At 37.7% G+C, this 144179-nt stretch overlaps 9 protein-coding genes across 17 annotated transcripts in view; 6 read left to right on the top strand and 3 right to left on the bottom strand.

Annotated features, from left to right (window-relative positions):
* The window catches only part of aplp2 (amyloid beta (A4) precursor-like protein 2), a 106930-nt gene extending 87886 nt beyond the window's left edge, over positions 1-19044 (bottom strand). Inside the window, exon 1 of one of the 2 annotated variants that reach the window (XM_067389713.1) lies at positions 18764-19044. In XM_067389713.1, the coding sequence (XP_067245814.1) occupies positions 18764-18835 (72 nt within the window). In that variant the 5' untranslated portion in view covers positions 18836-19044. The remainder of the gene's footprint in view (positions 1-18763) is intronic. The other variant, XM_067389712.1, reaches the window with a different exon arrangement.
* Positions 19045-29182: 10138 nt separating this feature from the next.
* Positions 29183-52209, top strand: st14a (ST14 transmembrane serine protease matriptase a). 3 transcript variants are annotated; one of them, XM_067389709.1, is made up of 20 exons: positions 29183-29217; positions 29737-29838; positions 37200-37359; positions 37464-37594; positions 37679-37749; positions 39286-39455; positions 40219-40251; positions 41986-42220; positions 42332-42474; positions 42588-42691; positions 42780-42883; positions 44510-44646; positions 44817-44921; positions 45012-45119; positions 46686-46799; positions 46931-47047; positions 47137-47317; positions 47647-47915; positions 48026-48162; positions 51458-52209. In XM_067389709.1, the coding sequence occupies exons 2-20, from the start codon at positions 29794-29796 to the stop codon at positions 51614-51616; spliced, it is 2523 nt and encodes an 840-aa protein (XP_067245810.1). In that variant the 5' UTR covers positions 29183-29217; positions 29737-29793; the 3' UTR covers positions 51617-52209. The 3 variants fall into 3 exon arrangements, with proteins under 3 accessions (XP_067245810.1, XP_067245811.1, XP_067245812.1); XM_067389710.1 differs by lacking the exon at positions 29183-29217 and adding an exon at positions 29227-29486; XM_067389711.1 differs by lacking the exon at positions 29183-29217 and adding an exon at positions 29227-29486 and having other exon boundaries at positions 29734-29838.
* A 1038-nt stretch (positions 52210-53247) lies between these two features.
* On the top strand, positions 53248-68541 carry dhx34 (DEAH (Asp-Glu-Ala-His) box polypeptide 34). The gene is made up of 16 exons (XM_067388967.1): positions 53248-54292; positions 55699-56010; positions 56101-56355; positions 57057-57159; positions 57869-58086; positions 58238-58412; positions 58502-58695; positions 59998-60099; positions 60205-60471; positions 61818-61991; positions 62893-62998; positions 63087-63193; positions 63887-64168; positions 64256-64441; positions 66263-66404; positions 68315-68541. Exons 1-16 carry the CDS (start codon positions 53603-53605, stop codon positions 68446-68448), a joined length of 3447 nt encoding a protein of 1148 aa, XP_067245068.1. The 5' UTR covers positions 53248-53602; the 3' UTR covers positions 68449-68541.
* A 2684-nt stretch (positions 68542-71225) lies between these two features.
* Positions 71226-76195, bottom strand: spred3 (sprouty related EVH1 domain containing 3). The gene is made up of 3 exons (XM_067388966.1): positions 76182-76195; positions 75573-75744; positions 71226-72194 (listed from the first exon to the last, which is right to left on the bottom strand). The coding sequence occupies exons 1-3, from the start codon at positions 76193-76195 to the stop codon at positions 71226-71228; spliced, it is 1155 nt and encodes a 384-aa protein (XP_067245067.1).
* A 9885-nt stretch (positions 76196-86080) lies between these two features.
* On the bottom strand, positions 86081-89467 carry psmd8 (proteasome 26S subunit, non-ATPase 8). Its single transcript, XM_067388965.1, has 7 exons — positions 89323-89467; positions 88757-88829; positions 88553-88655; positions 87471-87636; positions 87280-87380; positions 87057-87168; positions 86081-86526 (listed from the first exon to the last, which is right to left on the bottom strand). The coding sequence occupies exons 1-7, from the start codon at positions 89431-89433 to the stop codon at positions 86389-86391; spliced, it is 804 nt and encodes a 267-aa protein (XP_067245066.1). The 5' UTR covers positions 89434-89467; the 3' UTR covers positions 86081-86388.
* A 3200-nt stretch (positions 89468-92667) lies between these two features.
* bicra (BRD4 interacting chromatin remodeling complex associated protein) lies at positions 92668-105063 on the top strand. 4 transcript variants are annotated; one of them, XM_067389706.1, is made up of 14 exons: positions 92668-92728; positions 94237-94282; positions 94374-94419; positions 95212-97218; positions 97387-97563; positions 99334-99972; positions 100527-100731; positions 100811-100902; positions 101026-101151; positions 101250-101296; positions 101427-101575; positions 101685-101779; positions 101873-101978; positions 102141-105063. In XM_067389706.1, the coding sequence occupies exons 2-14, from the start codon at positions 94242-94244 to the stop codon at positions 103802-103804; spliced, it is 5394 nt and encodes a 1797-aa protein (XP_067245807.1). In that variant the 5' UTR covers positions 92668-92728; positions 94237-94241; the 3' UTR covers positions 103805-105063. The 4 variants fall into 4 exon arrangements, with proteins under 4 accessions (XP_067245807.1, XP_067245805.1, XP_067245806.1 ...); XM_067389704.1 differs by having other exon boundaries at positions 97378-97563; XM_067389705.1 differs by having other exon boundaries at positions 97378-97563; positions 101876-101978; positions 102141-105062.
* Positions 105064-105382: 319 nt separating this feature from the next.
* ehd2b (EH-domain containing 2b) lies at positions 105383-114275 on the top strand. The gene is made up of 7 exons (XM_067388964.1): positions 105383-105764; positions 106842-107314; positions 107652-107828; positions 110347-110444; positions 111989-112401; positions 112611-112775; positions 112874-114275. Exons 2-7 carry the CDS (start codon positions 107094-107096, stop codon positions 113429-113431), a joined length of 1632 nt encoding a protein of 543 aa, XP_067245065.1. The 5' UTR covers positions 105383-105764; positions 106842-107093; the 3' UTR covers positions 113432-114275.
* Positions 114276-118463: 4188 nt separating this feature from the next.
* napab (N-ethylmaleimide-sensitive factor attachment protein, alpha b) lies at positions 118464-133481 on the top strand. The gene is made up of 11 exons (XM_067389703.1): positions 118464-118652; positions 121232-121311; positions 121503-121619; positions 124174-124220; positions 125478-125555; positions 125685-125740; positions 126098-126182; positions 129903-130007; positions 130115-130183; positions 130470-130520; positions 133090-133481. Exons 1-11 carry the CDS (start codon positions 118555-118557, stop codon positions 133189-133191), a joined length of 888 nt encoding a protein of 295 aa, XP_067245804.1. The 5' UTR covers positions 118464-118554; the 3' UTR covers positions 133192-133481.
* A 5170-nt stretch (positions 133482-138651) lies between these two features.
* b3gnt2l (UDP-GlcNAc:betaGal beta-1,3-N-acetylglucosaminyltransferase 2, like) overlaps positions 138652-144179 on the top strand; it is a 21406-nt gene continuing 15878 nt past the window's right edge. The window contains exons 1-2 of one of the 3 annotated variants that reach the window (XM_067389698.1): positions 138683-138764; positions 139273-139338. The gene's annotated coding sequence lies outside the window, so the exon portion shown is untranslated. Of the gene's footprint in view, positions 138765-139272; positions 139339-141303; positions 141588-144179 lie in introns of those variants that run through there. The other 2 variants (XM_067389697.1, XM_067389699.1) reach the window with 2 other exon arrangements.

Genomic DNA, 144179 nt, shown 5'->3' with positions numbered 1-144179 from the left:
AAACAAGAAATATTGATAGAGAAAAGAAATAAGGGAGGAAGGTCAAGGAAGAGAAATGAATGCAATGAAAGAAATATCACCCCACGGCTCACATCCTCACACTGCGAATGAATCTCTTCCCCTTCGTCTGCAGCTCTGCCATCCTCTCACAACCTCCAAGGTCGAGGTTAAATGGATCATTGAGTCCCCTGATCCACCCCCTACTGCTGAACATACAACAAGCAACGGGAAAAAAGTAGATCCCTCAGTGCCACACACACACACAATTTTCCCTGAGGTACTGGAGGGGAATGGAGGACAGCCATGTCCATCTTGCATCAGGAACAATTATGTTGAATGTAATTTAGACATGGGAATTTGTCTCTTCAGCAGGGTTGAGGAAAAGATGGATTTAAGTGGACGTGGGTGGTGTATTATTACAGCAGTACACAAAACCCATGTGGAGAGAGACAGTTTCAGGCATGTATAAAGAAACGTGGTGATACAGAAGGCTACTTTTTACAACATGAAGTTTACAATAGTGATGGACTGTTATTAAAATTCTGGCTAATACCAGCAAGTTGATAATTATCAATTAATATAATTAATATAATATAATATAAATATATAATACCTAAAACAACCCATAGACACCATGTCTGTCAAATTTCACAAAAATAAAATAAAAATAAAAATTAAAAAAAAATAAATAAATAAATAAAAGAATATTTTGGTTTATAAGTTTGTTTTTGGAAATTTTAACTTTAAGGACAATTTAAATTTTATGTTGTTTTTTCCATCTGGATTTTGAAATGAAATATGAACTGGCCATGTTTTCATGATATTCACCCATGCGCACCAATAGGCACGGTGAGAAGCTGAGTCATGTGTGTTTGTGGATCCATGCGGCCACGTTTTGTGACTCAATCGCAGCCGTAGGGCTCGTCTCTTATTGCCCTATCTGTCTCGGTGAACTGTATATGAGTTCTCCTGAAACAAAGCTCTCTCTCTCTAAAACTCAAAGCCACTGGAAATAAACTCAGTAAACCAGAAAAAGTGTTCCAAAAAGACTTGCTTCCCCCACAACAAAACATCCTGTTCCTGCTCAAATGGAGCACAATGTGAACCGCTCTATTTCAGCAGCAGTAGAGCCTTCTAGCCACAGCGTTTAATAGCTCTCTGAAACATTAGGATGAAGATGAAGTCGTTTTGGGGGGTAGCAGGAAGACTGTGAAGTCAGCTGGCAGAGTGTAATTCATTATAATAAGCAACTAATAATGAAAAGCCTCTAAATGAGGACTGTGATAAACAACAATCTGTCAGGATCTGCAGACTTGGAGTCAGCCGTTTAAAAAGAACAAAAACGTGCTGAGTTTATGCCATAGATCTTTCGCTATATGTCAGTGTGCAATACACTCGAACATTTGCATTTTGTTTGAAGCATTATATTTGCTGATTCACAGTTTAGCTGTGAACGCAGAAATGACTCAATGATTCACTGACAGAGAGTCCGATACAAATCACTAGTTCACCGTTCGCAACAGCGGGTTGGACTCTAATAAAACCCAATATAAAAAGGGAGCATTTAGTGTCACATGACATATGATATAATCACTAATCCAGATGAGAATACACACATTGAATAGACACTGTGGGGATGTATGTGTGCCATCAAAAAAACGCTTGAGGTGACAGTTATTGCTTAAATGATTTAGTTGCTGATAGGTGATAATTACTGCGGGATCAGATGGCTTGATTTAACATGGTCACTAGATTTGTACATTTTTTTGGAGCAAATTTGAGTGGCGTCTTAAGCCTGAAGTACACTATAAAACTGAACAGTGAAATTACTCACATGAAATGACGTGATTGTTAATGAAAGACACCTGTGCACCACACTGGCCTTGCTCTGCTTCCACGGCTCTTGGCCCCGCCTCACTTGTCACAAAAATGATAAATTCTACTAACTAATATAGTACTAACTAATATAAATAAGTGAGTTAGTTTACTTAAATGTTTTGAGGCAATAATTTTCCTCAAATATTTTGAGTTTCCTGAACTTGAGTTTTACAGTATATACTTCAGTTTTCACAAGAATTCACACAAATGTATCCATAAAGCCGAACACACAACCTTACAAATACTCTATTTCACAGCATGCGTGAGCACAGGTGCTCAAAACATGCATGCTAAAAAGTTTTATCCTTGTCCAGTGTCCAGTGTCTCTCGAGAAGTCATAAGTGACAAAAATGTCTTTGTACTCATCTAAACTAGAGTGTACGCATTAATTGTTGTTGTGTCTCAAGTAGTCAGTTTGTTCTTCTTGTTCTGTATCCACTGTTACCTTTTCAACTGTGAAACAACAGGCCAGGGTAGAGTTGCCACTTCGTGGACCAAGTAATTAGTGCAAAAAATTGTGCTTGTGCGACCTAAGCGTACAGAATATGTTGTTCGAAAAATCTGGCTGTGTGCATACCACTATCCCTAGCATCCATGCAAAAACCCAGGTATACTTTGGATTTAGGTGTTTGCTAGTGTGTTGCTTTGTGATTGCTAAGGTATTCGAAGAGTTGTTAAGTATCTATGCGGTTGCTAGAGTGTTTTGAGTGGTTCCTATGGTGTTTAAGCAAACTAGTATTTCTTATATTATTATTGTTATCATAAACACACTGGTTTGTAGTGCAAATAGTTTTACCATTTACTGCACTTTATTCATCTTCTAGTTATCTACCTGTAGCAGCTAATGAATCGGAAATCTCACACATTTACAGAAAATACTTCCACGTTGCAAAATAATGTGGATTAAAGAAAGTCTATGGGTTTTTGTTTTTTTTTTTTTCAGATATTTCATCATCCACCAGGTGAAAATCATAAGTCAGATTGCTCAAATTCCCAAGTGTGAGCAATTGTAATAGATGCAGTACCACAGTTGGCAAGTTCCACAGTAAAAGAGTCATACAGCTGCAGGAAGGAAAGTAAAAACTTGGTCACACAACTTTTATTAGTGTTGTTCTATTTGCAGAACAGGGAGAATTAGACAATAAGGGCCGTGCCAGCCATGAGCTGTGCTGCAAGTCCCCAAGAGATTGAACTTGCACTGCGTTTTCTCCATGGTATATTGCATCAGCCATTTTCTACACCGTCCTTTCTGCCATATCCAACCTTCCCACATTCCATCCCACTTGTGAGGACATCGTATATCTCTCCATGACAGGCATCTTGCTGCAGGCCTTTCTCAAAGGCTCCTTCATCTCATCCCGTTCTCCTCTCCTTCATCATACAGGACAGAGTAGAAGAAACCTGCCCGTGGTAATTTCAGATTGGACACTTCTTCACGGTCACTGGCACAAATAAAAACAACTCTGAGTAACCATCTCCTTAAACTACACCCATAAGCTGCTGAGATCTGGCTTATTAGAAGAAGCTGACCTCTGAACTATTCAGAGGCTCCAGGTTTCTTGAGGTCAGAATTTAAGATGCTTTTATTTTTTGCTGTGCGGCCAATCACATTCTCTCCCTCAACCTGTATTTTTTCCCTCTAAAAGTGCTGTGTCAGTGTTGGCAGCACTTTTGGTGGTTCAGCAGTGCAGATCCAGGTCTCTGGGGTGTATACAGTTACAGCACATGGATCTCTCTGCTTACCTCTCCTGATCTGACATTTTCATCCTCTTCCCCTGCTCTGCCTCATAAGTCCAATTCGATCAGATCACTTAAGACCAGATAAAATCACACAGAGGGGGTAAATAGGCAATGCTGAGCTGCTACTTGCCACTATGGCAAAATTGTCAAATAAAGCCGCGTTTCCACCACAGGAACTTTCCCCAGGAAGTAGGGACTTTAGGGTGGTACTCTAATTTCCCCCTCAGCAAGTCCCTGCTCACGAGGTAGTACTTTTTTCAAAGTATAGGAACTTTCGGGGGTGGGACTTGGGCGCTGAACATGCTGATTGGTTGAGTTCATGCAACATTTTGATTGGTTGGTTCCATGCAGTATTTTATTTCAACCACCATTTTTTCAAGTCCGTTGCGGTGCGTGCAGTAAGAGTTGTTGTATAAGAAAATATGACAGATGGACCAACAACAAAGTTCAGGCTTTATTAAGCATATATATGTGGAGAACAAAATCCAGTGGGAATTGGAAAGTCGCGTGCAGTCCTAGACCACAATGGAAACACAGACAGTAACAGGTCTGGGGGGGGAAAAATGTTTCTGTGAAAAAAGTTCCTGGGACAAATTGATCTGGGTAGTTTTGGTGGAGACAAAATTTGTTTGTGAATTTTAGGATACTGCTTAAATGCTGGATGGATGGAAACACCAAGACAGAATAGAATTTTCAAAATGTGCATATGGACTACTTGGCCCAAACTGTAGTTGTAGGCCTAGTTGTGTAAGTACTTCATTCATTTTTTGCAGTGTGCAACATTCCAACAGCCAAACTAGAACATTTAGCAAAAATTATACTGTTTACTTGGCCAGAAAGAGAGAGGGAAGCACTGGGAAAACCAGGATTTATCTTTTAAAAAAAAAAAAGAAAAAAAAGAAAAAAAAGATGATCTTCGTAATGATTGGTCATTCCACAGCCAGATAAAAGTACTCAAGACACAAACAAACTACCTAAAGACTGCTATTCAGTAAGCACAATGGCTGACCTGCTATCACTGACCCGAATGACTGAGACAGGCCCGTCTCTAAATGCCCTTCTCAATGAGACCTGCTCCTAGAATTCAAATAAAGAAGAAAACACAACAAAGGAGGGGCTACGAGTCAATGCCTGAGCTGAATTCAAATGAGGTTAGCAAGCCTCTAGTCAACTCCCACACAAAATTTACAAGCACATTTGATCATGTAAATTAAAGCAGCACCATGCACACAGGAATTTTGCGTTTTGTTTTATTCCCCAATTCATTTGCTGCCACTCCTACATAAGCAAGAACAAGCAGTTTGATAGACAAGAGAAGAATGAGGCTAGTGACACACTTCAAAATCCTCTTAAAATGGACAGCAAAGCAAGATGGGAGGGTAATGAAATACATTAAGAAAGGCCATATAAATTAGCGGAACAAGGGAAAAGAATGAGCAACCTACACACAAAAAAAAAAAACAAAAAAACATTAAGATGATGTTCAAAACGCAATACTGTAATCCTGGATAAAGGCGAAAATGTCAGAATTTATTTTGAGAATGCAACACAATATGTCACTACAACCTGAGATATCACTTAAACAGGTGATGTGAGAAATCACACGTCTCCGTGAAAGCCCTAGGCTGGAGTTAAAAAAAAAAAAAAAAAAAAAAACATGAGTGCAGCTATGAGTGAGTGAAGCAAATTAGAAAATTTGTGAGCGCTCCTGTGCCTGTTGGTCATTGAGCACATTCATGTTTGAGTGAATCACGTCTTTGGGGGGTGGGGTTTTGGAGAAGGGGTGTGGCTGAATGGATGGGGGACGGTCGAATTCAAATGATAATCTCACAATGAAATGGAAGTAGCGACAGAACTTCTGTATTGTGATGCACACATCCAAGTGAAACTGACTAATGAAAAACTAAATTTAGGACAGGTTCTATCCATCAGTTGTTGATTGGATGGAGGTGGATCTCAATGTGAAACTGCAGTCAAATGTATGAAAAGGAGTGGGTTTAAAGTTACAATATGTACAATTTTTGCAGTAAAATATCCAAAAACCACTAGGCTAGTGTTATATATTTTGTCCTGCTGATTACTAACAATATCTCTAATGTTTTCAACTACTTGTAAATCATGAGAAAATTCCCATTCTAAACAGTGACACGGGGCAGTGCAGTCGCCTGTCGATGTCAGTTACCCTTTGTTTCCGCCTTTATTGACGTAGAACACACATGACAACAGTGCCATGGACAAATGCGGAAGTAGTGTCTAGCGTCCAGCAAACCACTAGCTTGCTTCAAGCAGTTTCTTATTTACTTCTTGCACGTTTTATGGTGGATTGTGTTACTTATTTATGGAACATAATTACTGTTTACCATCTGCCGCTGGTTCTGTCGACAAGGACAGCTCCCGTAAACTCATGACCGGAAAAGCAGAAGCGGCGCCGGCGACTGTGTCATAATAAAAGTCCCGCTGCTCGTGAGCCGTGTGTTGATCAATCGCTCCAGCTCCTCGTTCAGCTCCCGCAACACTCGGTCCTGCTCTGCTTCATACTACAGTAACGTTAATAATCGCATCCACGAACATGAGTTCTTCCAGACTCCAATCCCTATTCTTTTGCACCGTCCGTTGAGATGGAGACCACATGTCCCAAGTTTCCGCTCTAAAACTTGGCGACATCAAACTACGCCTTTGTTTTGAATAGGCTTCTTTTTGCCACTTACTATGAAAATTTTGACATTTGGCCATTAACATATAGTCAATGACCTATGCATTTGAATAGTTTTGATCCAAGGAATCAGAGGAAAAAGAAATTTGTTTCTAGCCCTTACGGATCAAAAGTTATTAGCATAAATGTAAGTGCAAGTTTGGACAGTTGGTGGCGCTAGAGTGATTGAGTTAGAGACTCCAAATATGCTACGGTGATAGTTCAAACTGGCCTCTATTAGTGTGCCAAAATTCTTAACTTTACCACAAGCGGTTCTATGGGTTGCCATAAACATCCTGAGCGGATGAAGAAGAAAAAGAATAAGAATGTTTATTATTGTGTCCATTGGCAAACAAAAAATAATATCCAATAAAATATGCAATATAAAATTCTAAATATTAGTAGTGCACTATATTGTTGTCACATGCATTTTTGTAAATATAAATGTGGCCATTTTGCATTTTTAATCCAATTTTCTGTAAAAACACTAAAACGACATTTGGCAGTTGAATCAAATAACTCAAGGGGGAAATTGCAATGCATTATGGGACACGGTATTCACACAGCGTGCTTTGCTTGCATACTGCACATTGAGTGAATGCAGTACATCATCTGGGTATTCCAGTGAATAATATAAAACCCTACGTATTACTTTTTCAAAAATAGTTTCAAACATACCTGCTAACATTCACACACAGACAGACCTTCCTCAACCATCTTGAGTCTTGACACAAATATCCAAGCATCAAGACAAACACAGATGGCCACAGATATGGGCCATAGGCATACTTGGTGAAATGGAAGAAGAAATCTGTGTGTGTGTAGAGAACAACATGCTCCTGAATAAGACAGCAAATGTTTTATTCATATGTGAACACATACAGAGGAGATGAGTCACACCCCATCCGAACACAACTACTGATGCAGGCAATGAGCTTACAAGCACACACACTTGCACATATTCAGACAGACCCACAAAATCTATCATGTCCTCCAAACATCAGAGCAACCGACAAATCTCTGTGGGGTGCAGTTAAAGGTGGAATGGACTGCTGGCATTTGCGCTAAAGGGGTAAATGTGCCTGCTTCTGCGAGTCTTTGTTGGTGGAGAGAGTCTAAATTTGTGATGAGCTGAGCCGAACCGAGCCGTGGGAGGTAACGGTGCCTCTCGCTCTCTCACACAATGAGAAGACGGACGTATACGAGCTGGATAATTAGAGCGAATGCGCCGCCCAGGAGACAGAGATTCGGAGAGATCGTGTGAGCGGGGTTTGCCTGACGAGCTTGCTATATTTAACTTCCTCTAATGCAGCCGGTCCTGAAGAGGGACCTGAAGAAGCAGACATGCTCAGACATGACACACAGAAGAAGATAAGAGAGACATTTACAAGAGAGGGAGCCAGTGGCAGACAGACACATGAGAGAGACACACACAAACTCAGACACAAAGAAAGCAAGAAACTAGGTGGGTGTACCAAAAAAAAAAAAAAAAAAGCACATTTTGAAATAATAGGACAAAATGTGGACAATTTAAAATGAGCATCTGACATGTTATTTTGGAGTTGGAAGTAGAGCATTATCAATACCTGTGCTTCTGATAATGGCTCTTACAATTAAATTGGAGGAAGAATGTACACTACCATTCAGAAGTATGTGGTCAGAAAGTAATTTAAAACATAATAATTATTCAGCAAGGATACATTAATTTAAATAGAAATTAAATTAAAGACATGCATAATATTCTTTTTTACTTTATATTCAAAGAACACTAAAAAATAATTAATGGTTTCCAGCAAATTATCAAGCAGTACAACTGTTGTCAACATTGATAATAATAAATGTTTGAGCAGCACATCATCTTATTAGAATGTTTACGATGGATTATATGATTGAAGCTTGTAGTAATAATGCTTAATGCAGTTTTATCTCACTATATTTTAAAATCTAAAATAGAAAGCAGTTATTTTCAATTGTAATATTTCACAAGATTACTGTTTTTACTATATTTCTGATGCAGACTTTGGTATAAGAGAACATCAAAAAAAGATTTTTTTCTGACCAAACTTTTGATTTGTAGGGTAATTCAACGCTGTACTACTGACACACATTATGCAACCAGTATCATCCAATTTGTGTATAAATGATTTGCATGGGTAAACTAAATTCACCATATAAAAACCATGTAAACGCTGAATGACTCATTTATAGAAACAGTCAATGGAATAGTAAAGTGGAATCAGTTTCAGAGAGTTAAAAAAAAAAAAAATAATAATAATAATAATAATAATAATAAAAATCCTTTTTTCCCCATCCATTTTTTTCCCTTATATTTTCAGAAATTGCGTGGACGGCAAAGAACATTTTTTTGTCCATAAACAAAAAATATCTATACAGATCATTTTATTTTATTGCATTTTATCCATTTCAAGAATGTCTGACTGTCCTTATCAAGACAGAAATGTATCAAAATGAACAATGTGGAGATAGAAATACAACTGAAGCATTAAGCTCAAAAACAACCGACATGAATTTACACATTACACTAAATATTTATTTATTTTGTCACTAATTATTAAAGTCCTACTGAGTGATTCATAAAATGCATGTATAAACAAGAAACCTCTTGGGGATTCTTGAAAATATTACTAATCAGAAACCCAACAGGAAGTAAATAAGGCAAGCTTGCAATTGAGGGGGGAATTTTACCTCCTACTTCTAATTACACTTATAATGTTTATGTGGCATTTCAATCCTGTGGTGCAACATTAATAACCAAAAATAAGCTTTAAATATTTGTTCAGATTCTGGCATATGGTCTTACTGTTGGAAACAATGCGCCAACATAACTTAAAATGTCCTACAGTGTGTCCTGTTAAACTCCATTTAAAATTACTTTAATTGATGTTTCTTGCAATTTTCATGATCTCATATTAATTGAAATACCACATGGAACATTTGTACTTTTTTAAAAACTCATTTGTCACACCAAAGGACTGATAAAACAATTTTTAATAACTTTGAGTTTAAATAGTTAAGGCTGGATTGATAATATTGTTTTCTCGATTTTAATGGATTTTCATTTTGATAAAGCGATTCATAAATCACCAGAATCAATCTTTTAGTCTATGCTGTTTTTAGTTGCTCAGCCACTGTTTAAATGTTTATATTTCAAAAAACATAAATAAATATTTTAATTTTGATGTCACCATTGTCCTGTGCATTGGGTTACCAGCACCAAGTCCACCTCCAATGTAACAGCAAATTTAGCATTTTAATCAACTGTACATTTTTTGTCAACCTTTTACTATATGTCTTGGGAGTATCACAATAATATCGTATCGTGAGTTCAGTATCGTTATATGTATTGAATCATGACATGAGGGTATTGTTACAAACGACCTAGTAATTTTATATAATTTGCAGGCATCAGGAAGCTGTTATCAATGTGCGTTGTGAAAAACCGCTTTTGAATGCACGTTAGCTATTTACTTTCGCTTTTAAATTCGCGATCATCTGTGCATAAGGAGTGGCGGCACACTTTACAAGATAAGATATTTGTCAATGATGCTCAGGATCTGTTGCGCACCAAATCCTCCGACATCGTCCTGTCAGTCATATCACATTACTATCTTAAAATGAGAAATGAAATCTGATGTACTGTAATGTAACCAACCACCACCGGCTCCATAGAATGAGTTAGTCATTTTCTGTGCCGTTCCAAATTCGTATTCGTATACACATCCCTATTCCCTGTATAGTTTATAGCATTAGTTGAGAGAGATTTGTTTCCTTGAGAAAAATTTACTTCCTGTAACTGATGTATATCCGAATTAACTGATATTGAATCAAAGGCTTGTGAATCAAAATCTAAATGGAATCAAATCATGAAATTTGTGTCAATACCCAGCCCTATAAAAATGCACGTTCCCTTAGACAAATATATAAAATTATTATATATAAATTTATCCTGAAATCTTAGCCCATTAGTCAAGCAGACAAATGTTAAATGATCCTGCCGTTTGAAAGAGATGGAGGGCAGGATAATGAATAAATGGTGTAATCTCGGGAAGTACGTCAGTGACTAAGGAGCAGACTCACTGAGCTTACTCAAAAGGTGTGGCTATGTTTGTGTATGTATGCATGTATCATATCAGTAATGAACGGGCGGAGCATCCGCAGCAGTAGCATGTTCTCTTCTCTTCTGTTGAGCACTCAGTGTGTCTTACAGCTAAGAGGATTTGTGGTGAGACTGAGAGCGGCCGGTAAAATAATTGAAAGTGTCTCTCTAAGCACTAAGCTCTCAGCTCAGAGGATGAGCATCAGGGTGGCGCTAACATAGCTCAGGCTTTACGAAACAGGAAATGGCTGACAAGACCCTCATCAATGCCTGCAATCCAACAATAGAGCTCTGCCACACCTGACATGCATAAATTCACACCCAAAATGTTAGTAAGAGAAAGTGATGTGTGAAAAACTGTCAACTAAAGAAAACATCCGTCACAACGTGGGTGACTTGGTAAATGTTTTGATCTTTGTGGAAAACCATCAATTTTATCTAGGATGCCTAAAGCACTCTATGTGGAGATTTTCCTCACATTCATTTATTAAAATGAAAAAGAGACAAAATAATTGAAGGGTCTTCATCTGGGCACCTGTTATTCACATAATGACCTATTTGTCATAATTATGCAAGAGAAAAAAGAAAGAAAGTAAAAGAAATAAGAAATTTTTTAACCAGTAAATCATGGACATTAGTCAGGGCAGATGTCATATATAATTTGATGCTAATTTAAAAAAAATAAATAAACATGAATAAATACATTAGAAAATATGTGGGTAGAAACAAAAATCACACCTAGGTTGTGAAAACTGCATTCTGAAACATGAGTACAAATCCATTAATAGACTGCACACATTTTTATTCCTTTTTTAATTCATTCTACCCTGACCATTTAGCAGTCGAGGCAAAAAGTTAATTTTGGACCAAGCACGAATGACACTGGATGCTGAGTTCAGCACTGAAGTAAAAATTAAATAAGTAAATAAATAAAAGTAACAAAATTAATATATTATATAGTATAGTAAAATAGCAAATCAATCAAACAATCAAGATACCAGATTTTACTGGCTGAGTTCTTGCACTTAGTGTTGTCATAAGTACCGACTTCAGTACCAAGTCAGCACTGAAATTTTAAAAATGTGACGCTTCGAGCATTGTTGAGCGGATTCGTAAACACCTCTTATTGGCCATTGTGTTCACACACTCATCAGATATGTCTGATTGGCTACAATGATCAACACTTCTCAAACATGTTATAAATAGACATTATAAACTCGGTCCTGGAGCGCCATTATCCGAAAGAGTTTAGCTTCAACCCCAACTAAACCAGCTAATCAAAGTCAAACTAGGCATACTAGAAACTTCCAGACAGGTGTGTTGAGGGAGCCTGGATGCCAGCCGAACTTAGCCCCGCCCACAACATTTTTAGGTCGGGAAGTTCGGTCTGGACTCAATCCGTAGTAGAGTAATTATGCGAGTAATCATGGAGTAATTATGCCCGAACAGAAACTGTTCGGACCAATCACATTGTCAGGACGATGATTGACAGATTATCACCAGAAACGTAATCAGCCATGTCATCAAAGAGCGCTTGGGTTGAATTAGTTTACAACAATGATGGCTGTTGTTGAAGAACTGAGATGTGTAGATTCCGCCATCGCGTCCGTTATAGAAGATATTGACAGCGCATTAATTTTAAAAGAGGAACAGAGGACCGTGATCAAGGCATTTGTCGATGGGAAAGATGTCTTTGCCGTCCTTCCTACGGGATTTGGCAAAAGTTTGATTTATCAGATGGCCCAGATGGTCGCTAAGAAGATCGCGACCTTGGCAAAAACTTGGCAATCGAGGTTATTCTCATAGTCATATCATAAGAAGTAGAAATTCAACAAGCTTACCTCTGTAATGCTTGTTCGCGTTCTTGTACCGGTTGGAGTTGACGGACTGGGGCAAAACTTCTTCAGAGCCTTGGGTGTCTTGGAGGGAGTAGGCTCCCGGTCTCTTTTCTCTGATGCCTCAGATGAACACGCTTCTTCAGCCTGGTCTTTTTCGTCGTCCATCCATTTTTTAAACACGGATGTGGCGACCAGGGCGGGTGAGAGCCGTGAGGGAACGGCGCGAGGCCGGTGACGCAAGTGATAACAAGCATCACCTGGGAGACGCACCGGCCTTGAGTCTCTCACGGAGGAGCTCCGGGAGCATAAAAGGAGGAGCGACGACCGTTGAGGACGAGAGAGGACCAGGCCTGGACTTTATTTTATGGTTTTATTATGTTTGTGTGGCCGGCAGATGTCCGCGAGGGTCTGCCGGCATTACTTTCGTTTTGTTCTTTGTTTATTTTACATTAAAGTTACGTTGAATGTTCGCCGGTTCCCGCCTCCTTCTTCCCATATTTACGAACTGTGTTACAACGGACATGTCGCGTTCCAACCGTGTTATTAAGTTCTGACATGACCGATAAATGCAATACGATTTCTTTACTGTAATGTCTAGCTTTAATCCCAAACGGAGAATTTGATCGTATATGCATTTACCTTTAATACTTCTCTCAAAAATTAAGCTCGTGTTGGCAAGTACTCCGTGTATACTTAAATTCTTTTTACAACACCGGCAAAGATTGTTTACGCTCATCTTCTACTAGTTCCAGCATGTGTGCAGTTGAGTTCTGTTGACAACTATGCGTCGCTCAACATACGTCACTTACTCTGTAGCTCTGATTGGTTGTAGGTCTATCCAATTGAGGTCTTTCCTGGATCGGTTGAAATATGCCCCCATAATCAAAGCCCAATGGAGCAGTATCAGACTCATATTCTCACTAGAATTGAGTATGACCAAGTCAGGCTAGTGTTGAGGCAAGCTGGAGCTAAACTGAGGACAGTGGCCCTAAAGGACCAAGTTTGGAGACCCGTCTTAGACGCTCTTCACACAGGAGCGTTTGAAAGTAGGCATCTATCAGCGGGCTTTCAAACGCTTCCACTTTCAAAATGGATTCAAACACTTCAGTGTGCTTTCAAACACTCCCATGCTTTGATCATTGTAGCCAATCACAGAAATATATGTTGGTTGGTGAACACAATGGCCAATCAGAGGTGTTTACAAATCCAAAAACATCACTCCACTCAATGCGTCACTTGGTACCATAGTTGGTCCTTTTGACAACACAACACTTGTCAGAAAGTTAACATTACTTCCTGTTAGCCAACTATGAATGTTTCAGTGGTAAATAAACAGCACAGAGAAACAAACTCCAGTTACTCTGTCTGCTACCATTGAGCATATCATCAATAAGAGAAGTAAACAATGTGGCGATTAACGTATGATCTCCAGGCTGTCATCGTATCTGATAAACACAAGCAGTTATGTCCCAATCGGGTCCTTGTGCTGGTCAGGATGCTTGCACCCTTTCAGAGCTCACAAAAGCCCCTCACTGACATCCATTCATCAGTCCTGGGGTGAGCAATCCATGCTATTAAAAGCCCTGCTAACACATCCACACAATGAAGTCTGCATACAAATGGATAGTCTGCCATCAAAGGCTGCAGATGGTATCACCACAGCAAAGACCCCGCACGCTCCTGCAAACATTCACGCACAAAACCACTGCATGTGGTTAACCAAACACAGGTGCGAAAACCAAAGAAATCCTGCTTTAGAGTAATCGCCTTGACTTTGCATAATGTCGGAACTAACTGAGTGGAAGATTTGATCAGAACCAATCAGACTCACACTTACATTTCACATTTAACTTCTATAATATGACATTTCAGAGGGAAACAAGATATTCAATTTGAAGAAACAAAGGACCCAATATATTGACAGTGAAGTTCCCTTTTTGTTCTTGACTTAGAGGTAAAAGGAAGTTGGAAAAATCTTTGCAGCAATATACAGCTAACAAACACTCCAACACTACCCACGTTGCTGAAAGTGATGTTTAGATGAATATGTAAATATGTGCTGAATGCTTTCCTCTCAATGAAATATACACAGTGAGAAAACAGCAGTTAAGGAAGCATTTGATCATATCGATGTATATATGTTTGCATAAGCTGCAATTCGGCACTCCAATCAAGTCACGTTTATTGATGTAGGACTTTATTCAAAATATTGCTTTAAAACAGCTTTTTTTAACAGTATTAAACATGAAAAATAGTGTCACTTTCAATTAGAATTACAACTTCAGTTTCTACAATACAGCAGCTCTCCAGTGTGTTTCTGTTTTCACTCACATCTGACCTTGATGGAATGAACAGAAGAATGAAGCAGAGAAGATTTTCACGTTAAAGGTGGCGGGGCCTCAGACCCACACCCATCCATTATGTAATCACCATGGACCAATGGTATTTCAAAAGGTGAGCAGCCTGAGCAAACTTTTTTTGAAATGTTTGCTTTGGCAAGCTGTTTTGAACTCCCAAAATTAACTCCAAACGAACTCAGTTTTGCCTGATTTTGATTGAAATGATGTCACATGAAACATTTTGCTTGAAGTATATCGGGGCCTTGAGATCTGATTGTGAAAAGTGGGCGGTCCATACAAGTATACAGTTGATGTCAACCAAAAAGACAAGTGATTTCAAAGATGAACCACATTAATGATGACAAATTGCAAAAACAAAAATTTTTTATAACATGCACTGAAAAATCATGCAAAATAAGACCAGGAATGTGGTCTAATTAGATTTCAAGTTGACTAAGCCTTTTGTTCAACTACTCCTTGCAACGCATCATTGCAAGAGCCCAGAGTCACAACAAGGGAGGCAGTGCTGCACGACTGCGTAACAAGAGCAAGGTAGGCCCTTGAGCAAGCCGGAGAAGAGACAACACTTTTTGTTTACCATTTCAGAGGCTTGGAAAAGAGTGAAGAGACTCCTACTCATCCACAAGCTCTTTATCAACTTTCTCTTGAACCTACAGGGTGACAATAGCTGGTTTGCACAACTCCCAAGTATAGCAAGTTTTTTTAATGTGCTTGAGAGATTCAGATAATGAGAATAACAAGAATGATCATCATGTCCTTGCCAGCAGCAGATTACCAGAGCACACAGAATTGATATTACAAAATAAACACTCCATTCATGTTAGTATGTGCAAAAGTTTGCATTACAATCAGTGAAAACAGTAAAATTTGAAAAAGCTTTGCACACAACACACACATGACTTGGATCTGCTTTGCACACAACACAAATATAATTTGGCACCAGTGAAATTCCAGCAAGCCTGTGTTGCGTTAGTTGGCAACATTTTATATCAACAAGAATGAGCTTTGGGTTGGGAAGTTTTTTTCATTTGAATTAGTAGAGGAACTCACTTCTAAATTAATGTTCAAGAAATTAACTCAAACTTTTTTTTTCCATCCTGAATTTGTTCTTTTCATTAAAAACCCATCTGACAACAACAACAACAACTGAAAGGAAAAAACTCAAGCAGTAGTGGGGGTCATTATACAAGCTGTAAAAGCAAAAATTGACACACTGAGCCAGACAATTCACAGTGGCAGCTCACAAAACTGGATTTAATAAAATACACTATGGAAAACATGGATAAAATGTGCAGGGCTCAACAATAAGGATGGCTCGAGGCCAGCGCCATAAAGGTTCAGCCCAGTGCTGCATTTACGTTGTCAACTCAGGCTGCATGCACATACATTCAAGGGGTCATTCTTGCATTCAAATACAGCGAGAAGGAGAATTTTGGGATGTCAACAGTAGTTCATCTACAACTTGACATGCTGTTTTAAAAATCAATGCTCATGGCGGAAGTTGCTGAAAAACAGGATGATGCCATGTAAAAAGCCAAAAATTAAAAGGCACAATATGTAAAATTTTTAGACTAAAAATACCCAAAAACCACTAGAACAATGTAATATATTTTGATGACTTGTGTACTTGCATGATCCCAAATGTTTCCAACAATGTTTGAATCCAGAGTCACCTGTCAATGACATAATGTCCGTTCTACCCTCGATTTCCATTTTTAATAATATCGATCTAGATTAGGGCTGGGTGATATATCGAATGCTTTTGTCACGCGCATTTCGTCAGTAAAGCCGGTTCCCTGATTACCGCTAAATCGCCATCACCTGCTTTCAAATGGAGCGGCATTTAAAAGACAGAGCCGTAGTTCACTGACAAGCCACGCAATATCGTGTTCAATATCGACGGCGATTCATATCGATATTTAACGTGGCTTGTCAGTGAACTACGGCTCTGTCTATTAAATGGCGCTCCATTTGAAAGCAGGTGACTTAATTATGCTGAAAATTCAGTTGTGTCATAACATGAATAAATTACATTAAAATAGAAAACATTATTTTAAATTGTAATATAATTTATGTTAAATAAATGCAACCCTGGTAAACATTAGACTTTTAAACATTAGAGGATTAAAAAAAAAAAGATACCAACCCCAAACTTTTGAATGGTAATGAGAAGTTTAACAATGTTTAAAATTTGTCTGGTAAAAAATTTAATGGTAATTCAATTAAAAACACAGCAAAATGTTATACTGGCCTTCATTTGGGCTAGTGAAACTGTGGTCAGGGCAAGAAAAAAATCTGAACTAACAGGAAATATCCTTATTGTTGAGACAGGAAGTGTCACAGTTATATAACGTATGGCTGTAACAAAACAAAACGGGACATATCCACAGCTGAGGAAACAAGCAATAAAGCCAAATCCAAGCTCGCACCAGGTTTAGAGAAGCATCAACACTCAAACAGACAGCTCAGTGTGATTTTAACACATTCCCTTTGTCTCCTACAAATACAATGGCACCTGGCAGAGGCAAAGGAATAATTCCCATCCCCAGCACTGGGAGGGAGAATCTGAAGGTTTCAATGGATGCAGCTCTCCTGCAGTTAGTGAGAGCTTCAGGCTATGCAGAACCTCTGCAGAACTTACAGCCGGGTTATAAATCAGGTCTGAGGTCAACGAGACTCACTAGCTCAGCATCAAACTCATGCCGACCAGCAACACAATGCTGCACTCACTCTGGAAACACACACCTCTCCCAAAAATAACAGTTTACCATGGTTATCATACGCTCGAGGAGCTATCAGATAAACACAATCAAGGAGACAAGGAGTCAAATGTGTAACAAAGAAAAAAGCAGTGATAACAGAAATACGATAGGGTCATAATATTGATCAGAAGGTAAAATGATTCTTTGATTTTCTACAGTAACGCTGATCTCTGCATATATCCATAAGCATCACCTCATCTCCTCGTGAACCACAGGCAACTCCTTTCTCTCTAAATGCATCAATTAGTACACAGAGCTTTCATTATTTATTTCAGTGCGTCGCTGCCATTGTTTCTGGCTTTGAAAAGAATTGTTTCATAATTTGTTATATCATGCCTGCAGGCTGAGCTCTCATTGGAAGAGCAAGCCATCGGAAAGGACTATTGGCACACACGTAAAAGCACAAAAACGCCTCTAGGACAAGGGCAGCTGTGATTAGGTATGGTTTAAAGCAACCAGACAGGGACCATCCAGGAATGGTTTAAGAGCGTTTCCAAACTTGACCTTCTTTAATATACCACCTTAACTCATTTGCATAATTTGCCTATACTGTAGCCTGATGCTACAGATACAAACTTGTCCTTTAGCATGGGAAGTGTTTTAATCACCTCAAGCTTTCATGGTAAGAGTCGCTGATCAGCTCAAACACCTTAAAGCTATTCCTGATATGTATAATGACGTGAATCATTTTAGTTATATAAAGGTCTGATCAAATGACATCCTGAAGCTGATTGTCCAATTTCTTTTTTACCGTTTCTGTCATTTTACATGAAGTCAAACACAAACCCTTAAAAGGGACTCTTCTGATAAAGTGTGCAATATTCTCCAATGAAAGATTGCAGTTAGCCTATTGTAAAATAATTCACATATTAAAACAACTACTAACATTATAGGTTAAAATTAGATTTGGAAGTGTCTAAACCTTTTATCATTAAGTGCACATTCAGATATTAGCTTCAAACTGACACTATGACAAAATCAATGTTGTTTGGGGTTCAGTTTTCAAATACAATAACACAAATAAACAACAGAGATAGTGAAAAGATAAAGACATTTAACGTTAACCTTAACAGCTCGTCTAGAGAAAGACAATTATTCGTTTTACTTCGTCCAGCTTTTGTTCTTTAAGGAACAAAATAACAATTATTTAAGATTTTTTTATCTCTATATCACCGAATTAGTCTAAATAAGCACAAGAAGGGAGACACTTTACGGAGTCTTATTAGACTAATGATTTTATAGGCTTAGCATTGGACGTTATTTGTAAACAACTAGTACACCAGGAATATTAATATTACACTAAAAAGACACATTTCGGAAGAGAAACTGAACAATATAACCATGAAAACGAAGGTGAGATATTATTGCGCACAAACCTCAATGTATCCGGCTAGACTCGGAACAGCGATGGCCAGAATGAGCACCGATAACACCGGGACTGAACCCATCTTCCACGGCTAGTCTCTGCTGGGATTTGTGTTGAAATTATCCCGCTGTGGATTCCTATAAGAGGCTGTTAAACAGAAAACAGCTAAGTCAACGGTCCTCGAGTGGTTGTTGTGTGTGTCTCGCTCTCCTGTGTTTTTCTCACTGTGCGTTGATCCCGCTCTCAGCGCGTGTGGAATGCTGCGCGTGTCTGAGAGCCACTGCACGGGCTCGAGCTCTAGAAACACGATCAAGCGCGCCACCGGCCGTCAGATGCTGGGACATGCCGGAAATGAGGTCATCATGCATCATCTGCTTGTCTACTGAAGGATACATGGGTGTGTGCACCTCCTCTGGGTATATTACGACATGGATAGACATTTAATGTGGACATTCATTTTTTTCAACATCAAGATTGTAAGTTAAAATGTGTAGGCCTATATAGTGGAAAATATTAAATATATGGCTTTTTATTTATTTTTTAAATGTCGTCAATAGCTGGGGTTTTGGGGCCTTAAGGGTGTCCTTTGAGGTGCTAGGGGGGTCTGTGAAAAAGTTAAGAGAAAAATGTGTGTGTGTGTGTGTGTGTATTATATATATATATATATATATATATACACACACACACACACACACACACACATACATACATATCTATACAAAGTTGATTCCAAAAAAGTTGGGACACTGTACAAATTGTGAATAAAAACAGAATACAATGATGTGGAAGTTTCAAATTTCAATATTTTATTCAGAAAACATAGAGGACATATCAAATGTTTAAACTGAGAAAATGTATCATTTTAAATTTCATGGCATCAACACATCTCAAAAAAGTTGGGACAAGGCCATGTTTACCACTGTGTGGCATCCCCTCTTTTTATAACAGTCTGCAAACGTCTGGGGACTGAGGAGACAAGTTGCTCAAGTTTAGGAATAGGAATGTTGTCCCATTCTTGTCTAATACAGGCTTCTAGTTGCTCAACTGTCTTAGGTCTTCTTTGTCGCATCTTCCTCTTTATGATGTGCCAAATGTTTTCTATGGGTGAAAGATCTGGACTGCAGGCTGGCCATTTCAGTACCCGGATCCTTCTACGCAGCCATGATGTTGTAATTGATGCAGTATATGGTCTGGCATTGTTATGTTGAAAAATGCTAGGTCTTCCCTGAAAGAGACGACGTCTGGATGGGAGCATATGTTGTTCTAGAACTTGGATATACCTTTCAGCATTGATGGTGCCTTTCCAGATCTGTATGCAACACGCACTCATGCAACCCCATACCATCAGAGATGCAGGCTTCTGAACTGAGCGCTGATAACATCTTGGGTTGTCCTTGTCCTCTTTAGTCCGGATGACATGGCTTCCCAGTTTTCCAAAAAGAACTTCAAATTTTGATTCGTCTGACCACAGAACAGTTTTCCACTTTGCCACAGTCCATTTTAAATGAGCCTTGGCCCAGAGAAAACGCCTGTGCTTCTGGATCATGTTTAGATATGGCTTCTTTTTTGACCTATAGAGTTTTAGCCGGCAACGGTGAATGGCACGGTGGATTGTGCTCACTGACAATGTATTCCTGAGCCAATGTTGTGATTTCCATTACAGTAGCATTCCTGTATGTGATGCAGTGCCGTCTAAGGGCCCGAAGATCACGGGCATCCAGTATGGTTTTCCGGCCTTGACCCTTACGCACAGAGATTGTTCCAGATTCTCTGAATCTTTGGATGATATTATGCACTGTAGATGATGATAACTTCAAACTCTTTGCAATTTTTCTCTGAGAAACTCCTTTCTGATATTGCTCCACTATTTTTCGCCACAGCATTGGGGGAATTGGTGATCCTCTGCTCATCTTGACTTCTGAGAGACACTGCCACGCTGAGAGGCTCTTTTTATACCCAATCATGTTGCTAATTGACCTAATATGTTGCAAATTGGTCCTCCAGCTGTTCCTTATATGTACATTTAACTTTTCCAGCCTCTTATTGCTACCTGTCCCAACTTTTTTGCCAAATATTGGCTCATTTTAGATTTCATGAGAGCTACACATTCCAAAATTGCATTCCTTTTTTAGTCACAATTTGTACAGTGTATGTGTGTGTTTGTATATATTTATTATATATATATATATATATATATATATATATATATATATATATATATATATGTAACAGATATAATTAAATTTACAGAATTTGATTACCGTTTTATTCTGTTTTCTAAAACAGACTGGTAAAAGACTGTAATCATGAGATTAATGACAGTTACTTTGTTATATTTGATATTTCTCTTCAGGTTTATTCATCTTACAAAACACTAATGGTTGGTAGAAAAAAGGATACAGATATGTAAATGTATGTAAATATTTTCCAGACAATATTGTACAAATTTCTAACAATTATCTTCAGTATAAAAGTGTCTTAAAAATGATTTTTGGATTCACACTACTCTGTATATCTATCTAGCAATATTTTTAATGAATAAACAGAGATCTGGTTGGCATGGAAACTAAACATTAACCTTTATTGCAAATAGTGTCTCAATTATATCATGACACACTTATAGAATATTTACTTCCTCAGTTATTACACAATTTTAGGGCAACTTGTAATGAAATCATATAAATATTGTTATTTTCCCCCATTCGTATAGTGTCTTTCCAACCAGCGAAGGCATATGCACAGTCCTAGTGATGTTGACAGATTATATATAAAAGTATATTTAATTTTATAATTATTACTCTTATATATACATAGATAGAGAGAGAGAGAGAGAGAGAGAGAGAGAGAGAGAATGCGTGTTTTACAAGAGACAAAAATAAGTAAAAATCAACCAAAATTGGGTGAATAATATGCTAATTGAGTGATAAATGTTAATTGCAAAATACTGTTCTTTCCATGTTTTTATTACAGTGCTAGCAGATTCAAAAATCAATGAGGGGAAGTTGACGTGACCAAACCAAGCATTTGGTATCACAGAAAATTCCAGTTTCCTGTTTAACTCCATGACAAATTCTGCCAATCTGAAAAAGAACAGAGAATCATAAAAATGAATTACTGGGGGAAGTTATAATAAAATTAGACTAAATTCTGTATAAAACTGTTTTAGATGAAGTACAGATGTCACACAGCAGGACACTGCTTGTGTCCATGTCGACCTGTGAGCACAGACACATCTACAGGTGGTCCATGTGAAATCATAGCAGCGGGCAGAGAAGTCAATGTGGTCGTTTTACCGCCTGCTGCTATTACACAATACAGTCTGCTTCTCTCATCACACCACATTTACACAATCCAATAGTCAATAAATCTGACATAGAAGCTTTTACTGTCATCTCCCATCTGTGTATGTGCAACCCATTCATTTACCTGACATGTTTTCCCACATACTGTTGTATTGTGTAGCCTATAATATCTTATATATATATATATATATATATATATTTTTTTTTTTGTCATAAACATAATTCAAAATAATGACAGAATATTTTGTGATGGTGAAATTGTGACTGTTAGATATAGCAAAGTCATTTTTGTTTGCATATCTGAGACAGATTACATAACATACAGTTTTTACAATTGATTTTATTTGCATTTACTGACCCATTGTGCAAGTGATTGTCAAGCTTGACTCTGTGTTCTCTGACAGATACAAGCATGTCCTTGAACAGGGCAGAACTTGCATTTTCAGAGATGCTATTGAAACTCCATACGTATTGGGAATATTTGCATCAGATCTTCTGGTATCTTAACTCAGAGAATAATTTGTATACTGTTTTTTTAAACACATTTAATTTTTTTCTATACTGTTTTAATTAACATTTAATATTTTAAGATTTAAGCAAATACATTTGTTAAATTAACCTTATTATGATATATTATCTGTAATAATATCTGATATTAATAAATTATTATTTAAATTATTATAGATTATCTCATGCCTACAGGCTATCATCATTCCTGTCGTCATGTCATGATCACCGTCTGTTCCTGTCAGTTCCCGGACTACATCTCCCATCATCCTCTCTGCCACTCACCTGCACACACTTAACACCAATCACTAATCACCACACCCAGCTGCAGCTCATTACCAGGACTATAAAAGACTCTTACACACATCACCTCACTGCTAGGTCTTGTTTTTCCTGTGTGACATTTCCAAGCATTATTCTGTTTCCCTGTCTGTTCTGGTTCCGGTTCCGGTTCCTGTTGCTGATCCCTGTCTGGTTCTACAGTTCTGTGATTGTTAGCTGCCTGCCTTTTGACCTCTGCCTGTTCTCTGACTACGATTCTGCCTGTCTCTGATGTTTCTGTTCGCCCCGTTTGACCATGCCTGTTCGACCACGCTCAACATTTAATAAAGCTTTGCATGTGGATCTTACTCTGAGTCCCGCCTTCGTTACAGAAGACCTAGCCACACCAAGATCCAGCAGCTTTGTTGGGCGTCCTAGTCCCAGCATGGATCCCGCAACACATCTGGTCAGCTTTCGTCAAGGTAACTGCACCCTGGAGGTTCATATCCAGAAATTCCTGGACATTGCCCATTTTTCTGATTTACTGGACTGTGCCCTCATTGACTTTTTTGCTTATGGACTAAATGAACCTCTTAAGGGTTATTTAATCGCCAATGGTCCCCGAGGGACGTTTATGGAATTCTTGGACTTTGCCCTGCTTACCGTTGGTTCACGTTTTACTGTGGGTGTCGCGGGGAAATGCGACACCGTAGTAAACCACGTAATGGCCGCCGCTTCAGCATCAGAACATTCACAAAATGGCGGGCACTACGACTTCACATCACGTCTTCACTGATCTCCCAGAGCCAAGTCACGTCTCCGCTGATCGCCCAGAGTCGCGTCGCGTCACGTGTCCGCTGATCGCCCAGAGTCGCGTCGCGTCACGTCTAGGGCTGCACGATTAATCGCATGCTATTCTCACGCGCATTTCGTCAGTAAAGCCGGTTCCCTGATTACCGCTAAATCGCCATCACCTGTTTTTAAACGGAGCGCCTTTTAATAGACAGAGCCGTAGTTCACAGACAAGCCACGCAATATCGCGTTCATTATCGCAGGCGATTCATCTGCGATATGAACGCGATATTGCGTGGCTTTTCAGTGATCTACATCTCTGTCTATTAAATGCCGCTTCATTTGAAAGCAGGTGATGGCGATTTAGCGGTAATCATGGAACCGGCTTTACTGACGAAATGCGCGCGAGAATAGCATGCGATTAATCGTGCAGCCCTAGTCACGTCTCCGCTGATCGCCCGAAGTCGCGTCGCGTCTCCGCTGATCGCCCGGAGTCGCGTCGCGTCTCCGCTGATCGCCCGAAGTCGCGTCGCGTCGCGTCTCCGCTGATCGCCCGAAGTCGCGTCGCGTCGCGTCTCCGCTGATCGCCCGGAGTCGCGTCGCATCTCCGCTGATCGCCCGGAGTCGCTGCTGATCGCCCGGAGTCGCGTCGCGTCACGTCTCCGCTGATCGCCCGGAGTCGCGTCACGTCTCCGCTGATCGCCCGGAGTCGCGTCACGTCTCCGCTGATCGCCCGGAGTCGCGTCACGTCTCCGCTGATCGCCCGGAGTCGCGTCACGTCTCCGCTGATCGCCCAGAGTCACGTCACGTCGCTGGTCCTGTCCGAGAGCGGAGAGGATTGCGTTCCAGCATGAATGATCCTCCACTGACTACAGCACGAGCAGCTGGCATTCCGAAACCCACAGCTGCTTCGCTCTCAAGCTCGCCTGTTGCAACGCACTCAAGCTCGCCTGTTGCAGCGCACTCAAGCTCGCCTGTTGCAGCGCACTCAAGCTCGCCTGTTGCAGCGCACTCAAGCTCGAGTCCGCCGGTTGCTACGCACTCAAACTCTCTGGATGCGAATGACGAGATGGCCGTTTCGCCAGTGCCCACGGGCAAGATGGCCGCCCCTTCAGTGTCTGGAATAGAAGGGGTCGTCCCAGCCATTGAGTCCGCTCCAGAGCCCGCTCCAGCCAGTGAGTCCGCTCCAGTGCAGCCTGCTCTCCTGGTCTGTCCTGTCCTGGCCCAGAGGGCTGTGCTCACTTTTTATGTCTTGGCTGTCATGCGTGCATTGAGGAACTCGAGCCCTATTGACTTTGGAGCAGCCCCAGCCTGAGCCCGCTGCCATCACTGAGCTGTCCGCTCTCCTTGATATGGCCACTGAGCACCCTTGGCCAGCCCTGCCGCCGCCGCCTGCCCTGCCGCTGCCGCCGCCCAAGCGTTTTGCCCTGCTGGCGCCACCCAGGCCTTCTGTCCACGAACCCACTAAGGACCCTGCTGAAATCCCCAAGAACTTTTTTGGGGGGGCAGTATACCCAAGGGTGGGGAGCTTGTGGGTGGGGACCATGCCTGGCCACCTTTGGTTTGCAACTTGTTGTGGTCACTAATGGACTCTGACCCACCATGGACATCTTTGGCACCTGACCCGCCGTGGCCGCCTGAGCCACCTGACCCGCTGTGGCCGCCCGAGGCTCCTGGACCTGCATTGGGGACCCCGTTCCTGTCTGCATGCAGGTCTCCAATGCACCCACCCTCCCTCCCTAGCTTTTCCTTTTACGCCGCGAGGACGCGCCTTCCGGGAGGGGGGCGTTATGTCATGATCACCATCTGTTCCTGTCAGTTCCCGGACTACATCTCCCATCATCCTCTCTGCCACTCACCTGCACACACTTAACACTAATCACTAATCGCTAATCACCACACCCAGTTGCAGCTCATTACCAGGACTATAAAAGACTCTTACACACATCACCTCACTGCTAGGTCTTGTTTTCCCTTTGTGACATTTCCAAGCGTTATTCTGTTTCCCTGTCTTTTCCGGTTCCTGTTGCTGATCCCTGTCTGGTTCTACAGTTCTGTGATTGTTAGCTGCCTGCCTTTTGACCTCTGCCTGTTCTCTGACTACGATTCTGCCTGTCTCTGATCTTCCTGTTCGCCCCGTTTGACCATGCCTGTACGACCACGCTCAACATTTAATAAAGCTTTGCATGTGGATCTTACTCTGAGTCCCGCCTTCGTTACACGTCACCATTTCTCATTGCGCCGCCTGTCATCCTCATCTGTTCCATCTATCTGGTCTAACCGCTCGGATATCCGCTATTCTATGCTGACAGTGTCATGAGAAATTTACTGGTCGTCATCTTGAATGCCTTTACAGGAAAATTAATGAATTTGAATGTGCATCTTATTGCTTACAAGGACCATATTCAGTTATACAAATCTGCTTTAAATAGTTACTACCCTCATTACTAATGCATCCTTTCGACGTAAAGCTGTTTTCTGTAGTCCGTAAACTCACCAACCATCCTCGACTCTTCTGACATGGCCAATTACAGACCAATCTCAAAACTTCTGTTTCTTTCAAAGCTGCTTGAAAAAGTTGTTGCTGCTCAACTTCAATCGTATTTGTGACCCTGGACCACAAAACCAGTCATAAGGGTAAATTTTTTTGTCAATTTATACATTATTTATACGGTAAATAAGCTTTCCATTGATGTGTGGTTTGTTAGGATAGGACAATATTTGGCCGAGATACAACTATTTTCAAAATCTGGAATCTGAGGGTGCAAAAAAATCTATTGAGAAAATCACCTCCAAATGAAGTCCTTAGCAATGCATATGCACTCACAAAAAAAATTGATATATTTACAGTAAGAAAATATATCTTCATGGAACATGATCTTTACTTAATATCCTAATGATTTTTAGCATAAAAGAAAAATAATTTTGACCCATACAATGCATTGTTGGCTATTGCTACAAATATACCCATGCGACTGGTTTTGTGGCCCAGGTTCACATTTGTCATCTCATAACCTCTACGAATGCTTCCAATCCAGCTTTCGCACTCTCCACAGCACTTCTTAAGGTTGTCAATGACCTCCTTATGGCCACTGACTCAGGCTCCATTAGCATTTTAATTCTGTTAGAAATTTCCTCTGCTTTCAACACAATCTCTCACAGTATTCTTATTCCATGACTCTCTCCTCTTGGTATTTCTGAAACTGCCCTATCCTGGTTCACTTCCTACCTGTCTGACATTTAGCATTACATCTCTATCTGCCAGGCTAAGTCCACCACTGCCCGTCTCTCACGGTGTTCCCCGCAGGGTTCTGTTCTTGGGCCTTTACTGTTCATCATCTACAAGCTCCCATTAGGTAACATTAATTGTCATGGCTTCCATTGCTATGCAGATGTCACCCAACTCTACATCAGTTCTCAACACAATGCTCCTTTTCCCACCGACTCCATATCAGCTTGTATTAATGATATAAATGCTTGGATGATGATTAATTTTCTCAAACTCAACACTGATAAAACAGATCTACTTCTTGTTGGTTCACCAAAACTTGTAGCTTGTTTCTGTGTTGACAGTGTTAACATTGCTGTAGTTTAGGTTTGACCTTAAAGGATTAGTTCACTTTCAAATTAAAATTTCCTGGTAATTTACTCACCCCCATGTCATCCAAGATGTTCATGTCCTTCTTTCTTCAGTCCAAAAGAAATGAAGGTTTTTGATGAAAACATTCCAGGATTTTTCTTCATATAGTGGACTTTAATAGCCACCAGACAGATGAAGGTCAAAATTACAGTTTCATTGCAGCTTCAAAGCATTTTACGTGATCCCAGACGAGAAATAAGAGTCTTATCTAGAGAAACCACCACTCATTTTCTATTTTTTTATTTTATTTTATACATTTTAACCATAAATGCTCTTCTTGAACTAGCTCCCTTCTTCTTCTTCTTTATTAGAATTCCAGCAGTGTAGACACTTCTAAGTGTATTACTGCCCTCCACAGGTCAAAGTTTAAAGTAATTGTTATATACTTGCACTAGAATATTGTATATGACAATTTAGTTCAAACTTTGACCTGTGGAGGGCAGTAATGCACTTAGCAGTGTCTACACTGCTGGAATTCTAATAAAGAAGAAGAAGATGGGAGCTAGTTCAAGATGAGCATTTATGGTTAAAATGTATAAAATAAAATAAAAAATTAGAAAATGAGTGATGGTTTCTCTAGATAAGACTCTTATTTCTTGTCTGGGATCGTGTAAAATGCTTTGAAGCTTGTCTGGCTATCACCAGACCAAGCTCATTTTAAAATTGAACATTGGTCCAGAGAGTCTGTATGTATTTTCTACTGCACAAGAGGCGTGATCAATGAGCATTATTCACGCAATTGGATAGTCCTTCAATCAGAGCAACGATCCAGGTGACGTACTTTGCAGAGCGACGCGAAAACTCCAGACAGGTTCAGTTTGTATTGGTTTGTAGCATTGATCAGCGGTTTGCAGAAGCAGCAATGGTATTAAGCGATTTTTGCAGGTTGTTCAAAAAAAAAAACATGAAAGTGAGTGGTATTTACACCCACTCGAGCGATTTGTTTGCTAAACTAAAGAAGTCATTCAGCATCGTCGAGAGGTTAAATGGAATTGGATTGATGGTCGTGCTTGCTGTCACTTCTTTATCGTCATCGTGTTATACCCGCCAATAGCGAGCAAGGGGGATAAACCAGTCTGTGATTGGTTATCGCAAAAGTGTAACAGAAACAGTAGAAATGAATGTACGGGTTTCCAGACTGAGTTGCCGGGTGAAATCAAATCGCCGGCAGATCAGGCTGGGTTTACCCAGTCTACTTTGAAGCTGCACTGAAACTGTAATTTTGACTTTCAACCGTCTGGAGGCCAATGAAGTACACTATATGGAGAAAAATCCTGGAATGTTTTCATCAAAAACCTTCATTTCTTTTTGACTGAAGAAAGAAAGACATGAACATCTTTGATGACATGGGGGTGAGTAAATTATCAGGAAATTTTAATTTGAAAGTGAACTAATCCTTTAGACCTTGGTATAATCTGACTCTTCTCTCTCCTTCCTTCCTCACATTTCTTCACTCACTAAGTCTGCCTTCTTTCACCTCCGTAATATCACTCATTTACATCCCTTCTTAAATATCAATAATGCTGAGACACTGGTCTCTTTTCTATGGTTTACCAAACACAACAATAAATAAACTCCAATATAGTCAGAACTCTGCAGCTATATAAAATAAACTTTTATATTATATTATATTATATTATATTATATTATATTATATTATATTATATTATATTATATTATATTATATATTAAACACTGATATTTCATTTGTATGTGAAAATCTAGTCGTCAGTTTTTCCAGAAAGCTCTATTTCGTGGAAACGCCATTTTCTTGCTACAGAAACCTGTATGTCGAGTTTGTATCAAGCTGAATGCAGGCTCAAATGCATGTCTCCAAACCTAGTATGCTCCCTACCTAGGCAGCCTTTCCGGCCCAATAGGCGCGTTCATATCAGCTGACCAAACATGCCTCCTAAGTAGACAACACAGTAGATACTGAGACGCAGCCCACACTGGAGTAAGGTGAGTCACTCCGCAGCCGAAACACACATCGATACTAAGGTTATATAGTCAAATCCACACTAAAATGAACTTTAGAGTTACCTTAAAATATTAACGGATGTATTCACCTTACTTTGAGCGGTTTAGAGTTATTTTTGTCGTTTGGAGATTGGGTTTAAAGGTGTTGTTTTGTAGGGAAGCGCTCACCTGTAGAGATAGTATCGTTTGAGTTAGTCACTCCCATTGTAAGTTAAGGCCAATCTCTCCGGAAATATCTTCTCATCTAACAGGTAGACGACACACAACTTCACTCTCCGTGGAAGATTAAATGTTCCTCGTTTTAATCATTTAATTTCGTTTTAGAAATCTACACGTCTGAGTTTGTTCATGTGGAAGTTTTTTTAGGACGGTTGAATGTTAATTTGTTGCCGCGTGCACTTGTTATGGGCGTTGTTGTTTTCCGCACTTTGACTTCAGCTGAGAATAACAAGTGTGTTTTCCCTTCTCGATACACAATTACTCGCCTTATTTTGGCAGCAGAAGTGGAAGTGTGAGAAGAAAGGTGTGTTGATTGATTCTGCCGGTGGTCTCTCAGACATGGACCCTATGGATGGAGGAATGCGTTACACTCCCGGTTCTTCGGTAAGATTCATTCGGCCTTTGCCGTACTAATAACCTGTTATTTTTCAACCTGCCAAGCACCTTTATACATGCAACGAAGAACTGGAATATCATTTATGTCCTAAAAGCTGTGCTTTGGTCATTTTTTACTTGCATGAATGCATTTTGTGTCAACCTGTTTAGTAGAAGGCATAAGATCAACAGCGGCAAAAGGGGGAAGATTGAAACTAGAAATGTGGTTAGAAACTAAAGATGTGGTTAATAACATGCCCATTTTAAACAGCAGTGCTACTTCCCATATTCATCAAGGTTTCCCACACTCATGGACAACCTGTAAATATCAGGGAATCATAAAAGTGTGGTTTCCAGGTCTGGAAATGTATTGGAAAATGAATAAGGTCTTAAAACATTACAAAAAGTATTGATAATATCATCCTAGGTTTTAATCAAAAAGGCCTTATGACAGAATGAATGACACATTGCATAACCTGATGTTTGAGTGCATTCACTGCAAAAAATGCTGTTTTTGTCTTGTTTCTAGTCAAAATATCTCAAAGTTCTTAAATCAAGAAGCATTGTCTTGACAAGGAAAATTTTTTGACTTATTTAAGTGAGTTTTTCCTTAAAACAAGCAAAATAATCTGCCAGTGGGGTAAGTAAAATAATCTTATATCAAACCAAAAATAAACTATATAATCTTGTTTTCAGTTTTAAGGTTATTTTACTTACCCCACTGGCAGATTATTTTGCTTGTTTTAAGGAAAAACTCACTTAATTTTGACTTATTTTCCCTAAAAACAAGAAAATAATTTTTATTTGTCAAGAAAATGCTTCTTGATCTAAGAATTGTTAGATATTTGGACTAGAAACAAGACAAAAATTCTAAGTAAGAACAGCATTTTTTGCAGTCTTGAGTTCTTTAGTGGTTAAAACTTACAAGCGTGACACCACTGGAGGTTTCACACTATGTATTTGTTCAAAATGTGCCAGACCTCATTTCCTTTCTTGTCACTTTTTTGCATGTGTAAAGGATTTAATTTCTATTGATCATCAATAGTACTGTGAGTTTAAGCCATTCTGCTGAATGCTTCAGTGTCGTCTCCGAGGAAAGGGTGTCAATGGACATTAACAAGACCCTAGATGAAGTGCTTCCAGTCCACAATAGCCATTTTTATGTCTCTGTTTTAAAACTAATCCTCAAGACGAGTCACTGCTGCTGAATAGTTTGGTTATATGTGGTGGTGACCAATATGGGTTTTTCAACAGACAATGTGGATACCAATATCTATAGGGTACACTGTGAAAAAAAAAAAAAAATAATAATAATAATAACGATTTTTGAAAACAAAACAGATTATTGCAGTACGTTTTAAAAGAAAATACTATTTCAGTCTTTCTACTTAACGTTTCAATTTTAATTCAATGTGCTACTTGCCGTTTCTTCGTAATTATTTGTGAAATGTAAACAGTCCAACACCAAATATTTTTTTTCAGTGTGTTGGGTGACTGTTAGCTGAAATAATACCAGTTAGTGTATTATGCTACTTAAAAATAGCAAATGAGACAAAGACTTCATTGTGAAAATAAAATTAATATGAATTTTACACAATGTTTATTAATTTGTGTTTTTAGAATCCGTGAATCAGCGTAGTTTTGTTTAAATTTTACTTTTATTATTGTATTATTATTTTTTTGAATTATATATATATATATATATATATATTTTGGTTTAATTTATTATTAATTACTATTGGTAAATAATTTATAGTTGTAGTTTTTATATTTTTCTAGTTAATAATTTTAGTGCTTCGACTTTAACCTGTTTCAGTTTATTGCCAAGGCCACATTTCTAGTGTTTCTGTGTTCTTCTTAGTTTATAAACTAATATTTATATTTTATTTTATTTCAGCTTTCTTACAATTAACAGAAATGTTTTTAATAGTTTTAGTTAATGATGATAACCCTGTTCTAAATGACCAAATATTGGTCTGTCACTTGTTGTGAAGCACTAGGAAGTAAAAGTAGTGACACAGCTAAACTGCACTACTCAGCAGTATGACAGAAGCTCAGATGTTTTCAAAATAATCAAATGTGATCTCTCTCTTTCTGTCGTATGTAGAGTTGGAAAGAAGTTGGTCAATTCAAAAGGTTTATATAAATGAACCAGCTCAAATTGATTTTCTGAGTCCCTTCACATAAATTTGGGTGGTTTCACACTTTATTAGTTGTATTTATTGTAAAAAATATCAGTCATAAAGATACAACTCCTTGAAGTGAGTGTTTCGGTGCGCTGAGGATTTGGATCTGTTTTGAGTTGAATGATCAGGATCAGAGAATGCTATTGTATATTGGTGTGACGTGTGTCTACGCCTGAATGCATTCCACAGATCTGTCACGACATGCTTACGGCAGTTAGCATTACTGTGAACAAACACCCCCACGAATGAAACTTAGAGAAAATGACTCAGGTTCAAGGATATCTCACTCATTTACTAGTGATCAGCTGCTTTTCATGCATCACGCATGTCGTCCAAGAATGTTGACCGCTCAACCCAGGTGGAGTTTGTTCACGTACAGCTGGACAGTAAAAATTATTAATTTCAACCTTCATGCTGACCCTCTGTCTGAAATGCTACTTTTAAGGTGTGGCTCCTTTAAACGCTCACTTTTATGATTGGCTAACATCATTGCATATGAAACCGTATCAACACCCACTCGCTATTATACGCAAGTGTTTTGAAAACATTATCCATATAAAACTTATTTACAGACAAAGCATTTTGAAATAATTTCCTCGTTTCAAAAACAGAATGCTCAGAACAAACATATCCTCTGACACAATCCAGGGCGGCATTAAAATAAACCATCCACTTGTTACTGATGCTGGGATCCTTCTGAAGTCTGTACAGAGACGTAAATGAGCTGTTTAAACTCGACACGTCAAAGTGAACGCTCTTTTACTTTTTCCGTTCGTCCTGTTGTCAACACTCAAGTGTGTGGAGTGTGTCAGAAACTGAACACGCATCTGTATACTGTATCCAGTGTAGATGGCGTCACTGATTATAATGGGTTCTATTTGCTTTTGACGCAATGCTCACATCCAGAGTAGGCAAATGTCAGCCGCAGTGACTGAATGCCAGTGGGTGGAGCCTATGGTGCAATGATGCATAACTATTCGTCGATGTCCTGCTCTGGAGGCTGTCATATGCAATTTTTTTTTGCTTGTGTCATATTTACTACAGGATTACAGATCCCACAGTATCAAAACAAGCCGTTTTGGAGTTTGAGTAAATAAATGCTTTGTACCATTAAAACATCCTGCGAGTTTCAGAGCTTAAAGGTGCCCTAGAATTAAATATTGAATCAACCTTGGCATAGTTGAATAACAAGAGTTTAGTACATGGAAAAGACATACACAGAGTTTCAAACTCCGTATATAAATCTCATTTGTTTAAAAGACCTCAGAAGAACAGGCGAATCTCAACATAACACCGACTGTTACTGTTAGTCGAGGTGTACGCCCCCAATATTTGCATATGCCAGCCTATGATCGAGGCATTACACAAGGGCAGCCAGTATTAACGTCTGGATCTGTGCACAGCTGAATCATCAGACTAGGTAAGCAAGCAAGAACAATAGCAAAAAATGGCAGATGGAGCAATAATAACTGACATGATCCATGATATCATGATATTTTTAGTGATATTAGTAAATTGTCTTTCTAAATGTTTCGTTAGCATGTTGCTAATGTACTGTTAAATGTGGTTAAAGTTACCATCGTTTATTACTGTATTCACGGAGACAAGAGCCGTCGCTATTTTCATTATTAAACACTTGCAGTCTGTATAATTCATCAACACAACTTCATTCTTTATAAATCTCTCCAACAGTGTGTAATATTAGCTTTAGCCACGGAGCATAGCCTCAAACTCTTTCAGAATCAAATGTAAACATCTAAATAAATACTATACTCACATGACCTGAAGCATGTATGCAGCATGCATGACGAACATCTTGTAAAGATCCATTTGAGGGTTATATTAGCTGTGTGAACTGTGTTTATGCTGTTCAAGGCAAGCGCGAGCTCCGGGGGAGGGGGAGCACGAGAATTAAAGGGGCCGCAAGGCCCGCAACCTATATCTCGGAGCATAGTTAATGATGCCCTAAAATAGGCAGTTAAAAAAATGATTTAAAAAAAAATCTATGGGGTATTTTGAGCTGAAACTTCACAGACACATTCAGGGGACACCTTAGACTTATATTACATCTTTTAAAAAGAAGTTCTAGGGCACCTTTAAAACAAACTCCTCATTATAAAGAAAGACCACTTATTTAAGATCAAGGAAAATTTGATTTCTTATGACCCCTTTAATGTTTGACAGTTTGTTGATGTTAAAAAAAATTATTAAAGTTTAACAATTGTCAGGTTATCAAATGTTTTTTCAGCTTGTAGCAAAGGGAAAAACGCACACTCATACCTACACCCACACAGAGTAGAATTTTTTTAGATGTCCTTGAAAATCTCCTTGGGAATTAGCAGTTTATGTTTGGTTGATTTGTACTTTATACACTTGTATCCTAATTGCAAAAACAGAAGTCTCTTTCATAAGAGTTTCAACTTTTTGTGATGGCACATTTTTTGATACATATTAGATTAGATAGAATGTAGGTCATGAACAATGTCATGTGACGGCACTCTGAGATAACTGAGATGGTTTGTAGTTGTAAAAGACACAATTATAGATCAGTGTATTCCATAGTGAGCAAATTACACTACAGTTCAAGGTTTGGGCTCAGTAAGATTTTTTTTTTAAAGACCCCCTGTGGTGAAAATCAAGTTTTTAATGTTGTTGTCGTTGTATATGTGGTGTTTTTAAAGGATTAATTTGCTTTCAAATGAAAATTACCCCAAGCTTTACTCACCCTCAAGCCTTCCTAGGTGTATTTGACTTTCTTCATTCTGATGAACACAATCAAGAGACATCTTAATAAATATCCAGATGAGCTATGTAATGGCAGTTAACAGGACCAATGAGTGTGAGCTGAAGAAAGTGCATCCATCCATCATAAACGTACTCCACACAGCTCTGGGTTTGTGTTTTAAAAAAAAAAAGCCATATTTAACAAGTTATGAGGTGTAAAATCTAGCTTCCGCCAAACTGCCTTCTGCATTGAAATTATAAACCCAAAAAGTTGGGACATTTTGTAAAACGTAATTAAAAACCACAATCTGTGATTTTAATTCTCTTGAACCTTTTTTTTTAACTGATAAAATTGGTTTGTGTAACATTAGCAGCACATTATTAGCTGTTTGATAACATAGTCAAGCAAAAGACTAATCCTATTAATTACCGTCATTACCGTGATGTTGTATAGAGCGATACATAAAATGCATTATCAGTGTTTCTGCTTCAAACATACACTGTATGGCTGAATTAAACCAGTATTTCCACTTGCCATTGTGTAGCGTTTACTAAAGTTGACCTACAGTAGTGCGAGCTGGTGCGAGTGAGTGGAGGTGAGGCTAATTTGCATATTCATGGATCTGCATATACTAAATGATGCAAGGGTGTAGAGTCACATTCAAGCTATTTTAGGCATGAAGAAATTTTCACAGGGAAAAAAATGTTTAAATATGTCATTTTGATAATCAAAGATTAGTTTTAAGGGATAAAATGATTGACTGCAGGGGACTTTAATTTACAATATTCCTGTTTTTACTGTATTTTTGTTTAAATAAATGCAGCCTTGGTGAGCATGACTTTTAAAACATTTAAAACTTACTGTCCCCAAATAAATTAGTAATGTTTACTGAAATGCACTACTAAAAAACTTGTTGAAAGACAATAATGTGCATTAAATACAAACAGAATGATTGTGTTCTGCAAATAGAGTGAGTTTTAATGATGATTGGTTGATTTTATTTTGCAGGGAAAGAGGTGGTATAAACCTTGATCTGTTTCCTTTTATAATCGCTCTAACCACATGGAATAGCATGTCCTATCATGCCTTCTACTTCCGTCATCAGTCTGATTGTGAAACCTGTGTGATTGGTCTCGGTTTAAAGTCAACACTGTTTGCATTCTTAATATTCATTCCTCATCTTATTGTGCATGATTCGACTGTAGGTCCTGCACAATCAACTGAAACCTCGGCATTGACATCCATTTCCATTCTAGTAATGTCTTTTCATGATTCAATCAGTTTATCCTGATGAATAAAATCAGGCCCCACCTTTTTCTTGTTGAATATTCTGTGAGATGTTGGAGTGGAATGTGGTGAACTGAAATGAAATTTTAAATTTAAAGTAATAACAGTAATATTGTGAAATATTATTAAAGTTTTCTATTTGAATATATTTGTATATAAAATGTAATTTATTCCTGTGATCAAAGCTGAATTTTCAGCGTCGTTACTCCAAGCTTCATTGTCACATGACCCTTCAGAAATCATTCTAATATGCTGATTTGCTGCTCAAAGAAATATCCTTATTATTATTACCATCAATGTTGAAAGCAGCTGTGCTGCTTAATACTTTTGTGAAAACCGTGATATATGTTTTCAGGATTTTTAATGAATAGAAAGTGCAAAAGAACAGCATTTATTTGAAATGGAAATCTTTTGTAACATTTTAAATAACTTATTGTCACTTTTGGTGCATTTTTGCTGAGTAAAAGTATTAATTTCTTTCAAAACTATATGTTCATATATTTTGTTCAATTTAGATTTTTACATAATTTCTGGTTTAAAGACATATTGAACATACTATCAAACAGCAGCTAATATTATAATATGTATATAATGGCTTGTATTAAAATCAATACTGAAATCACATGTATTGCTTAAATTACGAAAATAAACATTACAAAATTTAGTGACTATGGTAAATGTAAAAGCAGTCCAAATTTTCACCAACCAAACCACTACCAGGCCACTGGTTTTGTCTTTTATGGACACTTATTTTGATTTGCACACAGTTTGTGCTTTTTTTTTTTTTTTTTTTTTTTGTACCATTGATCATTTACTCATTAATTAGTTTATTTTATTAATTTATTTTGCCTCCCTCTCCTCCTCTGAAAAAAACAAAACAAAAAAACAACAAGCCCGTTTTGACTTTAAAGTGTCTCAGAGCAGTATTGGCACTAGGGAAGTGTTTTGATGCTGCTCTTATATAATCTGAATCTGTGCTTATTCTGTCAAAAACAGCTCTGCAATTTACTGTACTTTCTGTTCTCAATCACAATCTTATTTCCGTTGAGGATATGAGCTACAATTGTCTTTTTTTTTTTTATTATTCCTTCAAACTGACTTATGTGCTTGATTTCAGAAACACTGCAATTTACAGAGAAGAGTAAGAAGTCTTTTGCCTCTTTTTCTGTTAGGACAAGGACTGGGACCAAGCTGTCACATTCTTGCCAGCATCAGATAATAAAAAGCTGGAGAAGAAAAGCGGCCCTGGGAAAGTTGGGGTCATTGTTGGTCTGGTGATCTTGGCAGCTGTTTTGGCTTTGATCATAGGGCTTCTGGTCTGGCATTTCCATTGTAAGTCAGTACCGCAGTCACAGATGGCATAACACAGTTACCGGTGTCAGTCTTGACAGTGTTGATCACATGTTTGTCTGTTCATGTTTCCCTGGTGTCTGCAGTCCGGAGGGATCTGAAGTTACAGAAGATTTACACTGGCTCACTTAGGATAACAAATCAAGGTTTTGTGGATGCGTACGAAAACAGAGACAGTCCAGAGTTTAAAAGCTTGGCAAAACAAGTCATGATTCAGGTGAGAATTAAATTAAAGCTGCTTTTTCACATAGTGATGACAGAGAAAATTGTTTTTGATTTTGATTTTTATTTCCATATTTAGCTGAATTCAATGTACTCAGCATATCCACTACTATCGGAATATTATGTTGGTTCCAGAATTGAAGCCTTCAGGTATGTCTACATGTCATTGTCCACATTTTTAAAACATTTTTGTCTTGTACCTCCTCTTAAAGTGACACTATTAGGCTTTTTCGAATGTTACCTTTCATGCAGTGTGTAATGGAGCTGTTTGTGAATGTAAAAGGTCTGCTTTTTAAAAAAAACTAAGTGCATGACAAATAAAGCTGTCTCCTAAAGGAAAGCATTGCTGAGACATCAGCAATTCCTGTCTTACTTCCTGTTACATACCTACATAACAGTGTAACACATTTGCATAATGCCAGCCTATTGTGTTCACTGGCTGCTTGCGAACAATGTCTACTTGTCAAGAAGACGATGGCTACATGTTTTATTTTCAGTGCTTCAAATCTACTTTGCATGGACTCACATGAGGACTCACACTGGAACTGATACAGAAATACTAACGTATCATTGGCTTTGATTACATGCACCAGCTTTCGTCAATCCAAATGAATTGAATCCGATTGCAGATCTGTTTACATGTACTCCTAAACACTGTCTGATTCAAATATCCGTTTATCTGTGTTTTTTATACATTCAGATTAAAACTTTTGCGCATGCGCTCTGCGTGTGACGTCATTTCAGTCACGCTTGCGGAGACAACCATGGACGTGACGCCTACAGAGCTCATTGTTACTTTTGCCCTGTTGGCATTCATACATCTTTACAACTAAAGACATGAATGTGAACTTGCGCACTGCGTAATGCGTGTCAACATTTCACTGCGCATGTGCCTCAGAGACTTCTGAATATGATTGAGAAGTGGTGGATTCAAGCATTTACATGGTCATTTTTTGCCATTGGATCGGATTAAAAAAGGATTAAACCACCCCTTCCAATCCGATCGAAATTTCATTTGGATAGAGCGCAGTCGGATCAATTAAGGTGTTTACATGAACGTTTTTCAATTATAAATTTATTTTTTTTGGGTGCATGTAAACGTAGCCGTAGCCTCCGGAGCTGAAATTCAGATATGGTAATGATTGTTTTATGTCTGACACATGCTGTAAATGGTTGACCAATCACAACAAATTGGGCCATCTGACAAATTAGAGCAGAAGAGGCTCGTGTAAAGAGAGACTCTTTGTGTATTATGAGAAAATTATTGTAAAAAATGAAAGTGTTTTTTGACATTAGATACATGTAAACCTATTGTAGGAGACCTCCAAAACATAATTAGGAACCTTTAAAACAGAATAATTGGGGCACTTAATTTTCATTTGCTTGCATGTCAAGGCTTATTCACATAACCTAAGAGCAGAATGAATAGGCAAATTGTTTAGCGACATTAACGAAACAATTCGGCATCAAGTACAGCCAATTTTCATCAGGCTCTACAAAAGTGAAAAATTGCTTTCATGGAAATTAAGATTCAAATCGAGTGTGAATTTGTCCATCGAAGTGTTTCTGCTGTGAAATTAAAAACACAAATTCATGCTCAATGTGAATAGGCCTTTTCTTTATGGTTATAGTTACTGTTGGATGGTCAGACTCTTGAGAGTTTCCTGTTTCTCCGTCTCTCTGCAGTGAGGGCAGTGTTATAGCTTACTATGAGTCAGATTTTGCTGTTCCAGTGGGAAAGGAAGCAGCGGTGGATCAGGCTATGAGCAAATTGAATGACATGTATGGCTCCAGTAAAGTTCGCAAAATTTTGGACAACCCAGGTGCCCTTGTCTTCGATCACGTTGTGTCTTCAGGTAATATCAATTCATTGTACATCTATTGCATAGTTTGGATAGATAGATGAATCTCACTAAAACATGTCTAGGTCATATTTTTCTGCAAAATCAAAATTATAATTTGTATAATTCAATTCACGTTTATTTGTATAGCACTTTTCACAATGGCGATGTCACTTTGTAAAGAAACTACACGCCTATAGACTGAACATGTTAATGTTTTCACAAATTATTTTTCTGTAGTTTACACAGAGATGATAACAATATCGTTTTCAAAATCTTGCACTTTGAAACCTGTTTTCAAAAGATTGCATTTTCAGGCCCCCAAAACACAGTTGTTGTGCAAATGAATGACCAAAAGTTATTCTGTTTTAGTTGAAAACAGTGTCATGTAAACGGCCCCTTAGTGTATTTCTTTGCCATTATTTTGATGACTTGAGTTTTGTAATTGTTCATTCTCAATGGTCTGCTTACAAATAGAAATAACTGTAATTGATTCACAGTAAATTAGTGTAATACATTTTTATTTAAATTAAAGTCACTGCTGTGGTGTATAAATATACTTTAAATAATATATAATTATCTTTTTCTTTTTTCTTTTTTTTGCGATTGTGGGGTGAAATGTGACCTGGTTCTTGACATGTTTTGTGAGATTCACCCAGATACTGAGCTCTAAACTGCATACTATCATACAAAACCTGAATGTCCATGATAGTGAAGCACAGATGCTTGTCTTCAACTTGACAGATTCATTATAACTGTGTCAATCTTTCGTTAACAGCTCTGGACACACGTTTGTTCTCAAAAGCTAGGAGTAAGTTAGTCCGTTACTCATATCTCTCATATACTGTCTGTTCCAAAACCTAGTGAACTGCCTCCATAGCAAGCAATTTAAGGTATCACAGGTTTGCTCCTGACATGAAGGCTAATCCATAAGGTTTTTTGTCATGATTTGAGCTTTTAGAAACAAAATTTATGAGATGGTTGTTATTAGATTTTATTGATGATTTCAAATGTGAGATTTAATCATAAAATTGGTGAACAGCTTTGGAGAATTTGATGTTTCCCCATTCAAAGAGAAAGGAGCCATAGTCCTATCAGAGAGGTGTTTCAAAGGTGGCCGCCAAGTGAAATGACTTGCCTTAAAGGGACTTTGGTTCCAGTTCAGTTTGTGTAGTAATCCATTTATTTTCCCCAAATTCTATTTAATATTTTTGTTTTCCGTTTTATTTTTCTGAATTCTATTTTAGTGATTCTTTGTTTTATGATTTAATACAAAATTTATCATCAAAACCGGTAATCAAATGACTACATAAAACATTAACAATTTAATTAATCTTTTAAAATATATTGAAATGAAATTGCAAACAAACTGCAGCATGAAAAATTGTGCGTTTCCTTAAATCATAATGTTTTAATAAGCTGTAGGGGTGGGCAATCTTCCCAAAATGTCATTTCACGATCTTATATCACGATCCAAATTTTGAGGTGTACTATCAAGAATATAAAACATAATTTAAAACATAATATTGCATTAAACAATCAGTTGTCAAAATGGTCATTAAACCCTGAGTAAACTTTAAAACACTGCATAGTCTCCACTGTATTAATTAAATGTACATTGATTCTTATTAAAACTACTAAAGTTATTCAGTCAAGAGCGAAGAGTGAGTGAATTTGTCTTTTGTTTTACATATTTGCATTGGGCTTTAAGACCGAATGCATGGATCTGATTTCTTTCCCAACTGTTTATTCACTTAAGACAAAACTGTCTTTATGACTGCCTTAATACTCACAAAGACGGACATTTTGACATATTTTTGTGTATATTTGACCATTTAGGGCCACACCTGAAACCCCAAGTATACATTGCTCGTCCATGGGGTCGGGGACAATTTGTGTTCCAAAGATAAAAGTCTTACGGGTGTGGAATGACATGAGGGAGCAAAACTAATGACAAATTTTTGGGTGAACTAACCCTTTGATTTTAGGCTTAAAAGCTTTAAAGGAAAGGAACGACATGCAGCACAATGATCATTTTATCTTGATTATCATGTTTTCATAATTGTTGGAAGCCAAAATCAAAAATTTGATTCAACACACATCCCTACTGCTGTTGAATTGTTTTTCAAATGAGTCAGCATGCATGAAAGACACATGATAGAGACATAATTTGGCCAGTCAGCACAGCCATCTAGTAGGCAGTCATTGCTGTATTTTAACATTATTACAATGACATAAAAGATCATGATTCACTTGAAAAGTAGATTGTGGACACCTTCAGTGTATCTGACCACAGTTTTATCAAATTAAATTATGAAATGCTCATGAGGTGAACTGTCAGAGCATGAAGTTCATGTTGCATGTCCTAATATAGCGTGACAGCAGACGTGAGAAAACAGTTTTCTGCATTGCGGAAGTTATAAGGCCCCGAGCTCAGTAGGTTTTGGAACAGGACTTAATTCCTTAAGCACATTCATACTCATTATTGTACCGTGTATCCAATAATAAATGTGTATGAATAACCTTTTGTTTTCCATATGTCTAGCAAATTTGAGATTCTCCCAGCACACCAAAGCTTCTGAAGTTGAGATCATTAGATCCCCGGGTTTCCCTGACAAACCATATGATCCAAATTCCTTTGTGCAGTGGCAGCTTCGGGGAGACCCAGGCTATGTGCTAAAGCTGGCTTTTGACACCTTCAACCTGGAACAAAACTGTTCAAATGACTTTGTGAGAGTCTACGACTCATTGGTCGCCATGGACAAATTCCTTATGGCAGAGTAAGTGAATTGTGTTTGAGGCTGTAGCACCATCTGGTGGCTGTTTAAGCAACTGAAAAATCAGGGTATGAAATTTCAACATAATTGAGTTTCTCTCTCTCTCCCAAACAGGAAGTGTGGCTACTATTCTCCCACTGATTCTCTAACCTTCATTTCGTCTCGGAATGTTATGCTGGTCACCTTGGTAACCAACGATGCAGGGAATTATCCTGGTTTCAGAGCCCGTATCACTCAGATCAGGCTAGATAGCCGGGGTAAAGAGAAATCCTGGCTGGCTGAACAAAAATATACTTGACTGTTAATAGTACAGGATCCGTTACTGTTATATTTCTTTTCATCTCTCTCGCTGGTTCTTCCCTTTTAACAGAACTCGAATGCGGTGGTAGAATGACTGGATCCAGTGGAAGTTTCCAATCACCAAACTTTCCGAATTATTACTCCCCCAACACAACATGTCAGTGGGAAATCGAAGTGAGGCCTAAACATTAATGTTGAATTTGTTAATGTCCTGATGAACCACTTTTATAGCAGTGTTTCCTCCGTATCTATTGTTTTAAAGGTTCCTGTTGGTAAATTCGTCAAGCTGAAGTTCCCCATGTTTCTGGTTTCATCGGGGAGTTCGAATTTTTGCCCAGGAGATTATGTGGAGATTGTTGGTAAGAGGTCAGTAATTTTGAGCTTCCGTTAAACTTTTCACAGAATTGTCTATTGTCTGATCTGATTGACTGGGTGACATTCCTCCAAGAGTGCTGATAGGACATTTCACTTTTGGATCTTAGTCTGTATTTTCGTCTTTTTTCTAGTGTAAAAAAAAAAACAAAAAATCTAAACAACCTTAAAACATGATTTATTTATTTATTTTGAGAAGAAAAGGTTACGCAAGAAATGTTTTGTTTTCAGATTAAATGCATCTTGTATAAAGCACATTACTGGAAAACAAGCCAAAAATATTCAGTCCGAAAATTATAAAAGACCAGCGCTTGTGAGCAGTTTGGAGTCTGTGTCATTTTAGAGGACATATTAAAAATTTTAAAGGTTGAAAAATATTATTTTTTTACTAGTTTTTTAAGATAATTGATATTTTAAAAATAATATTTATATTATATATTTAAAATAATTTAAAAATAAATATCACTAATGCTGATTAATATCAGTATAGTTGCATGTATTGTGCGTTCCTTTTTTTGCTTTATCCAAATGTGATCTGCAGTACATTTATTATAGGAAAAATCCCATTGAGCTGTTCTAAATTTAAAGGATTAGTTCACTTTCAAATGAAAATTACCCCAAGCTTTACTTACCCTCGAACCGTCCTTGGTGTATATGTCTTTCTTTTTTCTGATGAACATAATCAGAGTAATATTAATAAATATCCTGACGCATCCGAGCTTTATAATGGCAGTGAGTGGGATCTAGTATGAGCTGAGGAAAGTGCATCCATCCATCATAAACGTCTCCGGCTCCAGGGGGTTTTAAGCCTTCTGAAGTAATGCGTCCATATTTCACAAGTTATGAAGTAAAATAAATAGCTTCCGCCAGACCACCTTCCATATTCTACTTACAAGTAAAACTCTCACAGTTTAAAAAGTCCTATGCCTTTCCTATTCAACTTATGGAAAAGGGGTAACTGACGCAACGCCAGTTCCTTTTTTTTCTAAGTTGAATATGGAAGGCGGTCTGGCGGAAGCTAGATATTTTACTTCATAACTTGTTAAATATGGATATTTTACTTGCATAAACACATTGCTTCGCTTCAGAAGGCCTTTATTAACCCCCCGGAGCCGTGTGGAGTACGTTTATGATGGATGGATGTGGATGGAGACACTTTCTTCAGCTCATACTCGTTGATCCAGCTCACTGCCATTATAAAGCTCTGATGCATTTGGATATTTATTAATATTTTTCAGATTGTGTTCATCAGAAAGAAGAAAGTCATATACACCTAGGATGGCTTGAGGTGAGTAAAGATTGGGGTAATTTTCATTTGAAAATAAACTAATCCTTTAAATGTTTTGCTCAAGGACACAATGGTTAAAGCTCATGGATCAACTCTTGTGGGGTTTGAACCTACAACCTATCAGTTGATACATATGAAACAGCTTCACAAACCTCAGAGAGTCAAGAGTCATTATATCATACATTGAAACACTGAACCTCTAGCGAATTAAATGTTATTTTATTTAGTTTGTAGTCTGTTTAGAATCATGGGAGAATTGTGATCTCCTTTTTAAACAATGAAAATGTGATTCTGTTTATCCACAAACTCACATGCTTATTGTTTCTTTGCAGCAAAATGTGTGGGCAGCAGCCAGCTAATACAGTGGTCACCGTCAACAGTAACAAGATGACTGTTGTGTTCTACTCAAATTCATCACATGTCGATCGAGGTTTCACCGCCATTTATCAAGCCTTTGAGCCTACTGACCGTAAGTAATGACAAAAATGGTTAACTAGTAAAAATAAAAAAATCATTTAATTAGTAGTCTGGCCTGAGGTGGAAAAAAATTACTGATGCTGGTGATGGTGCTGTTACAGCTTTGTTAAAGTGGTGTCAATGTGAACATTAGAAAGTGAATTCAGTTTCTGAATCTCTCAGCCTGTCCGGATATGTTCCAGTGTGACAATAAACGCTGCGTAAAACCATCCATGCGCTGTGACGGCTGGAATGATTGTGGTGACAGCAGCGATGAGAAGAACTGCCGTAAGAGTTCAATGAATATTGTCTTCATTCAAACACACAATTGCACACTTGATGAACTTATTGATTGAATGTGGATGTTTCTGATTTCAGAGTGTGACGCCACCATGATCAAGTGCAAAAACGGGTTCTGTAAGCCCCTGTTCTGGCAGTGTGATGGCGTAAATGACTGTGGAGATAATACAGATGAGATGAATTGTGGTAAGACACTTTGTCCTCCTATCTTTTCTTTTCTGAAATTTGAAGAATACTGCTTCCAAGATGCACCTGAATTCATCGTTTTTGAAACATCCTATATACAAAAATGCCTTCATCTGGTCAGACTTAGAAGACAGCTTAGATGTGTCCTTCATTCCGTATGATTTCTAACAATAAGGTTTTTGTTTGTCTTTGTTTTTAGATATTTCTAGCTATATCTACCAAGAATTTTAGGCATCTACCAAGGCATTTTAGTTTACTTGGTTATTTATGAAGCTCATTTGAATTTGTTCTAGATCCGGTGGACAGTCAAGAATATATAAAACGTTTCAAATTAGAAATTAGTTAAAAGTTTGAAATGGCATACATTAAATTATGATCTATTTATATAGTGTATTGATATTAGTTAACCCTGTAAAGACTGCCATATGAAATAATAGTCAATAAAAGGCTTTTATGGCCCATATAGTATATCAGAGAATATAAGGCTCACACATAAATGTTATTCAGATGCCCAAACTGAGCCAAAATATGCAATTTGTTGCAGATGTTTTTTAAATGGCCAAAACGTAAGATGAAATTTGATAACTTGTGTAACTGTGTAACAGACTACTTGCATAAATAGTAAATGTCAATTGTCAATCTATACCTCCCAATGTATCTGATATATGCATATTAACATGATTTTTTTCTATAAATAAAAGAAATATGTACAGATAAACAAACCTAAGTTGTTTCACTGCAAAAAATATACTTGTTTCCTGTCCAAATATCTAAAAAATTCTTAAGAAGCATTTTCTAGACAAGTAAAATTGTGTTGTTTTCAGAAAAAAAAAGTCAAAATTAAGTGAGTTTTTCCTCAAATAATTTCAGTTTGAAATAAGATTATTTTGCTTATTCCTTTGGCAGATTACTTGTTTTAAGGAAAAACATAATTTTTTCTGAGAACAAGACAATAATTTTACTAGTCTAGAAAATGCTTCTTGATTTAAGATTTTTTTTAGAGCTTTTGTCTTGTTTGTAGTCCAAATATCTAAGTAAGAAAAGTATTTTTTGCAGTGATCAGTCCAGTAAGAATTCATCTTGAACTATTGATAACAATATGAAAGTTATTCTTACATTTACTCTCTGAAAATCAGTAAAGATGATGAAGACTCAGCAAAAAGAAACGTGTAGCCTGACCTGAAGGTGGACGTTTTTATAATTATCCTGAAAGGCCTTGTACTTCCAGACGACAAAAGGCATATAGTAATTTGTGTACAGCAGTTTTTTTCAGCAAAGCTGTGATTGTTGATCATTTAGAGAATTTAATGTATTAAATATGATACAGTAAGATTTATATGGTTACTATACATTCATTGGGTAAGGTAAGAAAACCCCTGTTTTAGATCATTAGACATTGTTATTGAGACTTGGAAATGAGTCCAAAACCCATTTCCACATGTGGTACCTGAGGATTAAATGCTTCTCAGTTGACGGACCAGGCAACTGGGCGACTGTCTTCTATCTCTCTCCCATAGAGAAACACATCTACACCTGCTTTGACATAGTTGTCCTCTTTTTTGGCAGGATGTAAGGCTGGAGAATTTAAGTGCAGTGACGTTCAATGTGTCTCAGAGAAGCTCAAGTGTGACGGGAATCGTGACTGTAAAGACGGCTCAGATGAAGAGGGATGTTCAAGAGGTGACTATATTTTTGATAAAGAATGATGCAAGCTTGATCAGACAATCTAAAAATCTAGTTTATTTTCGCACTATATTGGAGCACTTTCCTTCTCTTCTGTCATTCTTATCGCTTGTCTTCCTTTCTTACAGAAATGTCCTGTACAGTCTCAACGTATGCGTGCAGCAACAAGAAATGCATCACCAAACAGAACCCTCAGTGTGATGGGCAAGATGACTGTGGCGACAACTCCGACGAGTCCAGCTGCGGTGCGTGTCATTCACAACCTCATGCCTATACTTCAGTTCTCAGATCTATATCCCGCTTGTTTTTCTTTCTCTCCCTCATTATTCTCTAGACTGTGGCAAGAAAGCTTTCAAGTCGTCTCGTATTGTGGGCGGGCAGGAAGCGATTATGGGCGAGTTCCCATGGCAGGTCAGCCTCCACGTTAAAAGCATGGGTCATGTTTGCGGTGCATCGATCATCAGTGAACGCTGGCTTGTGACAGCTGCCCACTGCGTACAGGACGAAAAAATCAAGTGATTACCTCTCCGTTTCTCTTTTCTATATTTTCACTTGAAAAACTACATTATTTACTAAACAAAATAACAAAATATAATCCCGTTGGTATGTATTTCAATACATTTTTTCTTGTTTGAGAAGCCGTTTCACTCAGATATACATCACAATGGGGTGATTGTGAATAACAACTTGAATAACATTTTGTCTTTTTGCTTTTTTTTTTTTTTTTAACAAAGTGAAATAATGTAGCTTTTAATATAATCAATATAATGTTTTAATTTATCAGTTAAATTGGTTTAGGATTTAAGAGTGGACCTTCATATCTGTATATCTGATGAATCCTCAGGTTTTCTCAGCCAGACACATGGGAAGCATACTTGGGTCTTCACACACAAAAAGACAAACTGACAGCAACAAAGAGATTCCTAAAACAAATCATTCCTAACCCGTACTACAACGCCTACACCTATGACAACGACATCGCTCTGATGGAGCTGGACTCACCAGTGACCTTCAGTGACACCATTCGACCCATTTGCTTGCCCTCTGCCACGGACGTCTTCACCGCCGGCGACGTCGTCACTATCACTGGCTGGGGTGCCACTAGAGAAGGGGGTCAGTAAATGCTTACACCTCTCACAAAGCCCCTCATATTTTTACCCCAAGATCAAAAATTCTTATCTTTTTAAATCCTTTGATTTGTAATTGTCATGTGTTTATTTCAGGCGCTGGAGCGACTGTGCTGCAGAAAGCGCAGGTTCGCATCATCAATCAAGCGGTGTGTAATCAACTAATGACGGATCAGATCACTTCTCGCATGATATGTGCCGGCGTTCTGACAGGAGGAGTGGATGCTTGCCAGGTGAGTTTCATGTGCCTCTTAACTTTATTGATCACTGGAACCGAAGCACACAATAGGACTGTAGTGCTTTATCACAGGGATCTCCAAACTTTTTTAACAAACATTTAATAAACATAAAATTGTCAAAATATATCTCCATATCAAATACATCAACAAACTAAAACAAATAATTACAAATCACCAAAACGCTAAGTGTGGAACCAATGCTTTCAGAAATCGCTCCCTATGTACATTTGGATAGTAGCTCTTTATCATACCTGCAAACTAGTCGCTTTTCGGCGAAATTCGCTGTTTTGAATCAAAATATCATTTATGTGAATCATGCTGTCGTGATCTATTTTGGCGCTCTGTGGTGTGACTGACACATCGCTGTAGCGCTTCAGTCCAAAGAGAGGAAACAAAACATGAACTGATCATCTCTTCCGCTTTACAACACGAAATAAACATGAATGAATACCGAAGGTATGTTGAAAGATGCAGTACAACTTACTGAAATCCGTATCATGTCATATATAACGTTAATCGATCAATCATTGTTTCAACCGCAGAAAAGTGGCAATAAAATAGCTTGTAAAAATGTCACATTTACCGTAACATTTACCTCAGAGAAGCCGTTCAATGCCCAAAATCTTGTTAGTCAGCTACAAAAATGAACTTAGAGAGGAGCATTTTAATATATCCACTGTCACTATAGGCCATTGCATATTCATGTACTTAACATGTGCTTAATACTGAATGTTTAAAACCGTTTTATGACAGCCACTATTTAAATGTTTAGGCCGATATTAAAAACGAGTAGAAACATAATTATGTAATTAAAAAATTATTATAACGTTACAATAATAACTTCTTTGTGTAATTTATATGTAAATAGCTTACAAATCAATTAATTTTAACCCTTATATTACAATGATGTAGCCTACCAGCTGTTTACAGCATTAGTTGATAGGCACCAAATTAATCATTACTGAATTGAAGGTAATCAAATGGCAAGCTTCTGAATCAAAATCAAATCCAATCCAGCCCTAGTGTAAATCTTTGTGTAAAAAATTTTTTTTTTTTTTTTTTTTTTTTTTTTAATTGAAGCATGTTGTTTTTTCCATTTATTTTCTTGCGGGAGTGCACCGGAATGCTTAGTTTATATGTTAAAATGACAATTTTCTCATGGGGAGGATGCCCTCAGACCCCCCTACTAATATTTACATTGTAAACATGTCACCTTTTCACCACTTTGGAGTTTGCAGGTATGCTTTAGGGGAATCACACAATAAATTAATACAGTGGCATAGCTATATAGCCTGGACAATTTTGTCCCCGGTGGTTGAGGACCTCTGCTTTAGCATATAAGTACATAAAATTTGCCCAGCAAAGCATGTATATTTTTATTTATCTGTTTAATTAATTGGTTTAGGGATCCATGAATATCGGTAGCATATTTTCTATCAATATAAGTTATAGATAGATAGATAGATAGATAGATAGATAGATAGATAGATAGATAGATAGATAGATAGATAGATAGATAGATAGATAGATAGATAGATAGATAGATAGATAGATAGATAGATAGATGTCTGTCTCTCTCTCTCCGTATTGGTTGACATTTCTCCTATTTTGCACTTTGCCATTATCTAACACTCACTTAAAGTTAATTTTTAAAAACTCTAACAATTTATCTACATGGTAAAATGTATAGATGTGGCCAAAAATATTGGCAGTGTTTCGCAAAGTTTGCTGCTTCTGTATCCAGTATATCTGAAACCTATTTTAAAGGACTAACTGGTTTTAACTTCTGTAGAACTATTTTGTTGATTATTATGAAAAGATTTTTATTGAAGTGTGGCCTGATTTAGTTTTAGTTGTTTAGGGGTTTATATATATATATATATATATATATATATATATATATATATATATATATATATATATATATATATATATATATATATATATATATATATATATATATATATATATATATATATATATATATATATATATATATATATATATATATATATATATATATAATAATGATGATAATGATGATAAATTTGAAAATTATTTTAAAAATGTTATGATTTATTGTTTATTAGAGGTGTAACAATACATCGATATAGGTCGATACATTGATTAAATGTCTAACGATACGATGTATTGATGCAACATGTAAAAAAAATCAATACCATTTATACATTTTAAGAAACACCTTTATCACAATCTCCACATTTTCACTCAATGTCAGTTTACGCATTATGGCCAATGCGTACATTCTCATTTAAACTACCTTTTAGAGCTTGAGAAAGACGCTCGGGACCGTTGATGGAGCTGTTAATGTCCTGATAGGACCAGTGCTGAATCTTCACTAAAGTTTATCAGTTGCTCGTGTTCAAAGAGACAGCGAACAAATAGACCACTGAATTGCGTCTTCTTTTTACTTATTTTTGTGCTTCAATAGATAAAGGTTTAGGGCTGCACAACACTGCAGTAGAGAGTGCTATGAATTGTTCTTCACTTGCTCAAAAGGCTCAATAAACTTGCATAGATCCAATACACTACGCATCAATATCTTTTCATTAAAAAAAGATATTGGTGCCTCATTAAAAAGCTGCTCTTTACTTTTAAATAATGTCTTTTAATTTTACAGTATCTATTTATGTATAAATATATTTAATTTTTTTTCAGTAAATTTTTTGACAAGTCGTAAATGCTTTCTTAACTGTTGTCATGGCATAATAAGCGTGACCAGATTACTGATCTCCTGCGTGACTTGAATTTTTATTTATAGATGAGTGTGCAGGATATTAAATTTTCAAATAAATGTTTGTTATATAATTTGGTTGCATTTGTGAGTTAATAAAAATGTAACTGGTTGTGTAAGATAGGCCCATAATATCATAATATCAACAATACCCCTGAATCGAATCGTGTCGTAATCATATCACAGAATTTTTTCGGCAAATATCGTATCGCCAGCTATGAGAATCGATATTATCATATTGTGATAACCGTCTGATTTATACTCCTATTTTTATATATATATATATATATATATATATAATTTATTTTTTTCCTCTCTAAAAAACATTTTATTTAGACAAAATAATATAGAATCTTTTTTTATCAGCCATTTATTGGTTGTTGGCCATAAAATATCGTCTTTTTAGTATGAGTCAGAATGTTCATATTGAGCATCCATAAGTGCCATTTTATTTGTTTCTCTTTATTTTATTTCTTCTCTCTTCATCCATTTAAATGACAATTCTTGCATTTGTTGTTCTTTTCCTTTGTTCAGGGTGACTCTGGCGGTCCTCTGGCCTATCAATTGAATGACCGTATGTATCTGGCGGGAGTAGTGAGCTGGGGTGACGGCTGTGCCCGCAGAAACAAGCCAGGCATCTACACAAACGTCCCAAAATTCAGGGGCTGGATCAAGGAGAAGACTGGAGTATAACTTGCTTGGAGATTGATGAACTGTGAGAAATTTTATGAACTGTTTTGGATTCTCAGGCCACAAATATTTTAATAACATATATGGGATAACGCAAGCATTGTTATGTGGTGCCTGGACCACAATGAACGGAGAGATGGACATGTTGACCTGTTTTTGCCTTTGTCTAAATTGTTTTATATATTCGTATATTTTATGAGGACAGCGGTATGAGGGTTTTATTCTGTCTTAAGATATGTAAATAAATGTCTTATTTTCTCCTTTTAAAGGTTTTGTGGTTTTTAGCAACTACATTCTTGAAGTAAAGCTTTTTTTGTTTGGTTGTGAATGATTTCGCTTTGTTTGGTTCTGTACCTTCAGTTTTTGTTTCGGGGAGTGTGTATTTCTGTAGTCACACTCACATACTTAAATGTGAACATCTTCATGCTTATATGACTTTTATGCTAAATGTATGTAATGTGACTAAATTTTGAGTTACACATGAAAACACTTGAAGTCTGAAGTGCTTTAAATTTGATTCAGGGATTACATTTAATTACATTGTTGCAACATTTTATAAATAAAATGTGTATTCTGGTTAATGCAGTGTGAAATATATGTAATGAGTTCACTAAAAGAGCACAACAGTCAAATTCCACAAGTACAAATTCCATTCATTTTCTGCACATGGATATGTTTTTTAAAGATATTTTTAAATGAAGAAAATCTATGTTGTCCATAGATCATATACAGTGTGTATTATTTAAAAAAAAATGTTTAAAAGGTTAGTTCACCCAAAAATTTAAATTGTCATCTTTTACTCACACTCATGTGGTTCCAAACCCGTAATGAAGCTATTTTTGATGAATTCTGAGAGATTTCTGTCCCTCCATTGACAGTCTACGCAACTACCACTTTGATGCTTCACAAAGTTCATAAAGAGATCATAAAACTAATCCATATGAATTGAACAGTTTAGTTAAAATTTCCTAACAGACTTGATCACTTTATGATGAACCGATTGGATTTAAGCTTTTATTCACATATAAACATTTATCAGCAAACATAAACCGAAGCTCAACCGAACCTGCATGACACGTGAGATCAAACCTCATTGGTCCTCGGACATCAAGCAAACATGCTTGAGCTTCCGTTTACCATATGATTTGTGTGTTAATGAATGTTTATATGTGAATTAAAGCCTAAATTCAATCATCATATAAAGTGATTGAGTCTCTTCGGAAAATTTGGACTAAACCGCTCAATTCATATGGATTAGTTTTACGATCTCTTTATGAACTTTTTAAAGCGTCAAAGTGATCAGTGTTGCGTAGCTGTTAAAGGAGGGACAGAAATCTGATTTCATTTAAAATATCTTAATTTGTATTTCGAAGATGAACAACAACAGGGTGAGTAAATTATGACAGAATTTTCATTTTGGGTGAACTATCCCTTTAACAGCAAACTACTAAACTACCCATGAATGGAAAAATTTGTCATACATACACACACGCGGGCTTTTATATATAGGCCTACATACTTTAAATGCAGAAACTGCAACTGCACCATTTCTTAATTTCATGACCTTTATGTTTTCCCCCAGTTTATTTTAACGCTCATGCGGTGTGATCTTTCAAATACTATGAGATCATAAAACTGAATTTATAATTATATAAGTATAAAAAAGTGTTTTAAAATAGTTTTAGATTACGACACACTGCATTATTCAACACACATGCTGTGTGGGAACTATGTACTAGCACTTCGCAGTATCCGGACTGTAAACACAGGCGGACCCAGAAACGGTCCCTTCAAGTTATCGCTCCGATGTTGCTGCGTTTTTCAGAGGCGTTCAAAAAGGAAACTAAAATGGGTGCTTCACAATATCTGAGGGGGGAAAACACGACAAAAATGATCAATGATTATGTCAAATTAATAGAATAATATATGAGTATTTGAATAGTTGAAAAGCCTGCTGAAAAGTGGAGGTTAAGTTACACTAACATTAAAATGTCCCATGAGAAGAGACAGAGCTGGGACTGGGACAGTTCTCAGTGTCGAGCCCAGCTGGACGAGGTGTTTTTCCGCCGGCATGACTACATCCAGACGGGCAGTACTGAACACAAGGAGTTCTGGACCTTCTTCGAGCGCTTCCAGAGATTCAAAACCAAGAAGGAGATGTCAGCACCCAAATCCAGCAGGCAGGAATCACATGAGGGAAAATCCAAGAAGAAGTCTGGATCTGTGGATCTGGGGCTTCCAAAGGACTACGATGCCAGATACAGGATAAACATCTCCGTGTGCTCCAAAGACATAGAGGAGCGCCTGGGAGGATCTGAGCACAAGAGGCGCAGGGAGACCTCGGGTCCCGGCAGGCAGGAGATCACAGACTGCCGTCTTGCCCTTCTCCATTTCCTCGATTTCAACCAGAAGCAGAGCTTCAGCAAGCTTTCCAAGTTAAGGAGGGAGCAGAAGAGCCTCCCCATCTTCCAGTACCGAGACAGGATAGTGGAGATGGTGAGGACTCATCCTGTGGTGGTGGTGGCTGGAGACACGGGGTGCGGGAAGTCCACACAGGTTCCCCAGTATCTGATGGCTTCAGGGTTCGACCACATCGCCTGTACTCAACCGCGCCGCATCGCCTGCATCTCCCTGGCCAAGAGAGTCAGCTTCGAGAGCCTCAACCTGTACGGCTCCAAGGTACAAAGAGGTTTCACAACATATATTTTCACAACAAATAAACAATTTTTAGAAATTTTAACAGAGAAATGTTATCATTTCAGTCGTAAAAACTGTAGAAGAAAATAATAATAACTATAATAAAATAAATGATAGTTTCTTTTGGCATTACGGAAATGAGAGTAAGGGATGAAAATGTGCATAACTGTAATCCAAATTAATGCATTTTTTTAAAGGTTCTTAATTACTTAGAAGACATGTTAGGGTTCTTTAGAGATATAATGTTCCAGCAAGTCTGCTTAATCAATTACCAAAGAAGCATGTCAAAATTATTCAGGAAAATAAGATTTTCTTATCAAAGTGATAAAATGTTGTGTAGCAAAAATGAGTGCACCCTCTTAAAAGTTACTAAATAAAACAAAATAAAAATGTCCTGGTGTAAGTTTAAGGCAATGTTTGATCAACAGGTAAGTATGTTGAATCAAAACATTTAAAGAGAAGTAATTTCTTGACGATTAAAAGTGTTATATAGCCCACTAAATCATTCTCAGACTTAATGCTGACAACAGTGGAACCACTTGGGAGAGAACTGTCATCGTTTCTTAGCACAAAAAAGGACAGTGGTACAAGAGGATTACCAAATCATTGTATTAAGTGTGAAAATATAGCAAAAGTAACACAGAAATTAAAAAACAATGGACTTGTGACAAGGCCCCTGAAATAATCTGGCCTTCATTTTAAGCTTTCATTTAGTTGAGCAACACTCCAGGAGTTAAATAGGACAGATGTGACAATTTGTCATGAACTTGTACACTCCATGCCAAGAAGGGTCCGAGCAGTATATTCAAAATTATGGAGGGCATACGAAGTACTAGAATATTATACATTTGTTGAATCAAATCTAGGGTGCACTCATTTCTGCATTCCTTAATTTAAACCAAATTGGCTAATTTACTTATTTTATGGCTATTAATGACATACATTTCTCAGTTTTTATTATGTATATGTTTAATACATTTTAGTTTCGTCATCTTTCCATGAATTGTATTAGTGATCATAAAGAAAGTGCATTACATATTTGTTCAGAGGGGGTGTACTCATTTATGCTGTGCACACTATATATATATATATATATATATATATATATATATATACAGTATATAGTACTATTGTAATATATACATACATACAGCTCTGGAAAAAATTAAGAGACCACTCCAAGTTCAGAAATCAATGTTAAGTGGTCTCTTAATTTTTTCCAGAGCTGTATATATAACTTTCAAAACCTAAGAATGCCTCATAATGCATCACAAGAAGCAAGAAAATTGATACAAAATGCGAACAGCGTGAGTTAAAGAATCACAGCAGAAAAAACTCTTGAAAATGGGTTGGAAAACATTTTTTTGTCTTGTATGGTCCCTCTTCAGGTTGGGTACCAGATCCGCTTTGAGACCAGCCGCACCACAGCTACCAAACTCCTGTTCATGACCGAAGGTCTCCTGCTCCGGCAGATCCAGCAGGACGCTTCCCTGGGCCAGTACCAGGTGTTGATCGTGGACGAGGTGCACGAGAGACACCTGCACTGTGATTTCCTGCTGGGAGTGCTGCGTTCCCTTCTGCCCCTGCGCACAGACCTGCGGCTGGTCCTCATGTCGGCCACCATCAACATCAAACTCTTCTCCAGCTACTTCAACGACGCACCAGTTCTGCAGGTGCCAGGCAGACTCTTCCCCATTCAGGTGAGCTCTCAGCACTCCTTACTCTTAAAATAGTGTTTTAATACGTGTTTTTGTAAAGTGATTACAGTGTAAGTTTCTCGTGTGCTGTAGGTGATCTACCAGCCCATTCCTCCAGAAGAGCAGGCGTCCCGCTCTGAGAAACTGGACCCGCGGCCGTACCTGCGTGTGCTGCAGGGAATTGACCAGCGGTACCCACCGGAGGAGAGAGGCGACCTGCTGCTGTTCCTCAGCGGAGTGGCCGAGATTTCCACCATCCAGGAGGCCTGCCAGGCGTACGCCACACACACGCAGCGTTGGATCGTCCTCCCTCTGCACAGCACGCTCTCACTGGCTCAGCAGGATAAGGTACGTGTGCACGAGAGCAGACCGAACACTCAGTCATTCATCATGATCTTTATGCGTTGGATGTTTTTATTATAAGCTATAAATCAGTGACTGCTTTTTCTCCTTTTTTTATTAGTGGCAAAATGACTTGCCTATTTATGTGGTTATACACTACCATTCAAAAGTTTGGGGTCAGTATAAATTAATAGTTTTATTCAGCATGGACCCATTAAATTGATCAAAACATTTATAATGTTACGTAAAAAAATCAGTTTTAAATAAATGATTTTCTTTTGAACTTTCTATTTATTAAAGTATGCTGAAAATAAAATAAATGTAGCATGGTTTTCACAAAAATATGAAGCAGCACAACTGATTTTCAACATTGATAATAATGTTTCTTGAGCAGCAAATCAGCATAGTAGAATGATTTCTGAAGGATCATGTGATCATCAAGACTGGAGTAATGATGCTGAAAATTCAGATTTGATCACAGGAATAAATTACATTTTAAAATATATTATATACAAAACAATTATTTTAAATTGTAATAATATTAATGCTTTTTTTCTGTATTTTTCCTCAAATAAATGCAGCCTTGGTGAGCATAAGAGACTTCTTTATAAACATGTCCCAAACTTTTTAACGGAAGTGTATATAAAAAAAATAAGTCAGTGTATTAGCTTGAAGTAATTTCTCGATGTGTGAACTTTGACCTCCAGGTATTTGACATTGCACCACCAGGGGTGAGAAAATGTATCATTTCTACCAATATTGCTGAGACCTCGGTCACTATAGATGGAGTTCGCTTTGTCGTTGATTCAGGTAATTCATTCAGAAGCTGTACTAATGTTTTCCTGTTTTCTCTGTTTTTGAAATATTTATTCATTTTGAAGTTTCATTTATTTTATGATATTAGAGTTTTAGGACAAAGTATTTTATTTAAAATATAAATTACATGAAAAAACATTTAATTTTTATGTTTTTAAATCAAAATAATTTTATAAAACCCTATTTTCTCTGTTTTTAAAATATTTAGCCATTTTCAAGTTTCATTCATCTTATGATTTTAGAGTTTTAGGAAAAAACATTTATTTAAAATTTAAATTAAATCAATACAATTTTATGGGACTAAATATTTAATAATTTACAAGTTTCATTTATTTTATGATTTTAGAGTTTTAGGACAAACAAATTTAAATTAAATCAATACAATTTTATGGGACCCTATTTTTTCTGTTTTTAAAATATTTAATAATTTACAAGTTTCATGATTTTAGAGTTTTAGTACTAAACATTTTATTTAAAATTTAAATGAAATGAAAAACATTTCAGGAGACCCTATTTTCTCTGTTTTTAAAATATTTAATAATTTACAAGTTTTAATTTGTTTGATTTTAGAGTTTTAGGACAAAAAGTATTTTATTTAAAAATTAAATTAAATCAATAAAATTTTATGAGATGCTGCCACCAATTTTTATATCATTGTCCTTTCCAAAAATGTCTTTTTTCTCTCTTTGATGCGTTATAACAGGAAAAGTGAAAGAAATGAGTTTTGACCCAAAGGCTAAGATGCAGAGACTGCAGGAGTTCTGGATCAGCAGGGCCAGCTCTGAACAGAGGAAAGGCCGCGCAGGCAGAACAGGGCCGGGAGTCTGTTACCGACTCTACTCTGAATCTGATTACGACGCCTTTGCCTCATATCCTGTTCCTGAGATCCACAGGGTGGCGTTGGACTCACTTATCCTACAGGTGCTTTCACATCATGAAAACAATGTTTTTAAAAAAAAAAAAAAATTTAAAGTAACCTCATCATTTTTGTCAAGGGGAGTATTGTTCTCAGATAATCCTAATAATTCAGTGAGACGCTGGACTAAAGCATATTGTAAATGTGTTTGTGCAGATGATGAGCATGGGTCTGGGTGACCCTCGCACTTTTTCCTTCATAGACCCTCCTCCTGCCTCCAGTATTCAGACCGCAGTGACATATCTGAGAGAACAGGGGGCGCTAGATGAACACGGGGAGCTCACCTCGATTGGCAGGCTGCTGGCTCAACTGCCTGTGGATGTAGTCATTGGTAAAGAACCCTTAACTGCTGTTTTGTGTAGTTAGTTGAGCTTGCGAAGGTATTATTGGCATTATAAATGCTCCTACTTGTGTTTGCAGGGAAAATGTTGGTTTTGGGTTCCGTCTTCAAACTGGTGGAGCCGGTGCTGACGGTTGCCGCTGCGCTGAGTGTCCAATCTCCGTTTCTGCGCAGTGCTCAGCACAACCCTGACTGCTCCACTGCTCGCCAGCCCCTCAACAGCAACCAGGGTGACCCCTTTACACTGATGAACACCTTTAATGCCTGGGTGCAGGTCAGTCTTGGCCTTTTTGCCTGTTTAATTGTGTATCAGTGTTGAAAACCTGCATAAGCATTACAAGACTGAACCTGACATGATTTTTATATATGTAAAAAAACTCCTTTACCATTTATTTGTACAATAATTATATTGTTCAATCTATATTCAATAAAAATGAAGTATATTTAGAGAAGGAACACTATTTCAGAATGTATTTTGTGAATGAAATATTTAATTTTGTGCATTAATATTAATACGAAATGGAATGTACCTAAAGATTTCCTGAAGGAATTTCATGATACAGACAGTCCATGACATAATACGCTGCTTAAAAGAGATATGAACTCAGATTTCAAAGAGAAAAGCGAGTTGCGACATGTTAACTCAGAATTGCGGATTACGTTCTCAGAATTGCGAGAGATAAAGCCAGAGTTGTGTGATTTGTGAAAAAAGTCCAAATTGCAAGATATAAACTCAAAATGTCAAAGTTGTGAGATGTTAACCTAAAATTGAAAGAAACAAAGTCAGAATTATGTTATAAACTCTCAATTCTGAGAAAGATAGAGTTGCGAGATGTTAACTCAAAAATAGCGAGTTAACTCAGATTTGCGAAAAATAAAGTCTGAATGTGTTATAAACTCAATTCTGAGAAAAATAGCAATAGTTACGACAACTCAAAAATTGTGCGATATTATCTCAGAATTGCGAGAATTGAAGTCAGAATGTTATAAACTCTCAATTCTGAGAAAGAAAGTCTGAATTGTGAGATATAAACTCACAATTCTTTGAAATTGCGAGATATTAACTCAGAATTGCAGAAAATAAAGCAGTTGTGTGTTATAAACTTGCAGTTCTGAGAATCAAAGTCATAGCTGCAAAATGTTTACTTGAAATTGCAAGATATAAAATTGGAATTACAAGAAATAAAGTACGAACTGAGATATAAAAAGTCATAATGACTTTATTTTTTAATTTCATTGCGAAAATGTGGTTCTACACTTTAGTCCTGTTGTTCCTTACTTTAATAATGCATTATATACCAAAGCTTCTTATACAGCATTCATTATTGTGAATGATGTTTGATAAGCAGATAATTTTTTCTGTTATATGATCAATAATCTCTAAATGGGCAATACTGAAATTATACACTGTCTAAATAAGATACAAATTAAAAAAACAAAAATCAGTTATTTTAAATTGAACTTAGGCACCACAACTATCATGTACAGTGTAAAAAAAATGGATCTTAATTTTTGAAATGAGTAAGTTTGAGAAAGAAATGAGTAATATTGGCTAATATATATCCAAAATCAACAGGTGAAAGCAGACAGAGGAAGTGGCTCCAGAAAGTGGTGCAGAAGGAGAGGACTGGAGGAACAGAGGCTTTACGAGGTGGTCAACCTCAGACGACAGTTCAAAGTCAGCAGCAGCTTGATATCTATGGATTCCTCCATGATTTTCTAACAGCCGCAGCTGCGTTTGCCCACGTGATCATTCTTAATTGTGTCATCCGGTTCCTTACAGGAGCTGCTGCGGTCTCATGGTCTGCTGGAGGATGATACGGGCCGCAGGACGGAACCGCAGGACCGAGTCCGGCGCAGAGAGAGACTTACAGAGAGACAGAAGCTCCACCAGCTGAAAAGGGACCATGAGCTCCAGGAGAACACCAAGAGGAAAGTTCTCCGCCTGGAGGAAGGGCTGGAGGGAGACGCTTCCTCTGGATCTGATGGGGAGGGAGCGAGCTCAAGCAAGAAGAGAAAAGATGGAGCTGAACAGAATGTGGACATTCAGGTGCCTCAGATGATTCTGATTTTAAAGCATGTTGGGAAAGAAGAACTCTAATCTATATTCCACAGTTCTTCCATTCTTAATGTAATGTACACTACCGTTGGGTTTTTTTTTTTTTTTTTAAAGAAAGGACACATTAAATTACATAAAAGTGACGGTAAAGACATTTATAATGTTACAAAAGATTTCTATTTCAAAGAAATGCTGTCCTTTGTGAACTTCCTATTCATCAAATAATCCTCTAATCTATGTCTATCTGTCTGTCTGTCTGTCATATACAGTGTATATATATATATATATATATATATATATATATATATAATATATATATATGTGTATATGTGTATATGTATATGTGTTTACTAGTGGGTGCAGGAAACTATAGTTAATTTATGTAAGTGAGGATAGCAAAATAAAGTAAACTGACATATTATACAAAAAAATTCTTCATACAGTGGACTACCAGAAAAAAATTATAAAAATTTGGGACCAAAAATTATTCAGACACTTTGACCATACCATGTTTTGCTAAAGTTTTGCTATATATATATATATATATATATATATATATATATATATATATATATATATATATATATATATATATATATATATATATATATATATATATATATATATATATATATATATATATATATATATATATATATATAAAAATATAATTTTTAATTTAAAATCAAATAAATGAAGCTTTGATGACCCCATTGAACGGTAAGTAAATAATGTATAATTATTTTTCACTACTGTAATAAGATTTGATTTTTTTCACATCAGGGTAAAACTGAACTAAACAACTAAAACTGAAAATAAAAATAATAAAAAAAAACTCTTGAAATAAAATAAATGTTTACTGAAATAAAAGAAACATATTTTATTTCAGCTAGTTGCCAAGGCAACATTTCTCATTTTAACTTAGTTTAACTTTATGTACTAAAATAGCTAAAACTAAAGCTGAAATTATTAAAGAACTGTATAGACATTTTAAAAAACATTATTAAATATGACAGAAGCACACTACAAAATTACTAAAACTTTAACTAAAATTAACATGAAAAAACAAAAAACAAATTCAAAATACTAATAAAAACTACAATAATATATCAATGAATTACACTAAAATGACACTGCTTCACATTACAGTAATGACAAAATTGGAGAAATGTGTTTAATAACAATTGTCACAAGGCTTAATCTTGGAATTAAAAATTGGCTTCATTTTATTCTTGTTATTTTTATCTTCAGATTTTGAGGTGAAATATGAGGCTTTGTGAGATTCACTCATACTGTACGCTTTCTCTGTATCCTTATTTGTTGTCTGGCTCTTATAGGAAGTCAAGTTCAAGTTGCGTCACAATGTTAATGAGCTACAGGAAGCTGCTTATGCCAGTGCAGATCTGTCGTCGCGGCAGCAGTCTCTGCTCAAACTGGTGCTGTGCCGGGGGCTATACCCACAGCTCGCCATGCCAGATGAGCACAACGCAAACCGCAAAGACTCTGAGCAGGTAACGGCTACATACACATTAAGTGCCCCTATTATGCTTTCTTTTTTTTGGATATTACCTTTTATGTAGTGTATAATATAGCTGTTTGTGAATGTAGAAGGACTACAAAGTTACAAAGAGTTATTGACTGCCTGAAACAAGTCTTCAGTAATTCCAGTCTGACTTCCTGCTCAAACCTATATAGATGTGTAACAGACTTGCATAATGTCAGCCTAGGGTCTTCATTGACTGCCAGCAAACAATGTCTACTTTGACCCGCCCTCAAACACTGTACACCATGTGCAGAATTATTAGGCAAGTTGATTTTTTTGATCATATTATTTTTCCAAGCACATATTACCAATTCCAAACCACATCAATCCTAATAACAACTATTAATTTTGTATTTAATCATTTATAAGTGATATATAATTGTTCATGAAGGCTGGAAATGAAAAACGCCTTATATTCAGGTGTGCATAATTATTAGGCAGGTTTTCTTTTACAGGCAAAATGAGCCAAAAAAGAGATTTAAATTATTAAATGCTCTTGAGAAGGATGCAATACTAATGCAATGCTAGAAATTGCTAAGTTAAAGCATGACCAATGGACAGCAAAATGCTCACTGGGTCAGCAGGATCAGACAAAAACAGGTGGAAAAGAACCATTCAGAGCAGAGTAGGCTCTTAGAGAGACTGAATCCTTTATTGAACCGTTTCAGATGCAGATTATTATTATTATTATAAGAAAAGTGTTTTTGAGCTTGGATGAATGTAAATCTATTGTTGGAGACCTCCAAAACAAAATTAAGAGTCTTTAAAAGAGCATAATAGTGGCATGTTAATATGCACAGTAATATCAGCCAACTTTGTACAGTTAATGTTTTTGTGTGTGTGTGTGTGTGTGTGTGTGTGTGTGTTAGGTGTTCCACACACGTAACAAACAAGGTGTTGTGATCCACCCAACCAGCGTGTTTGCCAGTGACCCTGAGGTTCTGCATGTCCCCGAGCACGAGTCCAGCGAGTTTGGTACGCACTCCTTTTTGCAAAAAAGCAGGTATCATGACCGACACTTTCCTCTTTCTCACTGTTGCACTCTTACATTCTCTCTCTGTAGGTGCTGATAAAGGGCAGAGCAATAGGCATCAGTTACTGGCTTTCGTTACTCTGCTAGAAACAAACAAGCCTTATGTCTCAAACTGTGTGCGGATCCCAGCCCTACAGGTCAGTGAACGCTGAGAGAAAAGCAACCATTATTTCTACCTTAATTTTAACATAACATCATTCGTAACTTGAACATGCTTCCGGTCTCATCCGCTTCCACTTATTTTACCTGTACTAAAAGAGTCAGTTATACTGCTTGATATCGCAAACTAGAATTTGTTGTTGTATTACTGTATTAAATTATTATCATAAACGAACTGGTTTGCAGCACAAATAGTTTTACCATTTACTGCACTTTGTTATTCTCCTAGTTATTTAACTATAGCTAATTAATCACAGAAAATAAAATAATTTAATTCACAGAAAATATGTAGCTCACTTCCACATTGCAAAATAATGTTGCATAGAATTCTATATTTTACTTATTTGCGGTTTGAACCAAGAAATGCACTGAAATCACAAGTTACATGCATTTTTTAACACCTGATTCACTAAAGTAATTATGCAAATAAGAAAAATATATCATAAAGAGGACCCCTGCAGACCCTCATGACTGTGTGCCAAAGTCAATATGTCCATTAAAATATCAGATAATTTGATCTTTTTATGACAAGGCAAGGTTAGTAAAGTTTGTACAGTGTCAAGTGGTGTAACTCCCCTCAAAATGAATGATATTTATGAATTAATAATGAATGATATTATTATATTAAATTAGTTTTTGGACACTCTTTGTCGTTGACCTCTCTCCTGTAGGCCCTGCTGCTGGTGGCCAACTCTGTGGACACTAATGCGGACTGCTCGCGGGTGGTGGTGGACGGCTGGCTGGAGCTGGGCTTGACTGACGGAGACACGGCCCTGAAGGTAATCTCCTCTGCCCTCACTCTGCGGGGTGAATGGGAGAGGCTGCTTCAGGCTCAGCTCGGACAGGGCGGCCCGGGTAGCTCCGCTGGACTCGGGCTGAGTGGGCCCAAAGTTTCCCGTAGAGAACTGGAAAAGCTCTGTGAGGGACTTGTGCGGTTTCTGCTGTATACTGAGGTAAAGAGGCAAACATAATATTAGATCTGTGTTATTAATCTGGGTCAAACACACATGGAGTCACATGATAATGAATTTCTCTCATAGGTTAGTTACAGTCTGAGGCGTCTGACAGGGCTGCAGTCTCAGAACCTGTACATCGGACCCCAGCAGGATCCGGATCTGTCTTCCGCTTCAGTTCTCAGCTCTCTGTTCCCTGGCATGAAGGCGGAGCCAGATCCCATTAAAGGAGGCCTGCGTGTGTGCAGCTACTTCACTTACAACTGTCTCTGTGTAAGTGCTCTTTCCGATGGAAGTTTATTAAAAAAGGTAGTTTTGACTTTATCTCATGATATCTTTCCTCGAAATGAATTGTGAGTTTATATCTCACAATTCTGACTTTTTTCACGCAAGTCTGAGAAATAAAGAACTACGAAATAAACTCAGAATTGTGAGAGATAAAATATAAAAGATATAAACTATAAAACTTGCAATTATCTTTTTTATTTTTTTAATCCATGGCAGAAACAAAAAAAAGTGAGATGTAAACTTAGAATTCCGAGAAAAGATGTAAACTCAGAATTCTGAGAAAAGTCCGAATCGTGAGATGTAAACTTAGAATTCCGAGAAATGTCAAAATTGTGAGATGTAAACTCAGAATTCCGAGAAATGTCAGAATTCAAAATTGTGAGATGGAACTCAGAATTCCAAGAAATGTCAAAATTGCGAGATGGAAAATCAGAATTCCGAGAAATACCAAAATTGCGAAATGGAAACTCAGAATTCCGAGAAATACCAAAATTGCGAGATGGAAGCTCAGAATTCCGAGAAATGTCAAAATTGTTAGATGGAAACTCAGAATTCCGAGAAATGTCAAAATTGTTAGATGGAAACTCAGAATTCCGAGAAATGTCAAAATTGTGAGATGTTAACTCAGAATTCCGAGAAATGTCAAAATTGCGAGATGGAAACTCAGAATTCCGAGAAATGTCAAAATTGTGAGATGTTAACTCAGAATTTCAAGAAATGTCCAAATTGTGAGATGGAAACTCAGAATTCCGAGAAATGTCAAAATTGCGAGATGGAAAATCAGAATTCCGAGAAATACCAAAATTGTGAAATGGAAACTCAGAATTCCGAGAAATGTCAAAATTGTTAGATGGAAACTCAGAATTCCGAGAAATGTCAAAATTGCGAGATGGAAACTCAGAATTCCAAGAAATGTCAAAATTGTGAGATGTTAACTCAGAATTTCAAGAAATGTCCAAATTGTGAGATGGAAACTCAGAATTCCGAGAAATGTCAAAATTGCGAGATGGAAACTCAGAATTCCAAGAAATGTCAAAATTGTGAGATGGAAACTCAGAATTCCGAGAAATGTCAAAATTGTGAGATGGAAACTCAGAATTCCGAGAAATGTCAAATTTGCAAGATGGAAAATCAGAATTCCGAGAAATACCAAAATTGCGAAATGGAAACTCAGAATTCCGAGAAATGTCAAAATTGTGAGATGTTAACTCAGAATTCCGAGAAATGTCAAAATTGCGAGATGGAAACTCAGAATTCCAAGAAATGTCAAAATTGTGAGATGGAAACTCAGAATTCCGAGAAATGTCAAAATTGCGAGATGGAAACTCAGAATTCCGAGAAATGTCAAAATTGCGAGATGGAAACTCAGAATTCCGAGAAATGTCAAAATTGTGAGATGGAAACTCAGAATTCCGAGAAATGTCAAAATTGCGAGATGGAAAATCAGAATTCCGAGAAATACCAAAATTGCGAAACGGAAACTCAGAATTCCGAGAAATGTCAAAATTGTGAGATGTTAACTCAGAATTCCAAGAAAAGATGCAAAAACTCAGAATTCTGAGAAAAAAAATAAGAATTGAGATATGTAAACTTGCAATTACAAATTTTTAATTTGTAGTTGTGAGATATATACTCACAATTGTGAGAAGAAAACTTAAATTGTGAGAAGTTGCATTTACCTTTTTTATTTTTTTATTCCATGGCAGAAACATTCGTGAAAGTGTGGAAAGAATGTGTTCAAAAGCCTTTTCTTCCTTGCAGCCCTTTAACGCCGCCACTTCCTGTGTTTTTTAATGTGTCATGTAGGACTCTAAGGACCTGTACAGTGAATGTTTGCGCACTTTTTGGAGCTGCCCTCACTGTGACCTTTATATGCCTCTGACGCCCTTGGAGCGCATGCAACATGAGGTCACCTGCAGGCCACCAGAGGAGCAGCAGCCTGAGGAAGGTGAGCGGCAGGAAGCAGGATCTTGCTTATGAATCATTTCATCTCATAAACCAGCTTTTGTGGTTCATTCTTTCACTGTAAAGACTTAGATGTCTTACTAAAGAGTGCTGCAGTCATGACGGATTTTTGTACGCCAACTCTGATGCTCGCATCACTCTGGTTCCCTCGACAAAAATGCAATAGGATTCTTCTATTGGCTTTTGGATTATTCCAGAAAATAAGCTCTGTGACAAACAAAGGTTTATGAATCTTACACGTTTTTGTTCATCATGATAATCTTCACAAGTTAACAGCTTTTATGAATTTTGAAGCCTAAATACAATCGGCAGAAATAAAAAGCTAAACGTAAGCTGTAACTACACCATGATCACATGACTTCAACATCACAACCATTAAGCTTCTGAAAACTCTTTGTCTTTATTTAAAAAAACAAAAAACAAAAAAACATTTTTCCTCTAAGTTGGAGTTAGAATAGTCTGCAAGAGATGATTTTAAACACAATGAGGCTGTCAAAGCAGACTAGTGAATAGATGAGTTTACCTGTTCGGCTGATGACGTTTAGACACTTGTTAGCCACCGCCTTTTTCAAGATCAGTAAAAAAAATCACAAGGGTGTTTTACTGATGTATTTTATGTAGAATAAAATGTGAAAATATCTTGTGTTAACCACAAACCATAAGAAATATTTTCATTACTTGAAATAAACTAAACATTATCTGAAATAAAATAAAATGTAAAAAATAATTAAACTTATTTACATAACTAAAACTGAAATTAAAATGAATAAAAACAAGACACATTTAAAACAACAAAAATGACAAAATTACTAAAACTTTAAAATAAAAACTAAAAATATTATATATTATTAAAATATTACTGATACTAAATATATATATGTATGTATATACAGTACAGTCCAAAAGTTTGGAACCACTAAGATTTTTAATGTTTTTAAAAGAAGTTTCGTCTGCTCACCAAGGCTACATTTATTTAATTAAAAATACAGTAAAAAACAGTAATATTGTGAAATATTATTACAATTTAAAATAACTGTTTTCTATTTAAATATATTTCACAAAGTAATTTATTCCTGTGATCAAAGCTGAATTTTCAGCATCATTACTCCAGTCTTCAGTGTCACATGATCCTTCAGAAATCATTCTAATATGCTGATCTGCTGCTCAAGAAACATTTAATGTGTACAATTGTACAAACTATTTGTGTACAATATTTTTTTTCAGGATTATTTGATGAATAGAAAGTTCAAAAGAACAGTGTTTATCTGAAATCTAATCTTTTGTAACATTATAAATGTCTTTACTGACACTTTTGATTGATTTAATGCATCCTTGCTGAATAAAAGTATTCATTTCTTTAATTTCTTTTCAAAAAAATAAAAATAAAAATTCTTACTGACCCCAAACTTTTGAACGGTAGTGTAAAAAAAAGTACACAACTGTTTTCAACATTGAAAATAATCATAAATGTTTATTGAGCAGCAAATCAGCATATTAGAATGATTTGTGAAGGATCATGTGACACTAAAGACTGGAGTAATGATGCTGAAAATTCAGCTTTGCATCACAGGAATAAATTACTTTGTCAAATATATTTAAATAGTACACAGTTATTTTAAATTGTAATAATATTTCACAATATTACTGTTTTTTACTGTATTTTTAATTAAATAAATGTAGCCTTGGTGAGCAGACGAAACTTCTTTTAAAAACATTAAAAATCTTAATGGTTCCAAACTTTTGGACTGTACTGTGTGTGTGTGTGTGTGTGTGTGTGTGTGTGTGTGTGTGTCTACATGTCTTAGCAATAATATTTTCATCATTAACTTTAATATTTTATGCAATATCACTAATCAGTTCTACACTGTAAATGTTTTTTCTTTGTTTTCACAGAGCTTGAAAGTGTAAACGCGTCATCATCATCTTCATCTGCCCTGACCAGGCTCTATCACTGTGATATCTGTAATAAAGACCTAACTCTCACCTCGACTGAGATCCTAAAACACAAGCGCCAGCACCTGTCCTGAGCTCACACATGGGCACATGCTCAGACCTTCTCTATCCATCCAGCTCCTCTGTCTTTATAATCTCTCCATTACATTTGTAAATAAATGTGAAAACTCTACTGATGTAATTCTTCTACTTGTTTTTAATTGAGTGTACTTGGAATTGCATTACACTGACTGGTGCGGCCCCTTGTGGACAATCAAGGATATGCGTGGTGAAAATTGGCTCCACATAGTGGCCACAGTGATTATTGGATTAATATCAGACAGAACTGTCAGAAATTTTCTCCTATTTCAAGAATTTTTTTAAACAATATTTTCATGACAATCAATATAATATAAAATTACACACATCATGGTAGTATATACTGTATTATATGATATATACTAATTTTAATTTACTGTTTAAAAACAGTAATTTACTGTTTCGGGGGAACAATAATTGTCATGAAAATATTCTATTGATGGTCTAAGTTTTCTTTATGCAGAGTTACTCATGAAATCCGTCCTATTCCAAGTGGATATTTGAATGGAGCACGATGCACTATTGCTGTCCTGTGCTCTAATACACCACACTGATATTGTGGTTATGAGTGAATGCTGTATTATGCCATCCCAGTATTAGTGTACTAATGCACATAGACACATGTAAACACGATTCAGAGTGCAAATTTTTCATTAAAATATAGAGTTAGGGTTTAATTAATGATACAAACCCACGATATGTAACACCTCAAAGCAGCAAATTGGCACAAAGTCAGAGAAGTAAGACAGCACAGAAAATAAAAACCCGTCTCCAAAAATAAATAAAGAATTAGAATAAATATCTCAATAAATATATAAACAGGTAATATTTTCCATTGATTACTTTTCAAACTAATAGACACATACATATTAAAGTATGCACATTGGCAGAAATAAACAACCCGAAAAAGAAAATGAGTATTTAGGTACATCGTTACTTAGAAATTATAGGTTATTGGTTAAATAAATTAAAAGGCACATTTATTAATAGGATGTATGACTAGGGCCCTCAAAGGTGGTCTCATCTCTCAAAGTTCTCTTTTTCCAGTGCTATTTTTGGGTCTTTTTGTGTTTCTCTACTATTCTGCCCGTAAAGAGTGAGTGAGTGAGTGTGTGTGAGTGAGTGCAAGAGAATGTTTCACGTCTTTGAAAATGGACATGAAATGAGTCCGAATGGTTCATCCTGCTTAAAAAAAAAAAAAAATTATTTTAAAGTGACTCTAATGAGCAGTTGATACAACACTGATTCCTACGTAACTTGGACATTAGTTCTTCTCCATCATTGATATTATAATTTAGGGAGCGTCCAAAACTGACTACAGGGCTGTGTCTGAATCACTCCTCAAGACTAGCAGCGAGGTAAGACAAGTTTAGGGGAGTTGAAATAGCAGCTTTGAGATAATTTAAAGCAATGTTTCTTAACACGTTGAGGTCCAAACTGTTATGCCAGTCAGTGTTTGAACTGATTGGTCTAAATTCTGTATATTTTTCACTATGACAACGTGCTTTAACCAGGCAACAAATTTTCAGTGTCAAGTCCACAGTGAAAATGAAAATACACTGTAAAACAATCACATCCAATCAGAACACATTTGATGTTTTTGGACCAATGGGATTCTACTGTGGGCGGGGCTAACCGGCACAACTCCACAGACAAAATGTCCTGTCGCTTTGTTGCTCTGGTTAGGACACGTGAGGTGCAGTATAACCCATTATAGTTAATGATTGAGTACTTCTCTTGTTGCCATACTAGCAGATCAAGTTATAGTGTTGTGTCACACACAACAGTCTCTTTTATTCTCTCCTTCTGACTAATAACTAATTTGCACTGTATTTTTGGTGGCATGTACAACTACGTTTCAAGGCCTCGGTTTACATTTGCTGTGCAAATGTTCGGCAGATTCAGGTCTAGATTATCTCTCCACTTTTTTTGGTCTATCCTTTAAATATAGGCAACATTCTCAGTTGTTGGCAAGTTAAACACAGCTATACTCTTAACAGAAGAATGAGCATGTATGTGTCCTTATGTGGTGAAAGTGGTGGTTTTGGTGAAACTGCCCTCGATCAGACCGTTCACTTTCCCTGTTCTCGAACAACTAAAAGTGGTGCAACATCAAAATGTTCTCCTTCACAAATAAGTTCTGGCCGAACGTGCGTGAAAAACCTACCGCAAAGACCATATACAAAACCTCACCACAGCACACAGTCCCCAAAATAAGTCTCTTTCTCTATCTGCCTTACTCGCCTCTGGACATTGAGGTAAAACTCAGTAACTTAGAGGTACAAGGGGAGTGTATTCGTTAAATCAATTGCAAAAAAATATCTTTCAGTAGTTCAAGTAAAATAAGATGCTCAAAAAAAAAAGGTCTGATAACATTAGCTATAAACATTTTTTCATCTCATATTTTCTCCCTAAATTTAAAAAATAAATAAATAAATAAATAAACAGAACCCAAGAGAAAAGAAAACTAACAATTGTTTACACGTCACTGATCCCCATTCACTCCCCACCTCCCGGAGACGACCCCTGACCCCAACGACCAGCAAATCAGAGAGCGATCTCCCCAAACCCATGCACCCACCGCCGGTACGAGCGTGAAGGGTCCGAGCAGAGAATAGAAAGAGCGGAATGCAGCAGACGGCCTTGGTGGGGGCGAGGGGATATTATCGTGAAGGTTTATGTAGGAGATCTGGCTCTACGACCGTTCGACATCTTTGTGCTCCCGTCCCCGTCACAATAAGCCCCGCCCACGCGCCCTCCCCCCGGTCAGGCCTCATCGCACGGCCTTGTGCTTTCCTCCGCAGCAGCCGCATCTCTCCCCACAGCGCAGGCATGCGTGCAGGGGCAGGTAGCAGCACATGCAGGGCACGAAAAGAGACAGCGCCAGCAGCGCCATCCAGCGGGCGCAGCACAGCGGGTGCGGCCGGCCGCCCATCGAGTCCTCGCACGAGCACGGCTCCCAGAACTCGCCCTCGGAGTCCGACATGCAGTGGTAGAGCAGGCTCTCCGCACACCACACGCACGTCCACTGGCGCAGGCAGTGTAGCGCCGGGTCCGGAGCGTCCCGGCAGCGGCCCCGTCCGTTCTCGGAGGCGCTGAAGACGGAGCGGCAGTACACGCAGCGTGACGAGCAGGAGGAGGAGCCCTGTGGGCAGGAGCTGTCATCGTCGGGGGAGATGGCTTCCCCTCCGCCGCCCCCTCGCTTGCGAGTCCGAGAGCGGGGCGTGGCGAGCGAGGTGTGGATGCAGCAGGGAGAGGGCGAGCCTTTGCCCGTCTCCTGCGGGGAGCCGCTGGCCGACGGCACCCCCGGCACGGCATTGGGCATGCAGGTGGGCGAAGAGTTGCACTGAGAGCCTTTGGTGTCCAGCATGACGGTGACCTCACAGCCTGTGGTGCCCACGCCGGCCAGTTCTTTCTCGAAGCGCACCACGCAAAGCTCTGACTTGTCCTGGGCGCCGCTCACCACCACGCCCCCCGTCAGCCCGCCCACCTTGGTCCGTGTAGCACCGGCGCGCCGGTAGTCCTCATAGCCGCGCGTACCCCACAGGTCCTTGCAGGGGTCCAGGCTGCGGAGGTCCCCTTCCTCCAGCAGGGAGATGGTGGGCGAGAGTGGAGAGAGGGGAGAGGCGGGAGGGGGCGCTGTGGGGGGAGTCGGGGGAGCCGGAGGTGGCGGAGGGGGTGCCGGAGGGTTCAACACGGCTGTAACTTGGGTGAGCTGGTGCTGGGCAGGTCGGGTGTGGATCTGCGGTGAGAGAAGAGTGAGGACTGAATGTTACGTTGCAGAGGAAGTGACTTTTTTTTGTATGGATCTATTAATTTATTCAAAAATAGAATAAAAATGCTGTTCATTCATACAGTGACTCAAATACACCAATTCGCTGATGAACAAGTTTTTCATTTCTGAATTAAAGTTTGATATTATAGTCAAAAAATGTAGTGGTGATACAACTGTCCTGGGGTGCGTTTCCCGAAAGCATCGTTGGTGAACTTTGGTCGTAAGTCCCATTGAACTCTATTGGTAACGACAGAACTTACGACCATAGTTCGCTTTGGGAAACGCACCCCTGGTATCTTATTTATGCCTCCCTGATTTTGTCATACAAACAAAGTAATGTGGTGTGACCAAAATATAATGTGGTGCAACCAACATACAAAAAAAAGAAAAAAAAGAAAAGTAAAACTGTTTTGAAAAGTAGAACAAATTGTAATATTTCATGTGGAGTGACTTCCTACAAACATACTACTTAGGAATTATTAATTCATGATATTTGTAAAAATAAAACAAAAAAACATTTTATCTTAAAAAAATATAAAATATATATTTAAATGAAAACATTTTAAAGCATTTTTGTAAATAATTATTATGATGAGCGCATTTACATGTATTAAAATGTTATTACTTTATATTGACGGTTGCACCCCATGACATTTCTAGAGTCATTAAATCTACACCTTTTTTCAAAAATGGTATAAGTTTTTTTAAACCCAGGAAATCGACACAAATCGACACACTCGATTTTTGGTGGAAACTATGGGTGTAACGGTTCGGTTCATACAGTTAGACGACGAAAACAGTTCAGTCAGTCACACGTGATTCACATTCCAATCCAGAAGGGGGCATGTGCGGTAATGCATTGTAGCCTAACCACTTCTAACAAGCATTAACCACCAATAATCGCAATAAGCTCTGTGCTGTTACATTCGATGAGAAACAAAGTGTCATCTTTCATATTCTGTCGATTTTATCATGAAATTCAAACAAAAAATGCTGTTTTGACGCTTTTTGATGTGGCATAACAGACGCCTCAGTTCCAGCGGCAGCGTGGAGCGCGAATGAATGCGATCATCTCTTCCTCTTCACTACTAGTTAAAAAATTAACATGAATGAACATATGAAGGTATGTTGAAAGATACAGTACAACTATATCCCGTGTCATCACTAAATCAGTGTTTCAACCGTGGAAAGATGTCAATAAAAGCTTGTAAACAATGTTACGTAGTAATACATTTACCTCAGAATGCCATTCAGTGTCCACAGCTTGTTAGTTCACAAGAGAAATGAACTCTTTCGTTAAATATATGCACTGTATTAGCCTATATATTAATTATATTTTACTTAGTGATGTCTTTTTATTTAATATATGTTCAAATAAATCCGTCATGAAAACAAGTTATAACAGCCACTGTGTAAAATTATTGTATTTCAACAACGAATTGGAGAAACGTAATTTTATAATTAGATATAGAAGTTAATGCAAAAACTGTCTTATGTACAATTTACATTTTTATATTTTTTTTATTATTATTTGAGTGTTGATTATATCTACAAATAAATAGCAACTGAATTTAATAGTTTGGACTCTGTTGTTAATTGTAACCTTTAATGTTATAGTAATGTGCAAGTAAGGGCTTCCTCCTGTATATAGTTTACAGCATTAGCAGAGATTTTTTTATCCTTAAGAAAATTTGAATTATAACTAAATGAATTTAAAGACAGATAGACACAGTTTGTTCGGTAAACCACTGTTTAATAATATAATATACTCACAGAATTGAGTACACCTCTCACATTTTGGTAAATATTTTATTATATCTTTTCATGTGACAACACTGAAGAAATGACACTTTGCTACAATGTAGTGAGTGTACAGCTTGTATAACAGTGTAAATTTGCTGTCCCCTCAAAATAACTCAAAACACAGCCATTAATGTCTAAACCACTGGCCACAAAAGTGAGTACACCCCTAAGTGAAAATGTCCAAATTGGGCCCAGTTAGCCATTTTCCCTCCCCGGTGTAATGTAACTCGTTAGTGTTACAAGGCCTCAGGTGTGAATGGGGACCAGGTGTGTTAAATTTGGTGTTATCGCTCTCACTCTCTCATACTGGTCACTGGAAGTTCAACATGGCACCTCATGGCAAAGAACTCTCTGAGGGTCTGAAAAAAAGAATGGTTGCTCTACATAAAGATGGCGTAGGCTATAAGAGGATTGCCAAGAACCTGAAACTGAGCTGCAGCACGGTGGCCAAGACCATACAGCGGTTTAACAGGACAGGTTCCACTCAGAACAGACCTCACCATGGTCGACCAAAGAAGTTAAGTACACATGCTTAGCGTCATATCCAGAGGTTGTGTTTGGGAAATTGACGTATGAGTGCTGTCAGCATTGCTGCAGAGGTTGAAGGGGTGGGGGGGGTCAGCCTGTCAGTGCTCAGATGCCGCACACTGCATCGAGTTGGTCTGTATGGCTGTCATCCCAGAAAGAAGCCTCTTCTAAAGATGATGCACAAGAAAGCCCGCAAACAGTTTGCTGAAGACAAGCAGACTAAGGACATGGATTACTGGAACCATGTCCTGTGGTCTGATGAGACTAAGATAAACTTATCTGGTTCAGATGGTGTCAAGCGTGTGTGGCGGCAACCAGGTGAGGAGTACAAAGACAAGTGTGTCTTGCCTATGGTCAAGCATGGTGGTGGGAGTGTCATGGTCTGGGGCTGCATTAGTGTTGCCGGCACTCACAGTTCATTGAGAGAACCATGAATGAGCAGAGCATGATCCCCTCCCTTCAGAGACTGGGCCGCAGGGCAGTATTCCAACATGATAATGACCCCAAACACACCTCCAAGATGACTGATGCCTTGCTAAAGAAGCTGAGGGTAAAGGTGATGGACTGGTCAAGCATGTCTCCAGACCTAAACCCTATTGATCATCTGTGGGGCATCCTCAAACGGAAGATGGAGGAGCGCAAGGTCTCTAACATCCACCAGCTCTGTGATGTCGTCATGGAGGAGTGGAAGAGGACTCCAGTGACAACCTGTCAAGCTCTGGTGAACTCCATGCCCAAGAGGGTTAAGGCAGTGGTGGAAAATAATGGTTGCCACACAAAATATTGACACTTTAGCCCCAAATTGGACATTTTTACTTAGGGGTGTACTCACTTTTGTGGCCAGCGGTTTAGACATTAATGGCTGTGTGTTGAGTTATTTTGAGGGGACAGCAAATTTGCACTGTTGTACAAGCTGTACACTCACTACTTTACATTGTAGCAAAGTGTCATTTCTTCAGTGTTGTCACATGAAAAGATCTGGAATCAACTGTAATCAAGTTATGAATCCTTTACCTGGGCCGGGGTCTGTGTCGTGACAGCGTGACCTGTCCCATACGCAAACTCCTCTGTGGAGCGCACAAAACAGGTGGAGGAGGACTCACTGGTCACAATGGTAATGGGTTTGGGCAGCATCTCTTTTCTGCTGTTGGACGACGACTCACTCCCTGTATGAGACTGAGACAGACTGCAAGTCATCAAACATGCAGAACCATCAAATGCTAAAGCCAAAAGGATGTACACAAGATGGAGGAATATGGTGTAGAGGTGTAGAGATGACTGGTGGAGTTTGGATTGTCTTTTTTATGAATGAATCATTCTGCTTTGACTTTATGTAAAACTGGGCGGAGCAAAAAGAGATTATTGGCAAGATTTTAGGTACAGCAATTTATTACATTTTGATGATTACAAAGACAGTTTTCTTTGTTATAACATGCACTGATGATAAATCATGCATAATAAGGCCAGGAACATATATTGAGAAAATAAATAGGGTCAGTTTTGATTTCACTGAATTCAGTGCCTATGATGATTTTACAGGGATCTAGGCACAAAGTAAATCTCACATAGACGCAAAGATGAACCAGATACTCTGAAGCCTTTTGATGTGATAAAAACACTCACTGCTTGACCATCATCCTCAGTGTCGCCCTCTTCAGGAGTCGAGGAGGATGGCGAGTCAGATCCTGCAGAAAAATGTTAAAAATGAGAAGAAAAATGATCATGAATACATTTCAAGAAAGAAAATGAGATCATCTAGCTCACATTAGACATTAACAATACCCTTTCATGGCATTGTCGTCTTCTCTGTACTGGTACGTTTAGTGGCCATAACAACAGGGTTATTAGGCATTAAAACTGACTGACACATACTCAATATAAACTACATTCATTTCTTTCGCTCCAGCTTCCTGTTCACTATCTTTTGCTGCTCTGTACCTCTGTCCAGCTTATCAAGGACACTTTGAAGCCCCCTCTCGAAGGAGATGGCGTCAGCTGGACTCTGGAAGGTCAGACCAAACTTCCTCTCCTCCACACGCCAGTGATGGAAGATGGGGTTCACCTTGTTGTAGACCAGACCCTTTTGAATGGCGCATTCCAGCACAGGCTACATGAAGAAAGAGAGGCGGGTCACTTGCGGGCCACTCGTGGCAGTTACTACTAAATTACCACAACTACCGGGACTGTCAGGCTGAGGGAACATCAGTGCACTCAAAGACAGGCATGAACACACACGCACACACTCACTGCTCGATCGCGTAGCCGTTCTCCGCGTATGACGTACTCTCTCCGCCCACGACCTTCGGAGCTCCGCCCCTTACAAATGATCACGTGACTGAGGCCGCCACCTCCAAGGGGCACCCAGCCACCACTAGAATCGTCACGTGTCATCACCACCGCTCGGACACGCACACTGTTAGGGAAGTAAAAGAAGTGAATGCACTAGCCAGCTGAGCACAAACACCCACACACTCGAACGCACAAACACAGACTTTGAGACAAAGGCCATTAAAGAAGAAAATACAACCATCAGAACATCGAAACTCTTCAAAATAAAGGTAAATGACAAATAATAGAGAAAAGACACTGTGTTACAGAGACACAGTGTGAAGAAGTGTAAAGGAAGTAACATTATTGGCCAAAAATATCCACTAAAATTATGATGCTCATAACCCATTTTGCGTCTGTAATCTTTCTGGACATGTTTCCAAGTGAAACAGAATATTCAGTGAGGAAAAAAGGCAAGGATTGTATCCATTTGAAGATTATTGGATCATGAAAAGCAGACGTTAACGTGATTGGACATCATCGAAAGAAAGGCTGTTTCAGACAATGAGCAAGTTACTACATTTTGAAGATTACAAAGACAAACATTTTATTATTAGAAACAACATGCACTTATGAATTGACTAGTGAAATGCCTTGAACACATCCACAATCTTCCTCTTTTTTTTCAACGTGTAAAAATTCACGATTCAAGCCAGGTTATTTTAGGGGCTAGAAAACAGGGTTTGGGGAGTGAAATGCACCTTGCAGTCGTTTGACTACAATATGGTTCGTGTGACGGTCACAGCTAGCAGCAGACACATGACTAGAGGGGAGTGGATGAAACATGTTTGGCTCCTTTCCCTGCCCACGCCATGATGATGTTAGTCCAAATGAAAAGTCATTTCAGAGGTGGAGCAAGTTAGAAAATATTACAAAGGCATTTGAATTAATGTGTACTTATGAGTGCTCCACAATAAGAGCTATAGCATACATTAAACAAGCAGTAAATAGGGTAAATTTTAGGGTGCTGTAATTGATTTAACCCCTTTTGACAACATCCGCCAGATTTAGTAACTAATTAGACACGCCCCTTCTCCCGCCCCAAAGATATGTCGCTTGCTAAGGCCGAGATCGTTTCTGATTGGCTAAAAAAGGGCGGGCCGATTTTTCGGTGACAGAAACAGGTGTGATGATTTGTCGAGAAGACACCCATTTTAAGGATATCCATCAGGTAAAAAAAAAGCGTCCTTTAATATTATGTAGGCTATAAGGACTATAGACAAGGGGATACAGGTGAATTTTGATTGATTTATTGAGACAAAATGGTGTGGTGTGATGGCGACGACTGGTTTATTGTGTTAAATGGGATGAATAACCTTAAATCACAACATTATGTGTGCTTTGTGATATAGATTCAGTCTAAGATATAAAAACAGTGAGGCACGATTATAACGATGAGAGGAAACAGCGCGATTTTTTAATGGACGGTCACGTGGGCGAGGAAAATCTAATCACACTTTCAGCGCGCACACGGAACAAGCGTTTACAGCCATCGCTCATTTCTGTAGAAAAGTCCTTAATATAGCCATTCTGCGTTTACAACGAAACCAATATAAAACAACAAGGAGCATAATGGCTCCATATGTTAATATGAGGGGAGTAGCACAAAGAAAGAGATCGTAAATAAATGAATGGCCTGAGGGGAATGAAATGTGTGGAGATGATGAGGGAGAGGGTGGGAGATGAAGAGTTATATTCCTCCCTGAGATGTATCAATGAACGCGCCCATTCGCCATAAAGGCCCGGGTTTTCAGTCCGACAAGCTCCATTACAATAAACGCTATGAAATCACATCCATTTTGATTCAGAGCCCCATTTGTATTATTTTAAACGATATCAGTTATTATAAGCCATTGCACCACCATATCAACACGCGTTCACGCGCACTCATTCGTTCATCCCGCTGTTTTATGAATGAATAAAACTACATATATGCTAAATTCAATGGGCAGATGAGTGGGTGAAAGGAGGATATGGACAAGAAGAAGAAGAAGAAGACGAGAAGCGCTGGGGGGAGGGGGAGACATGAAGAGGAGGAGGGGGTTGAGAGAAAAATCACATTTCATTCATAAAGTTTGGCTTTAAAAATCATAATGAAACTCGAGACGCGTTGATAAAAGCATCCCTCTGCGCCTCCATCCCGCCAATGTGTTCCCGACGCAAGAAAACTCGCCATATTTCGTCGATTTTTTAACGACACGTTTTATAATTCATGGATGTATTTGGTGGTTATACGTGGAGCCTCCACACATCATCCTCGAGACAAAAAGCCGTCTCTTACTGCACCCTATTCGTCTTTCACGCGGCATTGAAGGCGTTTTATATACAGTGCACTTCAGATAAGGCCCATTCATTGGCGTTATTCATCAAATGTTGGATGTATATGGTGTACAGTGTAGCTGCGTAATAGTGTTTATGAGCATCTAACATCAGATGGTCTCGCGTGAGCATCTTACAGTCCATTAGAGGTGCTGCAAATCAATCAGTCTGTTCTGGTCAAATAAAAATGCATGGACTTACTCGCCCTCCATGGCTCGGTGTTGCCCGCCGCTTCGAGCTGGCTGCCCCCCGGTCTCTCGTCTTTTTTATTCCCCTTCTTACCGAACACACACACTCGCGCGCGCGCGCGTTCTCACACTCATACACACACACACACACACACGCGCGCGCGCGTTCTCACACTCTCGCTCACATATACGCACGCACACAGTCTCTCTTTCACTCACTCCTTGTGCTCGCTGCTCTCATTTTCTTGTCTTTCTCTGTCCACCTTCATATGGTTTCGGATGGGCTCGAGGATGCAGCAGCCATTTTCCACCGGCAGCATCATCATCATCGTCCTCCCTCTCTCTCTCGCTCCCTCCCTCCCCTCTCTCTCTCTCTCTCTCTCTCTCTCTCTCTCTCTCAATCACTACCTCCCTCTTTCTCTCTCTCTCTCTACCTGTCTACAGCAGTTCTCACACACTCATATTAAACACACTCGTGGATGGACACAGTGTCCCCGAGTGGGAGCTGCATCGGTCCATTTGGGAGCGATATATGGCTCTATAAATGGCCATGTGCACGAGCAGCCACCTCCAATGTCAAATCTGAAAAGAAAGTGACTATTAGTGTTAGAAAGAGAAATAGCAAAACAATCAATACTCTACATTAACATAGTGATTAGTGCACAAACTCAGTTAATATAGTGTAGATCCGCGATGGATAATACCTCAGTACCTTGGACAGCTCCCATACAGCTCTATACGCCATGACAGAATTCACAGCAGCTAGTCTCCATTCATCTCCAACTCCCCATTCATGTTCACTGATAGCCCACCATTGATAAACAGCCACGCCAGCGTCGAGCCTTTATTACTCAAATAAACAGTCCGTCTCCCTCCCTTTCAACTATTTGGATAGAGTACATGAAGCTACAGCACTGTAGAGCTTAAATAATACGTGTTTGCTATATTAAAATACATTGTCAAAAATCATCAGTTGTACAATGAATGTTTGCGCGCGAATTTAATTGGCGGTTTAATTCAAATATGTGACCGTTAAAAAACTGCCGCTGAAGAACAACAGAAAATGATGTGATGAATGTTCAATAGTCAAGTTAATTTTTATCATTTTTAGATTGGATGTTTTTGTTTCATCGTTCAGATGAAACGATATACTGTCCTATTGACAAATATTGATGTTTTTTGTTAAATTAATCATATTATCGATATTATTATTCTGTAACAGTTGTTCTGTTTTGAATTTATTAGAAAGTCAACGTATGCAAAAATATACACATTTACACAAAAATGCCAAGTCGAAAATATTAAAATATAAAAATAAATAAAAAAATCGAACAATATTAGTTTTTCTTTGCTTTTTAATTGACAATGTTCTCCAAAAAGGGGCTGTAGTCCTTGGTTTCCTGGAAAAAAAAAATAAAAATCTTTGAAATTTGGCTTGGACACTGACCATTAGGCTTATATATATATATATATATATATATATATATATATATATATATATATATATATATAATTTCCACAAAATAATAAAAGTTGTACAAGAAAAATAAAATTATCCTTATTTTTATTGGAATGATACAATATCAAATATACACTGTCAGAAAAAATGTGCAAAATTTTTACATTTAGGGGTCCAACGGCTTGTCACTGGGGCATTACCCTCAAGGGTACACCCGTTGTACCCTTTATAATGGGTACAAATTTGTACTCTCACAGTTTGTACCTTTCAAAGGCAAATATGTACATTTGGTGACCGTATTAAATGAGTTAAATCAGTTAAATTAGTCATATTATCGATATTATTCTTCTGTAACAGTTGTTCTGTTTTGAAATATTTAAAAAAAAAAATATCAAAAAGTCCAACAATATTAGTTTTTCTTTGCTTTTTTATTGACAATGTTCTCCAAAAAGGGGCTGTAGTCCTTAGTTTCCTAGAAAAAAAGTTAAAAAAAAAAATCTTTGAAATTTGGCTTAGACACTGACCATTAGGCTTATATACACTCTAAAAACTGCTGGGTTAAATATGGACAAAACCAGGGATTGGGCTGTTTTCACCCAGCCATTTTTTTCAACCAATTTTGGATTTAATTTTTTTCGCCAGCAATATAGTAATATAGTAAAAAGGCGTGTTTTTGCTCACCCTCAAATAGGGGCAAATTTGTGGGGTATTTTAAGCTGAAACTTGACCAGACCAGAGACTTATATTACATCATGTGAAAGAGGGCATAATAAGTGCCTTTTAACCCAACCTGCTGGGTTTGTCCATATTTTACCCAGCTTGGGTTTTTTTAACCCAGCATTTTTTAGAGTGTATATATATATATATTAAATTTCCACAAAATAATAAAAGTTGTACAAGAAAAATTAAATTATCCTTATTTTTATTGGAATGATACAATATCATATTTATCAATATCAAAATTATTCATCTTGAATATAATATGTTTTCCATCTAATACAATTTTACATATAAATCTGTTTACATAAATACTAAAACAATGAACAATAGGTTATTTTTTATTTTTTTTCTGTTGGGCAAAAACCACAGGGAAAATCAATATATTTAACACACTTTCAGCTTGATATATACCTTTAGAATAGGTTTAGAATTTAGTTTACACCAGTAAAGATAATACGGTAATGTGGTAATATTCCAATCCCAAAGACAAATGCAAAAGTCTGTTTCATCTAGGTTTCAAACTCATAGTTCAAAACTATGAAGAATGACTTCTGACTCAAAACCTTAGTTTCTGGTACATAGCCCATGTGACAACTGACCCCATTCTCCTCTAAAATACTTAAATCTGCACAGTATCATGAACAGTAGGAGTTCCCCAGGCCAACACGTCGACTGCTGTCTTTCCAACATGTTGGCTGCTGCATTCACAATAACATGCTGTTAAATTAAAACCTTACAGAGAGGACGGGCCCTCAACAGGATCCAAGAGAGGAAAGGTTAAAGTCTGTGCTAACAAGGGCAGATCTTTTATTAGACAGTACACATTGTACCTGAAGAGCCAAGGGAAATTGTGTCTACAACCAAAAAGACACCAGCTTGGGTACCAGCTCCACTTAAAAGACAACCTGCTGAAGTGCAAGAAAACATGCGACACACCTCAGCAAACGCAAGAGGGTGAAAATAAGGGCACACAAGGAAGTAATAAATTAAGTAAAAACGGACTTTCCTCAAATTGACTCCATGTAAGTATTTTCTGTGTCTATTGTATTGTTTTGAAATGCAATGCAAAATGCAGTTTAAATGAATTTTAATAGAGGTGTACTCAGTTTGCTCAACTAACATGACAATGCAAAAAAAAAAAAAAAAAATCTTAAAAGTGGACTTCATTTTCTGTTTTTGTTTTGCACTCTTAAAAATAAACGTTCCAAAAATGGTTTTCGCAGTGAAGCCATAGAAGAACCATTTTGGGTTCCCCAAAGAACCTTTTAAAAATCTAAAGAATTATTTTTCACTATAAAGAACCTTTTGTGGAATGGAAAGTTCCATTGATGTTAAAGGTTCTTCATGGAACCATCAATGGCAATAAAGAACCTTTACTTTTAAGAGTCTGGTTTAACCCATTTTAGCCCACCGGCAATAGTTGCCGCAGTGTATGGTTGTCATTTTCCTTTTGTACGTTTTTTTCTAGATGTTTTCCCTGTTTTATTTCTCAATGACATGCAAGAAAACATCTAAATAAAGGATTTCAAGAACAAAAAAAAGGTATTCACTTCTTTCCTGTGACATGAGGCTGTCAACTTCCTACCCCTACTTCCAGGGAGCAGTGAAGGCAAACCCTCCCAAAGAAAAGTCATTTTCATGTAAACATTAGAAATTTTTTGTTGACATATATATATCTACGTAATCATGAGGGTCTCTGGAATCATCCAAACAAAACAAATCTTACAAGAGATCTATAGTTTTTTGTATACTTAGTCAAAAGTCCAAGCGGCAACTATAGTTGCCGGTGGGCAAATGACTTGTAAGTACATATATAATGGGGAAATGGGGTATACTGTGTTTAATGGGTTAATAAATCAAGGTTATTGGTCTTGTTTAGTGCTTTTTGCTTTCATAATATTTTATATTGTTATATATCATATATTGTTATTTGTTAATTAATTAATTTTTTAATTAGTTTATTTTTTGTTTGTTTGTTATATGTGACCCTGGACTACAAAACCATTCATAAGGGTCAATTCTTTGAAATTAAGATTTATACATCATCTGAAAGGTGAATATATATAAGTTTTCCATTGATGTATGGTTTGTTAGGATAGGACATTTGGCCGAGACTCAACTATTAGAAAATCTGTAATCTGAAGGTGCAAAAAAATTGAAATATTTAGATAATTGCCTTAAAGTTGTCCAAATGACGTCCTTAGCAATGTATATCCATTCACAAAAATATTTTTTATATATATTTACAGTAGAAAATTTTTCAAAATATCTTCACAGAACATGATCTTTACTTTATATCCTAATGATTTTTGCCATAAAAGAAAAAAAAATAATAATAATTTTGACCCATACAATGTATTGTTGGCTATAGCTACCAATATACCCGTGCAACTTCTGACTGGCTTTGTGGTCCAGGGTCACATATAGATGTATTTTTTTCAAATTAATGATTTGAATTTAACTTTTTTGATTCACAATGCTCTGTTAGAGCAACTTAATGGCTGGACTTTGTTCGGCACTATGTTCCACCACTTTAAGACTAATGGATTTGTTGTTTGATGTGTTTTCATATTCAAGAAATTATAACTTTTTTGAGTTCACATTGAATGTTTCAACGACTTTGATTGATCTGTTGATCTGTTGAAAGCAGTTATTTTGAGTTAGATGCATAAATGTTATCCTCCTATTAAAATTTTACATTGAGGGGTGCATACAACATATTTGCCCACCGGCAACTATAGTTGCCGCACATTCAAGCACGTTTTTTAAGAAAAAAAAAACAAAAACCTGGGAAAAATAAATGTAGAACATGTTTACATAGGACACTATTAACAGGACTATATGCATGAAACCTTTCAGAAAAATTTGGGCACAAATGGGTTAATATATAACAAGGACATTATTATTATTTTTTTTTTTACTAAACTTCTCTTGGTTTTCTTTTACAGAATTGAATAAAACAAGGCTTATACTTATTGTTAAAAGAATCGTTAACACTTTAACAATAAGGTTCAAACATTAGTTAATGTGTTAACTAACATGAACTAACCATGAGCAATACATTTGTTACTGTATTTCCTAATTTTCGTTAACGTTAATGAAAATACAGTTGTTCATTGTTTGTTCATGTTAGATCACAGTGCATTAACTGTTAACAAGATTTTAATAATGTATTAAATGTTGAAATTAACAAAGATTAATAAATGATGTATAAGTGCAGTTAATTATTAGATCATGTTAACTAATGTAGTCAACTAATGTTAACTAATGAACCTTATTGTAAAGTGTTACCAAAGAATTGGGAGCTTCCCAAATTAAAGATCAACCCTGCACAGCAGTAGAGAAAGACTGTGAAAGCTCAGGCCCTGGGGATCTGACATCAAAACCATTCAGAAAACCCTCTGCTGACTCTGTCCTCATCGACTGTAGGATCTACACTGGTTGATGACACTGAAGGTTTTAAAAGTTTGAGGTTGTCCACATCGGGAGAAGTTTTAAAAAAAATAAATAAATACTCCAAATAAATAAAAATAATCCAAAATCTAACTCTTGCATGGAGCACAACTGGCAGCTACACTGCTTTTCCCCAAAAAACTCCACCTGGCCTTCTCAGACACCAGTGATGATTCCTATTGGAAAAGTCAATGTGGGTGGTGCACCGCATGGTGATACTCCAGCTTGATACAACTACGAATCTACAGACCATTCATCTTGAGAACCACCTAATGACTGAGCCAATAATAATACTCAACTATGCTTCACCATAGTCCTCAAAGTCTTAAAAAAAAAACACACACACACCCTGAGCATTTACCAAGCCCAAATCAAAACAGAATGCAACTGTGAAATCAGAGAATGAAACTTAAGTACATCCTGAAAAGCCCTGGCATATGTACTGCAATGTCTGAATGCTGACCGGCCTCAACGTGTGTAAATGTGCATCTTAATGTTGCTTGTCTAGCTTGAACATAAACCAAACTACACCCTTCAGCATCCATTACAAACTGTGACTTCCTTCGATGATTGTTCAGACAATATATTTTTGATTTAGAGGACAGACCTACTTACCTCAGAATAAAAATAAATACGAGACAAATACAGTTTCTGCATCTAACTAGCACAATATAAATGATAACATACTCATACAGTGTTTCATACGTCTTTTTATAAAAGAGTCACAAAAAAACAAACATTTTATTTATCAGAATTGTCAATGCCTCGTGATAATTTAGCGGCGGGATTGGCATTATCAATTAAAAAACATCTGCAAACTTTTAACCGCAATCATCACGTTGTTGCTAGGATACAAGGCAAGGGCAAGAGTATAATAATTCAATGAACACTACTAGGGCAACAATGAATAAGCACTGAAGTTTAGCCGCTGCTGACAACATCCTTCTCAGGCATGCCAGCCAGACCCACTTTTCTTCACAAACACACTATTGATAAAAATCATCAAACCTTTCTGAGAGGAACAACATGTGAATATTCAAAATAAGAGAGATTGAATGTTTATTTCCAAAAAAAAAAAAAAAAAAAAAACCTTTTGAGACCCCAGTCATTAGATCATAAATGCAAGAGGGTTCCTGAAAACAGATGACACACCCAACAGACAATCACACAGAGAGACCCTGATACAGGTAGATATTGATAAAGTGTAGGTCAAGTTCTGGTCTCATCCTCTCAGAGCCATTATTTGTGGCTGTGTCATCTGGTCTCTGAACTGAGTACAGATATATGGCCACTGTACAATGGTTTTATTTGGATAAATGTGAACCTTTATGTATACATGTGTCTAAATGATGCTAGATCCACACTACACAATCATTTCCAGCTGCCTTGCATACTCGATGACTTGTTGGGCCAGTTCTGTGGAGGGGATGTTCACTTCCTCTGTCTTTTGGTGCTGGGTACTGAATGAGTAGTATCCATCAGGACTCTGGGTCCATCCTCTCTGCAGAGCAAAAAAACAAAACATGAACATATTAATACCTTTTCATTAAATAACATTGAGATAAAACAATAGTGTGTGCGATTATTGATTAATCATCTGACCATGGCTATTTGATCTAATCGCAATTATTGGAGAAGAATTGTGCAGTTAAATTTCACATTTTGCCCAGAAAAAATTGACATTAATGCACTTAAAGAAATGCCATCAAATGCGTGATAGGGGAGTCATAATCTGCTAGGCAGTAAAGAATAAAGAATATGAAATAAACTGTTATAAAGTACACAAAGATAGGTTTTCCTTCACACAAAATAAGGGTTTGTGGTTTTAATGTATTATATTATATTACAAATAATTATTGAATGTTAAATATTAATAATTTTCACAGCATTTTCACAAGTAAATTATATGGGCCTATTTTATAATTTTTATTATATACAATTCCAAGCAAAAAAAGAGTGACAACACAAATACAATAGGCATATTTGAATTATAATTAATCCTCCAACAGCACAAAATTCATGAACACTTACTTTCTTTGCATACTCTGTCATCTTTTTAGGAGAGGAAAAGAAAAGCACCCGTGTGGCCTCGTTGAATTGAATCTGTTCATATGCTTTCTCTATACAACCTGCAATCTCATCTCTAAAAACAAAACACAAAATATTTAAATGATCATACAATAAAGACCAAATGATCCAAAACATGGTTCATCACCTACATTTAATTAGGTATTAAGACTATGAATAAACCTACCTAATGGTATCAAGAAGAATGTCAATGAAGAAGGTGTAGCTCTCAGCAGGGATGTTTCCTTTGGCAAGGAAGACCTTGTTGTAACTGCCCTCCATCAGATACTGTAAGGAAGCAGCAAAAAGGTAGGAAACAAACAAAGCAGACATCGTTGAATGCATTCAATATAGTAATGAGTAAAAAGTGTCCCACACCTGCTCTAATGAAACTGGGTGTCTGATGTAGACATTGGTCTGGATGTCTTTTGCGCTCAATCTTTCCAGCTCTGTGTGGAACTCAGACACTCTGTTCTGAGAGAGCAGGAAGAGCAAGTTGAGACCCAGTAACTGGTGCCTGTAGGCCGACTCGGGCAACTCATCCCTGTGACAATTAAGAAGAGAGGAAAGTGTAACAGAAGCAAACAGAAAGCCAGCAAAACAATGAATTGTACCTAAACTATGTTCAGAATGCCAATCTATTCTTGAAAGAAATACAGATCCCTAACACTTCAACCAAAAATGAAAATTGTGACATTAATTACTCACCCTCATTTTGTTCCAAACCCATAAGACTTTAGTTCATCTTCAGAACACAAATGATGATCTTTTTGATGAAATCCAAGAAATCCAAATCCTTTAATAGACAGCTACACAACTGACACATTAACGCTTCAAAACGTTCATAAAGAGATTGTAAAACAAATCCATATGAATTGAGTGGTTTAGTCCAAATTTTCTGAAGAGACTCAATCACTTTATATGAGGAATAGATTTAACTTAAGCTTTTATTCACATATAAACATTCATCAACTCACACATCAGTCGTGGTAAAAGGAAGCACAAGCATGTTTGCTTTACACTCGAGAAACGCTCATGTGCTTCCACAAGAGGTTTGTTCTCGTGTGTCTAGCAAATTCTGTTGGGCTTTTTTTGATGTTCACTAATCAAATGTTTATATGTGAACAAAAGGCTAAATTCAATCTGTTAATAATCATATCAAGCGATCGTGCCTCTTCAGAAAATTTGGACCCAACTGCTCAATTCATATGGATTAGTTTTACAATTTCTTTATGAACTTTTTGTAGTATCAGTTGTGTAGCTGTCTATGGAGGGACAGAAATATCTCATTTCATCAAAAATATCTTAATTTGTATTCTGAAGATAAACATAAGTCTAATGGGTTTGGAACGACATGAGGGTAAGTGATTCATGACAGAATTTTCATTTTTGGGTGAACCCTTTAAATAAATAATAAGTGATAGTAAGCGATTAGATTTAAGACCACAAAATGTCATTACTTGTAATCAAAGTAATAACACTTAAGCTGAGCCATGTAGCGTTCAAAGGAGGGGATGTCTTTCTTCAGGATGCTCCATAGTGCTCCAATCTCCAAAACATCTCCTATGAAAAAAAATATATATATTAATAATAATTAATTAAAGCAACTAATTTCAGCTAAAAACAACAGATTCAATTGCTGTCAAACCTTCATAGATACTCACTAGCAAGAATAAGCTGCTGTTTGGTTAGTTTGGTCCCAGTAGTTGGTAAAAAGTTCAGTTCCAACAGGGATATCTACAAAAATAAATAAATTAATTAAATGTAAAGTCTACATGACAGATTTTAAAAAATATGAAATATTACTATAGGATATAGAAACAATGACAATCAAAAAATCGTTAAATTCATGAGCGAAGGACTTTCTTCATTAATCAACATGTTAAATAAAAAGGTTTGTAAATATAATTTAAAAAAAAACACTTTATATAAATGAATAGTCAGTTCACACACACTCGTTTTGTGTCACTACTGTATGAATTCGCTGTCTGCTAGCTAACTTGCTACTTTGGCGACGAACAAACCCAAAGCCACACAACTCACAAAAATTTCACCTATACTTTATGACATAAATAAAGTAAAACACATAATGTGTTCGTTGGTAAACGGGAATCAACCGGACTGCATAGTTCTAGATAGCAGCACTAGCGCTAACTGCTCAGCACACCACAACCACAGCTCATTTCTGCAATTTAAGAGCAATATTACTGTTACATATCATCGAGCGTACCTTTAACTTGCTCAGGATCTCGCCGCATTTATTAAGATTTGGACTCTTTTTATTCCACTCGGTTTTCAACGTTTCATACAACCCCGCAGTCTCTTTCAACACAGACGCCATGGTGATTCTGCAAAAACGTACGACACCGGCCAGTCAAAATACGGCAGTACGCTGTCGTAAAGAATGTTGGTGCTACCATGGAAACCAGGAAACGCGGATAAGTGGCATTTTAGGGGGTGTGATATTATTGGGTGATACCACTGCAGATTGGTTACTGAAATATATCGTTTTTCCTTTTGAAATATGATGTCCTTAACTATTAAGTATACATTTTCTAAAAACGCGAAACAGGCCTTGCTTAATTAATCAAAGTAATGTCATTTATTTACTACTCAATTCTTTATTTTTCTTTATGTGAACAGAACTGATTCTAACTGTTGTGTACTTAGTAAAAAAAAAGGAGGTTACACTTTATTTTACAGTGCCGTAGTTACATTGTAATTAATCAAAGTAATGTCATTTATTTACTACTCAATTCTTATTTTTCTTTATGTGAACAGAACTGATTCTAACTGTTGTGTACTTAGTAAAAAAAAAAGGAGGTTGCACTTTATTTTACAGTGCCGTAGTTACATTGTAATTACTCAAATTAGTACTGTACTATTAATTAACTACATGTACTTACTATAGAGTTAGAGTTAGGGTTTGGTTTAGGGTTAGTTACTTGTAATTATGCATCATTTACTGTTATTACAGTAGTAAGTACATGTAGTAACGTGTATCTACGGCACTGTAAAATAAAGTGTTACCAAAACTTTTTTAAGGAGTCCTTGATGCATTGTAATTAATTATACACTTAAGAACTGAGTGATATTAATTAACAACATGTTACAGCATTGTATAAATATAGTTGCTTGTAAATATACATTTAGGCTACTGTTATCACATTATTATTAAGTACATGTAAAAAGATTAGCTAGTTCTGTGATATAATTAGAACATATATGATTAAAAAGCAGTGTAATTTAAAATGTTAGAATTAATAACGATTTTATGTTATAATTGTCTATTAAAGGTATAATATGTAATAATTTTGTCCGCTAGAGGTCGCTAGAAGCCTATTCAAAACAAAGTCGTAGTTTGATGATGGCAAGTTTGAGCGCAGAATCTTGGGACATGTGGTCTTCACCTCAACAGACGGTGCAAAAGAATAGGGATTGGAATCTGGAAAAAATCATGTTCATGGATGTGATTATTAATGTTACTGTAGTATGAAGCAGAGCAGGAGTGAGTTTGCGCAACACATGCCTCACGAGCAGCGGGACTTTTATTATGCCACAGTCGCCGGCGCTGCTTCCGCTTTCCCGGTCATAAGTATGAGGTAACGCAGCTCTGTTTATCATAATAGATACATTTGAGTGTGTTGAAAATTATGTTATAACATTACTCTGTGAGTTCGCTCGGCGGCTGCTGTGAGATGTTTCACACTGCAGTAAGATAGATCGATTTTAGAATATCATATTAAATGCAGGATGTCTTGTGATGATAAATGACATGCAATTCATTTTAAAACATTTTGTATGATGGAGAAAATGCTTTATTACTGTTACTAAAAATAAAGTTGCATCTGATTATGCTATGTTAGCTATTTGACAAAATACTGTTTTTCTCTGAGGCATGGTAAAGCATACTCGCAAAAAATCGAGAAAATTTATTTAAACAAGAAGACTAACATGTTGAGCTATATAACAATAATTCGTTTTCTGTCTATAAATATATCAAAACAGTTGTTCCCTTGTTTATTAAAACGTGTAATATATTAACGTGTCTTTGGTGTTTCCATGGTTTCTACAAAATAAAACCGGAAATCGAGGGTAACGCGGGTATGACGCAATTGACAGGCGACTCCTCACATGTCCCAGAGCCTTGGTTAAAATTATAATTTTCTCACGATTTACAAATAGTTGGAAACATCTGGGATATTGTAAGTACTCAAATGAACTTAATATATAACACTGGCCTAGTGTTTTTTTGATATTTTACTGTAAAAATATTACATATTGCACCTTTAAATATTTCAAGGTGCACTGATAATTTATAATGCGCATTGACAAAATCGCTCTTTGGAGGAAGAGCAACAACCCACAACGAGCATGGCCATTCAGAGAAAAGAGATGAACAAATTGTAAATCTGAAGTCATTTTTCTTTTTTAATCGTGATCACTCGCCCCTTTAAAGTGGAGTTGGTGGCGGTCATTAAATGATGCATCGACGCCCTCTGCTGGACACTGACGGCAGCGACAGCGTCGTTACTATAGTAGTTTAATACTAGAACCTGAAATAATGACAGGGCGCAGATCGGATGGTCTCTACTGCGTTATATTTGTAATAATCTATCAATACAAGTGTGAATTATTGCGTTACATACTGCTTCAATCGGTTATGACATGGCTGAAAGAGGACATGCGCAGTTGAAAGGACACAAAGAGGAAGGAGTGGGTGGTGGTGGCGGATGAAATCTATTCATTCCGATATTTCTGTCACTCCAGTCAGCGATGGGACAGTCGTAAAGGTCCAAGCCACACCCGTAACTGTAAGCAATATTCAACCACAACTTCAAATGCGACCAATCAATGGGGGTAAACAACACGGAAAGCCACGCCCCTCATACATACTTCATAAAAATGCCTTTTAGTGAGGGGGCAAATGGTTAATTTTAGCATTTATCACAAAGAAGCCAATCCTCCACTGTAATGTTTGAGGTCGCACCACCCCCTTATTTGTGATGTTTAACAAACAGGGCCAATCACAGCCCCCAGTGTTTCATCAAAACAGACTCCTTTGTCATAAAAACATCCGGACCCAAGGTGAAGCTGTACAGACAACCGCCTGTTTGTTATTGTTATCCTCTTTAGTCACATCTAAAATGTGCTTCTTTATTACCAGTTTCATTGACAATGAATATATATATATATATATATATATATATATATATATATATATATATATATATATATATATATATATATATATTCATCATATACGAAATTAAATTAAAATAGTTGTTCAAGTCAAGGTTAAAATTTCATTATCGTTGAACGTACGTCTTATCTAATCGTATGGCCTATGTTTACAACGTGAAACGTGAAACAAGATAATGTCATTCCATTTAATGCAGTCAATATTTTCCTAGTGTTACAGTGAAACGGACATGTTATATCGTGCCGAGTTAAAGGGCAACATACGTAATTATACCGCAATATTAACAGCAACAATAACAGTGCGTTGTTTATTAATCAGGCGATCGCGCCGGGCCTCTGTTTCCTGCTTGTGAGAGCTGTGCTTGGGTCCTGACGCGGAGCCCGTGCAGGGCCGTACTGGAGACCCCGCGCCGCCTGCACCTCTATCGTCTCGGGTGAGTTTGATACAATGTAGCAATTTCTCTATAATTCTCTATAACTATTGCAACGCTGCAACATTCGCATGCGGACCTCACCTCTTCCCGCTTCATTCAGCCGGCCCGGTGCATAGGTCGGTTAATAGGTTGAGTTTACAGCGAATTCCCAAGCATACCCCCTTGATCCAAGAGTATTCCAACATAAACTCATATTTAGCAGGGATAAAGATAGGCTACGCAATTGCTTCTATTGGAGCCCGAACACAAAATATTCATCAATTATGTGCACTGGCTCCGGTGAATGCGCTCGTACGGCAGAAATAATACGTGTTTACAGTCAGTTATTGTCAGATTTGTTCGTATTGCGTCTGTAAACGCACATATTACAGCTAGGAAGCTAGCTAGCAACAGCTAACTGAATCTGCTGCAGAACGAGCGTCAAAAAAGCGATTTAAAGGCGCTCTGTGTTGGTAAACCTGTAAAATGGTCGCAAATAAAAGTATCTGCACCAGTGGGAATGTCGAGCGAGTTATTACATCTTTGCAAATGCGCAAAATAACCGCCGTGTCCTGCAGGTCCAGAGTGTCCATTCATGTCTCTTCTGATGCGAGATCCTCTCAAAATGACCTAAAGCAGATCTCTGACAGAAGAAGTTTCGCAGATATTTGTTAATGATGCTCTGTGTGCTATTCAGAGTCTGTTTGCCCCCAACAAACATTAGTGGCGTCCCCGCCTACCTCATCCTCATTTTGTGGTTTTGATTTGTTTAGATCGAGACTGTGAACATGAGCAGGGCAGCGACTCACCAAAGTCTGACTAATGCTTGAAAATAGTTTGTAAATCGTGATATTTGACACTCGGTTGTGTTTTTCTTTGCGTAAAACAGTGTGAGGTGATGCGCGCGCTTTTTCCTCTTACCTCTCGCGCTAGACAGTGCACGAAAGTTCAGCTGCTGCCTTCAAAGGATGTGAAAGCGATCACTCTCTTTTTACTGCTGTAATAGTTGCTCGTTAAAGCCTCAGAATACTTTAGATTTCAGTATAATTTGGTATTATCGATAATGAATGTGTAGTTGAGTATAAAACGATCCCTAAAGTGTTTTAATGAAGGAAGTCAATATCAAATATCTATATGGACGATACCAAGGCTTGCTCACTTGTTTCTGTTATGTTTCTTTATATTATTTTTTTCCCGCTGTTTTGACTCATGATGCACATTGACGAAAGATTTTCATTTAGTCTGATTTTAATATTAGTTGCATTTTCGTCAACAGTCTGATTTATATTCTTAGATTGAAATTGATAGCATCTGAAACTTTTTTTTTTATGCTGACTGATGTTCTGCTTTATTTTCACCAATGTGCATGATTTGACTCCGATTACAAAATTCCAATAACACATTTCACTAGTAGGAAGTATTTGCTTGAAGATTTGCTGTGAGGTTTGTGTAAGGTTTAGCAGATTTGTAAAAAAAAAAAAAAAAAAAAAAAGGGGTTAATGTTTGTGCACTTTTTTTTTTTTGTACAGTTGACATGGATGATGAAGATGGCAGGTGCTTGCTAGATGTAATTTGGTAAGTTGTTACACCAAAACGTTGAACATCACTTGAAGTTTGAATGTTTGTTGTGTAGACCCAGCTGAATAACATCTTTCTTGTTGTACAGTGACCCAGAAGCACTCAATGATTTTCTTCATGGATCAGAAACACAAGTGAGTACTTAAAGTGAAGAGGACAAACTGTTTTTCACAGTATGACAGAGCCAAACTTCCACTTTGAAAGTGTAACCCAGATACATCACAAAAACAGCACACCCACCAACAAGATTTCCCAGAACCTTCTGATCTTTTCCGGGTTATGTTTACATTTCTGCCCCTAAATCGGTTGTCCAGCTTATTGATCTTTTTCTTTAATTTCAATCCTGATTTTTTTCCCTCTTTGGTTAATTCACGTATATGATATACTAATCTAATTTTCCTCTCTATTTACTCCTGTTTTCTTTCTTGTTTGCTTGGCCTTTTAACTTGGTTATGCCTGCATTTTGATCTGGTTGATTGGTGCACTGTCCTCACTTTGCTTTTCCCTTTGCCTTTCCCTCTTTGTCTGCCTATTTGCCCTTTGTGCATCTGCTCCCTGTCACTTTCACACGCCTGTCTGTGTGCTGTGGTGATTTCTGCCTGTCCTATCCCTGGGTATATCTGTCTGTAGCTGGACACTGATGACCTTTTGGATGGCTCAAGTGACCCGTCCAGCTCATTCTTCTCCAGCTCTGGGGTGAGTAATATCCCCCATTTGCGCCAACCTCCTGTCTCCATCCTTTTTTGTAGCATCTGCTCCTCGGCCCCACCATCCAAATCAGATGCATCGTGCACCAGATCTGCGTCTACAGCAGTCAGTCCCAAAGGCCTACCACCATCCCAGATCCATCCCTGCCATCTTATTCTTCCATCATTCTGAATGTGGCTAGGTTGAAGGGCTAACATTGGTTTTTTTGTCTTTTTCAGGGCCACATTCCTGAGGTCCAACCACAGGCTCAGCTGTCAACAAATGAGCCAGGCCTTCCAAGAGTCAGCGTTGATTTGGACTTCCTGGAGGATGATGACATCTTGGGGGGATCGCCGGGAGGAGACAATGGAAGCAATGGTGTTGGGGCAAATCATGAGCCCTGTGACATTTTGCAGCAGAGTCTGGCAGAGGCTAACATCACAGAGCAGAGCCTTCAAGAGGCAGAAGCTGAGCTTGACCTTAGTTCCTTTGGGCTAACTGGCCTTACGCAGGTGGTCCAACCGCTGCCTGATGCTGGCCTGTCAGGGGTGGGCATTGGAGGTGCATCTCAGATTTTTCCAAACCAAGGCAACCCTAACGCACCCTCAAATGCCACCCCAGACATGCTTGGCTCAGTCCTGGCACATCCAGGCCTGCAGCTTCAACCCCAGGTCATGAACAAGGCTATCAGTGTCCAGCCGTTCGTACAGCAAGTCGGGCTTGGAAATGTAACTATTCAGCCTATTTCCTTACCGAATGGCAGTCAGTCTGGACCGTTGGGCATTGGACAAATTCAGGTTGTGGGCCAACCCACTGTAATGACTATAAATCCATCGGGGCAGCAGATCTTGGCGAAAACCATGGGTGGCTACCAACTGCATCAACCTGGGCCTGAGGCAGCAAGCGCTGGAACGCAGGCTGGGCTTGGAGGCTCTGTTTTGAGTTCAGGAGGTGGACTTTTAATTCAAGGGGGCAAGGCCACTCTTGGGTCCCCTGCCTTAAATGGGCCAGCTGTCTGCTTAAGCAACACAAATACCAACAACAGTGCAACTACAATGGCCACTGCTGGTGGCATTGTGGGTTTCGGTAATGCCTCTCTGGGTGCAGGAATTGGATCTCAAACCCAGTCTCAAGGCCAAATCATGCAGAATGTCATCATCCAGCGGACACCAACGCCAATTCAGCCCAAACCTCCTCAAGGGGGTGCCATCCAACCCAAAATCTTCAAGCAACAGCAACAGCTTCCTGCCCCACATGCCTTGCCAAATGATGCTAATAAGGCTCTGGGGGTGCAGCAAATCCCAGTGTCAGCTGGTCAGAATGTAACGTTTCTCCCTGGGAAGCCTGTCTCAAATGTAGTGTTGAGCGCACAGGCTGCATCACAGGGAACGCAGTTTTCTCAAGCGCTCTTAAGGCAACAAGGCCCCCAAACGTCGGGCAAACCGCTCAGTGTTCACTTGTTAAACCAACAGGGCAGCATTGTTATTCCCTCACAGACTGTCCTGCAGGGCCAAAACCACCAGTTCCTCTTACCAGGGCTTCAGGCGGGAGGGCAAATCCTGACTCAGCACCCCGGGGGTCACATCATTACCAGTCAGGGGCCTGGGGGGCAGATAATTGCTAATCAGATCTTGACAGCCAATCAGAACATCAACCTGGGTCAGGTGTTGGCCTCACAGGGTCACCCAGGGGCCGCCCATATTCTCTCTGGACACATCCAGCTCCAGCACGGGCAAATGGGTCAGCCCACGCTATTCCAAATGCCGGTGTCATTGGCGCAAACGCAAACACAAGCCCATCCGGTAACGGGCCATGTGCAAACGGTCATCCAGGGCATGCCTATACAGAATTCCCTGTCCATGGAGAGCCTTAGCCCAGCAGTCAGTTTACAGACGTTGGAGCAGTCTGGTGGCATCCCCAATAACGGTAGCAGTGGATCAACAGCCATGGCGCCGTGCCAACCAGGAGAGGGAATCACGGTGTTGGGCGGCTCTACGGACCCTGCTGCCCAACCAGCACAGACCCAACCGCAACCCTCAATTCTCACAGTTCAAACGACTGCACCGGTTTCAGTAGCAGCTTCGGTTCCTTCCTCTTCATCTCCATCCCCCACTATGGCCACATCCACAGCCTCAATGGTGGGTTTGGGTTCCCAGGCCCAGCACAGCCCAGGAAAGGTGTTGTTCACGTCACCTGGTTCCAGCATGATCCTTAGTCAGGAGTCGCTTCAAATGTTCCTGCAGCAGGTCAGTGTGCTCTTTTTAAACCTTATCTGCTGTTTGTAAACTGTGTCCCTTTGCTAACAAGCTAACATAACAACATTTGATCCCCAAGCTGACCTCTGACCAGTTTGGATGATTGTGTTACCTCTCCCATACCTGAACTGATAAATGTACCCATGTTAGGACCAACAGCAGCAAGCAGGAAAAGACCCACCTGCCGCTGTGGGTGTACCTGCATCTGTTATCGTCAGCGGCAGCAGTTCTGGTCCCGCCCCTTCAGGCCATGACAACTTGTTAGCTGAGACTCGGCAGAGGCAGAGTCCCAGCCCCTCCCTTGGCCCCGCCCACATGGCAACAGTGGTTAACAAGGTAGATGAGCTCATGCTCTGCACTAAGCCCCACCCACTTGTTGCTGCCACTGCTGCGTATTGGACCACTGTCTCCCAGCAGATCTCCCTCTCTTTCTCTGTCCCATTGTCTTTCTACTGTCATTGCTAAGACTTGGATGCTTTTATTTGTTTTCACTCATTTTCACTTTTGTTATTGCCTGTTGTCATCTTTCTTTCTGCATTCTACACCTTTCACAAATGTCATGCGTTTCTGTCATTGTTACTGTAATAATAATAGTTTTTTTTGTCCATTAGTTGTTTACTACTATTATTGCATGCTATACCCCCCCCCATAATATATTTATTTTCTGCTATTTTATTTGCATGATCATTTTTGAGCAGGAAGCTTGCTGAACTACATTGACACTAATTGGGATATGGGTTGATGCAAAAAACAGTGCAGCTGTTGCTTTTCAAATGGTGTCACATGCAATAGTAAAACTCTAGAGACCTTATTTTTCAGTTACGTGTTTGCATCATCTTCGTGCATCTTCCCATGAGCATGTCGTGGAGCAATAGCTCTTTCTATTAGTTTTCCTGTTGTAAATTTTTGCCACTCACACTCTCCTTCATATTAACATTGACTACTCACTACTTCTGCTCCTCACTTTCGATAACTGCTGTTTTTAACCTCAATCAGCCCCCCCCCCACCACCACCACCCAGCACCCCCAAGAGAAATTAAATTAATTCCCTTCAAGATCACTTTCAAAGATTTGATCTTGATCACTTGCTCGCTGCCCTGAATTACCTTTGTCCTCTACCAGCAAATCTGTTTTGGTTTATGTAGACTTAGACAATTTTTTGTTTTTCCTTGTCTGTTCTCTGTAAACCAATTTTTGTTTTTCTCTGCAAAAATTATGTCCTCAAATCAGTTGTCTTCTCTTCCTGTTTAAAACTCTAATAGTGTCTCTCCAGAGAGCACTAATCTTTTAGATATATGCCTGATGTACAGTTTATATATCTAGTACATTTTGGTACATCTGCTGTTTTAGTCTTTAAACTTTTTTTTTTGAGGTTTTGAAATTCCTTTCTTTTTCTTCATGCTTTTATATTATCCTACTTGTATTTGTTTATTGTTGCTTGTTGCTATTTGGTGTTTTTTTATATATATATATATATATATATATATATATATATATATATATATATATATATATATATATATATATATATTTTTTTTTTTTTTTTTTTTTTTTTTTGCACTATAGGTATGATTGCAAGTTAGTCATTGTTTAGTGATGCACTGAAATGAAATTCTTGGTCGAAACTGAAAATCAGTTGTTGTTCACACTGTTTTTCAATCCGCTTTGTTTTTCACATGCTCTGTACTATTTGCATATATTGAAAATGATTGTGAAACTGAAGTGGATAATGGTTTTGTAAGAAACTCTTGTTATTGATAGTCTCATCATTAGGAAATTTTCTATGAACTGGCCAAAATAAAATGGATAACAACATGAATTATAAAGCTGTCTAGAGCTAACTGATGTTGTCATTTCCTTATGTGATTCATTAAAGTAGAATCTATATATATTTAAGTGGTGTTGTTGCTGCTGACGTTCAATTTCTTAATGCTATTGAAATGATTTTATTTAAAAAAAAAAAATGTGAACAAGCTGCTGTTTTCTGTTACTAAAAATTTCAGTGCATCCCTAAAACTAAAATGACTAATTAAAAATATGAACTGGCTTCGTAATCATACTTACATTGATAATTTTCTCTCCTACTCCTGTTTTTATGCTGTCTAGGTTCCGTCGGCAGCACATTCACAGACTATAAAGATCCAAAGCGCATCCCCATCTCAACCTGTGGTCACCCCTACACCAACACCCACCCTGTCTGACAGCCCTCAACCTGCCCAAGTTTCTCCCCTCACCCTCGGGCAACAGATCCAGTCTCCTCACCAGCACCAGCAGTCTCGGCCTCCGTCGCAACCCCAGCCTCAGTCTCAGGCGCAGACTCCCTCACGCTCCTGCACACCTTCCTCTTTACCGCCTCTCTTCATCATACACAATCAGATCGGAGGTTCTCCACAACCACCACAGCCTGCTCCTCCACCACAGCAACAGCAGCCTCAGCAAATACAAGTGCAGCTCCAGCCTCAAGTACTTCCTCAGACTCTGCCTCAGCCTACCACCCTGCAGCCAGACATGCCTCCTTCCTCTTGCTCCCCGAAGCCTCCACAGCCACTTCCTGCACAATTCCAGTTCCAGCCTGCTGCAAGCTCGTCTCCAGCTGCAGTGGTGAAACAGCAGGTGACTGTGGTGCCGGGGCTGACTGCAGAACAGCAGCATCACCTACAGCTGGTCAGTGCGCAGCTGCAGACCATGTCATCCATCACACAGCCCTCTCCTCAACAAAAGCAGCTTTTGGAAAAACTTCACCAGGTATTGCATCATCACCATATCCTTTATACATTGTTCTACTTGGTTGTGGCACAAGTTTGCATTAGAATTAAAAAAAAAACACATCTTATATAACATTTTTGATGGTTAATTCAAAGTCATATAATCCCTGTTTACACCTGGTATTAAAATGCCTACTTTCCACCTACTGACACAGTAAAACTTCTGAAGAAGCCCATACATTTACCCGCCCATAGACCAGGACAGAAGTGGTCGAAAGTAGACAAAAGAGACGGATTAAAACACTAGGTGTAAACGGGTTTGTGTCTCTCTTGTCCACTTGTGATCCAATCGACCAAAACGAATCTTAATACCAGGTGTAAACAGGGCCATAGAGTAGGCTTTGTTAACATTCAGGTGTCACTGTGGGCAGGGCTACTTTGAAAAAACAAGGGGAAAACACAAATGACCATAAAAATCAATTAGTGTAGTGTAGGACATACACTCCAAATCTGTCTATTACAGATCTCCATAATTGTTATTTTATATCAACTTGATGACCAAGATGATTGTCTATCTGCTTGTGACTTATACAGGTCCAGCAAAACATTCTCCTACAGGCTAAGCAGCAAGCTCAGGCACAAGTCCAGGCCTCTCAGCAACAGGCTACAAACCAGTTCAGTAAAATGCCAGATCCGCCTTCAGTCCAAGCTGCAACTTCAGTGGCCAGTGGCACCATCCAAGCACCAGTCCAGTCCCTTCTGCAACAGAAGTCTGTGCTTGTCAAGTCCTCTACTACAGGTGGGCATCCCATATTTCTATCCTTTAAATGTTTACTTTAAAATAATTCTAAGTTGACAATGTGTTATCTTAACCTCAGGTGCAAATGACACTCAAGTATTTTCTGCTGTGTCTGCTGGGGCTACAGCGAACCAGGGAGTCACGACTCCAAACCTTGCACAGGCAGTTCAGGTGAGTGAAATGTAGTTAGTATTTTTACTGTAGTTTACAGCTGGACAATTTACCTTTACAGGTATATTAACTTTACTAAGTGGAGACTGATCATTTTGAACGCATTCTGACTCTGATTTGCAGGCAAAGCCAGGAGTCATAAGTTCAGTTGGTGGGCTAACTCTAGGTAAAGCAGGTTTGCAGATTCAGGTTTTAGGTGCTGGACTCTCTCAAATGCCTGCACCTCCACCACCCGCTCCTCAAACACAGGTAAAGTTCAAAATCACATTACATAAGACTATTGTAATAAACTGAGCTCTATTGTGTCATAATTGTGGTAATCTTTTGATATTTATTTATTTTCACAGACATCATTAAAAAGGCCCTTTAGTATGGAACCAAGCAAAGAAGCTAGGTAATATACTCATTTACAGAGCTTAAATTGCAAACGTGTTATTAGTACAATCTACGTGACCTGCTAGTTTTTTTTTTTGTTTTGTTTTTTAAAGATCAGCCTACTCATGTGCTCATGTATCTGTTTGTAGGATGCTGGAACAGCTGCGAAAACAGCAAGGCTCGATTCTCCATCCTGACTACAGCTCTCCTTTCCGCTCATTTGAGGACACACTTCATCGACTGCTGCCGTACCACCTGTATCAAGGCATGGCTTCATCCCCGGGAGACTACCGGAAAGGTAAATTCTCATACCTCTATGTGAACATCTACAGCACTGTAGTGTAATTTTGTGGGACTGTCTTCGGGGGCCAGTGTGTAACTCTTGCTTTACTCTTGATTCTGTCCAGTGGATGATGAATTTGAGAATGTCTCAAGCCAACTCTTGAAGCGCACACAAGCAATGCTGGATAAATATCGTCACTTGCTTTTTGAAGAATCAAAGGTAAAATTTAAATCTCACTCAAGTGACCTCTCTTGATATCTGGAGCTTTTGAACCCTGAATTAATTGGTATCTGGTGTGTTTGATACTTTGAGCAGAGGCTGGGTCCCTCTGCAGAGATGGTTATGATTGACCGAATGTTCATTCAAGAAGAGAAGGTTGCTCTGAGTCAGGACAGGGTTCTGGCCAAGGAGAAACCAGGTAATAACCAAGGTTCAGTACAAGTAAAAGTTGCCATGAAATTGCTTTATAATGTTAATGTCTTTGGTCCTGTTTATAATTCATGTGCTATTGGTAGTGTAACTGTCAGTGTATATTCGGATGTTGCAGTGTTTAATCACTTCATCTCTTGACTTTTTGCAGAAGAATTTGTGGCCAATTCCTGTTTGCTGGACAGCAGTGCAGTGAGGCCTGTACAGGTGGACCTGAGTTCTGTAAGAACCGCATCATCATCAGCAGTTGCAGGTCCACCTGTGGCAGCCGCACTTGCTCTTGCTCCAGCCACAGCTGTTGCCCCTGCTCCAACCACAACCCCTACACCTACTCCAGCTGCTGCCCCCGCTCCTACTTCTGCCCCTGCACCCTTCCCTCCTACCAAGCTGGTGATCAAGCAAGGTGGAGGGGGGGCATCAGTGTCCTGGTCCACCAGTTCAACCCCTACGCCTGCTCCTGTGGTCCGGCCGTCTGTGGAGCCAGTCGCACCAAGCGCCTCCTTCAGCCGCACTCCGTCCTCCCGCCCTGCTGATGACGATGATGACGTGGCACTTCCCCAGCGGACCAGCAAACCACCCATCAAGACCTACGAGGCACGTCGGCGAATAGGTTTGAAGCTGAAGATCAAACAGGAGGCGGGGTTTAGTAAGGTGGTTCACAACACTGCCTTAGATCCTGTCCACTCCCAATCCCAACTTACGCCACAACCACCGACCCCCGAGCAGCCCCAGAAAGTCAAACCGCATGTAAACCCACCCACCACTGTCATTAGAACTCCACCCCCAACTACTTACCCCACCCCCTCTTCAACTGTCACTACGGTAACAACACACACAGGTTCCACCTCCACAACTTCCTGTAGTGGGGCTACACCCTCATTCTCCTCCTGGTCTTCATCATCCCCTTCCACGTCTACGGCGCAGATGAATGGCACTCTGGAACACCACGAGGTAGGTGGGGTGAAACGGAACCCAGCATCCACAGCAACTCCTCCTCTAACCACTTGCCGGCTCCCGCTTCGAAAGACGTACCGTGAGAACATCAGTCCACGTCACAGGCCGGGAGTACCAGGAGGAGGTGGAGATACGTTGCCCATTGTGCCAGCAGGACCCCCTCTTACCTCTTCCCCCCAGCCACAAGGCTCCTCCCCTCAACCTGAACGGACTGTGATAGCCAGTGTGAAACTAGAAAGGCAGGGCGGACATGGGCGGTCTCACCCCCACACAGAGTCGCAGAGCCTTACAGCGGTGGAGGACGTCCTTTACCGTGGCATCAAAAATGCGTACCAACACCACAGAGAGTTCTCAGACAAAGAGGATGAGGATGAGGCTGAGGAAGGTGGTGGTCTGGGGCGGTTGAAGGCCATAGGGAGCAAATACCGAGAGGGAGGAAGGGGTACCTTCAGGATGGATCAGCATGCCCCTGGCCCACCTTCTCCTGGAGAGTCTTCCTGCACAAGAGACTCCTCACTTCCTGCCAAACGCTGTAAGTCAGACTCTCCGGACATGGACAATGCAAGCTTCTCCAGCGGTAGCCCGCCACCCGACGACTCATTGAATGAGCACCTGCAGTGTGCCATAGACAGTATACTGAACCTCCAACAGGGCCCTCCTGGACATGGAGGCTCAGGGAGAGGGGCTTTAGGGAGGGTTCATGGGGCAAACCTGCCTAACCAGCACCAAACCCATCCTTCCTACAGACAGTCCATCCCTCCCCTCTCCACGCCTCCATCATCTACCCCCATGTCACAGCATCCACAGGTAGGGGGCCGAGGACAGAATGGAAATCTGGTTTCACAGACGCACAGTAGATAACAGCCCCTTTAGCTGAAGTTGACTGAAAGACTGAAAAGCAGGATGTCAATGGATAGGGGAAGCAAACGGAGACACTTTTCCCATGTTCAGCTGTGTTTGCTTTGTTTGTCTGTGGTTTGTGCTGATGAAACGTGTTCTTTTGGTTTACATATGGCCCTTTAAGTGTACTTTCTAAAATATAAAAAAAGTGCACTTTGATTATGATTTTCAAAATTTTGTCCCTCTTTGTTTTTTCCTGGGACTGTTCCTACGTGAGTTCCCCAATTTAAAGATTTCTCTCAACTCGTGAGAGACAAAATATATCACCATTCATTTAATAAATAATGTTTGTAATTACTGTGACGTATGCAGATTGCAGGAACTTTTTAAGTGATATCATGAAATTTGTCATATCAAATAGTAGTTAATTTGGTTATTTTGGAGAATTTGTTTATTTTTTTGAGAGACCAATGAATCACTTGTCCCTTTGTTAGAATGGTTGTTAGAATGGTCCCCCATACCATGTAATTATATTTTTAGTAACTGGTGGTCACTGCATAGAAGCTCATTAATGCATAATAGTATAGTGCTCTGTCTCCCCGAAGACTTCAGGTTTTGGTTATCTAAATACAGGAATTAACAATGAATTATTCACAAACAGAAAATCCACCAGAACTGTAAGAAATTGATTGACTTTTAAAGCATTCCAGCATCAAGAGCACATTTACAAATCAAACGTACAAACACAGCACAGCAAATTTGGGTGATCCTTCTAATAAAGAAAATGTTCTGGGGGGAATATTATTGCAAGCCTGAAAAAGTCTTTTTTGCATCTCTGAAGTGCAGAGTGTAATATGTTCCCAGACACAAAGTCTCCCTCATTCATGCTTTTTTTTTTCTTCTTCGTAGGCATATGTATGTTCAGACACTCGTACACATTTAAAATAGAATCACTGAAAGATATTTGAACCGTTCAGAAGCAAACACAGTGAAAGCAGTGACGTGGAAAAAAGAACAATAATAATGTAAAGAGAAAAAAATAGAACTGTAAGAATTTGAAGTATAGTACTACAGATTAATTTTGTATTGTATTTATTGTGTATAATGACACTTTTTAAAAAAAAACTGTACATTTAGTAAAACTGTAAATTAAACCTTGCTTCTTTTATGAAACAATCACACCTTATGTTTGCCACTTGACTTGGTTGTTTTTGAGACTGAGCTTATTTGACTTCATTGTGTGTATGTAATGATCTTACTGGCCAGTAGGTGGCATTGGTTAATCGGGTCTGAGTCAGAAAGGAATAACAGTGCAATATAGATGATCTGCCAAGTCTCTCAAAGGTGGTCTTTCATGCAAGCATCAAAAGTCACGTGAATGTCTGCTGTGCAAACAGATCTCTAGATCAAACAAAAGCCATAGAAATCATAATAGAACATGTTGCCTCATAGAGCAGCATCCACTGAAAGACGAATAGTGCCACTCCCTCATGTTTGCAGGCAGTACTTTATGTAAATGAATGACTCTCCCTATAAAACGCTTGACTCCACCTTAGCATGTGGATGCGCCCCCTCAACTCCCTGTCCCCACCCTGGTTTAAACCCATTGTCATCACTTGCCTAAAACCAATCAGCTGTCCAAGGCTCTCCCCTGCTTCTGCGTCAGGCAGTGTTTGAAGAAGAGGTGCAGAGAGAAACGTAGGCAGGGACGGAGGCAGTACTTGTGTGCATGCCTTAGAGCTGAATTTGCTGCAAGAGACAGAAGCACAAGCAGATCAAGACCTCTCATCTGAAATACACGAAAGTTCCGAGAAGAACCGTAACTTGTAACGTTTTACTTGGTGCTACTCTGGTTCCTTGGACAGATTGTTCCTTCTAAGGTACATCCTCACATGTAGAAACACCTCCAGGGCTGAAGAAAAGAGTAGCTAAGGTCAATCATCTCTTCAAGTACTTCAATCTGAGATTCGGCATTTTCCAGGTAAGAGGACAAATCTTGGAGTTTTTGGAATGTTCCTTTGCTTTGTGTGTTACACTTTAAAAACCCTTTTCTGATTAAATGAAAATGTTTAGAGTAGTTGATGTGTGCATTGTTGAACCAAAAAAAAGGATTAAACAGGAGCAAATGCCTCTGGCCTTTCCTCCCTTTACTGGCGCACATCAGTGTTCTGGTTCTGTAATACTTCTGGAAATGAACTGAAGCTCAAGGCTTCTACCAAAAGAGTCAACTGTCTGTGTTGCAATTGTGGTGAAGGATGCCACAAGGCATTTTTCATCTCCTGCGCAACATGTGAGTTTTATTACATAAAGTCAAATCCCAACTATTAACCCTTTTTACCAAGGCAGTTGTGCTAATGTTGAACTTTCAATCCGATATACAGTATATCAGAATATCTAGTTTCTTTTCAGTTAACAGGCTCTAAGGTTGGCACAACTTGACGTGAGAAGCATACTTCTCTGGAATACATTTACTTCAACTCCATTTTGATTCAAAATAAGTCCACTGGATAAGCATGAAGCATTAATTAGGGAGTGTTTCGAATCTACTGCGTGCCAAATACCCATTATGGGAATTAATGCAAAATCCTGTCAGTATTTAACAAGAAACACTGAATATGCTTGTGTCTGACGCATCACTGGTGTATTCAGCCCTTTACGCACTGTAATCCTTCACACATTTAACTTTCCACTGTGAGCCGCAGCTGGAAAACATGGCTCACTTTTTTCAATATACGGAAATAAGTTATGAATGTGTGTTTGTGGATTCAGAGTTAGGGTGGGTGTGTGTAAGTGTTTCCAAAAAGAGCACCAACTTTTTCCAGGGACATGCATGGACAATGCACTTTACTTTCCCTCTGGGCTGAAAACGTCTCTTAAGATTCTTTATTTGAAGATAAATGGAAATGTTAGGAATTTTAATGGGAGCAAGGCCTTCTAACCAAGAAATTATTCAAATTAAATATATAGTTAGAAAAACTACAGTATTGTCTGTATACAATATTGTTCTAATGTTTTATTTACTTTTCAACTTTCCGTTTTCATGTTTTCTTTTTTTCAGGCAAAAAAAGTCATTTACTAAAACAGAAGAAATCCGGGGGGTCAAAAGTTATATAATATTGTATACTATAGTTTGCTTTATAACTTCAGCAAACCACTGTAAACCTTCAAGGCAAAACATTTGGGTGCATTACATTAATACTGTAAGCAAGAGAAGAGTCTTTACAGTCATCCCAGAGGACACGTAAACAGTGCAAAACACAGCCATAAATTAACTGCAAAGGAAACTCTAAATACTCTCACAAGTTGCACGATGTCACGCTGGGGACGCAAGAATGTCAAAAAGGCCCCGGAGGTGATTAGGACAGTGACCGAGGGCCTTAAGTCACTCTATCGAAAGAAACTCCTGCCTCTGGAGCAGTACTACTGCTTCCATGACTTCCACTCACCGAGTCTGGAGGACGCCGACTTTGACAACAAACCTATGGTGCTAGTGGTTGGACAGTACTCCACAGGAAAGACCACTTTCATCAAGTAAGTCAGTTCACTAAGGCTTTTTTCATGGGGAATTAAAGTAACATTCGACAGGAGTTAAAACATGTCTATGGCAGTTAAGGGCTTAAATTGTGGAATTATTCCACTCATGGTTTAGGATCTTGGGAGCTATACACTCTACTACATTATATTCCCTTGAACTCTGTATTAAATCTAACTGTTATTCAAATGAGATAATTTAGTGAATGCAAATACATTTATCTGAATTTAAACAGCAGTTCCACGGTGTTTCGTTTGTTCTATAGAAGAAAAACCACAAGGTAATTAAAGATTATCATTTCAACACAGTAACCATGGCTTTGTTCTGTCAACACAGGTATCTGCTGGAACAGGACGTCCCAGGGAGTCGTATAGGGCCGGAGCCCACCACTGACTGCTTCACCGCTATCATGCATGGAGATGTGGAGGGGCTCATTCCTGGAAACGCCCTCATAGTGGATCCCAACAAACCCTTCCGCAAGCTCAACCCCTTTGGAAACACCTTCCTCAACAGGTGAATAGATTCATACAGGCAGATGTTACACTGAGCTGCTATGTAGGACATGACATGAGAGATGAGAGTGGGTTGTGTGAAAGAATGCATCAACTGATCCGTCTGCTTACACTGGGCACGCAGGGAAGATAACAGAGAAACAGTGTGTTAGTTTTCGCTCTACGGAATTTCAAGTGTCCGTGCCAAATTTCTAAGGGAGGAGGGACTTTCCTTATTTGTGGAAAACTTGTGGAAGGGAGAGATATCACAAGAGAGGGCAATGAGCGCTAATGTGCCAAAAGCAGAGCTGTAATGTGTGATGACTTAGAAGCGTCAGAATCAACCAAAGGTTAAAGAGAAGACTTCATTTCAAAGCTTGTCTTTCCAAAAGAAAATATTTGAGTTTTTCATTTTCTGAAGAAAATGGATAGTGCACAATGCTAGACTGTTATGGGTGGTTGCCAGGACATTGCGACGAGGTTGCTAAGGTGATGTTGAACAAGTTTTAGCTTGTTGCTATATGGTTGTAAGGGTGTGATTGCTTAAGGCTGAGTCGAAACTACGCCGTAGCTACGTTGTAGGCTGTGTGTAGCACGCATAGCCTATGGCGTAGCCTGACGTGCCAAAAAATGTAACGACGCATCAATTCTATGCGGACTGCAAGCGCTGTGAATGGTCTGTTAGAGCCCCTACCTCAGGTCAAAAAAAAAAAAAAAAGTACGATAAAATCGCATTTCCTCACATCTCTGGACACTGCCTAGTGTTGTGCATGTGTAATTGCACATCGACGCGGACAATGAAGCACAAGTATAATGAAAACCGATGAGTAGCCTACAGCGTCGGTCCAACACAGAAGTATAAATCAGCCTTTAGTAACCTGGTTACATAGAAAAGGAACAGGATGATTAAGCTATCATTCACGTAGCAAAAATGATATGGGATGCGCCCAAGTTTATTTGTTTCTTTTATATGTTTTTAAAAATTTCATGTGGTATAAAAGTCAACTAAACAGTAATAACATATTTTAGTTACATCTTGAACACATTTTAGTGTAAATTTTACTGTAAAGTTTTACGATTTCAAGGTAAACATCTTTTAGGAATATCATGAATTATTAATTCAAAAATATCATGATATTTTACCATCTTAACTAATCTTGCATTTTCTTTAAAAAATGTAATTATCTGATTTTAAGAAACTTGACAAAAAGTTTTTCAAATATTAAAAAAGCGGTGAAGAATAAATAATACAGAAATAATGATATATTATGCCAAACTAATTAAAAGGATCAATTAATTTTGATATTGCTCTGACATTTTTTACTTCATGCCACTCCAAAATATTAAGAAATTATCATCATAGAAGAGGTGTATTAAAGTAATTGCATGTACGAATTACATTTTTATTTTTATATTTTGAATAACTTAATAGATCTGGACAAAAAAAAAAAAAAAAAAAAAAAAAAGCACTGAACCTAATATTCAGTACAAATCTCCAACCCTCTGTATGAATAATGGCAGTGAAGCTTGCTTTAGCAAACTCCACTTATTTGGTGAATTAAGACAGAGCAACGTCTGGTATTGAAATACCAGGCAGTAGCCAAATAGTGTGAGGAAACTAAGCTGAAGTTCAAGTCCAGGTCATCTGAATACCTCAGTCCTCTCATTAAACTTGCCAAGAGAGTTTCAACATAATTAGCTTGTAGTTGTCTGTCAACACCAGAGAGGGCACTGTTTTGAGCGCCAGAGAGTCTTTATCAGATCCAGTTTTTCCCTGGTCTCTTTGGGTGTATTTTTGCAAACATGTTTTGAGAACTTCTTTTCTCCTACTTCCTGCCCAGGGAAACAGTCCACTCATTAAACTCTTTTAAAGCAGGAAGAGACCATGTTTTTTTATGCTGCAGATCATTAGTGGGAAGTATTGTTTGATTTTGGCAGCGCTGGTCATTTTCCCTCAGGAAGCCCTGTGTGTTTCAAGCACCACTTCCACACAATGGACCAGCCTGGGAGGAGTGACGCTAGAAGTCTGCTTCTTAGATCACACACAACAGCTGTGATAGGAGTAATGGATTTTTTTTTTTTCAGCTTTTCTCAGGGGGAAAGTGATTTTAACTAAAGAGCTCCTGAATGTTTGATAATTGTGCCATGTCCTTTTAAGGAATCTTACACCAACTGTTTTGTGCATAAGATGTAGATGAGACGTACAGTGGCTCTGAAGAAATTTTGGGCAGTTTTGGACATGTACGCATGTTTTAAAATAGTTGTATTAGTTAATAATTTAAGTGGATGTATGAAGTTACCCTCAAGTTCACATGTCTGTGCTGTCTTTCTTTAAATACCACTCAGTTTGATATTTTGTGTAATGTTACAAGACATTTGTGCATTTTTAAGTGTGGATATTTTGGGGAAACTGTGGCTTAAAACAGCTGGCAAAAAAAGACAAAACATGCAATGCTGTATTTAAAATATATCATCTTAGCATCTGTATTTCACTGAATGCAAAACAAAATCTGTTTAAACATTGTCCCTTTCCCTGACAGATTCCAGTGTGCTCAGCTGCCCAACCAGGTCCTGGAGAGCATCAGCATCATTGACACCCCAGGCATCCTGTCCGGGGCCAAACAGAGAGTGAGTCGAGGTAAGGTTGACCTGAAAAAGTAGGGAGAGGGGTTTGGGAGTATTTTCAGCCAAATTTTAAATCAATTTCCCACTTAAAATTCAACTTAAACTGGTCTATGTCTCTTTGATTTAGTCCCATAGTCACATAGTCCCCTGTGAAAATTACAAACTCACAATATGTCTTTCAAACTATTTTACCACAAAAATTTTGAAAGAACATTTTGTTAAAACAGCAAAAACTGAATTAACCCAATAAAGACCCCAGAGAAACTGTATATGTTGGGTACTAATTGGTGTCATCATAAATAAAAAGGATAATACTGATCTGAGACCTTTTTCAAAGTAAATAACAGATGATACATTTTCTAGGCTCTCCCACAGAGAACATCTTTGGGTAATCTTAGTTTATCAGTGTTGCACCACACTAGTCGGTGTCTGCTTTTTCTCACATATTTCCCTGCCTTACAGCATTTGCAGTGACGCAAAGAATGGGAAAGTGAGCCATAAAGGTGTGACAGGGAGAGGAAAGGGAAAGAATGTAAAGGAATGTTAGGGGGATGTATGAGGCGCTTGAGTATTCAAATGTTGTCAAAACAATTGTAGCATAAACTGTTGACAACATTCACACAAAATCACCTAGAAGACTGTTAAAGAGCTAATAAGGTCTCAAAATTTGAAAATAGTCTCAATAGAGCACAACAGCTGGGTTCAAGATTTACAATCCTCAGAACAGAGGTAGCCAACTCTGCTTCTGGAGAACTTCCTTCCTGCCAGTGTTTAGCTCCAAACCTAATAAAAAATGCCTGAACCAGTTAATTTAGGTGTTCAAGATTGCTTGAAAATTACAGGCAGGCGTGTTAAAGCAACGTTGGAACTGATTTTAGCAGGAAGGTAGCCCTTCAGGATCAGGGTTGGCTACTCCTGCTGTAGAGAAACAGCAATAACATCCCAATCTAGGGGTAGCCAACCCTACTCCTGGAGGGCTACCTTCCTGCAGAGTTTAGCTCCAATCTAATCAAACAAACAAACAAACCATAACCAGGTAATCAAGGTGTTCAGGATTACTTGAAAACAACAGGTAGGTGTATTGGATAGGTATGGAAGGGAAGTGTACAAGAAGGTAAGGTTGGCTTCCCATGGTGCAAAGCTTTCAAGACAGACCTGCCATGAGCTCTAAGGTTAAGGAATAGTGTATCTTCTCTAGAACCCATAATGCAGTCTCAGTTTACCTGAAAAGAGAATTCGATGTTAGCATGGAAACAAGGCTTTGATTTGTTTATATCATTTGTAATACTTCATGGGATTAGTTCATTCACTAAAGGAATTTAAGTACATCGTCTTTTACCTTTTTTCAGATTTACAAATACTCTCTCGCTTTGAATCAAATCAGAGCTGGTGTGTCTGATCAGAGTTTTTTGAGATTCCTATGGAGAAAATGAATGAGAAAAATACTTTTGAAACCAAGCCTGAAAACATGGGTGGTCACTGTTGCACACTACTGTTGTTAATCTTCTCTTTTATTCAGTTAGTTGATTTTATGCTACCTCATCTTCCTTTTTGTAGGATATGACTTCCCAGCAGTTCTCCGCTGGTTTGCTGAGCGTGTGGACCGGATCATTCTTCTCTTTGATGCCCACAAGTTGGAGATCTCTGATGAATTCTCAGAGGCAATCGGGGCCCTCAAGGGCAATGAAGACAAACTCCGTGTTGTGCTGAACAAGGCTGATATGATTGATACCCAGCAGCTCATGCGAGTGTATGGAGCTTTAATGTGGTCTCTGGGGAAAGTATTTGGTACTCCTGAAGTTCTGAGAGTCTACATCGGGTCCTTCTGGTCTGAACCTCTTATGGTGACCGACAATCGCAAGCTGTTTGAGTTGGAGGAGGAAGATCTGTTTGCTGATATCCAGAATCTGCCACGCAACGCAGCCCTACGAAAACTTAATGACTTGGTCAAGAGGGCTCGTCTTGTGAGGGTATGTTAATATATCATTTAATGACTTTTTGTTGGAACTTTCATATCAGAAGGTACAAATTATTTAATGTAAACACTTCAAAAGGTTCAAAATTCTGTCCGCATTTATTCACCCTTGTGTCGTTCCAAATCTGTATGATTTTTTTCTTCTGTGTAAGATTTTCTGAATAATATCTCTATTTTGTGTTCACTGGGGTGCTTTTCTTATAGGTACATGCCCATATCATGAGTTACTTGAAGCAAGAGATGCCATCTGTCTTCAGGAAGGACAATAAAAAGAAGAACCTGATCTACCAGCTCCCGGTCATCTTCTCCAAGATTCAGCTACAGCATCATATCTCTCCAGGAGACTTCCCTGATTGTTCCAAGATGCAGGTTAGTGCAACCACCTGGTCCTTGTATTGAGTTTAAAACACTACTTTTCTTGCTTGACAAAGCTTTGCTTGACTTTGCTTTCTGCATTTATTGTGTAGGAGCAACTAATGGCACATGACTTCTCCAAGTTTAAAGCCCTGAAGCCCAATCTGATGGCTATGCTGGACGAGCTGCTGTCTAACGACATTGCCAAACTGATGCCCCTTCTTAGGCAAGAAGAAATAGAGGCTGGGGTCCAGCTTGGGGTCCAAGGTGGGGCCTTCTTGGGAACCCGTGCTGGACCCTTTATGGAAGGGGACCCCTTTGGCGAGAATGCGGATCAAAATGGTGAGGTGGGTGAGGAAGATGAGGAATGGGTGGTGACAAAGGACAAGCCCAAGTATGACGAGATCTTCTACAACCTTGCACCAAACGAAGGCAAACTAAGTGGCACCAAAGCCAAAGATTGGATGGTGAGCACACGGCTGCCCAACTCCGTGCTGGGCCGCATCTGGAAGCTCTCGGATGTGGATCGTGACGGCATGCTGGATGACGAGGAGTTTGCCCTGGCCAGCCACCTGATTGAGGTGAAACTGGATGGCCATGGGCTGCCCCCTGAGTTGCCTGCCCGTCTCGTGCCACCGTCCAAGCGCCGACAAAAAGGCTCTGATGCTTAGACAATGCAGCAATGCACCCACGATCAACTGATCCTTTTCCGCACTTCCAGCATGTTGTCCAGCTCCACAGCTGCTGCAATGCATCTCCGTTCACTGTATTTTGGTGCCTTTTTGTACTTTGGTAATTTTGTAACATGCAATTAATGTCTTGCTATGTATTCTTGGTTCAAATGCAATAATGCAAAAATTCCCAGCTGGAAGCCAAAGATAATTGTGATAAACCAAAGACTGGTCTCAGTAATTTGGAAGGAATGTCGCATCTGTTGCCATTTTTTTCCTGACTGTAAAATCATATGACATCACATCCAGAAATGCTTTACACAATACTCAGTTCATAGAACTTACAATGACTCCTGTACTAAGGGATAGCAAATAAACTCTTGCAGATAACAGACATTCATTTTTATCATTTAGCATAGAAATCTATAGACTTGGCTTTACACGCTTTTCCGTTTGGCTTTTAATGTTGTAGTCAACAAAATCAGAATGTGAAGTCAAGGCAAACACTCAACTCTGAAACTGCTTTGAAAGAAGACATGAGGAGGCAAGTTAAAAGTTTGTTTTTAGAATCAGTTTACTAGAATGTTGCTGTCTTTGCCTTCAAAATTGAAAAAGAAATATGCTTTATATGTGATCAGTTTTATTGTTTTCCTTTTTTGTATTGACTGAGCTCTATGCATACTATGAAAGACTGTCACAAGATATATATATATATATATATATAAAATCAGTGTCATACATGTTAAAGCAAAATGTGGAGATTTCTTACTGACTACTGTAAACAGTTCCACTGAATGCTTCAGTTAACCAATGTTTTCACAGTAAATATATTGAGCTGAATAAAGACCCTTTGACTTGTACGTGTTTTGTTTTAAAAAGATCTTTTTACAACTGCACTGAAAAAGCATAACATTGATATGTAAAACTTTGAAGAACAAGAACAAACGAATCATCCCAAGTAACAGGGTGGAGAAAATGCAAAGCTAAAAATAAAATGAACAGAAAATAAAAAAAAGTATTTAATTTTACCTCCTTAGGTTGACATTCAACATTTTCTCCTTTCACTGAAACTTTGCTGAAAAAAAACAGACTGTTAAACATTTAAAAGCCTATCTGGTATGGTTTCTGTGGAAAGAGCCTTACACGAATCTTGAATTTTTGGGAAAGGAGGCATACTAGCAGACAGAAAGGCTGCAGGCTTGCGCACACATATGCTGTACAGTTGCTCGGTGACAGGCCAGATAAACAGTGAGTCACAGAACTCCCTGCCAAAACCCCATACCACCATTTTCCATCTTCCAGTACAACCACCCGTTCCTCTCTCCGCTTATACTTTCCAGCTCTGCATCATTCCAGAGACTCCATTATAATCTTGCTCAATGCCTATGCCTGTTTTTCCTTTTCCCTCATACAATCCCACAACCTGTGAGAGCATTGTGTGTGTGTGTGTGTGTGTGTAACCCTTCAGGTTTATAAAGAAAGAGAGGAAGGGTATCTCCCCGTTTCCTCAATTTCACCATGGAAAGAAACACAAATGAGAAACAGGGGCAATCCGCCCATTGCTCCATTGCTAGCTGGTTTATATTGTGACTCAGTGGGGAAGAATGTGGTGGGATGGGCTTGAAGGAGTTATTAATACCTCTTTTCCTCGGGTCCGTTAAGTTTTCTAAAGTGCAAGTTCAGGCCTTCGACGTGATCTCTTTATGGAAGACGATAACATCCCCCTATTTGGACTTTTCTTCAGGGCTGGTTTCAGTCCTGAACTCTGAAAGTTTCCCAGTGTGTGTGGTGACAGAGTAACAGAGGCTGTGTGAACATGCAGGCATTTGAGATCCACCTCATAAAAATTGAGCAAGTAAACACAAATCATTATAATCATCTGCAGCTTATGCTGAAGCTCCTAACAAATTCCTTAAACAAAACCAGGTGGTTAAAGTATTTGAGGGTAAAAGAAAATGCAAATGTATTGTCTATTAAACAGAGAAAGAACGTATTTTAGTCAATGTCAGTATAACAATATTCTCTTGGGACACAATGGCATGTCATTTTCCATAAGCCTCTTACCAAGCGTCTGAATGTGTTCACATACTCTCTCTCTATGTGAACTATAACACATTTATGAGGGAAAAAAGGAGTTACATAAAGTCACCAAACACGTGGCAGTCTCTTGACTACATAGCAACCACAGAGACGAGAAAACATGTCGTGGACACCGCCTCCACGCCGGGATTCCCTCACAGACCAGCACACTGGGGTCTGTTTGTACGTCACCATGCCTACATGGGGAATTCCTCACAAAGATGCCCCACAAACAGGATGCTAGCAGGGCTAGTTATTTCACATTTTCAGAGTGCGTCCTCTGGTGGACATTTACAGAGACCGCACTGTAATCAGAAGTAGGACATTATAATTCGTTTATCATTTTTAACCCATTGTAGTGGTTAGTTTATGAGAATATTCGACGGTAAGTGTCAAAGAGTGCAGACTCTTCCACACTAAAAAACACATCTCATTTTCAAAAGTTTAAAACCCTATAAAGCCTACTGTCTGTACCATATTTTGATCGACATGATGACATTAATGAAATAGAATGTATCACAGAATGTATCAACAATACTTCCAAAGTCAAACAATATTTCCAATTACCGTTAAAAGAGAAAGATACATTTAAATAGCTTTTTTAAGAACAAAGAAAAGATGATTAAAAGAACACACACACACACACCAAAACAAGTATTAATCACGGAACATGAAAGATCTCATGCTGCCAGTATTTTACTGTAAAATTTACAGTAATTTTTTAACAGTGTTTCTTCAAAAAAGAAATAAATTTTTTGTTATAATAATTCTTAATGATTTGATTAAATGTTCTACTTTACATAAGAAATCTATAAAAGTAGGTATTTTCTTAAGAAACCTTTGTTTGTGAAAATAGAATTTTGCCACCAGGATAAGAAAGTTAACAGATTCTAAAGCTTTGTTTTGGTTTTCAAAAAAGCAAACAACATCCTTAACATGTAAATTACAGTTCAATATTAACTTTAGAAAAACAATAGGAACTCAAATCTTTCCAGAAAAGTGATGAAACATTACATGAGAAAAATAAATGACAAATATCTTCACTTTCTTTTTTACAGAAGGTGCATATATCAGCTACATCACAAAATTTTGACACAAGAGCATTACAAGGGTATATATTATGCAAAATTTTAAAATGCACTTCTTTCACTTTATTGGGTATACAGTATTTACATGGTAATAACCATGTTTTCCTCCACTGAATGTTATCTATTTTAGAACCCCCCAAAAATTTCCCCTTTGGAGAAATCGAGATTGAGAAAGTTGACGAATAAATTTATTATTACATTCTTTACTTAAAAGCGAAACACCTCCCAAACATAACTGTGAAAGTTGTTTTGAGCATGACTCATGGGAAAGGGAAGCTTTCATCAGACATATTAATCCATCAGGAATCGCCTTTATAAAAGTAGATTTTTTAAATGGAACAGGACATTGATGGATATTCATAAAACATTCATAAGATAACAAATCACCATTACAGTGAAAAATGTTTTTATTAAACCATTTATCAAAGAAGACTAATCTATTTCTAATTTTAATATCCAAATTATTCCATAAGATGGTTTTGCGGGGAAAAGTTGTGGTTGTAAACCAGTTTCCAGGCTAACAAAGCTTGTTGATGAAATCTGGCCAGTTTAACAGGTAATTTTGATTGACATGATGAGAAACCTGTTGTAAACAATCGTCTACATTCTGCTCTCTGATTGGTAGTTCATACCTTTTCAAGTAAAAGTTTTTTGTTGTTGTTGTTGTTTTTAGAAAACCATGCTAAAAAATATTTGTGCTCATTTTGGGCCTTTGCATAAAATTGTTGTGATAAATAAAACATATATGCAAACTTTTTAAATATATATATATTTAAAATAAGAGACGTAGAGCCACAAATCTAGGCCCTAGCCCGGCCCGTGTCCGACAGCTTGTCAGAATTTACGGCCCGAGCCCGACTGGAGTCCATTTTTTTCACACCTTTTCAAGTAAAGTTTTTGTTGTTGTTGTTGTTGTTTTTTATTTTTAGAAAACCATGCTAAAAAATGTGTGTGCTCATTTTGGGCCTTTGAATAAAATTGATGTGATAAATAAAACATATATACAAAATAAAAAAAATAAATAAAAAAATAACAATAATATATATATATAAAGGTATGAACTACCAATCAGAGAGCAGAATGTAGACGATTGTTTTGTTTACAACAGGTTTCTCATATATATATATAATAAGAATTCTAGGGCACCTTTAAGGTTTCAAATAAGTTTTGGAAGAATACAGTAAAATTATTCTGACCTGTGCTTATTAAAATATACAAAAGAATAAGTGAGCATATAAATTTGATTGCATTTTAAATGAGTAAAAAAATCTTGCTGATAGTGGCAAATTTAAAAAATGTTAGCATTTGGGGTAAAAGTAATTAGTCTTTAATATGGCATAAATACATTTTTTTTTTTTGTAAATATCCCTGACAAGATTGTTACACTCAATGACATTTTCATGGGTGTCTTCTGTAAATCATGGTAAAAATGTATGATACTTAATTTTTGCTCAGAAAACAAACAAACAAACAAACAAATTAAACAGGACATATTCTGATATATTGAAAAACAACAACAACAACAACAACAATTCAAAGCTGTATTACACTTATTGTTTTGATGCTTGAAACCCCTTTTTCGTCTTTGACCCATATATATTGTTTAAAAAAAGATTTTTCTGACTATTATTTAACAAGTCAGGTTTTATACGGTTTAATTAAGTGTTCTATAAAAAAATAAAACAGCTCAGTGTAATACGAAATTTTACTGTAACTTTCAGTACTCAAAAGGCATTGGAAATAAATAAATTAACATTATATTAAGGTACTTCAAAAATACATGCATGTATTTATCATAGACTGTAAAAAAATAGGTATTTATCTGAACTCAACTTTTATTTTGAAATGAAGCAGTAGACACCAGACAGACATGTTGGAAGTTTCCGCAGGGATGTGTTGATGTGGCTGGATTCCATAGTCTGCCGCTAAAGTTGTAACTTACTGTAAACATTATTCATGGATAACTCCGGTAAAGAAAAAGAAGCCATGGCTCTGATGGCAGAAGCCGAAAAGAAAGTTAAATCCTCGCAGTCGTTCTTTGGCTCTCTGTTTGGGTAAGTTTTCTAACTTTTAATATACTGCTGACAGGCAAACCGGGTAAACAGATAGTTAGCATGCTAGCCAGTTAGCTGTCAAACACAAACTTTATGTAAGTGAATATCATAATGAAATAAAACTCTAAAAACATTTTCTTCTGTCATATGAGATTGTTTGGATATCCATCGTAAAACCACATTGAATTTTAATCGTCTGAAAGTTTAGTTTAGTTAGAGCAACGGCTAATTGTAATAAATCTAAATATTGTCAGTATAAATCTTTTGTCTGTGTAAATCTAACGTTATATCTGTGTCTCTATGTTGTAAAGGTTGAGATTTAGTCTTGTGATCTGGCGCTGTACTTTCATAAAAACTAATGATGAAATAGTCTGGCGATGAGACAGTGAAATGAAGTCAGCTGACATTCACTTGAGCCCGTTACAACATTACTGAACATGAACGATGATCAACACCAAACCCGTAATGGAGGTATATATACACACTGCCCTCCAAACGTTTGGAAACGCCCTAGAAAAGTGGGGTTTTGGACAATATTGGCATGAATCCTTTTTAATTTGTGATAATTTTGCACTGATAAGGGTCAACACAAACTATGAAAACCTATTTTATTACATAAACAGTTTATACATAGAAAAAACTTAGCTTTACGATACATAAAAATATCTACCATTAGCAGCTATCTGACCTAAACTGGGTTCTAATTGGTTCATTGTATTCGAAACTTAATTGGCAATCAATTGTTGAAGCTATTAAGGTGTGCTGAGCCAAAAATCTTTTACAAACCTGGGCCAAGTTTAAACCAGTAACCAGGCATCACAGCTGGCAAAGGGGCATCTCTGACTTTGACATGTATATATTGCCATTATTATGTAATCAAAATGAAAATAATTATTGCTGGTCTTCAATGATAATCAAGTTACTTTAATGTATTTGCACCAAAAAATAAGGATTTATGCTGATATCGTCCAAAACCACACTTTGCCAGGGGTGTTTCCAAACTTTTGGAGGGCAGTGTTTATATATATATCTATCTCTCTCTCTCTCTCTCTCTCTCTATATATAGATATAGATATATATATATATATATATATATATATATATAAAAGAGAGATCTAGATAGAGAGAGATATAGATATATATATATATATATATATATATATAGATATATATATATATATATCTATATATATATATATATATATATATATATATATATATATATATAGATAGATAGATAGATAGATAGATAGATTAGAAAAAACATGTGAGTATTAAAATGATACAGCAGGTTTTTGAGGAATGTTTATTGATGAATCTCTCAATCATTGTAATTGCATAATTCCAATTAAAACTACAGAGCTTTGAGGTGTTTCTCTAGTGAGCTCCATATTCTCACTATACCATACTATATGGGCAATAAAAGCCTGATGTATCAGATGTAATAAATATAACATATATTCAAACTTTTTTTTTGGATTTTTGAAAAATATTTAGTTTAAAGGTTCATTACACTATTCCATTTCAAAAGAATATATACAATATATGAACATTCATACCAACAAAATATATCAACTAATCAATACTAATTGTAATAATTTGTTCCCTTGTTTTAGTAAAAACTAAAAGAGGAAACAAATTAGTTCAACTTGGCCACGATTTACAAAAACGAGGGAACGAATTGCTAATTCATGGCCACGGTATACAGTACTGTGCAAAAGTCTTAGGCACGTCAGTATTTTCACACCCAAAAAAGGTTTTAAGCCAGTTATTTATATCTTTTGCTGTAGTGTGTCAATAGGAAATATCCGTTCACATTTCCAAACATTCATTTTGCCATTAATTGTAATAATCCAGTGAGACTTTTGAATACACAATAAGAACTGATAACGGCTCCATGTGGAGCACCGGCTGTTATCAGTCTTACTGTGTATTCAAAAATCTCACTGAAATTTTTTACAATTAATGGCAAAATGAATGTTTGGAAAGTGAACGGATATTTCCTATTGACACACTACAGCAAAAGATATAAATAACTAGCTTAAAACCTTTTTTGGGGGTGAAAATACTGACGTGCCTAAGACTTTTGCACAGTACTGTCAATATTTTTTTGTCCGCATGTCATGTGTGGCGCTCTTATGGAAGGCGATTGGTTTGAAATCATCATTCTAAGGGGCTGTTTACAATGTTGTAAACTAAAAACTGAACTTTTTATGCGTTTTGGCCGTTCATTTACAGTGTTTTGGGGTCCTGAAAATGCAAACTTTTAAAAAGTAAAAAAAAAAAAAACGTAATTTTTGAAAACGATACCGTTATCATCTGTGTAAACTACAAAAACGTGAATTTGTGAAAACGGTGATGTTGCGCATGTGTATTACGTGTTCAGTCTATATGCACGAAGTGTTTAATTACAAAGTGACATCGCCAACTACTGGCCTGGCTTGAATAATACAGCATTTTTAGTCGTTTTCGCGGATCCGTGTGAACGGGGATTGTTTTGACAATGTTGTTGCCTGTACGTGAAAAACATTTCCGTTTTTAGTACATTGTTTTCATGTTATATCATTATATTTTACCAGGGGCTCTTCAAAGATGGAGGATGCTTGTGACTTGTATGGAAGGGCTGCAAACATGTTCAAGATGGCCAAGAACTGGAGTGGTAAAGACATACACATTAACAAGTCTACTTGTGACTTTTGTCATTTTGTCCATTTTGTTCCATTTACATGAGTCAATGAAACAAAAATGCATTTCATTTCTAAATGAGAAAGAAGTTTTTGTGTGTTAAAGCTTATAGTCTATGTATGTCTATTTAATATTTGCATTTTGTTGTGTGAATGTGTTTGTTAGCTGCAGGAAATGCTTTCTCGCAGGCGGCCCTCCTACACCTGCAGATGCAGAGTAAACACGATGCTGCCACAAACTTCATTGATGCCGGCAATGCCTTTAAAAAATCGGACCCTCAAGGTATTCATCTGAATGTCACGTTCATTTATTTTCCATTTCTCAACATCCAGCTACTATTAACAAGTTAGCTTTGGGCCTCATTCATTAACTGTGCATTCACATGAACTTGTGTGTGAAATCTCAAACCTGCGTACAATTTTTCATGAACAAATCACGATTCAACTTTTGTAGTAAAATTTATTCTGAATTTTTACAAAAAATGTAGGAACAACTGAAACCACAAGCACACACAAAATCACCTACTCTGAGTGGCCTTATAAATTTGTTAAGATTAGGCCTAAATTTTATACATAGATATTTCATCTTGAGTACTTGTATATAGATAGACTTCTGGTCAAAAGACTTTTTTTTATGTTTTTGAAAAAAGTCTCTTATGCTCAAAAAAGCTGCATTAATTTAATCAAAAATACAGTAAAAGTAGTAATATTTTGAAATATTACAAATTAAAACAACCGTTTTGTTTTTTAATATATTTTAAATGTAATTTATTTATGTTGCGTTAAGTTTTTGCTTCTTCATATTTTTGTGGAATCTGTGATACACTCCCATTCAAAAATAAATACTTTTATTCAGCAAGGACACATTAAATTGATCAAAAGTGACAGTAAAGGCATTTACAAAAGATTTCTATTTTAATAAATGCTGTTCTAGTGAACTTTCTATTCATCAAACAATCCTGTTTCATGGTTTCCACAAAAATATTAAGCAGCAATAAATGTTTTCAACATGATAATAAGAACCATTATTAATAGAGCACCAATAAAAATAAGCAGCAAATCAGCATATTAGAATGATTTCTGAAGGAAATCTTCAGTGTCATGTGACACTGAAGACTGGAGTAATGATGCTGAAAACTGTAATAATATATAATATTTTACAAAATTAATGTTTTACTGTTTTAGATCAAATCCAGCCTTTGTAACATGAGAAACTTCTTTCAAAAACATACAGTTATAAGCATACAGTGCACAGTGGCATGAAAAAGTATGTGAACCCCTTGCAGAATCTGTGAAAATGAGAATTATTTTAATAAAATAAGAGGGATAATAAAAAATGCATGTTATTTTTTGTTTAGTACTGTCCTGAGTAAGATATTTTACATAAAAGATGTTTGCATTTAGTTCACAAGACAAAACAATAGCTGAATTTATTAAAATAACCCCATTCATAAGTATGTGAACCATTGATTCTCAATACTGTGTGTGGTTACCTGATGATCCACGACTGTTTTTATGTTTTGTGATGGTTGTTCATGAGTCTCTTGTTTGTCCTCAGCAGTTAAACTGAGCTCTGTTCTTCAGAAAAATCCTCCAGCTCCTGCAGATTCATCAGTTTTCAAGCATTTTTGCATATTTGAACCCTTTCCAGCAGTAACTATGTGATTTTGAGATCTGTGTTTTCATACTGAGGACAACTGAGGGACTCAAACACAACTATTAAAAAAGGTTCAAACATTCACTGATGCTCCAGAAGGAAACACGATGCATTAAGAGTCGGAGTGTGAAAACTTTTGAACCGGATGAAGATGTCACAATTTTTCTTATTTTGTTTAAATACCATTGTTTTTCATTTAGTACTGCCCTTCGGAACCAACAGAAGATACTTGCATGTTTCCCGGCAGAAAAATTAAGTGCAATCTACCTTGATATTTAAATTCAAAAGTTTTCACCCCCGACTCTTAGTGCATCGTGTTTCCTTCTGGAGCATCAGTGAATGTTTGAACCTTTAATAGTTGAGTTTGAGTCTCTCAATTGTCCTCCGTATGAAAACACAGATCTCAAAATCATACAGCCACTGCTGGAAAGGGTTCAAATATGCAAAAATGCTTGAAAACTGATGAATCTGCAGGAGCTGGAGGATTTTTCTGAAGAACAGAGCTCAGTTTAACTGCTCAGGACAAACAAGAAACTCATGAACAACCATCACAAAACATAAAAACAGTCGTGGATCATCAGGTAACCACACACCGTATTGAGAATCAATGGTTCACATACTTATAAATGTTTTTTTTTTATATATAAATTCAGCTATTGTTTTGTCTTGTGAACTAAATGTAAACATCTTTTATGTAAAATATCTTATTCCGAACAGTACTAAACAAAAAATAACATGCATTTTTTATTATCCCTCTTATTTAATTAATATAATTCTCATTTTCACACATTCTGCAAGGGGTTCATACTTTTTCATGCCACTGTATCTCTAGTGTGCAACATATGTTTGTTGTGAGTGACAAAAGACTGCAAAGCAGAGTTTGTATAGAGAGCTCTTATTTGGAGATGGTTTGAGTGTGTTTTAAGCAAATGACTAACCTCACACATGTGGTCATCCTTTTAAAATGAGGTTAAAAAAATTCATATGCATTGTGAATTAGGACATTTTTCATGACAAGTTCTCATGTGAGTACATATAATTCACACAATTACTAGTGAATGAGACCCTTTTTTTCCCTCTCACCAACAAAACCAAAAAATGTGTTCTTATTACTTTTGAGTTAATAGTTATCTAGCTAACTGCAGTTCATTGAGTCAGCTGTCTGTCATTCTCTCCACAGAGGCCATAAACTGCCTGAACAGGGCCATTGAGATCTATACAGACATGGTAAGAGTCTTTCGTAGATGGTGTTTTAAATACAAAATAGAGCTGCTTTTGCGGTACAGAATAATTTTGACTCTCTTCATCCATTTATCTTTTTGCAGTGAAAACCTGTTTTGGAATTTTTTCCAGCATATCCAAAGCAATTGTTTTATAAAACATATTGCAAGTTACTTAATACACCACTAGAGGGCACTGTAACACAATGCATGTGTTTTAGTGAGCAGTAACTCAGACTAAAATGTATGTTTGAGCTGTTTTAACTTAAAGCAACTTACTCTGACATATCTTAAAATATGTCAGTGCCTTTGTTTTGTCTCAAGATGCACACCAGTAATGTTTTTTTTTCTAAGGCACGTTTATAAAAACTACTTGAATGTCCTAATTTAATTAAGTCTATTCCTGGCTTAAGGGGATAGTTCACTCAAAAATGAAAATTTTGTCATCATCTACTCACCCTTAAGTTGTTCCAAACCTGTATGAATTTCTTTGTTCTGCTGAAGAATATTTGAAAGCATGTAAGCAATCAAACAGATCTCGCCCCACATTGACTACCATAGTAGGAAAAATAAATACTATGGTAGTCAGTGGAGGGCAAGATCTGTTTGATTACTCACATTCTTCCAAATATCTTCCTTAGTGTTCAGCAGAACAAAGAAATTCATACAGGTTTGTATCGAGGGTGAGTAAATGATGACAAAATTTTCATTTAAAATTTTCATTTTTGAAACCAGGCCTACAGGTCAAGTGATTAATCACTCATTAATGACAATATTTTGCTGATGAAACCACGGTCTCGAACATTTAATTTGCAATTATCCTGATCATATGGAATAATCTATTAGGAGCCCTCCATGGTCAAATGCCATGAGGTGCAACTCTCCAAAAAAAAACCCTCATAAAATCATATTTATGAATTATAGTCATTTAAGATATTTGTAAAACTGCTTGTTAAAATTTGATATTTTGAAATTGGATATGATTTGAAATTAGATATTTTGCTTGCAGAATTTGTTTTATCAGTATAATCTGCTATATCCCCCCCCAGTGTAATGGTGTAGTTTTTCGGCTGAAACTGTCCAGCTGAACTCAGGGAAGAAATTTAAGTTGTATTTCACCTGTGAAGTCTTCTTTGTTGGGTGGAATACCCATGGTTTTGTCTGACCTATATGTTTACTTTTGCCCAGGAGGAATGAACAAGCAGCACTAGAGATTGCACTGAAAACATGATACTTTCTATGTTTCGTGTTTCTCATCTTATAGGGTCGATTTACAATTGCAGCGAAACACCACGTTACCATTGCTGAAGTTTATGAGACTGAACTTGTTGACATTGACAAGGTCAGACTTTTTTTGTCACAATAATGGATCATTTTCTATTGTAAACCATATATAATCCATCAAGCTCATCCAAAATCTGAAAGATTTATTCATCTTAATTGGTTGTTGTACTTTATAACCTTTTCTTAGGCCATAGCTCACTACGAACAGGCGGCAGACTATTACAAAGGCGAGGAGTCCACAAGGTACTGCAGTTTTGAAGCTATTTTTAATCCTGTTGCTCAACTTAACGAACCTCAGTGATGATGTAGAGAAGACCAGTAGAAAATGGGTTACCTATAAATTGAAATCTTCTCCAGGAAATAGTTTAGATTAACTGTTAAAAGACTTGATACATAACAAGCATGTTTGCTGAAGGCAGACCTTCGCCCTATATCAGATTTACAGTTCTATTATTAAGCTATATGGCCTTGTAGGCAATATATGACACATGACCGTGTTATTCATCATTACATGACTCATTTTTCTGTAATTGTAACCGAGTCTTAATCTAGGACTGTGAAATAGTTTCTCATCGGTTCACTCTGTCTCTCATGCTAAAGTTCAGCTAACAAGTGCCTACTCAAAGTTGCCACCTACGCCGCTCAACTGGAGCAGTACCCTAAAGCCATTGAGATCTATGAACAGGTAAGCAAAAATATGACAGTTTGGTTTCAGTGCACTTGATCCCATAGGAGGTCCCATATAAGGGTCATAAAAGTTTAATAAGAAATATTTTCTATTTGGCCTCCATGTGTGGATAACGTAGATTTTTGAATATGGAAATGAAGGTAGCTGTTAAAGGGAAAGCAAGTCACCATTTTCTCACCCTAGTGTTGTTTAATGTCATATGCCCTTCTTTCTTTTTTGAACCACAAAAGGAGAATTTAAAGGGTTAGTTCACCTAAAAATGAAAATTCTGTCATTAATTACTCACCCTCATGTCGTTCCACACCCGTAAGACCTTCGTTCATCTTCGGAACACAAATTAAGATATTTTTGAAAGCAAGTTAATTAAAGCGGGGGTATCACACACAGTTTCTGCCAATCTTATGTTAATATTGAGTATCTAGAGTAACCATGCATCCTTCATGCCTCTGAAAAGTCTTTAGTTTTATCATATCTATAAAAGATAGATATGCTAAACCGAGTCTTTCCGAAAAAAAGCAGAGCTCCTGGAGGCGTGTCTGCCGCCAGTGCTGTGGGCGGAGCTAAAGAGTCACAAGCGCTCGCAGCTCTTGCGTAGAGATCGTCTGCTAGCTGCAACATGATTAAAAAATAAAAAGGGAACAAAAAACATTTGTGTTGTTTACATTTTATGCACTTGTGCACCACAAGTGCCTGTGATCTGCAAATCCAGCGCCGAACTGGGACTTGTTTACAAAGTATTCATCACCGACATACATGCACAACTCTGTTGCTGCCCTGGAAAAACAAACTTCATCCACTGTTCCCTTAATGCTGGGTTCTTTGGGAAGCTGAAAAAGGTAATCTTTCCCTCACAACCAAAAACACACCCCTTTGTTGACAGGAGCTGCATCTCATTTCGGAGGCTGCGTCCTTCAGAGGTCACATTTGAAGGCTGAATACTTCATCAAGGATGTCTTATTTAAGAAAAGTAACGGTAATAAAATTGACTGATATTCATTGTGAGGTGTAAAATACAGTAATTACTTTCTTATGTTGCAATCGAACGCTTAAATAAGACTGCCTCGATGATTTGTGCAGCCTTCAAAGGGTGCAGCCCCTGAATTGGGACACAGCCATTGTTGAAAAATCTCTCTCTTCCGTATCCTGAACGAAGCATGTTGATGGGCGTGTTCTTGCTCTTGCTCTTGCTCAGGGTGATGTGTGTGTGCGCTTATCAGGGAGAAGTGCCTATACAAGGAATTCCACTTTCGCGTCATACCGGCCATACTTGAAAAAACTCTCTGAAACCCGTTCCAAAACTGGAAGGACTGTATTTGGCACAGAAGTACTCAGTCATACGTCAAACTCGTGTTTTAAAACTTAAGCCATGTTTAGCATGAGAATGCAACTCTTTAACAGTGTAAATAAGTTAGAAAGCATGAAATAGCATTACACCCCCCTTTAACACTTTCAAACACCCAGAAAGTTACTAAGGATGTATTTAAAACCAGCTCATGTGACTACAGTGGTTCAACCTTAATGTTATGAAGCAACGAGAATACTTTTTGTGTGCCAAAAAAAAACAAAATAATGACTTTATTCAACAATATCTAATGATGGGCGATTTCAAAACACTGCTTCATGAAGCTTTGAAGCTTTACGAATCTTTTGTTTCGAATCAGTGGTTCAGTTCACGGTCCCTAAGGGCTGGCAAAACGTTTGAAGTGGCTGGAGCCACATTCACTAAAATGGCTGAATGGAATGAGATTTTCACTAAACTCAGCACACCTATGTAAGAGCTCATTCTGTGGTCACGTGAAAAAGGACATGGCAACTGGCCACTTGGTGGCACTATAACAGCAGAAAAACCTGAAAATGGCTATAACTACTTCACCGTTAGTCCGATTGACTTGAAAATTGGCACACAGTGTCTTTGTCCGAGGTGCCATGATAGTCTTTGAGGACACTGATGCATCGCTGTGTCCCACATCAACCAATGAAGTTTGAGAAACTATCAGACGAGGTTAACGGCGGCCGATCGGAATGAAACTCACTGGGCCTGTTTGACTCACAGCCCTAGAGGCCTGTGAGGAATTTGAAAGAAATCAGCCATCGCCATTTCACATGTGTAAAGGATTGTGTTTGACGCAATTTTTCACACAAACCCACGACATTCATACCACATGGTAAAACTCCTCATTCTGAGCAACTTTGCCTCTAGGACCGCCTCTGTCCATCAAATCATTTGTTAAATTTTGGAGATTATTTCAAAAACCCACTTTGGCGAACTAGTCCTAGGTTTTTGGCTCAACCTCGATAAAACAGGCATGGCCAAGCCTTTCGTTCCAAAACGAAAACTCAGAACTTCACATCATTATGTGAACACATATGGTTCTAAAGAAGCATGCATACTTTTATGGAGATCAGCCCATAGGTGGGACTATAAAAGGTGTAAAAATTATAGATTTTCTATGGTAAATTGCCTGTATAGAGTGCCCCAGGGATGACGCGTTTTTGTAGGCAAAATCCGGAAGCGAGTTAGCATTTTAGCACCTCCGGTTCCAACGCCGTCAAGTCTATGGGTTTTTTGAATGGGTTTTTGCTAAATCGCCTGAAATAAGGTCTGTGGTTAACAAAGCCTCTAAATACTTTCACGTTTTGATCTATGATATAAAACACACCAGTTATAACCCGCTTGTGATTTTTAAAACTTTTACTGTGTCTTAAAATTGGCGGTTGCTAACAAATTGCTAAAAGGGACTACTTCCTTTGGCGGGGACTTTAGACGTCATCATGACAAACAGGACATTTGGACAGCATTTCTCATGAAAAAGTGGATACATAACATTCAAAACAGCACAGATTATAATCAGTGAGCATGTTTTTAAATAAAGTTGTTTTTTTGAAATACAGTACGCTTGGTGGTGACGACGTTGATCCGCAACCATGGTGTGCTGTAGTCCGTTTATAGCCTACTGTTAGCCTTTTATATCTGACGACTTTATTTAGCCTTCAAAATCTATAAATGTTGTGTTCACTTGTAAAGATTATCTTGATAGACAAAATGTGTAAGTGTCGTAACCCTTTGTTAAACACAGAGATTATTTTCTGCGATTTTCCAAAAGTCTATGGGAAAAATGCATAGGCTTCCGATCGAAGGAACCCGTGCGCCGCTAACTTCCGGGTTGGCCTACAAAAACACGTCATCCCTGGGGCACTCTGGCTGTAAATGCTTCATCTATGCTCTAAGTGGTTACATGCTTGCTAAATAAAACATAATTCGTTTTTATGCAAGTGCTTAAAGGCCTTAAAGCACTTGATAATTGCTGCTTTGCAGCTATATTTTTTTTAAAATTTCTCCTTTTGTGGTCCTAAAAAGAAAGAACACGATACTGCATTAGAACAACACCAGGGTGAGTAAATGATGACTTATTTTTCATTTTAGGGTGAACTATCTCTTGAACATTTTATTGCATGTTTCACCAGTCAGAAAGCATCACATTTATACCACATTTTAGAACTGATATCACTTGTTCTCATTTTCTCAAATGAAGGCTGATCGAAGCTCATGTGTAGGTTTCATTATCTAACGAACAGATCTCAAGAAAACAGTCAGTTTAACCCCAAACTCACTATTTGTACTCTAGCTTGAAAAAGAAGTTGCATCTTTTTGCAAATGCAGATTTGGAGGGAAAAAGTTATTAAGCTATTTCTTTATTTGTGCTGGTGGGTTTCCAGGTTGCAACGCATGCAATGGACAGCACTCTGTTGAAATACAGTGCAAAGGACTATTTCTTTAAGGCAGCTCTCTGCCACTTCTGTGTGGACATGCTTAATGCTAAGGTATGAAACACCCCACCATTACGCTTTCTTTCAAACAGTCTGATGGAAAACAGCTGTCATTTGCAGTTCCCTGTAAAATTCCTTGTCTTTGACTCCCCCTCTCATAGCTTGCCCTCCAGAAGTATGAGGAAATGTTTCCAGCCTTTTCAGATTCACGTGAATGCAAATTGGTGAAGGTGAGGATGGCTCTCAGCTCAGTATTTATACAAATGTATTTTTATATTCTTCCCTGCTGAAAGTGGGTTTCAAGTTTGGCTTGTTGTGCAGTAATATTTATTAAAGTCCATACTATACAAATTGTAGTTATAGCTGTTTAAAACCAGTATGTTTAAACAAAACATATTGGTGATGTGAAAGTATTGTGAATAAACCACAATCATTTTGCCTGTGAAGCACATTGTGTCCCTGACAGTGGGATGATGGATGAATTGTGCTTAATATGTCCTTTTATGTTTTTAACAGAAACTTTTAGATGCCTTTGAGGAACAGAATGTGGATGCATATACTGATGCTGTAAGATGAGCCCTTATTTGCTCTTTCCTTTGTTTTCAACATATCTACTGATCTTTTGAATGTTAAACAATGCTGTGACCACACAGTTATGCTAGAAATTAGATAAACTTCCCTACTGGACATGCTGATAGTAGCCATGATTATTAGTAGCCATGATTCCATTCAGCCAGTTTATTCAGATGCCTGAGCCAATGATCCAAAATGATTGGGTATAATGACCTCAGAAGTGTCTCACATGATTGCCTTCACAAACAACTGACTTGTGAACGCAAGATAACAACATGTTTATCGAGTTTCTCCTGCTCGCTTTGGGACGCAAGTCATTGACTACATTTACATAGACAGCAGTAATATAATTATTGACCTTATTCTGAATGAGACGATATTTTGATTAAGGTGTTTACATGAGTTGCTTTTAGAATATTCATTTCATGTTCCCGTTTTACATGTTATAGAACATAGATCGATTAATGGTAGATGTCATTACGTCCCCATGCCACGCCGTCCGAATTTCTAGAATTTCACGTACCAACATAGTTTGTCTTCCTTATGGTACCATATATAGTTTTGGGTGTTTCATTTTTAATTTTATGAAAGCTTCAAGTGCAGTTAGTTATTTGTTATGCTATACATGTAAGTAGACAAATTCTTCAGCAAAAGGCCCCCTCTGTACTTTCATCCGGCAACATTTCATTCATGCCATTGCGACAAACTCCAGAGTTACTGGATGAGAGATTAGGTGAGAGGAATTTGTTTTGTGCCTTTTTCCTTGAATCTATGCTATCGTTTACCGTCAAACAGTTGATCATTGTCAGGTGTTTGTGTCCTGTGGCAAAATGCGGTGTGAACCCCCACTCGAGGTTAATAGTGTGAATAAGGCGTGTACATACATGTCAATAATGCGATTAAAAATAGGAATACTCCACATGTATTAATTCGATTTGTGTTTACTTCGAGTATGACTTTAGCCAGATTAAGGTAATCAGAAATTGCTGTTTACATGGTAGTTTCTTAATCAGAGTATTGTCTTACTAGGACAACAATATTCCGATATTATCCCATGTAAACGTACTGATTTATAACGTAGGATAAAAGATCCACAGTGGCTTCCCCGATTGCAGCAACTTTCATTGACCCCTATTGAAATCTTTAGTTTTCTTCTGCTGCTCTTGAGTCAATGGCAGCCCATAGAACCGTATGGTAAAAAAGTTATTAAATTTGGCACAATGATAGAGGACCGTCTGAAGTGTTACCATAGCAAATTTGGAGTCTCTACCTCAAACCCTTTTGCGTCACCAACAGTTCAAAGATTCTCTCATGTTTATGCTCATAACTTTTGACGCGCAAGTCAAACAAAATCCCACCAAACTTGGTATTTGTGATTACAGGCATGACTTGGTGGTACATGCCCAGTATTGTCACAGTGCCACCTACTGGTGCCAACATAGGAAAAATTGATATTTTTGCTTGTCCTAAAATCATGAGGATCTCCTTAGATTCCTTGAGGCATGCCGAGTTGTACGACATCCAATTTTCTTTGGTCAGCCATTTTGAATTTTCTTCATAAAACGCTGTTTTACAAACGCATGAATGTGTTGTTATGAAACTCTGTGTGAATCATTGAGGCCATGTTCTGCGAGGACCTGTAAAGTTCTAGATCAGTGGTCAAGTGATGTAATGAAATATATGAAAATGCTTATAACATATGAAAAATTCAACATATTGTCATTTAACTTACATCATTAGATTTGTAGGCTTATGCCGAGTCCTACAATACCAAATTTGCCATATTATATACCATACTTACTCTCCGCCATATTGAATTTTATTCAAAACCTACTTTTTCAAAATCATCCTACAAAATTTGTCTGATTTGTATGAAATTTGGTATGTAGCATCTACATACGGAGCCCCGGACGTGACATGCAGGAAAAGAATTGTAGGCTAAATCATGTGCGCACGATTTAATTATTTTTCTTGCATATCATGTGTGGGGCTCCGTATCTACAGACACTCATGACAAAAAGATTTTTGATACACCCAAGCATTGTTTTATACTGCATCAACAAATTTGACTGCGAGCACACCAAAATGGATATGCGGCTATATCTTTGCAAAAGTTTTGTGTATTAACACAAAGCTTTGTACATATCATCACAAGCATGACTTGTGGTGCATGCAGAGTTTTGTCATAGCGCCACCTACTGCTCAGAAGTTATAAAACATGTTATTATGTCATAAGTGCTTTAACTGATGTCATTTAAACAGCTTTATCCTAACCTCATTATTACAGATATCCACAAATATTTCCTTTTCTGCCTTTATTCAGCTTGACCCCGTAATTGCTGCTTGCAGCTATATTTATGTTAGATATTTTCGGCCGGTTTCCCATGAAGTGACGATTTTGTTCTCTTGAACACTTGGGATGTGCTTTATTCGCAAATGTTTCCAATTTTGCAAGCTAGTTAAATTCACCTTGTTGAATGGAAACAGTTAAGCCGCACAATACCAACTTTATAAGAGTAGGGGATCTTAATCAGTTTCACTGTCATTTATCTCCATCCGTCAGGTGAAGGAGTATGACACCATCTCACGGCTGGATCAGTGGCTCACCACCATGCTGCTTCGTATCAAGAAAACCATACAAGAAGACGAAAGCGACCTTCGCTAAGATCGTCCTTCTCACCTCTGCCCTGTTCCAATCGCTCTGCCTCGTGCCTTTAACAGTGTGACTTCCATACGATGGTTGACTCTCTTTTACCACCAGCTCAACTCTGTGCCTTAATTTCCTTGCTTTACCTCAGACCCCTCTCTCTCTCTCTCTCTCTCTCTCTCTCTCTCTCTCTCTCTCTCTCTCTCCATGATACAACATTGACATGGCCTTACTGCCAGACCACAAAGAACACTAAACAAATAAGGGCTGGTTGTTTAAATGTGATTTGAGGAAATTTTACATGAGAACTGAAACCAGCCACATTACTATTATGGGGTGCTGTGCACACCAAGCTTCAGAAATGCTTTGTCCTCTGGCTAAAATGGAGCACCTGTATCACTGAGCTCAAAAAAAGCCTTTTTTCATTCTGTGAACCTCTTTAGTTGCGGCATATATACTTTTATTCTTAGCGGAAGTACCATACCTTGCATTTCTGTATATTTTTTGCTTGCTGATTTCATGCATAGACTTATCTTGAAAAAATGATTAGAAATGCTGTTCCAGTTTTTTTTTTTTTTTTTTTTTTTATATATATATTTTGACATAAGGAGAAGAAAAAAAGAGTAAAAGAAGGACTGATTCAACCTATACAGTGTGATTTTATTTATTCTATAAAAAGGGAAGGACAATTGCTGGCCTGTTCTTGTAATGGGGTAAAATTGCTTTTGTTTTGTTGTTAAAGGTTAGAGTGATTTAAGGTATATTATTAACGTTTAAAATAATTACTTTCAACTGTGCTTAAATTGCCTCCCTGCTTAAAATCTAAAGATGTGTCTGGTTTCTATTATTAATAGAGCTGCATGTTTTTAATGCACCTGTATGAAAGGAAGTTTAGAGCACACAATTTTTTTCCATAGAACAACCACTTCCTCACCACACTGGAACAATTAGAGGGGTGACTTTGGGTCATTTTAACTTAACTCCATCAGGCGCACTAAAAAGCATGCTAATTTAATTTAATCCATCCAAAAACAGTGTAAAGTCTTCAGTTATGTAATAACTATAACTTATGTAATAATGTCTTCGGACTATTATTAACAATCCAGTTCGTCATTTCCTTAATTCTCCTCCCTCCGTTTAATATTAAGAACATTGGTGATATATGTTTATGTAAATGAAACATAATATCTTGTAGTTCCATTGATGTTTTAAAATTTTTACACAAATTGAAAAAAGAATAACACATTTCTTTCAAAATGAACAAAAACCTTCACCTGACGGTGTTAAATATGAAGCTGACCAAGGCCAAATTTACAGTATATGTAAATAGAATCATGAAACGACATTAAAAGAGTTCCACATATGCAAAACAAAAAAAAACATTAAATCACATTATATAGACTTTTTGAGAGCAGTTGTCAACCATCAAACATGTTGTACACAGTGGAGCAATTTTGTTTGTTTTATTCCTTAGTTAAATGCCTTATAATAAACATATAAAAAATGTCAAGATTTATACCAGAACTATTTACAGAAAATAATACACTGCCATGACGGAGTTGACATGTTAAAGCTGTGACTGTAGAGACTTGAATATTGTCTGTTTAAAATATAAAACAAATATATAAAACTTCCAGTACTGTGTGTCCAGCTGTGAGATCCACAATGAGCAGGAAACAATAAGTGCTCCTCAGAGTTGAAGCTGTCTGACACTGCCTGATTTATTCAGAATTATAAAAAAATCCTGATGGATTTGACGCAAAGTGAGGACACAACTTTGATAGCCATTTTTTAATAGAAAATATATTTGAAGATTTACTTTTTATATTGTTTGATATCTTAAAGATCTGACTTTTATTTATATATATACACAGGTGCTGGTCATATAATTAGAAAATTTATTTCACTAATTCCATTCAAAAGTGAAACTTGTATATTACATTCATTCATTACACACAGACTGATATATTTCAAATGTTTATTTCTTTTAATTTTGATGATTATAACTGACAACTATGGAAAATCCCAAATTCAGTATCTCAGAAAATTAGAATATTGTGAAAAGGTTCAATATTGAAGACACCTTCACTCTCTAATCAGCTAATTAACTCAAAACACCTGCAAAGGCCTTTAAATGGTCTCTCAGTCTAGTTCTGTAGGCTTCACAATCATGGGGAAAACTGCTGGCTTGACAGTTGTCCAAAAGACGTCCATTGACACCTTGCTCAAGGAGGGCAAGACACAAAAGGTCATTGCAAAAGAGGGTGGCTGTTCACAGAGCTCTGTGTCCAAGCACATTAATAGAGAGGAGAAGGGAAGCAATAGGGATAACCGCACCCTGGAGAGGATTGTGAAACAAAACCCATTCAAAAATGTGGGGGAGATTCACAAAGAGTGGACTGCAGCTGGAGTCAGTGCTTCAAGAACCACTACGCACAGACGTATGCAAGACATGGGTTTCAGCTGTCGCATTCCTTGTCAAGCCACTCTTGAACAACAGACAGCATCAGAAGCATCTAAAGACAAAAAGGACTGGACTGCTGCTGAGTGGTCCAAAGTTATGTTCTCTGATGAAAGTAAATTTTGCATTTCCTTTGGAAATCAGGGTTCCAGAGTGCCAAAGCTACCAGTACCTGGTTTAAGGACCATGGTATCCCGGTTCTTAATTGGCCAGCAAACTCGCCTGACTCGCCTGAGAAAATCTAAGGGGTATTGTGAAGAGGAAGATGTGATATGCCAGACCCAACAATGCAGAAGAGCTGAAGGCCACTATCAGAGCAACCTGGGCTCTCATAACACCTGAGCAGTGCCACAGACTGATCGACTCCATGCCACGCCGCATTGCTACAGTAATTCAGGCAAAAGGAGCCCCAACTAAGTATTGAGTGTTGTACATGTGAAATAAATCAACTTTTTGATGATATTCTAATTATATAACCAGCACCTGTGTGTGTGTGTGTATTTATTATTATTATTATTATTATTATTTATTTTTTTAAACACTTTGGCAGTTTTACATTGTGACCTCATGCTGAGGACAGGTTAAATTACATGTGTTTCCAAATATAGAGTGTGCTTTTAAAATAATACTGAAGGAATTATTTAAAAGTAGCAATGAATGTTTTTTTTAAGTTTGTATTCTTTCTTTTTTAAAACATAAATGGGGCTTTTGTGTTTAGGACATGTTTGGTCTCTTTATCTCAAGAATCAGAGAACTGTTTGTTATAAGTCAGCAACACGTTCAAGCCCTCAAAATAATTTTGAAATGCTGTTGCAATTATTAATAATAATGACTTGTAAATAGTGCAATATTAATAGTGCAATTTCAGCAGCATCTCAGTGATTTGTTTCTAAAACATCTCTCTGTTTTATATCAGCGCGCATTAAACTCCCAAGAAAATGTGTTTAACAGTCAAGTGTTGGAAAATCGCTTCTGTCAAAATTGCAGGTATAGCACGGGAGTCGGACACAATGATTCATTACCTTGGATCGGGGCGGCGCCAGCCGATTTTGCCGGGTCTTCAGTCCCGAATGTAATGACTGTCACTCAGCAAATATGAAACTGGACAATAGCCTATGTAAACCCCCGACATAAGCTGCTTTATTTCATTTCGCTTTGGCTTTGCATATACTGCATACAGCCTGTAAAAATAGACCTTAAAAATAATCTAGCCTATAGAATACATTTGCTGTCGGTATCCTATGGACTACTCCGTTTCTTCGTAATTTTCACGAATTTGTTCTCGTAAATTAACGACTTTTTTCTCGTAATTTAATGACTTTATTCTCAACATTTTATCTCGACTTTTTTTTTTAAATTTAACTTTTTTTTTCTCGTAATTTAGCGAGTTTATTCTCAACATTTATAAGCATAACCTTTATCTTCATACCAAAATTCCAGATGGCCAGACAATGATTCATCTTTTATAAATCGTTAAAATATTAATGACGCTGTGAGCATGGAGACTGTTGTGTAGACTGTAAGTATTTAAAATGTTTAACTTTTTAAAATGATTGATGTTTAATATGAATAAATAGCGCTCATAAACGGCCGTCGATAGCATTCTCAAGTGAAACGAGTCGAGGCTTGGACCCGGAAACGGCGTTCCTTACGTCACGACTTAACAAGCGACGCGTTTTTGTAGGCAAAACCCGGAAGCGAGTTAGCATTTTAGGACTTCCGTTCCAACGCGTAACGTCTAAGTTTTTTTTTAATGGGTTTTTGCTAAATCGCCTGAAGGTCTGTGGTTAACAAAGCCTCTAAATATTTTCACGTTTTGCTCTGTGATATAAAACACACCAGTTATAACCCACTTGTGATTTTTTAAACTTTTACTGTGTCTTCAAATCGGCGGTTGCTAACAAATTGCTAAAAGGGACTACTTCCTTGCGGGGACTTTAGACATCATCATTAAAAACGGGACATTTGGACAGCATTTGTCATGGAAAAGTGGATACGTATTCATACACAGCGCAGATCATAATCAGCGAGCATGTTTTCTAAATAAAGTTTGAGGACGCTTGATGGTGACGACGTTGATCCGCGACCATGGTGTGCTGTAGTCCGTTTATAGCCTACTGTTAGCCTTTTATATCTGACGACTTTATTTAGGCTTCAAAATCTATAAATGTTGTGTTAACTTGTAAAGATTATCTTGATAGACAAAATGTGTAAGTGTCATAACCCTTTGTTAAACACAGGGCTTATTTTCTGCGATTTTCCAAAAGTCTATGGGAAAATGCATAGGCTTCTGATCGAAGGAACCCGTGTGCCACTAACTTCCGGGTTGGCCTACAAAAACGCGTCATCCCTGGATAGCACACGTACATCTCGGAGACGTCTATTTGATGTGCGTGTTTACGTCTGGAACACGTATTATTTAGGGTGTTTGCTCATCTGGAATACATCTATAGGACGTTTCCTGTCAGATGTCAAATAGACGTTTAGAAGACGTCTTTAAGATGTTTATGATTTAGAATGTATGTAAAACTGACATCTTAAAGACATCTATTAGATGTTTGTAAACAGCAGATGCTTTCCAGATGAAGTGATCTTTAACAGACGTCTTGCAGACGTACGTGTGCTATCTGGGCTATTGTTTCTAGGCTAGCTAAAACAAACAAAAAAAACTCTTCCTGGAGAGGGTGTTTTCTCTGATGATAACTGCTACATGACGATAGACTGTAAAATAAATAGTGCATGACAGAGACAAGAAACAGCTCAACTGTGGACCTCATAAAAAGTGAACTCCTGGTGAAAGTGAACTACTAGAGCTATCTGCCAGGAGTTCTACTGACATAATAATGTAATGTATTTAAAAAAAATAAAAAAAAAACTCTTCGAGTGATCCCTGTATTTACATAAAATGGATGTCCCGGATGTCCTTAAATGCTGGAAACGCCCCCTCCCCCCCAGGTGTGTTGGTTGAAGAGCACCAATCATAGACAGGTACTGATGGGGGGAGAAAAGGGTGAGGCCGACGTAGCGTTTCACACTGAGGAACAGCGCTCGAGCACACTGTCATCGCGGGCAACAGCGTGGTTTCCTGTGTGAGCAGTTTGGACTAAGAATGGTGAAAGACACTGACACGGTACGTCCTGTTATGTTTTTCTTGCTGTTTTGTTTAAAATCTTTTAAAACGTTTAACGTTAGTTTCAATTTAAGGGTGATTCTTCAATTGGGGGCTATTTTGCCATCTTCCATTTTGATGAATGAAATTTGTTTGAATTTTGTTAGAATTATGTCATGACAATGTTTACATGCTTTGATGTAAAGATATAATAATGGCCACGACTGAGCTTAAATATAATTTGAGTATTTTATATCTATTTGCCAACTGGCACTGCAAAACGTCATTACCATCACAACATCAAAAAGTATCATAATGCAAAGAATGTATCAACGAGATCATTTAAACTCATTTATCTTGTAAACATTGTTAACCTTCAACAATACGTATAAAAAACAAAATGTTTCCATTCAGTGAATTACATATATTTTCTTGTTCTTACCATCAAAATGGGTTTTTCTGTGTTCATCAAAGCACACTTTTGTTTAATTTCTGGAAAATTAATTTGAGATGTTTTTTCTTTGAATAGGTGGATGAGTATTTCATTAGGCTTTTCATGTAGCACCTCAAGATTGAACATAAAACGGTTTTAAAGGTATGTTTTCTGTAAATTAAGCAACGTGGCGGTAATGACATACTGTTCTGGTAATGACATAGTGTTTTGGTAATGACATAAATGAAAAGTGCACTGATACATAAAGCAAATTTAAAGGATTAAATAATGACTTCTGGTGAGTGTTTTTGAAAGAAATGGACAGATGTGAGGAGATATATATAAATATGACACAACCATCAACTTGAACATGTTTATTTCAATCATGAAGAAACCATACAATATTTTCTAGAGAATCAATTGTCACAATGGGATAAAACAGCATAAAAATATCCTTCAGAAACATTTCATAACTATGACTATTAGGTGAAATCAAGTTTTTAACATAAAAGTTTAACATAAAAGTTTTTAACAGAAAACAAAAGTTTTCAAACTCATAAAAGTTGCATTGAGTTAAAACAATGCATACACTGTGTGCAGAATTATTAGGCAAGTTGATTTTCTGATCATATTTTTTTTTCCAGGCACATTTTACAAATTCCAATCCACATCAATCTTAATAACTACTATTAATATTGTTTTTAATCATTTATAAGTGATATATAATTGTTCATGAAGGCTGGAAATGAAAAATGCCCTATATTCAGGTGTGCAGAATTATTAGGCAGGTTTTCTTTTACAGATAAAATGATAAGATTTAACTCAGACTGAAAAGTCAAAAATTATTAAATACTCATGAGAAGGACACAATACTAATGTAATACTAGAAATTGCAAAGTTAAAGCATGACCATTGGACAGTGAAATGCTCATTGGGTCAGCGGGGTCATACAAAAACAGCTGGAGAAGAAAAGACACGTTAACTGCAAAATAATTAAGAATTAAGGTGAAGAATTAAGTGTGAAACCATCAGGAACCCTTTAGTCTCCAGCGCCACCATTTCCCAGTACTGAAACCTACCTGGAGTCTTCAGAAGTGTGAGGTGTCAGGATCTCAGAGACTTACATTAGCTAAAGAATCCTAAAAAATGACCTGCTCTTAATAAGAATCACAAGCTGAAGTGTTGTGAAATACATACCAGCAGGACCAGCACCACATCCTCTTGTACCACTTTGTGAAGAATTTATCTTCCAGAATCTGGCAGTAAGTTTTGGAAGATCATTTAGTCCATCTCTGCAAGATGGGCATTTCAGGATAAGAGATGGACTAAAAGTGAACTCCCACACCTTACTGCCAGATTCTGGAAGATAAATTCTTCAAACAGTGGTACAAGAGGATGTGGTGCTGGTCCTTCAGGAGTCACTCTCAAGCTGTCTGTCTATAAGGCCTATAAAAACCCAGTCTTCATGTACTTTATAACACTTCAGCTTGTGATTCTTATTAAGAGCGGGTCATTTTTTAGGATTCTTTAGCTAATCTAAGTCTCTGAGATCCTGACACCTTGCACTTCTGGAGACTCCAGGTAGGTTGCAGTTCTGGAAAATGGTGCCGCTGGAGACTAAAGGGTTCCTGATGGTTTCAAACTTAATTCTTCACCTTAATTCTTAATTATTTTGCAGTTAACATGTGTCTTTCTTTTCCAGCTGTTTTTGTATGACCCTCTCTTTTTGGCTCATTTTGCCTGTAAAAGAAAACCTGCCTAATAATTCTGCACACCTGAATATAAGGCATTTTTCATTTCCAGCCTTCATGAACAATTATATATCACTTATAAATTATTAAAAACAATATTAATAGTAGTTCTTAAGATTGATGTGGATTGGAATTGGTAAAATGTGCTTGGGAAAAAAATATGATCAGAAAATCAACTTGCCTAATAATTCTGCACACAGTGTATAATGAAATGTGTTTGCTTTCAAACATGTATTTTACAGGATCTTCCTTAATTTTTTTTCCTTAATCTCTAGACCTTTTAGCTGATTTCTTGGGAGCCATTCTAGTTAAAAAATAAGAAAAAATAGTTTTAGGAAGTAAGGCATCTCATTTAAGTTTCATTGTAAAATAACAATATTATGCTTCTTTAACTTAATTTATAAACACATAATATGATATAGATAGTGACACAGAACATGTCATTACCACCATCACTTGTCATTACCATCACAACAAGTTGTGTGTTGGTAATGACGTGTTGCGGTAATGACATTTTTTTTGTTTTTCAGGAAAAAAAGATGCTAGGTCATGGATTTGCTAACATCACTCAACAGCTAGTACAAAAAGAACTTTAAATACACATAAATCATGTGAATATATACATATATTTATCACAATATTGCCGCTACAGCATTAATGGTAATGACGCTGAATAAGTCTACTCCATGATCAGAAGGAATTCATGATTAAATTACTTACTTTTTTTCAGACATCAAATGTCACTGTTCTTCCATGGCTGACATGTGCTCCCCTGCTGGTCTTCATTTCCATGGTTACGGCATAAACAAGTCTTACCCCCCAAAAAATCCTTGTTGTAATCATAGACTGTCGCGGTAATGACAGTATTGTTGTGGACAATACTAAATTGTTAAAAATATTCACAAATTGCACGGATATGAACCCAAATTATGCATCAAGTGCCTTTTTAAGTTACTGTTTAAACATATATTGTGATTTTTTAATGAACTGATAACATTTTATCACATTTTCAGAGCAGACAAGTTTTAAAGTCTGGGTTGGGGACAAGGCTTGAGTAGCCAAATATTAGTGATGAAAACATTTTTAAACATGGAAATCATACTGATTTTTGTGTATAACATTTTTTGGTGGTGCAATAAATATTATTTGACATAACTAAACTATTTATTTTATAATATATTATTTTTAACATGAATGTATAATCTGGGGACATAAAAGTTCCCCTAATTGAAGAATCACCCTTAAATTGAATTACCAGTCGGTTTAACATCTACCATAGTAAGTTTATACCTCCACTGTTACTGTTACTAACATACTATAGCCTATACGTTCATCTGCTGAAATTCAATTCAATTCAATCTTTATTACAGACTCAAGGTCCAAATTAAAAAACAAACAAAAAAAGAACATATAACGTTACAACCCACAGTATCCACCACACAAAGAATTACAAAATACAACAATACCAATGTCTCCACAGCTTTGACTGATATCGCGTAGAACTAATCCCTATATTTAATAAACTCACAATAATCTCAGTTTTAGAAGCATTAAGCCGGCAAATAAATCTATACGTAAGATTTCGTAACAGTGCTTTAAAAGTAATTACTCTAGCACTCACAAACATTTCACTTGCACTATGCCATCTAGGGATCTTTAATAAGATTCTCATTGCATCATTATAAGCTACTTGCAGCTTCTGTAAACTAGATGTTCTATAGTTGAACCACAGATGAGCAGTATGTGTAATATGCTTTAAAAAGTGACACCTTAACTTCATCAGAACAGAAACTAAACTTACGTAAAAGTATATTCGCCTGCATATACATCATACGGCGTTGCCTTTCAATATCCTCATCGTCTGTCATGCATTCAGTAATGAAATTAAATCTTATTTAAATGTTTACATCCGTAACAACACAACGAATATAGCATCTCCACAGCATAAACAGCTTTTTATTTACTTAAATTGATCATTTCTTATTTTATTATTATTTTATTTTTTTACACATTTAAATGATAACTTTGTATTTTTCTTGAAACTATGCTTAACACATTGTATAGCTAATGTGTGAGTTTTCCATCAAAATACAAAGTCAGTTCAGATTCTAAACAACTTGTATAGAACTGAAAGAAACTTGGTGTTGCTCAACCTCGTGAACTGCCGTTCTAAAAATGTAGTATGGTATGAGGCAAGGGCTGTGTTCAGACTGGTTATTCTGTCCTGTGTGTGTGTATAATATATATATATATATATGTATATATATGTAGGCAGGCCTATACTGTTTAATAAAAACATTAAGTGAAGCATTAAGCAATATCCCTCCATAAATGTTTCGAACAGTACATCACATGTTAAATTATAGTCTTGGAAATAAAAGCTTTATTTTGCTAATCTAGTTCATGTCATTTTTGTAAACATGCTTAATGTTTCAATTAAAGACCGATTTGGTGAAAATCATAGTTGATTGCTTGTGGTTTAGCCAAGGTTTTGAGATACAGCCGCAGTCAGTCTAATTTTATCTGCTTTATCAATTAAAAATTCAGGGCAAGGTTTGCTGAATACTACAAATACTGCAGAAATGGATCAGGGTGCAAGGCTGGAACATCCGTCACATGTTACATCAAACAGAATCCTGAAGGAGGATAATCCATCTAGAACTGAATAAAAATATATATATATTTGCTTAAGGTGCACGCTTTCCCACAGGTGCACTCTTTCCCTGAGCTCAATACAGTGTCCTTACGGGAGTGAAATGTACTTTATATTAGAGCCTGTGCTGTTTAATTGGTCACCTGAGACCATATTTCCAATAAATTTAAAAAGTTGTTTATTTTTAGATCCATATAAAAACTTAAGTCTGATAATGTATGCAAACAATAAGTAATAAGTTAGCTGTAATGTTGGTGTCAACAAAGCTCTAGCACCAGGAAATATTTTTTGGTTCAAAAAACGTACACACTTTCAGGGTATGTAAGTAGCCATAGCAACTTACTCTCTGAACATAACCTGTTCCAACTTTTACATATGCCAGCTCATGTTCAAGGCATTAGACAAGCCAGTATTAACGTCTGGATCTGTGCACAGCTGAATTATCAGACTAGGTAAGCAAGCAAGAACAATAGCGAAAAATGGCAGATGGAGCAATAATAACTGACATGATCCATGATAACATGATATTTTTAGTGATATTTGTAAATTGTCTTTCTAAATGTTTTGTTAGCATGTTGCTAATGTACTGTTAAATGTGG

The sequence above is a fragment of the Chanodichthys erythropterus genome, chromosome 7, assembly GCF_024489055.1.
Source record: "Chanodichthys erythropterus isolate Z2021 chromosome 7, ASM2448905v1, whole genome shotgun sequence".
Classification (NCBI taxonomy): domain Eukaryota; kingdom Metazoa; phylum Chordata; class Actinopteri; order Cypriniformes; family Xenocyprididae; genus Chanodichthys; species Chanodichthys erythropterus.
Note: the sequence above shows the minus strand (reverse complement) of the source record. Positions and strands in the feature narration are given on the sequence as shown.

Excerpts from the sequence above, each read along its gene's own strand:
- psmd8 (XM_067388965.1), bottom strand. The coding sequence starts at position 89,433 with ATGGCGTCTGTGTTGAAAGAGACTGCGGGGTTGTATGAAACGTTGAAA. Across the intron at positions 88,656-88,756 it reads ACAGCAGCTTATTCTTGCTA|GAGATGTTTTGGAGATTGGA; the intron begins GTGAGTATCTAT and ends TTTTTTTCATAG. Across the intron at positions 87,637-88,552 it reads TGTTATTACTTTGATTACAA|GGATGAGTTGCCCGAGTCGG; the intron begins GTAATGACATTT and ends TAATTGTCACAG.
- ehd2b (XM_067388964.1), top strand. The coding sequence starts at position 107,094 with ATGTCACGCTGGGGACGCAAGAATGTCAAAAAGGCCCCGGAGGTGATT. Across the intron at positions 112,402-112,610 it reads AGAGGGCTCGTCTTGTGAGG|GTACATGCCCATATCATGAG; the intron begins GTATGTTAATAT and ends CTTTTCTTATAG. Across the intron at positions 112,776-112,873 it reads CTGATTGTTCCAAGATGCAG|GAGCAACTAATGGCACATGA; the intron begins GTTAGTGCAACC and ends TTTATTGTGTAG.
- dhx34 (XM_067388967.1), top strand. The coding sequence starts at position 53,603 with ATGTCCCATGAGAAGAGACAGAGCTGGGACTGGGACAGTTCTCAGTGT. Across the intron at positions 56,356-57,056 it reads CACTGGCTCAGCAGGATAAG|GTATTTGACATTGCACCACC; the intron begins GTACGTGTGCAC and ends TTTGACCTCCAG. Across the intron at positions 61,992-62,892 it reads ACCGCAAAGACTCTGAGCAG|GTGTTCCACACACGTAACAA; the intron begins GTAACGGCTACA and ends TGTGTGTGTTAG.
- napab (XM_067389703.1), top strand. The coding sequence starts at position 118,555 with ATGGATAACTCCGGTAAAGAAAAAGAAGCCATGGCTCTGATGGCAGAA. Across the intron at positions 125,741-126,097 it reads AAAGGCGAGGAGTCCACAAG|TTCAGCTAACAAGTGCCTAC; the intron begins GTACTGCAGTTT and ends CTCATGCTAAAG. Across the intron at positions 130,521-133,089 it reads TGGATGCATATACTGATGCT|GTGAAGGAGTATGACACCAT; the intron begins GTAAGATGAGCC and ends TCCATCCGTCAG.
- bicra (XM_067389704.1), top strand. The coding sequence starts at position 94,242 with ATGGATGATGAAGATGGCAGGTGCTTGCTAGATGTAATTTG. Across the intron at positions 99,973-100,526 it reads TTTTGGAAAAACTTCACCAG|GTCCAGCAAAACATTCTCCT; the intron begins GTATTGCATCAT and ends TGACTTATACAG. Across the intron at positions 101,297-101,426 it reads GAACCAAGCAAAGAAGCTAG|GATGCTGGAACAGCTGCGAA; the intron begins GTAATATACTCA and ends ATCTGTTTGTAG.
- st14a (XM_067389709.1), top strand. The coding sequence starts at position 29,794 with ATGGACCCTATGGATGGAGGAATGCGTTACACTCCCGGTTCTTCG. Across the intron at positions 42,475-42,587 it reads GATCAGGCTAGATAGCCGGG|AACTCGAATGCGGTGGTAGA; the intron begins GTAAAGAGAAAT and ends CCCTTTTAACAG. Across the intron at positions 42,692-42,779 it reads CATGTCAGTGGGAAATCGAA|GTTCCTGTTGGTAAATTCGT; the intron begins GTGAGGCCTAAA and ends ATTGTTTTAAAG.
- spred3 (XM_067388966.1), bottom strand. Across the intron at positions 72,195-75,572 it reads CGACACAGACCCCGGCCCAG|ATCCACACCCGACCTGCCCA; the intron begins GTAAAGGATTCA and ends CTCTCACCGCAG.